Below are 144,179 nucleotides of genomic sequence, written 5' to 3' on the forward strand. Positions count from 1 at the left end.
TACCGCATCAAGGAGAGAGAATAAAGATGGAAGTGATGTGCGAAAGTCATCCAGTGTAAAACTCCCTTCGCAACCTCGGCGCCGGTTCGCCATCATGGCCTCGCGGAGTGTCCTTAAAACCATGGTCATCGTATCTTTAGCTTACCTGATCTGCTGGGGGCCTAATGAAGTCCTCTACCTAGTTTTCAACCTCGGGGTCCCCGTTGACTTTACAAGCGTATACTATTACACAACTGTTATTTTTGTGTTGTGCAATATGTGTTTAAATCCCATCATCTATGCTTTTCATTACGGAGAGTTACGGCGGGGTGTCATATTGGCGTGCCACTGTTGTGCTAGGAAGATACCGGTCTCATCAAGAACGACCATGCAAAGTCGAAGTTACAGTTTAAATGCAAATGGAAGCAGTAATGATGCATATGAACAGTCTCATAATAACAAGGTCTGATGCGACTAACGTCAGTCTATGCCTTACTGGAACTCTTTATATGCCAAAGTCCCATATCTTTCGATTTAGTTCGTACCGATGCTTTTGTAATGGATAATGAACTTATAAGAACCATTGCTCGCGATGCTTATTCCATTGCAGATTTGTATGTTGAATCAAGGAAAAATCGTATCAACATCAAATCTAATAGCTGTATATCTTCTAAACACGTTTGATTTTGTTCATGTCATTAATGTTAAATTTGTAAAGCGGACTTCTGATAACTTTTCTGATGTAAAGAATCCGTCTGAACGCAATCGTGAAAACTTGAACCATGCATACAATGTGCCTAGACGGACGAGACAATGGGTCAGATGCATAAAAGGTAGCAATTGCTTCAAGCACACGCAATAGCAACGTCACGCTAGCAAACAGGACTCACAGAAAAGGCAGGATTCGAACGCAAAGGTGTGGCAGTGCAAAAAACCCGCTTCTTTCTGATAACATCTTTTCCCTAGACGCGTTGTCAAACTGACTTGTTTCTTTTTGATGAATTTGTATATTGTGTTTGCTCATATTATGAAAAAAACCCTGTACATTAATGCTACGGTACACCTTGGATTCTCTCTTAGATGCATAAACATGGTTTTAAAAAAAACGCGAAAGCCCTGATCAAGCAAACGGTCAAACTGCTCTGACGGAGCTTGAAAAACATCAAGCAAGTGTATAAACACGCAAGCAAAATGTTCGCTTTATGCTTACGCCTTTTGAACAAAAGCTTAATCATCAAGGAAATGATAGCAGTCAGTAAGCAACTGTTTGAACCAACCAGCAAAAGCCCAGCAAAAGCAATTGCTACTTGTATGCATATGACCCATTGTGAGTTGTGACTCATTCAGACAGTTAAACGGTATTTTCACATGGCACATCATAGGGTCGGTGTTGCTGATATGACAATATTATCAGTAAAGATATATAAACATTATAGGTAATCTCACTTTTCCAATAAAGTTTCAAAACTGAAATAAGAAAAGCGAGCCTACTACAAAATATGAATATTAAAGTCAAATTGACGCGAACCAAAGAATTAGTATGGCATGGACATTCGACATAGCTAAACATTTTGCTCACAGTGTAGGTCTATGTATCTCACGGTTTTATGTTCACTGTGTTATTATCACCTGCTTTAATGCCAAAGAAATATTCCATTCTCCTTACCTGAAATTATGGAAAGTCATCATTACCCAATTTTAGATATATTAGGTTTTGTCAGTGGCAAAGATAATGTGCGAAGTCGAACCTTTGCTGTTTGAGACAAATTTGGCTACCCTAATTAAACCGAGATTAGACAGACCTTGTGCTTTGATATAAAAAAAAGTTCTGAATATTCGCCGATGTATTGATGAATGTCGGCCGACTAATAAGTGTAACTAATTTCATTGGTCATTTTTACCAAATTATCAGTTAACACGAACAACAATTTTTAGCAACTTTGTGGTCGGACACAATATTGATAATTCTTTCAATGGTAGAAACTGTAGATACTCTTGTTCTTGTTGGTGCACATGTACTATAAAACAACTCCCTGTTGAAGCTCATTTGTCATTAATAATTTATTTCAAGCATTCTCCTCTGCATTAAGCTCAAGTTTACACGTGCCTTGATTGTTGTAATGGTAGCTTTTTTTTGGGGGGGGTGGTTGATCTTGTTTACACGCGCTCACTATACATGCTATACGCCATTAATGTCTTTGCTAAAATCTATCTGAATTTTGAAGGTGAACATTATAAGTAGATTACATAATGCTCTTACGCACCCTTAGGCTCGCTTAATGTGTTAAATGTTACCCAAATCTACGAACAAGACATACACCTTCTTTGGTAAATGGTGTTACTTAATGATAAAAAACATCTAAAGTATAGATTTCTAGCGCTATATCTGTTTAAAATGACACTTTTTATAAAGGGAACATAGTTAGCAACCAACAAAGTAAGTATAAATCCTTTGGTTATACATTATACAAATATTCAATGTTAATGAGTGCGATCATTCCGAATATTACATGAGCGTGCAAGTTCAAGTCAGCTATTCAACGACGCGAATCAGAGTTAAATAGACTGTTTCAACTTGCACAGACTGTAATATTAGGATGGTTGCACGAATGACAAAACATTGAATATTTTTTTATACAGCACACGACTTGAAGATATAGTCTTGACCAAATAACCCAAAATAGATCGAAAGTATTAGGCCTGTGAAGGAACGTACAGGGCTAGGAGTCCGGTCTACTCGAAGCTATCTTTAACCTTTTATTTTGCTTGATATTTTTTAAAAAATCTGCGCGTGGTGTATGTAATGCAGAGATGCGGTTACGCTCATGCAATTATTGGGGAGGCGCAAGCCATTGTTCGCGCATTTATTGAGTTTGGAGCTATTGCACTCGCTTTAGCGTGTAATAGTCGACTATTGCACGGCTGGCTCTCTTACTGGACCGTGCAATAGTTGACTATTGCACGGGTATCATGTTTTTTTTTGTTTTTGCATGCTATAGCTGATTTCTCTGAATGTCGTGTGACGCGTATTCATCCAATCAGCTGTAAAGGATATATCTATGTGTTGTATAAAACGAAATAGTGTCTATCATTAAGCTATGTTCAAACAACTTGCTGAGCTGGCAGGCAGAATCGGCATTTCGTTGCTAGACTAAGAGCGATTACATCATATTTGACAAAAAGGTGCAAATTTCAACTTTAAAATAGGGAGCAAGAAAATGTCTTCAATTAATGATCTTTTCAAATAAAATGTATTACTGTCTTAAATTTAACCGTTGGGTTTGTAATACACTCTAAAAAATGAAGTGCTAATTTAGCTCCTAAAGAGCGTGTATAGTGACTGCACTTCGGAGTGCTGATTTGTCTAGTTCAAATCGGAGTGCTGATTTGTCTAGTTCAAATTTGAACTAGACAAATCAGCACTCCGAAGTGCAGTCACTATACACGCTCTTTTTGAACTAGACAAATCAGCACTCCGAAGTGCAGTCACTATACACGCTCTTTAAGAGCTAAATTAGCACTTCATTTTTTAGAGTGTACCAATAAGCTGAAAATATATTGATTCACTACAGATAAGACCAGTAAAATTTTTATTTGTGCGTGATCGTGTGATTTAGGATTCCACTCTCACCGTAGAACTGTCTCTAGATCTCTATCCCTTTATATATAAGTGAATTAGTATGTGGGCGTTAAATTGCAACTAATGATGATTATACCATAACTATGATTTATTAGGCATTCAACAATTATCACTTCAAATCGAATAAATTTCTATTAAAATTGCATTTATTGCCAAACAGTGTTATAAGCGACGCCAATCGGCAATGAAATTTCACCAATAAATTAATTTTGCCCTCAGCAACTTTACATTAATTGCGCTAAAATCGTGATTCAGCATTTAGGAAAGTAAATTTTCATCCAAGGACGAGGAGGTGTTAATGTGGCACACAAGAGAATACCTTGTTTTTAAGAAAATAATTCGTTAAAATTGGATTAAGCATGTAGTACAGAAGCTTATGTTTTCACTGCAAAATGGTTTACTGTTATTGTTTTTTTGTAATGCAATGTGGCACCCGGGTTGTGCAATGTATATATCAGTGCCTTAAGCTAGGTGTAAAACAACACGTGCAATGTTTGTGTAAACGATTATGTAAATATGATGACCTGATTATATATTGATTAAAATGATTTATGAACTTGAAAAAAAAATAAAAAAACACACGGGATGAAACTTGAACGAAGGTGATGTGAAGTTTTAATTTGTGAGACTAAACTTTGTATTCAACTTCTATTCTGCTTTTGTTTTAATACATATTTTTCACGACTGTTTCATAAACGGATTTTGAATTCTCTTTTTTTTGTCACATAATGGGCACTGACGAAGAGTGTGACTTTACCTTTCATTCCTGAGAGCTATGCTCCTTTTAAAATCAACGATTTTATTTCTACTACGGCATTTTCTGAACCATATATATATATATATGATACCCGCTCTTCCTTCTTTCCCAATCTCTTTCATAAACTTACATCCACTCACACACGCGCACGCGCGCGCACCCTTACCCCATTATTTACACGCCAGCGTATACATGCATACATTCACATTAACCACCACTCTCAAACGCACAAACACACACCTCACATACGCAGCGGCCCCCACTCACCTATTACACACACACGCACATTACAACTAACACTCACACCCGCTCCCCACCTGCATACACACCATCCACCTAACACCAAGTACATACAAACGCATTAACAATTTTACTCCCACCCACACACACACACCACACGACGCACTCGGCAAATCTATGTATTAAATCCCTGCACCACAACAAGCCCGAATACTCCCTCACGCACACACACATGCACACCTCTTCACATTCCCACAACTTTAAATTCTCACACACAAACAAACGCCCACCATCACATCATTTAACAAATACACATTCATCCGCACACACATCCACACATATCGCAGATGATAAGAAGAGCCTCCTTACATCCCGGAATACTTCGCTTCTCCATCGCCAAGACCCTCTGTATTTGGTATCATGTGGAACGGCTTCAGCAATTACAAAATTCAGACGATAACAACCACTAACATGAAGAACATGAAATGTATACATATCGGGGATGTCGCCTTGGGACTACTCTCTTTCAATATTCAACCCACGTTATCTATCCCCTTGAGCTCACTTTGCGATAGTCCTTTTACAATTGAAATCCAACATAAAATCCATATTTCTTTTATAGGTGCTTCTCTTGTAACTATTGCCTCAATCGAAACGATGACATTTAGATGAGGATATATTCATTGTTCCCTTGCGGATAACATATAATATTTCACACAGAAAAAATGTGTGTTTCTTATGGGATGTCCTCTTACCCATCCCTCTCCCTTCTCTCTCTCTCTTTCTTACTCTCAATCCCCCCCCCCCCTCTCCCCAAACTCTCCAAAATATTTGGAACATATGCGTCAGTTCTATCGATTATCTAGTCAAAATTAAATGTATAAATTTGTTGAAAATGTGTCATATTTTATAACCCCATGCCATTGTATTAATTAATTCAATTAGTATAAGTTTGGGATTGTCATTTTTTCAAGCAATCTGCTTATGATGACAATCCTTCTGCATAATACAGTTAATCATTTTTGTCTGGAATTATCTTTTTAGTACTCTTTATTTATAATTCATGCCAAAAATGCTAACATATTATGTTTATTATGTTATGAAAAATATATTATACGAATGTTATGGATGCAGAAGAAAACAATAAATCAATTCTCCCTCGTTCTCTCTCCTCTGATGCTTGATTCTTTTCACTCTTACTTTTATACCACTTCTCTTAATATTAATTTCAAATCCTCTTCCATACCAATGGAATGTACATTCTCAGAAGAAAATAGATGTGATTAACCTTAAAAACCAACTCTTCATCTTCGAAAATGTTTATTAAAGAAACGTTTTTCCTAGCTAACAGTTTGGAGATTATAGTCAATCAACCCTTCAAGTCAGAAAAACATCTCAAATTTGAAGAGATAGCACAGAATGAATTTCCTATTGAAAATGGAGAGCTCTTGTCAAAATGAGAAAATTTTTGTCGTTTTAATAGCAATTAAATTCGTTTTGACATCAATTCAGTCATTTATAACCACAAATACCGACTATTAAGTGCCATTCTGTCTTGACAGGGAAGTTGTAGTAAGCAGAAGTTTGATTTATTCACTAATTTAGAATTCATTTTCTTAATCTATTATTTTCTATATCAATCCATCAATTTTCACTATTATTATTTTAGACAAACGACTTCAATCTTGGATATCAAAAACATAATCAGATAGCACTAAGTTGATAGATAGTGGAGGCGTTAATCATTTAATTGTTTTATATTCTCATTTCCTTGTTATCTTACAAAGATATGAATAAACCGCCAAGAATGAAAAACAAACAATACTATATTACACATGATTGTATAGGCCTTCAAAGTACACTTTTTGCATGAAATTGATTTCAGCTGTTTACATTTATTTTTAAAAATCTTAAGTCATGTTCAATTTGATTCGAAAAAAATATTTGTTTTGTTTTTAAATAGTATATTACTTTCACAGCTCAGTCAGATCTCAAACAGGCGATGTATTAACTAAGATTATGCAAGCACTATTGTTAGGTGTAAATTATTTTGTTTTTATTTCTTTTTATTATGTTCAATAATGATTAGTTTCACAACACTATTTATACCAGAACATAAAATAAAATACAAAATAAAATGTAAGAAAAATTGTTGCAAATACGCCTTCGGCTTGGACCTAGACTCTTTTTACCCGTCCCAGCTGGCGCTTCCAAAGTCAGCTTTGCCTCTCCACGCAGCCAGGGACGAATGAGATCGATATATAAGGTTTGTTTAAATTGTGATTCATACAGCACATACATGTGCGAAACATTAATGGCAATAACTACCGTTCTGCTAGATGATTTTATTCCTTGGAGTAAATAGTATATAACTGTATAATGAGAGGAGTGGTGTCTTTTTAGGAACGGATCTGACCAATGCCAAATAAAAACTATGAAACCAATAGTGAAAAGCAAATTAAAGTAATATTTTGTCATGTGTTACATACAAACATGGAATTTACACCACACAGTTATAAACCGCCGCATTCCTTTTCACGAAACCGTGGACAGAACTTGTGCAATTTTTGTATGAATAATGGAACAAAGGCCATCAATGTGGGTACACTGGCGTCTCCAGATGAGTCAAAGGATTATTCACTTACTTTGCTTTTATGTTTTTCATTTTCATCGTTCTTAAATAGTTTGTCAGGAATTTTCAGTGCTATTTCTCAATTCCTCGTAAGAATAATGTCATAATGTAATAAAACGACAAATAAATAAATAAATACTTTCTTCTGAATTTAGATTGAATGAAAGTTATGAAAAATACATTAGTTAAAAAAACAGGTTCTTCTACAATATTCTCCGTTGTCAAATACTTTTAACAACCATATGACTAATAAAAGAAATGCGAATCTATGTCAAGCAAGACGATCAGCATGAATTAAAAGTGTTTGTGAATTTTCCTGATAAATAAAAAAAAGAGAGGGAATAAATCTTAACTGCTGCAGTTCCCGATGTTGCCTGGAAAAGAAAAAAAAATATGAATACATAAAACACATTAAAAAAAATACAAATGCACATGTATTGCTGCTTAAATGTAATATCAATATTTCATGCTCTTATAGTTACTATCTGAACTAAGACCTATAAACTGCTAAATGCACCGTGAACGATAACCACCGTCAGCTATACAGGGCTGTTTAATTTATATTCTGATTCCACCAAATTTTCGATTTTGGCCCCTGGTTGAACAGGTGATACTCGAATTTAGAAATTATTTTTTTTTTTATAAACTTGAAATATGTTAGTTTTGTTCTCGCTATGCGCCTCAGTACATGCATATTAGGAGATCGATAACGCACTTTTTACTATATACAAACAGATATGACAAATTTAAATCATTATCCCTTCCAACAGTTTTGGATCAATATGACTCTTCAGTTTATTCCAAGGAGAATGTTTATCATTTAGTCGCTTTCTCTCGTTTTTTTAATACCATATCCGTCTTTAAGGTAATTTATCATTTAACCGAACAAACAACAATTGTTCCGGTTTAACAACATGCGTTAGTTCCTAAGGTATGTGATTTCATAACTGCAACATACCTGTTAGGGCGGTTTACCGTATGATTCTAATAATAAATAAGACGGCTAAAATATCAGACTAGAAAAAAATTTGAAATTGAATATGAAGAAATATCTCAATGTATTATTGTGAAATATAAACCAAACCGCATGCAGACCGTGGGCGATGTATAACAATAATAATGGTGTATATTACAGTGGTTTCTACCTTAGAATAGAAGGCCATTTATTTTTGTTTTTTAGAGATTTTCATCTGGAAGCGAAATGCTGCAAAATATTTGATTAGGTAAAGGGCTACTCACCTTTTACAGTATACGGGAGTGCGTCGCTGTTATTATTATAGAAAGCCTTTTCACAAAAAGTCAGAAATCGTATCGGGCAAAAATCCTGTATCAAAGTTTCTTTGAGAGGAAGCATGTTTTACTAGAGGCACAAAAGGAAAGTACTAGAATCCCCATGAATACAGAAAAGAAATATCCCAATCAATATTACTCGTTTAGGAAAGGTTTTGAGGAGATGAGCACGTCTGTAAAGGAAGAGTTTGTGACAGAAAGAGAAAGAGAGAAGGGGGTTGGGATGACTAGGTGTGCTGGTACACTGTAAAAACTGTGGTGTTAAAACTGACACCAGTTGGTGTTAATAGAAGACCACACCATGTGGTGTTAAGCTTACACCTTATAGATCGAACATAACATCAAAGAGTGTAAATGTAACAAACAAAGGTGTTGAAATAACACCTATAGGTGTTAAACTAACACTGTCGATTTAACACCGGTGTAAAATAACTGGTGTGGTCCTCTATTTACACCCGCTAACACCATACTTTTTGCTGAGTAGAAAAGGAGATAGAAAGATATATGAAAATTGTGAGGAAGAAATAAAAATCAAAGAATGAAGGGAAAGATAAAAAAAAAAGAATAATTATACAACAGACTTTGTGAAAAGGAATAGAAAATGAGAGAAACAGAGGACAAATTGCTTCAGGGAGAGAAAAACAGAAGATGAAAGGAGAGATAATTGCAATTTAAGTTTCATTCCCAAAATGTCCAACAAATCTGTAAATTTTACTCTGCTATTTTGTAAATCACCCCTATACAGTAGCGTTCTTAACAGGATAACAAAACCATGCATACCCCCATGACTGGGGATACTGGGGATGACAACTACCCCCCCCCCCCATGTAACTGTGTGCGAAGACACAAAATCATCACGAATCAAAAAAAAAAAAAACTCATTGGATTTTGAAAACTTGATGATGAAGTGGGCCTGAGATCAATTTCCTTGGTCGTGGGTTTATCTGAAGAAGATTCTGGTGTCAGATTTCCCTCTTGGAGACTGACTCTCGGCAATGATAATTAACAGAATGTATTGAAGGGGTCATTCTCCTATCCCTGTCACGGGATTTCCAAGAGATTACTCGAGGGGTTATACTTGTCACACTGAGACCCATATTTGATCAATCATTTTAATATCTTTGGGGGCTTAAGTGAATAAGTTCAAATAATTAATTTTCTCGTTGAAGTACCGAATAGTAGACACTAAACGATGAATATCTAATGAAAGGAGTCAATTAAAAGATTTAGGCAGGTTGGATTACGGAAGTTTCTTGATCATACACCAGAGACAAGAGCACCGCCCTGGCAAAGCTGCCCAGCGAAAATGCAAAGAAACTTTCATTCAAAGTGATAGTAAAAAGAAGTTGCACATTTTGTTCACTTGGAGTCAGTGTATCTAGTCGCATCCTGGTGCAAAATATTGTGGCGCATTATGACATTAGACGTCGTTTTATCGACACCGATATTAATGAATAATATGTTTCAAAAGATTTGTCAACGCACATACCAGCGTACCCTGAAACGAATTGTGCCTCCTTTTGTATTACGGAAATAAATGTTCAAAATTAAAAATGGTGAATTAGGTTTCCAAGTGAAAAAAAGTGCATTGGCAATAAAGCAAAAGAAAGTTCTGTCTTATGTTAATGCTGAGTCTTTATGCACCACGTCATTTCACTTGAGATTGATGAACTACTCGACAACATTGTACATTTCTTTTTGCCCCCCTCATTAATATTCATTAGGAGCAAACATCGACTAAACAAGCAATATAGGCAATTTCTTTTTGGTTATTACCTGGAATGTTTATTAGGTATGTGTATAACTATAAGGTTATATGATTTTACCTAATTTTTGTATAATTCAATGGGGTAGATATGTAAAAGAACGAAAATCAAAGATAATAAATAATCCTAGATATTTTATTCTTAACCCTAGTGAAAAGCATGAAATGAAAACAAATATTAGAATGAACAAATCAACAAGCATAAGCAACAACCACCTCTCCCAAATCACATGGAAATGTTATGAATATCATGAGATTGTTATACTAATGGACAAATATTCATTTTGACTGCCCGCTTTCCTGACAAATATTTGTTGAAATGCAATACGCTATGAATTAATGGGTTAATATTGGTCTTGAAAAATGATAGCTCTGTCTTCAACACCGAACGTGCTTCCCAACTTTCAGAGACAATTGGATAAAGGGACATCTTGTTTTCAGAGGCACATGTGTATTCGGTGATGTTAAAAGAGATGGGAGTCTACCTTCGGCAGATCTAATGGTGGGTATTTTCATCAGGGGCCCGTTGCAGAAAGAGTTGCGTTTAAACGCAAGTCAAAAAATCAATCGTAAGTCAAAAATGCGCGCTGTTGATTGGTTGAAAATCAAGTTGCGCATGATTTTTGGAGTTCCGATTGATTGCAACTCTTTCTGCAACGGGCCCCAGATCTTATTTTATACATATGAGGGGGTTGCCTCAATAGTAGTACCCGGTCTTCGGAGGGAAAAGGGCAGTTCCCCGCCCCCCAAAAAAAAAAAAAAAATAATAATAAAAAAAAGAGTTGAAGTTAATATTTTTGCTAAAACTTTTTAGATTCACAATAACAGCAAACCCTTCAATGTCACTCGACATGCTCTAGCAAATGCAAAAATGGCATCGTGATATAAAACTCGATCGCTGTCAAGTTTCTCCTAAGAATAAAACGCATCTCTACCTTCAGATGAAGTCTGCACATGGCCGTAGGTGCCACTGAATATTTGTGTAAATAAGTCCTGCCCCCCCCCCCAAAAAAAAGGTGAGCTCACACTGCTGTTACACCACCCTGCCATAATCTAGAATTATGAAAGGGATTAACTATCCCATTTTTTTAGAAAAACACTTTTCCTAAAGAGCTTCTTGAAAAACTCATTATTATGAAGTTTGAATAGTGTAAAAATAAGACAAAACAACATGGAAGCCTACATCATCTCCCATACTCATGCACTTACGCACATACACTTACGGCGGATCGAGGAGTTCTGTGTCGGTAGAAACATTGGCGTAAATCACGAAGGTAATATTAGCAGATTCTCCAGCAGTACACTCAAAGAGTACAAAATGGGAAAGAGTGAATGACGACAAAATATAAATAATTAAAGAAGGAAGAAAAGGGGAATATCTTTCACAATTGGTGGTGCAAGACTTAAAAAAAAAGAAGATTGCGCCATCAGCATCAAACTTTTTATGGGGCGAGATTTCGGCACTTGCTCTAGCCCCAGCGACGATTCCCCCTTGTGGTCAACCGTACATTCGAAGACAGCAAAATTCAATAGACCAACCCTTATCATTGTGATTCTTCGGCTTGTGGATAAAATTATTCAATTACAAAGTTATTTTTAATTGCATTATATGATTTGGGGTAAGAATAACACCGACCCTGTATACATTTTCGTCGTTTACCCACCACATACCAAATCGGAAGCAAAAAGGAGCCAATCCCATACATGTTTTGATCATTTTCAATTCTGCTTCGAGTTTTTGTCAAACAATCGTATCAGGTTTGGTGATTAGAATTGCCATTGGGCTAAGGTTCCACAGAAGATTCTTCCAAAGGTTTATCAATTCACAGATTAAAAACATCGCTTCTCTGTCAAATAAGATACTGTCACATACTGATATCTGACATACATCAGCCGCTGTAACGTGGAGTTGATCAAAGATAGACGAAAAACCGGAAAGAAAAGTGACAAGATATTTCTGTCATCGATACTTCTACGTGTCATCTAGACTTGAGATAAGGTAACAGAAATATTGCCATGCATCTGTCAGCACGTTGCACAATACGTTATACCGAGGTTTTTTACCTGACTGCTGAGAAAGCACAAATGCCTGTGAGGAAGCAACCAGGGGACCGACGGCTTAAAGTCCTTTCTGATGGACATGGTAATGAGGATAAATGCCTTACCAAAGGGCACTAGCGCACGTACCACTTGGGAATCGAACCCGGGTCACCGGAATCCGAAACCCCCGCTCTACCGACTGAGCTATCTGTACGTCGCGGCTATTTGTAGATGTGGCATTATTGAACTGGTGACCCTACTGCAATCGTTCTTGAATTGTGAGAAGACATATCTAATGCTAAAGGCCTTAGCAAATCCTCAACATTTCACCTATTCCCATTCACCTTCCCATTGGATTCCGTGGCTGGCTTGGCCATGGTATACAACTTGTTTTGCTTTCCTGGTATTGACGATCCCTTGAACCACTATCAACAAGATTGCAAATGCGCATTTCTTCAGGCTTTATCATGATTCTATGCATAATCAATCCCCTTGGAGTATAAAATACAGCATTAGAAGAGAAAGGGCGAAGAAACGAAAAGAGGACAGGTCAGTATCCGGATTGTGCCGTAACGTCAGACATCTAATGGCGATCTTTCACCACTTCTAGACCCGAAGGACGCGGGACTTTGAATCTTGGGCAATTTAAACATCAATAATTGATACAAATGTTTGTAGTTTTTCTAAGTGACAGAATCCTCCGCGAGTTTGATGGATTGTATCGACATTAGACCTGTCTCACTGGGGCAGTTTGGTACACAGCAAAAACTGTGGTGTTAACCGGTGTACATATAGAGGACCACACCAGTTATTTTACACCGGTGTTAAATTGGTGGTGTTAGTTTTACACCTATAGGTGTTATTACAACACCTTTTGTTGTTACATTTACACTCTTTGGTGTTACGTTTAATCTCTAGGGTGTAATTTTAACACCTCAGGGTGTGGTCCTATATTAACACCAATATTGGTGTCAATTTTAACACCGCGGTTTTTACAGTGTACGTCCACTTAGACTATTTATTTGAGAGATATTGTGGTCTGACGGATAAACATGGTTGACCTATCTTCTTGCTGGAAGTTACAAAGGTCAATTGCAACTTCTGCACTCTACAATATCGTTTAATAAGTCTATGCTTGATACCATTGTGCTCCTCTCCACCCAGCTACTAAAAATGGTGTAACTTGCATCAGAAATCTCCGCAGGAAGTTGACTGTGTGCATGATTATGATTTATATGATACAGTCTCAGTGAACCAGCATGACTCCCAAGAATTAATGGAAAACGTTTAAATATGTTTGAAAAGAAATATGTGGAATTGTATTAGTGGTATATGAGTTTACCGGTATATGTTGATGTAAACGGTTCAACTGCCTTATGAAATAAGAAAAGGATCGCCCCTGGCATTCACGCCTACGTGTTGTTTTTGCTGTGAATGCGATTTATAGATTGTTTAATCAGCAGCAAAGTAAAATCAAAACAAGCTTTTGTGTGTGTGAGGGTGTGTGTGTAATAAATCATCTGATTAATGATAGGCAAACGATGGCCGAAATAGGTAAGATGCATATAATTTAACCCTCTTTTCATGACCTGGGAATACATGGGTGCTGACGTAAATTTGACAAGCAAAAAAAAAGGGGGGGGGGTTCACTACAAAATGAAGCTCATTTTGATCCCGAGGAATCTGACAAGCAAAAGAAATTTAAAAAAAAATCACTACAAAATGAAGCTCATCTTTGGTTTGAAAAATGGGAAAATAAAAAAAAGGTGTCTATACAAAATCTGAATCATTTTGTTTACATTTCCCATTTATCAACGATAAGAATTCCTGAAGGTCCTGCATATGGAGAATAACACACGCAGTCCCGCCAGGGGAATCTGGGGGGGGGGGGGCTTCAGTACTACGCTTCCCTGTATTCATTTAATTTTTATTGATCAACTTTAATGTCACTAACACTGGAGAAGAAGAGCTGTAAATTATAACAAAGTATTAACCAACAAGGCAATTCTTAGAAAGTTTTCAAAAATGAAAAATAATTAAGGTTGTTCCATCAACTGTCTTGATGTAGATTTTAAGACTATGAATGCAATTCACTAGAGGCATAACATGAATTGTCATTACAATTTCCCCACACTGCATGAAATGTGTGCTATTCTGACTGATCAAATGTGCACAGCTGCATTTAGGATTGCTCAACACTCTCGGCAAAAGCGGGAAAAACACGACTTAAAGATCCTGAGGGAATGTAACAAGTCTTCTCTCCCTCTAAACGAGCCAGGATACAAACTATGATGAACGATAACATGTCCCTGTTAGGAACTTCTCGACACAATGTCAACAAAATACAATTCAATTGGTGTTAGCTAAAATGCTGTCAGGGTTGGAAATTTGGACAGAAATTGCAGATGCAACTGTTTTTGACAACTTGCGAGAAATGTAAGAAGCTTTGAGGCGTCTCCGTGAACGTTGACTGCTGTTACATGTTAAATGTGTCATGAATGTTTTGAAAACAAAATGAGAGCCCAAAGGGAGGGTGTTCTTCGATACGTTTTACAAACTTTCGTTCAGCCACACTTTTAGTTCATATTTTCCATTTGTTTCCTTGAGAATGTCGTAACAGTTACAACTTGTGCGGTGATTCCGATTCAATAATTATCATCCAAATTTACAATGGCCATCCATTAACTTCAATATCACTTTAAATTATTTGTATGTGTAACTGAAAATAAATTGATAGAGGGAAGTTGAGCTCATCAGTGTTGAATGTTTTGTCGATGTCATGTGCGGTCAAATTACTTTCAATTGAGAATCTATTTGCTGTCACTATACTATTATCGTCATCATAACTTATTGTACCAAGAAAACTCATTATATTATCTCACTTATCTTGACCCAGCGTGCCCATTCCTGACTTTTGAAAACGCGTGGTTCTATTAGAAATACAACCCCTTTCCATGTCTGGAAAAAATAATTTTTTAAATGTCCACAATTTTCGGCGCATCGCATATCAAATTATATACAGAAGCACCACAGAAGTGAGCTTGTGTGTTTCATGGTATTTCAAGGCCAAGTGTAATGTTCTTATAGTGATATTAAATTCTATAAAAACACATATTTGCATTGCATATTATGACTTTGCCAAATGGTCAAAATATTGGGAGAGGCCAAATCGTTTCGTTTCCCAAAGTTTTTATGGGAGCTATCCACCTCCGGATGCCTCTGTTATCCAGTCCCCAGTAGTTGAAGCTTTGCGTGTGTAGTATTAGGAGTAATAAACTCAAGATCTGTTAGGAGTGACACTCTTGATCATTCCGCCGATTATCAAGTGTCGCTTTCTTCCTGTTAATTAAACAAATATTCATGAAACTAACATGCCTATCATTAAACATATTTCAATGTTATTGATATTATTACGAGAGGTACCCCTTCCTTTGATTCAATTAGGAAAAAGGAAGGGGGCCACAAGCTCTCAAAAAATCATAAAAAGTTTGAACATGAGAAGATATTTACTTCCTTTGATTTAAGATGGAGTACCAGCTAACAAGAACAAATTCCAAACCATTATCATGGAGTGAGATTACATTTCCAAATGTCATTTTTCTAAAAGGCATCAATGACAACATTGTATGCATATATCTATTTCTCATAACCTTTTCCCATTAACTGTGTGCCCATGGGCATGACGGTTGCAAAATTGATAGTTTGTCTTTTTATTTATTTTTTTAATGATTTTTGTTTATATTGATCCTTTATAACATATATAGTATTACATTAATGTTTGTCTATTTTATTTTATGTAACTTCATCTCTTGTATTGTATATTTTTCTTTGAAAACACATATTTGCATTGCATATTATGCCTTTGTCAAATTGTCAAAATATTGGGAGAGGCCAAATAGTTTTGTTTTCTCCCAAAGTTTTTATGGGAGCTATCCACCTCCGGATGCCTCTGTTATCCAGTCTCCCGTTAGTTGAAGCTTTGCGTGTGTAGTATTAGGAGTAATAAACTCAAGATCTGTTAGGAGTGACACTCTCGATCATTTCACCGATTATCAAGTGTCGCTTTCTTCCTGTTAATTCGACAAATATTCATGAAAGTCAACGCATCTTTACCTCGCAAGTAGAAATTTTCTTGCTAAAACGACAAGAATAAAATCCCCATCATATTTCATCATAAGCCTATGCGATCGAAAATGACGGAGAATCTCATTTAGAATTCCCTTATAAAATGAATGTCGATTCTTACTCTGTAATTTAGACCGGGATTTACAGACAGAGGGTAATCTTTGCAGCTTTATAGCCATGTCTCTGTGAGGTTATGATGGTTAGTGAGAAGTTACTGTGATAATAATGTTCTATCTTTGATGGTACCAGCCGGGAGGGGGCTCAAATAAAAAAAAATAAAGAGTATAGGAATGATTTAAGTTAGAAATGCCAATAATACAATAAGCTGGAGGATTCCATGAATTTACTAATCAATGAGAAACTCTCCTTACTAGAAAATATGCAAAAGTGTATAAATGGCATCATGATATAATACCCATTATATATTTCGATTAATATACATGTATAAGGATTGAAATATTATGGCAGCCGCTGTCTTAAACACAGCAAAAACTTAACCGGTGTACATAGAGGACCACACCAGTTATTTTACACCGGTGTTAAATTGGTGGTGTTAGTTTTACACCTATAGTTGTTATTACAACACCTTTTATTGTTACATTTACACTCTTTGGTGTTATGTTTAATCTCTAGGGTGTAACTTTAACACCCCAGGGTGTGGTCCTCTATTAACACCAATTGGTGTCAGTTTTAACACCAAAGTTTTTACAGTGAACTATTGTAATTATATAGCACAAATGATAATATAAATATGGTACCAATTGTTGGCCTATCAGAATTGTCAATGTAATGGGCGTATAAGGCCGGAGATTCATTAATACCCAAAGTAATGGTCAACATGTCCAAAATTTTTCATATAGTTTATGCACGACTCGAAGAACCACTGAAATATAAATAAAGAGTTAAAAGAAGTACTTGTTTTTTCCTAGTTTTAACAAAGTATGATGATATTTCAACACTTTAAGTCAAAATGTTGCAAACATATCAAACATTGCACTGAAATGTACATGATTACAGTAAAATTCCAATTTACATGTAATTAAACATCAATGCTATTAATATTATTACAAGAGGTACGTACCCCTTCCTTTGATTCAACTAGGATAAGGAAGGGGGCCACAAACTCTCAAAAAAATCATAAAAACTTTGAACATGAGAAGATATTTACTTCCTTTGATTGAAGATGGAGTACCAGCTAACAAGTACAATTTCCGAACCATTATCATAGAGTGAGATTACATTTCCAAATGTCATTTTCCTAAAGGGCATCAAGGACAACATTGTATGCATATATCTATTTCTCATCACCTTTTCCAAATGATTGTGTGTGCCCGTGGGGATGAAGGTTGCAAAAATTAGTAGTTTGTCTTTTTATTTATTTTTTTCTAAATGTTTTATTTATGTTGATCCTTTATAACAAATATAGCATTGTATTAATGTTTGTCTATTTTATTTTATGTAACTTCATCTCTTATATCGTTTAATATCTATCATTCAATATTAAATGAGCTAATCAAATCATAAATGAAATAATTATTACTTGAATCTATTTTTCAAAGAATGTAATTATTCATAAAGATGCACTCTTATTCACCAAATACTCTCTTTTACACACCCAGTTTTCAAACCATGGAATCAATCTGGGGGTTATAAACTGTTCTTTTGTAGAAGATCACCTGTCTAGCTCATATTCTATAGCAAAATTATAATTTCTGCCTAAAGCATCTTTAATATGTAATTGTGATTTACAATGCACAGAGATTCCATAACCTTCCTGACCAGCAAATGATCAATGTTGTATGTAATTATGCATGTCTTATCACTCCAACTATTACCAATATTCATTTAGCTTTGTCAAATGAAGGCAAAACAAAGAAAATACCCAATCTAGGTTATTATACCTAAATATCTTCATTTATTCAATGAGAACAAAAACCGCCACATCTCATCCCCTATTGCAATAAAACAATATTCACCGCATGGTAAAATTTCTATAAACCATCACAAATTCAATTCAATTATCATTTTAAATGATAAATAGAAAATAAAATATTTTTTATTTGCATATACACAATATATTACTGGTAAATATATTTACATGTGTGGGTTTGTCAACATATTTAAGGAGAATTTTAGGATTCAACATCTTAAACAGCTGCCAACTAATTTTTTAGTCGTTCGTAACTTTAAAAATTAGTAAACAGCTTTCATGAAACACCTTTCAGTTATAATCTGGCTTCATGATATTACCAAGTTGAAACTTGCCTCATTTAGGATGAGGAAAAGGCTTTAATATGCATATGTAAACAAAGACAATAGAAGGCATTATTTCTTATTACTGTACGATAAAACTAAATATATATCCCTTTTTCACTGTCAGTTTTTGCTCCATATTTAGTATATCTGTCAAAATCAAAGCAAAATAAAGCATCTATAGAAACAAAGATATATGAACTAATGTATTTCTATAAAAACATAAGTATAAAATTAAAATTTCATCACCTTACAAATCATGTCATTTTCAAATATACCAGTCATACTATGTACTATAAGAAAAATATTTTACAGACAGATGGTCAGAATTTATTGCTTCAAATGAATCAATAGAAGGATATAAACTGTATATAACTTTGTATTATGTATTGATAAAAAAGAAGAAGGCTGTCTTTAAAAAAAATGTATATCAAATTTTTTAAAACATCCTGGAACTGAAATTCATCTTGGTTATCAAATGATGAGATTGACAAAAAAGCCAAACTGTGAATACATGTTTAATAGTGTATGCAGTAGACTCTGTCCTTCTATCAAAACAAGGGAAAGTACAATATAGAAAATGTGCAAATGGGAAAAAATACATAAGAAAATATTGCACAACACCTAATGATATCAATAACAAACTCCTGGGTCTCCTCATCATCATTTTTCAGTCATAACAAAAAGTGCAAGAAGTCTTTAAAAGAGTTTTATCATCTCTGCATTCTTTCTAAATTCATTGGCTAATTTAAGTCACTGATTTCAATCTTTCATGTGGATATGGATCATGAGGATAAACAAAAATACAATAAACAAAACAATGATAAACAGAGAAGTGTGCATCCTTAATTCCATCAAAATCAAGATCACATCTTTTAGAATGTATTGTATAAAAATAATAGTTATTTGCCCTGTTTTCAAGTATGGCAGTGGATGAACAAACGAGAGGTTTCTTAAAATTAGTCGAGAAAAACACTGAAGTAGCAGTCATGAAGTAGCAAGAGTTTGTAACTTACAGGTCTCACTTTTTAAGATGTTATTATTGATGTAATTCTTTTCTACCAAAGGAAAATATTTACTAGAACTCTATTTGCATCTGAAATATATCAGTATAATGACTACCTTGTTGCAATATCTCCATAAGACACAGAATAGGGGGGTCTTATGTGAAAAGGGCTTGTATTAAAACGTTGTGAGGACATTGAATATGACCAGTGTTAGGTTTGTGTGAGGATGTTTTATTAAATGTGCTGATTTTCTACGGCTGGGGCAAACTTGAATGGAACCATATTCTATTGATAACTAAATCATGTATTCTAAAGACCACTTCAGTGAAATCCCCAGATAAGCAAAAAAAAAAGATAATATAATATCAAGGTCATTGGCTTTCCACTATAAGCAGTATCTAATAAAATCACCCCATAAACATTCTATAAACCTTCCAAAAACTATAAATCATGTATATTACCATTACAGATTTGAAACCAATGTCTTTTAGATACCTTAAGCTTTCAGAGGCTATACTTTTCACTTACTAAATAAAATTTGGAATCATATTTATCAACCCACATTGTGTTTAGTCAACAATTGAATACTAAGCTTTTGTAAGATATAAGATTGAAAGGGTTAAGAAATAAAATATATTTGATAATTTTCAAATGCTTTATACAGACAATGCCCTGTCTGAATGGTCAGACATGTGAAATATGATCCCATTATGATATATGTCTACACCCACGAGCAAACATATTAGTTTTCAGCTTAAAATGAGACATTCAAATGGAAACAACTAAGAAAGAAACACATGCATGCACTTTAATTTCTAGAATTGAATTGTGATAAATGATACTTTGGACCAAGATAAAGAAATAAGGAATGCTAACATGTGATTTTATACAATTTAGACAAAAGAAGAGGAAAGAAGGAAATGATGTATGTCTTACCCTGCCATGGCCCAGTGGGATGTGTTCATGAATTTCATCACAAGGGCAAATTTTAAAAGTGGTGAAAAGAAGGAAAACTAGGAACTGGAAAAAGACACGAAAAGACACGAACAATTTCCAATGCCATTTAAGCTCAGTGGTAGCATTTTATAAGAGAATATTTGAAACATCAAAGTGTCATGGTTTACCTCTCTATAGATGTTGACTAAACTTTCTATGTCACAATAAACAATCATATAAGCCCTATGGCTACCAAATAAATCTTTATAAAGCAGGTTCATCTGACACAAAGACTGGGAATTAACACGTGGAGTGTTGTGGCCCAGTGGATTAGTCTCCGGACTCTGAAACAGAGGGCCGTGGGTTCGAATCCCAGCCATGGCGTAATTTCCTTCAGCAAAAATTGATCCACAATGTGCTGCACTCAATCCAGGTGAGGTAAATGGGTACCTGGCAGGAATTTATTCCTTGAAACGCAGCGCGCGTAACAGCTGCACTGCTAAAGCCAGGGTAATTATGCTGCATATACTGTAGAGCGCTTAGAGACTTCTGACAAAGTAAGTATTAAGCGCTATATAAGCAAGTATAATCATTATTGTTATTAACTGACATATTTCAATCAGTTATAATCATCTTAATCTTATTAAAACAGGAAAGTGGACAATTGTACAAGTTAATGTTTAATGGCTTCATACGGTTGATTTAGATGTGTAACAAAGCTATTATTCACCACAGGTATGATTATAGGGTTGCACATAGAAACAGCAATAGTAAAATCTTTCATGGATTTTGACAAGATAGTATACAGATTTTAAAGATCAAAGACACCTCAACTAATCATTGATTTGAAGAGATGACAGAGAAAGAAAGCACAACACTTTCAATGTCATCAAATTCGGTTGGGAAATAAGAATGTTATATTTCAAAATTTTTGCATCATAGCAAAAAAAATATGTGGAATTTGGGTGATGAGAAAAATGATGACATCATGCACTCACTATTCATTTTTTACTTTATAGCGTGAAATATGAAGTACAACCATTTTAATAGACTTTATTGAATCATAATATAATTTTCAATAATGACAATTCAAATATTCATGGAAAAGTCTAACCATGTGTTGAAATACTACTATAATAGAGGGAAAAATAAACTTTTTATACGTCATATTACAAAATTCAAAATATATATATAGTGAATGTGTGAAGTTTATGACTCTTGCTTATGCTCACAAATCTGTTTTTGAGAAATTAACAGAAATTTTGTAACATTTGTCTTTAACATTTATCATTAAAATTTTCAGTGATATCCTTGTTTGGTTTTCCTCTTTCTTTCAAATCAACTTTTCATTGGGAGTGAACAATTGATGGGTATGTTAGACACTAATATTGATGAAGATATATTTCAAAGATTAATTAATTGCCCTGATTTAACTGAGATAGATGTTAAGTCTTTGAAATGCTATCAAATTTCTAAAAAAATATTTGAACTTACTGGTATTGTACAATATTAGGTTACATAGGGATAAAGGAACAAAAGAGAATTTACTACAAGAACAAAACTTGAACAAGATGGATTTTATGTAAAATGTCAAAGCTTGTTAACAGCATTTAGTTTGATTTCCATAAAATCCTATCAGAGTACAACCTGCCCTTTAAACCAGCTGTCATACACACAAAAAAGATTGACAAGCCAATGAAAAAGCTACAAATTGTTGGTTTAATGATAAATTGAAAGAAAGACAAACAAAACATGAGGCAGTAGATGTCAAGATTTCACATATAATTTAGACCATCTTCTGGAGATCACCTCTCATTAGCTATTCAGGGGTTTTATTTTGCAATGACAATAGTTTTATATACAGGATAATTCCTTTCTACAATTAAAAAAAAGTGATACATCTCTTATCTGAAAATGTATTCACCGAGATGGTTACATTATATAGTTGACCTTACCCACTAAGAAATTGATAACATACATTGAAAATATTGCAGTAATTTTGTCTAGATGCCAAAAGTCATAGGTCCTACATCAAAAGTGAGTTAGGTTAGCTATCCCCGTCGTCATGCCAACATGCTCATTGTGCTGCCATACCATCAACAGTCGGATGCATCAGTGAAGGTGAGTGTGCTATAAGATCACTGTCCATGAGACCGACAAGACAGGTAGTCTCTATGATAACTAGTAGCCCAGCAGACCATGGTTCAATGAGACCAACGACACCGAGTCTGAAAGCCCAGGAGACCGACATCCCACAAGCCCATGATCCACAAGATCACCAGCCTAGGATTTCTAATAGCCTATCAGATCATACCCATAAGAACAAAGAATGCCAAGTTAAGATGATCATGCAACTGAAAGACTTTCAAGCAATATGGCCTCAAGACCTTCTACCTCCATGATCATAAACCAACACAAGAGCCAAGAAGCCAATGAGACAAAGCTCCTTAAACAACCATCAAACTTACTTCTGCATATATGCACTGTAAGAAGTAGTGGTCCTGCTGCCTTCACAAACAATTCTTAAGACCAACATCAGTGGTTGCATGAGTTGTCAGTCTCATGGGTTTTTTGCTGTTGGTCCCCTAAATCTAAGCTTTTGTACAACTTTCTCAAGGATGCATACAACCAAACAAAATCAGTCACATGAGCTTTCAGTCTCAAACATCTTCAATGGTGGCTTGCTGATTGGTCTCTGGAACTACTGGCTAACTGTGATGTCCTGGAGTGCATGTGTTCCCAAGCCATTCCTATCTGGAAGGATAGTTACCTGCTACGCTCTGTGACATGTGAAGCGGTGTCAACATCTCCTCGAAGGTAGCATTCTTGACGTTGGCACCGCGGAGATTGGCATCCTGGAGGTCACATCCAGTAAGGTTACAGTTCTACACAATCAAGGTCCAAGGTAAGTAGATACAGGAAGATGACAAAAAGTGAGTGACGTGGAAGATAAGGATAGAAGGAATAAAACAAGATGAAGGGGATAGAAAATGAATTTAAACTAATTTTTTTATTCAAGACACATGAACATTGTTTTCAATCACAGCAATAAATCAAAGAACAAAATAATTTTTAAAGCTTGTGTATAGTTTTGGTAAATCCACCAAAATGCACCTATCACAATTCCAATTCATTTCTAGCTAATATGAATGGATATGCCCTATAAAAGTTATGATGTGGAGGATATGAAATGAAAATGTGTTTTACAGGATAAATTTTGCGATTTTACATGGAAATTTAACTTGATCGGGTCACCCGATCAAGTTAAAATATCTGTGTGTTTTTGTCTTTCAATTAAATCCTATTCCAAATCATGGAATGGGTTGAAACTTTCAAGATATGTTCTTTGTCTGTAACTTTTGGATATCTAATCACTAAATTTATAAGATAAGTGCTTGAATGCCCATTTTTTTAATTTAAAACAAGCATAGCTGTGAGAGAGGGCGCTATATATCCAAGATTTGAATATTTGAAATTTTCTCAGAGAAGTGCAGTTGGAAAAATATCTAACGGTCTCTACGCTTCAGTAAGACTGTCATATTAGATGATATTCGATTATCAATCACATTATTGACCCTCTACCAAAGCTATACACAGGCTTTAAAATGTCCTCAATATTAAAATGCATCATATGGTAGTCCATTTAAGTTATTTTCGTACTATGTTATCTTAAGTATCGCACACATGATCAATCCGGCATGGGTATTCTAATTCTTCCCAATACCACTCTTTATTTTTTTATCTTGCCTGGTATCACATACTTTTTTGAATAATGTTTGTTGAATGCATTTTATTTGAATTTTAATGTGAAAATTTATATATATTGGAATGTGCAGTATTTTCTCGACAGTTTTTCCATGAGGGCTCGCATGCCTCTGGGCAATAGTACTGAATTTTACTTTTGCGAGCCCTGGCCCATGGAAAAAAACGTTTTCTTACTCTTTTCTTCTTTTCTTTCATTTCTACTTTATTCATAATCAACTATCCAATTTCAGATTGTATTTTTGTAATTACATTGTACAATTTCTGCATGTTTTTAATGGCCAAATAAATAACAATGATAATAATAATAAAAGTAAACAAGTGGAAAGCTGCATATTCATTTTTTTTTTGGGGGGGATGTGTAACTTTTCTTCAAATCATCATTTTGATTGATTAATACATTTCTCATGATAAAACACAATACAACATAAGTACACTTTAACAATAAAAATTTAAGATTTAAATTGAAGACATAGTAAACAAGTATAAACAATAATAAACATCATAACATACAAGGGAAACAGATTAAGGTCAGCCATATTTGTTTACTCAAGTCATTGTACTTTTGAAAAGCAGGTCATGGTCATGTAACAGCAATGCTACGATCAAGCTCTTGCAAGTTTATGTCAAACTATAAAATAAAATCCTGTTAATAAATCCTGGTTACAAGGGCCTTCACCTTGTTAAAAGAGGCTCCACATAATGGTACAAAGGTGTTTGTTGCAAGTTCCAGTCAAATCACGCTGAAATAGAAATGTGATTACGATTTGATCGAAAGATGGTATTACTGATAACAATATAATAAGCAATACTTTATATAGCGCAGCTTTTATATGGATATATTCAGCTGCGCTTGTTCAGAGTTCTTTTTACTTATTTTGGTCTACACAGCATATTTTCTTAACTAGAGAGATATGTTTTTGATTTTGATTTGAAGAGAGCCAAGGATGGAGAGCTTCTTATATCTATTGGCAGGCTATTCCATAGTTTGTCTACGGCATTCAGTTTGCTAGGATTCAATTAACCATCATCTCACCTCTAGATCTGTGCCAGCCAATATTGCCCATCTCAGGTTTGAGTTTTGTAGATTAGCATTCTTCAGCGTAGCCACCCTTAGATTAACTCCTGCCATTTGACTGTTTTCAAGGTTAACACCTTTCATGTTCACACCTGCAATGAAACAAAAAATAGCAACGTGGAATAATAATAACTGCATTTTTACCCAGGGTAGCCACTTCAGTTCTGAAAACTAATCTCCCAGCGGGCCCTGCTATTATTAATAATGTCACTCTCATCACATCACAATTGACTATGCATAATTTTTACTAGGGCTGCTACACTAAATTCATTTTTGAAGAGGATTTTAAGATCTAAAAAGAAAAGAAAACTTATAACAAAGTTGCCATGATTCTTGCTGTAACAGCCAAAGTTGATTATCAAATTTGAGGACTGAAATCAATCTATCTGCAATTTACATCCATTTTGGCTGCACATTGTAGATCAAATTGGTATTGATTCAGACATATTGATTTCTAACTTCAATGATATTTTTAGATGGAAATTGGCAATACGTCTCATTCAATCTGATGATAAATATGCTATCCACAAACTCTCTAGAAAAAGACGTGAACTTTTATATACAGACCTGCAACATAATATACATATAGAAAGAAAGTTAATGTAACCTGAGAACAATATAATATGCACAATTAGCCTTCTTTATCAACTTTGAATAGACTGATTCAAGGTTAATAAATAATTATCAGGGAAATAATCCAAAAATGAACATTAACCTGTGATTACTATCCATTAATGAAAATCAAACTTTTCTTTACAATTTGCATGTATGCAGCAAATAACATTTTGAACTTTTTACAAGGTCATAATTTTCTATAACTAAAAAAACGTTACTCAACAATTTTAATTTTCTCTGCAGTCATTTTCTCTCACACAGAGTCACACTATCACATTACATCTTTAAAACACTAAAATCAACTAATGGCTATGTACTTCCAAACTTAAAAGTCACAAATGAAAATATTTTCCCACACTTTCAATCATAATCTTTTGAATTCTAAATTAATCCAGCAACAAGCAAATGCCATAATTCAAATGCAGTGCGGTGCTTTGTATAGATCCCCTAAGGTTTCCTGTAAGCATATTTGTATCACTCATACATATACAGCAATTATTTACAAAATATGACAGCAAATGACCATGCCAAGATCATTTGCAATTATTACATCTCATTAAATTAATCACAAACACCCAGAGATGTCCGTAAACATTCCCAAGAGTACACTGATCTAGTTTTTGAACCATTTCAAACCAGTTCAAAGCTAGATCATAAAACATAATGAGAATTAACCGAGGAGACAAATGTAAACCACAAAAGTAATTTCACATACAAATGGAATCGGTATTATGGGTAATATGAGAGGATCTTATATGGCAAATATGTAAAGAGATGCTCTTCTGAAAAGTTCTGCTTGTTGACATGTTGCTTTATTCACCTTGGGTATTAAAAGATGTAAACAATTTGAATAAAATTGGAGTAACATTCAGTACTTTACACCCATTACATAGAATTTAGTATTTCCCTTTCAAGAATAATGTACATTCATCGAGTTCATATTAGAATTTGAATTGAAACTTGACCATTAACTTTTGAAGTTTATGGATACTTTGAAATGAAGTCTTGGTATAAGAATCCATCCAAAATCAAATTTAGACCTGAAAATGGAAGAATCACTTGTGGACTATAACAATAATAAAAACTCACCGATAGGCACCAAATAATACACATAATTGACATACGCCAGAAACTCCTCTACAAGAAGTATTAATAAAACTCAGTTGGCAAAATCCATGATAGCAATTGTTCAAACCATAGATTTCAGATACTAGTAGAGAGATGGGGTAAAGTATTCAAAATATTTTTGCTCAATATGTTTGTTATCATGCCTTATAAAAAACAGGCACATAACTTTTAAAGAGCACTTACTGAAGGTTGAAAAATATACAAAATGAAAAACAAGAATTTTGAGCGGAGTTATCGTCACTAATTTTCTCTCAAGCAAAGTTACGTAATTTAGTGTTACAGCTTCATAACAAAAAAATGTTGTGCATGAGATTTTCATGACTCAGCGTCTCTGCGCGCGCGCGGTCAGTACTTACACTTGTACGTTGCGAAAAGGCACGAGCGCGAGTTATGGGCTTCATCATGATATCCATCCATACTACAAAACCATGCAATGCACGCACGTGATTCACTGTATCACATACTAGCTGTGCGCTGACTGCACTCTCGATTCGTCTCACGTGAAGGGGTAGACGCGGCGGCGTGCGTAGGCAGTCGGCCAGTGTGTATAATCTAGCGAATAATGACTACTTTTTCTCTTTTTTTTCTGGATGCTATGCGTGAGATCGTGAGACGGACCCTGGATGCGTGAGTCTCACACACAATGCTTGAGACTTGGTAGCTCTGAGTTGAATTTAGTTAAAGTTCTATGATATCCAGAATCTGTAGGTGTTACTAATTATGATGTTATCAAAACCTTGCATGTGGAATATCCCTGGCTATCCGTTATGCATTATGCAGTGTTATTTGTGATACAGTTGATGGGAGATTATCCTTCTATGATGAATGAAACATTTCATATATACATATAATCCAACTTGCAAATCTCACATAAGGCCTTAAAACTTGAACTTTTCAGGAGGTAAAATCCATAAATGCAAAGAAAAATCTAAAAAAAGAACAAATATTAGGCCTGTAATGAAAAAACAACATTAATTATAGGAATGTCTTTGGTCTGCTATGTTGAATTCTTAAATCTTTTTTTTTAATTGGTTCAAAAGAACCCAAGGCTATGTCTGCATGAGGATTAGAGCGATTTTTGGGAATGATCAAACAAACCTGCTTATCCTCTGCATCATGTTATCTTAAATCCTCCCAGTATCAGGATCTCTTGCAGCTGGATTTGAACATTTCTTTTTTTTTTACATGAGCAGAAATCATAAAGAAGAGAACAACAAAGGCCGGAACATAAAGAATGAATAAAATAACAAGGTATTTATAAAGCGATTTTTTTTCTTGGGCAGCAGCTGGTTTAACATGGGAGTTTGTTGATACTTTCCAGGAAAGGTATTTGAGGCAATATTTAGAGTTTTATTTCCTCCTTATCTTACTCTTTAAATTGGCAACACTGGTATACTTCGTTTTTATTGCTACAGTTTGTTTTAGGTCAATATAGCAAAAATGTTGAATAATATATGTGAATGTGAATTATTAAAGACAAACTGAATATGTTCATATCTTGCTCAGACAGCTAGCTAGGTTGAGGTTCATTGATAGCTAAATTGCAATTATATCTAACTTGATAGATAGAATCAAGATTTTTAAACAGGATTCTCAATTCTCATGTGATGGCAAGTATGAAAATGGGAGCGACATTATTTCAAAATTAAAATATAAAATCTATAGCAACTACATAAAACGGGTGGAGCCATAAAAATTGCACGTTCATTCATACATGTATCTTATCCTGATACCGTTGGGGAAAAAACAGAGCTATTGGACGGCATTCATATCTTCTTGTTATACCTTTTAAAAAAATCCTATTCACTGAAATAGTTTGATATAATGTGACGACTGTGTTCACATCTTCATCTGATAGCTATGTGCATATTGATAAATCACATCTTAACTGTGTTCATATCTTAGTTCAATAGGCAAATATGTGCGTTCATCAAAATTGTGCAGAATACACCCCCTAAAAATGTGTGCTCATACACTCTAAATATGCACATTTACATGAATAAAACAAATAATGTAACTCTGTTCACACATTGATTTATAACATAGAGAAGAGTAAACTCATTCAATAATGCATTCATGAATCATACTGCAATAATAATATGTAAGAGATATGACAAACGTATCCATGTAATACTATACTTAGAAACTATACAAATTCAAACTAAACTTTCTGCAAGTTTGGAATGAAAAATTTGAGAACTTTGTTCAGTACGTGACTTCATTTTTAATATTTGTACACCATTTATATGACTATTCATCGGTCTGTAAAAGCTGAGCAGATATAATACAGAAAACCAAATTTTACAATAATTGAGACTAAACAAATTATAATAATATGATAAATTTGTATAGTGCTACCACTATATACGTCGATAAACTCTATTGGCTTTGGTTAGTCCTATTGCTTACATTATTTACTGAAAAATCAATAAAGCTTACATAAAATGTAGTATATGATGAAATTTAGTAATTATCTATGTTACTGTTTGAATATATTTCTTTATCATTATTACATTGTAATACATCGCAATTCGGCCGTAGCCGCGATGATATTTTGATTTTTTAATAAACCATTTATCTATCATCTATCTTTCTAGCAATTGTCACTGCTTAGTGTTTTATTTAACAGTCACTCTTTATTAAAAAAAATGATTAAAGATAATATACTTCCTGGTTTTTATTTCTTGACTTCACTCTTCAATTCAACTGAAATAAAGGACTATGTTGAGTATAATAAATTTACAAGCCAGACAGGTTCCATCAGAATTAATTTAGTTTCATTTCAGCAAATACATTAAAATACCAATACATTAAACAGATTAATCTATCAATAAAATCTTGAATAAAATGTGTTTTAATTTGCAATCACTTTCTATTAAAATGATTAATCAAAGATAATATACTTCCTGGTTTTTACCCTTTAAACCAACTGATGTAGATTTACAAGGGATACAAGTTCCATCAGAATTAATTTTATTTCATTTCAGCAAATACATTAAATTCAAATCAGAGTAATTAGGGGTGGTTGTGTTGTTTTTTTTTTCCTCAGTTGAGGATTCAAAATGCCAGTGAAAGATAATAATATAAATAATGGTAACTGGTGCCTTCAATTTTTATTATATAGAATGATTGAGAGTGCTTAACATTACAAATATAATGTTGGGAAATTAGAAATAAGATTTATGATACCGTCGGACCTATCTGTATTACCTATTTTATTTCACTTACAGACGTAAACTTCCCAGGAAATGTATTCTTTTTTCTTTTTAGTTGACAAGATTGTTCAATAAATCATACTGTTATATGGGCAGTACATTCTGTTTTTGCATTCAAATAGACATTTAAATAAAACATTCTAGATAAACACCTCAACAGCCATGAGTAACTCATGAAACATGTATACATGGACCCCTCCAGTACGGCACTGGGGTACATGTGTTTGAAAGGGGAAATATAATCTGAAGATATTGTCAGTTTAGTCTTCTCACTAAAAATGACAGTATCATATGATTTTTTGAGTAGCCCTCTGTTTTTTTTCTTCAGATTTACTCCTGTTTCGTCTTCCTATCCACTGAATAAACCTCCCCAAATTTTGATATTTAAACCATCTTTTCATTGGATTTGAATTTGTTTTTAATTATTATTTGTTATTTGCATACAAAAAATAGTCAAAATTTTCTTACTGGGAATTGCATTTCATCTTAACCCCAGCAATCATATAGCATGAAGAATGATAATTCATTCCCATTCCATAAAGAAAGCAATTAAACCAAAACAGTTAAACTTATGACTTTGAGTGGGTTTCATAAGCAAATACCAACCCATGTAGCATTTCATGAAACAACTGTTACCAAGCTACTGAAATCTTTCCATCTCATTGGTGGAGAGCAAATTAGCTAGTAACAAGTGGAATGCCTCTGGCCGTCTCACCTGAGTCAGGCGATTCAATAGAGCAGCAGTGCTGACTTTGAAAACTACTTTAGCTCGCACAAGATGTTCAGTGATACTTGGTTACTCTTATGTCCACGTTTTATGAACTTTACAGAGATATGATGGTAATTCAACAAAAAAAAAACAATTCGGCCAAAGTTCATTGACCTTTGACCTTGGTCATGTGACCTGAAATGCGCATAGTTTGTTCAGTGATACTTGCTTACTCTTATGTCCAAGTTTTATGAACTAGACCAATATACTTTCAAAGTTATGATGGTAATCCAACAAATCCCCAATTTGGCGAAAGTTCATTGACCCTAAATGACCTTGAACCTTGGTCATGTGACGTGAAACTCATGCAGGATGTTCAGTGATACTTGATTAACCTTATGTCCAAGTTTCATGAACTAGGTCCATATATTTTCTAAGTTATGATGACATTTCAAAAACTTAACCTTAGGTTAAGATTTTGATGTTGATTCCCCCAACATGGTCTAAGGTCATTGACCATGAATGACCTTTGACCATGACTATTCATGATTAGATTGAATAGCCATAGCATTGTATGGATGGATTGCATGCAGACTAGAAACAAAATAAGTATGAGTGTGAATTATGGTGGACTTTGATTGATGACATCGATTATTAAAATTGTATTGAAAATTTTTAGCATATAAAAGCTTTTGAATGATTATAAGCAAAGGATGAGCTGGGTGACCTGTAGATAATGCTATCTTTGCATTGTCATTGCTATTAAAATATATTTAGAAGCTAAGTATTTTAAAGCTATAAGATAACATAAAGAGTGAACAACTTTGTTTACAATAATTAAAATATGGGATATATATTGAATTGATTTGGTTTGGTTTATTGAAAAAAACAACAGGTAGCTCACAGGCTGAAAATGTTCATTTATAAGCAAAAAATAGACAGAGATAGTATAATTATACAATGGTGAGAGATAAATCATAAGTTAAATTTACATAGACAAATTGAATAAATTTTAAACATTTTTGGCAAAAATAGTTTGTATAACATTTCAAATCGCTTAATAATATTACTGTATATTCAAGGGTGTACATATTATCTAGAAGAAAGGCCCCAAATTCAACCATCCCATTTTGGAGAGTTGGCCAAACACAAAAAGCATTAACATTACCCGCTGAATGAATTATTCATTCAGCTGTAAAAAGAACAAACAGTACACTAGTTACAAGCAAAATGAAGAAAGAAATGTAGAATTGGGGTAGCTGTAGGCTAGGCTCAAACCATGCCAATTTCCAGATAGAGAGAACCTATAAAGTGACAAATCCCTGTCCAATTTTCTTGAATTCCCCTCAAAGGTGTTTTCAGAATTGAATCAGAAGTGACGGTTAGCAATTACGTCTGGTGATCTTGAGACAAGCCACAGGAGAGCTGTCAGTTCCATTTACAATAAGTAGCATTAGAACCTCCTTGTGGCCAGATGATTGCCAAACAAAGTAATACCCTTTTCATAAACCTATCCTCCAATTAGCCGCCTAAGAGTAATGCGTATAATTCAATAAAAATTGCGTTCATAAACTCCGAAAATAAGCCGCATTATTTTTACGAGCGCCCGTCCTGAAAAAGGCGGATAATCGCCATGACAACTGGACACGCCCCCTCCGATGCGGTTGTGTTGGAAAAGGGTGACCTTGTGACCGCACCATGGCAATTATCCGCATTATTTGGAAATGCGTTCATAAACTCAAAATCTTGTCCCGATGCTGCTATTATGCGGATAATAGCAGCATCAGAGTAATGCGGATAACTCTTGTCCTCCTCCAATTTTACGACCAAATTATGCTGCTATTAGCCGCCTAATTCATTTTAATGGGGTTTATGAAAGGGGTATAAGACAGACGTCAAATGAATTGCACAATCCTGCCTACATAAGGATAAATTGCAGGTGAATTTTGCAAAGGGGGGCAGAAGGGGGCCTAAAGCGACATCATTTTTCTTTCAATTAAAAAAGTATTACATAATTGATAATTATTCTCCTTTTAAAACTTTCCTTTCTTCTGTCATCATTCACTCCCCCTTTTCTTTCCAATTTTGGTTTTGTTTTTTGATCAAACATCAAAGAGGGGACCATTCAAGAAAGAAGGAGAATGTTCTTTTTAAATACAATACTAGAAGCTTGCCTCATGGATTTGATCCCCTTTATTAGGTAAAGACTTTAAAAACAAGGCCCTTTGGTTACTACCTGATATACTACACACTCAGCAAAGATCAAAGAAAGGCTAATAGTTTGCTGGTAGAATACATAAAGTACCACTACTGAAATTACCACTCTGGGAAAATAAAAGTTTATCTAAAACATCATTATTCTTTACTGATATTGATGGCAAGATGCCAAGAGCTTGTAAATTGATCATTATTTTCAGTTACTTATAATAAGATGCCTAGACTTCTAAAATCCCAGCAGCGGCAGGTATGCCATGTACATGTATGTTGAATGGATCTCCCAAAGAGTTTGAAAATTTGAGCAACAAGGTGTTGTCATATCACTGCTCTTCCATGCTTTTTTTTTCAAAAAAAGGCCTTTGTACATAAAAAGGACACACTCTGTGCACACTGGACAAGTAGACGTCAATTAAAGTAACCTATCACTCTAAATCCAATACTACATGTAGATAGCAAGTCAGTTTGAGCCAACACTGCCAAGCTTCTAATCGGCTTCACTGTACCATGCCTGACTTGCCCTTCGTGACTTTTATGGTAATACCCTAACCCTGAGGCACACAGACAAGATTCTAAGAATAATAAATCCTCTGGAATCTCATGTTGGATTAATCTTTTCCACACAATTCTACGCTATGTACCGGTAGATGACACAAATCAGCGATTAAGACCCCTGTTACATCTAGAATATCGGTGGCCCCGGGCCGGCCCGGGTAGGAAAGAATGTAAACATCCCAAACCAACCTCAGGCTACCTTTTAGCGAATCTACCCGAGACCATCTCAAGAGGTAGTCTCGGGCATGCCCCGGTCCACTGATTCGTAGATGTAAACGCAAACCTATCTCAAACCCGACTCAATCTGTTCGCCAGCTGTCGCAAATTACGTCATAGCGCACAAATTTCCAAATAAAGGAGAGAGAAAAAGTGTCTATTTGGAATCAGATTCAGAATCTCAAATCAATTTAATTCACATTAAATTTGATTCCCGTTGGTTAAAGTAAAATTCTGCACTTTGAAGATTAAAGTACTTGTTGTTAACAATCACTTTAAGAATTCATATTTTACTTATCAAAATTGGCTAGGGATTATTGGAAATTCAGCTCCACTGTTGAAACACCAGGAAAAATGGGTGTCTATATTTCATAAATAGAACCAGAACAAACAGATAATTGTAATTCATGAACAGTTACATGACACCCCTTTTCCACCCCAAGTACAAAAATAAAATTAGTTCTCTTTTATTGGATTTGTACTGGTCTACATGTATACACCCACAACACATGATTGCAAAGACTTCTATAATAAAGACAATAATTTTAGTCGTTAATCATATACATACACATTCCTTGAAACAAAATTGCTGAATCATTTTTAGTGCATAGAAACATTTGGTTAAAGTGCTACAATTATCACAATTTCATAGTATATTTTCTTACTCAATCAGTTCAGCAGAGTAGTAGGTCCATACACTATGAGGGAGGTTTGCAATTTTCCCCCTCAAACTCCATACAGAAAGGAAAGTAAACGTGATGGATGCAAGATAAAGGATGCAAAAAAAAGGATTGCATTTTTTTTATAGAAGCCTTTACAATCAGGTGCTGCGGGTGTATAGACAAAGCTACTGAAACACAAAGGTTAGCGATTAATCGTATGCTTGATTTCGACGATTTATTGTACATCGTAGCCAATGGAAACAATCATGTTCTACGATCATTGCTAAGCTTTGTGTTACGGGCCGCTGGACTGATTTTATTTTTGTCCACACTTTTTTCTAGGCTATGACCAACTTTTCTTGTCATGAAATTGTCTCCCACAGTGAATGAGGATGAAGTACCACTTATGCTAAGAGGCATGAAATGAAGATGGGACGCTGAAGAGTTTAGGTGAAGATCTATGAGGAAAAAATAAGTTTCTCAGGGGCTGAAACTGATGGTTAAGGATTTGTTTTGATTGTTTTAGAATTCATTTAATATATTCATCTACATTTACTGTCTGAAACAAGTGTCTACAAGGGGGGAGAATATAAACTGTTTTATACTATTTGTTTACACAAATTTTCTTATGTTTAAATGGTGATGAAAGTGATTATAGCTAACATTCATAGACAATCTTGAATAGTTCAAGGCTGATAAAAAATAGCTCATTTTGACCAAGATACTCCTGCATGGAAAAGAGTAGGAGTATCTTGTTCGGAGGAAGGTCAGAGTAACTGTCCAGACGGGCACTAGTCCGACCTTTCCTCCAACTTGGCTTCTTCTGACCTAAACGGCCTAAGTCTGGGTCATGATAAGATAAATATAAATTCAATCCACTTATAATAGGACTTTACTCTGACTGTGGACCCACGTCTGGACAAAGCTTATCACAAGCCCTAGCCCAATGACCATGCTTTCACTACCATGCATGCGTAATTTGTACATCAATTCACAAATACTAAGTGCCATATTAGGCAAGAGTTCTAGAAAGTATGTACCAGCAAGAGTATGATACATGTATGTTCTTAATTCAGCATACCATTAATTTGAACTTTATGAAGCCTGTCAAATTTGTTTACACAATTTGTACATTTCCTGGTACCTATATTTCATTGTTAATAAAGGTCATTGCAAAGAGGCTGTGCTCTAAAAAAGGGAGAACTACCAGTCCTACATGTATTTTTATTCTCCTTGTAAATATTATAAGATCAATGAAGTTAATATATGAAAACAAGTTATACTTAAAAAAAATGAAAAACCCCAATATTAAATATCGATAGCTATGCCCCTCAACACTTTTCCGTACTCTTTTTGTAATTAAATAGTATTTTATTTGTAAAGATTGATTGATTGTGAACTGCAAACTCATGCAGACAAAAATAATAATTTTTACTTTAAGATAATATTCAAATATGATAGAAACAGTGAGAAAAGGGGTGAATTCTTTAAAGCTAGAAGTTTTTTTTCAATTATGCCATATGTCATGGTCAATTATTTGTTATAACTAGAATTCAAATCATTAAATAGATGTGAACCCCACCATAAAATGCACTCCTTTTTGCAGAGAGTTGAATGTAGACAAAAACACTACAATGATCGGCAAGCCCAGAGAAACAACCATTATTAAATGTTATATCTTATCACTTGACTTCATGATTAAATATCTAAAATAGAACATGAACAGTTTAAATTTGTTCATTTTCTGATGGGGTTCAATAGCTATAGCATTTGAGCACCACTTACCATGTACAGTGCCGGCCGCGGGAAACGTCACAGTGCCCCCTAGGGCGGACGCGGTAGCCCGTAGCGGGCATTTGAGGGGAGCGGACGCGGGAAGACGCCCGCGTCCACTCCCCTAGAAAATTATTGCCCTAGGGAACCGCCCGCGTCTATCCCCGGGGCACTGTGACGTTTCCCGCGGCCGGCACTGTAACACTAAAACTTTTCGAAAACTATCTTTCAAATCGGAAGCAAAAGGTAATAAGAGGCTGATAAAAGAAATAGAAAACTGGGAGCCCGGACTGAGAGAAGGGGAAAGGGGAGAAAGAGAATAGAGGGGGGGGGGTGAAGAAGAGAAAGAGGGAAAAGGTAAAATGGAGAAGGGATAAGGAAGGGGGAAATTAAAACAAGAAGAAGAACCTAGAGAGAAAGAAAACAGAGGTGATGAAAAAAAAGCGAAGGTGAGATAGAAAGAAAAGAGGGAAGGTGGAAGGCAAATAAAAGAAAGAAGGATAAAGAGAAGGAATAAGGGGTGAGAAATTAAAAAGGAAGGAAAATTGAGAAAGATGAAATAGCGGGGATAAAAGTTACTGAAGGCGAGAAAGAGAGAGGGAAAGGGACTAAGAAAAGAAACAAGGAAAGGGAAAGAAAAGGATACGACTATTCTTATCAAAATACTGGAACCCCTCTCTAATTTTCATAATTTTTTATCCCCTTCCTGATTTACCTTTATCTATCTCAACCACTAGCTCTCATCTTTTCCCGATGTTTATCTGTGGACATCATTTTCATATGCACCTTTCATCAAATTTATTTTCATTTACCGTTTAGTTATAAAACTACTCATTCTCTCTTCCCAACATATAATGCTATGTTAAATTAAGCTACTTATACATTTCTATAGAATACAAGAAACTGTTGTTTCGCAATATAACGGAGGGGGTATTACAAAAGAAGGGGAAGGGAAAGCAGTAGAAAATAAAGGGGAGAAACAAATCAAGGAGTGAAAGGGGGCACAGAAAAGGAAGGGGGGGGGGAAGGGAACAGAAGGGATAAAGGAAAGGGAAAAAAGAAGGAAAGGGAAAAAATATATACAGGGACAGCAGAAGGAGGGAAAAAGAGAAAAATATGAAGGGGAGCAAGAAGGAAAAGAGTGAATAAATGGGGGGGGGGGTAAAAGGAGGGGAAAGGGAGAGAAAGAGAAAATATAGCGGGGGATATCGAGCGTGATGATTAAAGGGATTTTCGACTATATTGTATAGAGGTGAACCCGGACGGGCTTTTATTCTTCAACTTGGCTCGACTAACTCCTTTGTTCCCCGAAAAGAAGTTAGGTTTGATAGTTAGCGTTTGCGTGAGCACCCGCTAAAATTCTTAATAAAAGAAAAGAAGGGTTTGTATAGCTCCATTCTTGCTTTGTCGGCAAGTGATAATTAACTCGCTAAGTACCCATTCCATACAACACGTCATAGTAGCTTTCAAAAACATACTTTTGCTCGGGTTTAAGCATTTAAGCTAAATGCGTTAGGAAAGTTTTTCATAGTTACATATATGCAAATAGTTTTGTTGTTCTGCTCTGGAGCACATTGAGCATCTAATCAAGATGGAAAGTGCGATTTACAAATCTCATGTATTATTATTTTTATCTTCCATATAACACTGAATTATGTATTGTACCAAGCTGTGGTTTGGTTTTGTGATTTCGTTTTATCATTTCCAATTCATATAACAAAATATATTCGAAGGAAAATATTGTTTTACTGAAATGAAATAATTGAAACAATGTCTAGACCATAAATGATATCCAACTAATCTATCAATATAAAACTGCAGTTCGTAAAAATGATAGGTTAATCTTTACTTCGACGATCATCATATAAGTGTATCAAGGATATTAATATTCGTTTTAAACCCATCTATAACTTTTTATAAAATTGCGCGTAATAAATGCGTTGGACAAGTAATCTTTACTTTGATTATGTTAATTATTATTATCTTTCCAATCCGAATATCTACCGATGTAACACCGCAATCGAGAGCAGATAATGTAATCAGATGTTTTAGCAAAAAGACAAACTTGTTAAATCTGCAACATTGGGGTAAATTTATACTTTTTACAGGGTGGGGGTTTTAAAGACCCGATTTGAACCGAATTGAAAAGAATATCCTTATTCATTGTTGTTGACGCATCAGATAATTAATACCCCCCCCCCATTTCTAAGAACATCCTGTCATAAATTGGGAAGCGGATGTGATCAAAGGAGAGGGGTCGGCGTGGACGGGGAGCAAGACTCTCCCAGACTGCACAATAACAAAAGAACCAAATAAAAAAAAATCGATGAGCACAACCAGTTTTGCTGGGGTTTGCTTTTTGCGCGTCTACTTTTTATGATGTGAGAAAGAACAATTTTCCCCGATATGAGAGGGTTTTTTTTGCTCCCCCCGGCCCCCTATATACCCCGCTTATTATGATAAAGGTTTATAAAATATCAATACCGAAATGAGATAAAATGACAATAAGTGGGGCTCTTGCCTTCCGTGCATGATGTGATGTCGAAAGAACACACCAACGTCGGATCGTAATCGACAACCCCCTTTAAAGAAATCAAAGAAAGATCGTGGCACAAAAAGGAGGCGGTGAAATATCATGAGTCGACCTCGCGCATGACCGATGTCATAAACACGTCGTAACGTTGTATCGTAATCAACGATCATTGTGACTATTCCAGCGAAAAGAAATGATAAATGAGCACTGAAAAAATGTCAAGACTCGGAGAAGGCCTTCGTCCGAGAGTATATGCATGTATCTATTTGTCGAAAAGTTTAGATTCATTGCGATAATAGCTTCGACGTTCCAGCCGAGGTGAAAAGAAAGAAAAATAATTCCTTCATTATTTGAAAGAAACAAAGACAGAAGAAAAACGGAAAGGAAACAGGGAAGGAAAGAAGGGAAAGAAATAATAAGGGAAAAGAATTAAAAGGGAAACATAAATTAAAGAATAAAAGAAAAGAAAACAAATAACATCTTAAATCAAAAATTCAACCTACAATAGATCCCGATCACGCTAGTTTAAAAACATAATGGTCTATCACAAGATAATCGAAGTACATGTACATGTAAACATAGTGCAATGTACGTACCCTCGGATTTCCGAGGGTAAGTGCGGGCACGGCCAATATTATATAGCACGCGGGAAACCGCGGGCCCGTCTAAACGCCCTAGACTGCTCCCCTTGAATACCCTCGGTTAGACGCGAAAGCCCCCTAGGCTGTTTGCGTGCTCGGGCGTGACGTTTCCCGTGGCCGGCACTGTATATCGAAAAATGGTGGTATTGAGTATACAGAATCAAGTCATTTTGAGAAAATGGGGGGGGGGGTTAAAGGTTATAAGAATGCAAAATGTTTTTATTTTCATTTAAAAAAATCAAGCATTCTGTGGAAATACATCTACATACAGGAAATCCTTCAAGTTTTCAAGCTTTTAGTTTCATATAAACAAATCAGCAAAAAGTATTTCATACAATTATTCAACTCTTGTATGTAAGTACCCAAATTTATGAAAATATGAATTTTTAATGAGAAGTGCCAGTATTTGCAGTTTTGTTTTAGTTAATCAGGCTTTCACAACCTGATAACAAATTGAAGGATTTGTGAGGAAATGTTCTTCATTCCAGAGATCAATGAAAAAATATATATATCTTTTCCATTATTTTCAGCTAAGATTCTGTCATAACCTGTAATAACATTCTTGATATATTCATATTGGCATCAAAAATAAATGAGAATTATTCAAGTAGTATTGAAATAAATCCATTCAAATTCAAAACCATCAGTGTTTTAAACACCTGAAAATGTAAATTTACAAATCTACTAAGGAAGTCATAAAGTTGGCAAAATCATTGCAATATCAAAATCAGTATTTGTAGGCCTACCCCTACCATCATTTGAGCTTTGGATTTATCAAAGAATTGGTTTAAAGGTGAAGTCTACCCCAGAAAAATTTTAGAAAGTTCTGACATCTTAAAGTTTTGTTTATTTGTCACAAAACATTGATATGCACAACTCGGTGATATGCAAATGAGACAGCCGATGATGTCCGTCACTCACTATTCTTTTTGTTTTTTATTGTTTGAATAATATTATATTTCATTTTTTACAGATTTAAAATACAAAAGAAATAGTGAGTGGATGACATCATCAGACTCCTCATTTGCATACCGATCAGGATGTGCACATAACTGTTTTCTGAAATTAAGCAAAACTTTGAAATTTTCAGTGTTATGTTTGTTGGATTTTCCTCTTTTTATTCAAATCAATTTTTTGTTTGGGTGGACTTGTCCTTTAAAAATAATTTATAAATTCAAACATCCAACTGACTATCTATCAAGAGTCATAAAAATATGGAGAGAAAATCAAGTAAAAAAAACTCTCAAGAACTGTAAAATCATTTTTTTTTTCAATGAAAATTCAACACACTTCTCCACTTCTACTTCTGTATATTTAATACCTAATAAGTCCTAAATTATGAAAAAAATCTTTATTCATACTAAATTCCATTACTACTACCATGGACCTACTACTCTGACTTTTAGGTCCATGATGTATGGGCAAAACTTATGGGCAAAGATTTTCAACATAATTCAGAAAATAATATCATACTGAACTCCTTTTTTCTGCCTTTTCTCTCTTTTTTCTTGTTGTGATTTTTTTTTTTGTGGTGGGGGGAGGAGGTCAATGCTCCTCATCTGTATGCCAGTGCTGATAAAACTGAAATATGCATGTACATTGAAAATTTGAGGAATATGTCATCAAATGAGTAAATTAATCCAAATCAACATACTGTAAAGACGAAAAGTATTTGTGAATTTGAGTCTAATACCAAATTTCAAATTCAACATTTGAATTTCATCCTTTAGTTGAACACTTTATAAGATCATAGGATTAGTTTCTAGTTCCCACAACCTACAAAAAGTCTTGAGGTTGAGATAACATGAATATTTTAATAGCAAGATAGATTTAATCAAAACTTGTTTACTCACATCCGCAATAATATCAAAGAAAAATAAGACAAAATTGCGACAGAAAGATTGATTTTGAAATGGATGGGATCCTACTACAGGGGCAAGTAATCAGTAAAATGATGCTAAAAGCCACTTAAAACATATTTTCATGAGATTTAGTAAAATTTGCTTTGATTTAATTTCATGAATTAATAAATTTCGATGCTCATTTCAGGCATTGATTAGTGCCTTCCACTTCTTTACCTTAACCTTACCTTTTCAACTCGGTTAACTTTTCTTTTCTTTTAACAACTGATTATTAAAGTACTAATGTATTGTACATGCTAAAGTACTTTTTTGTTGGTAGCACTTCTAATTATTTATTATTAATTTTTTTCATTATTATTATCATCAATATTTTATTATTAGTAGTAGTAGAAGTAGTATTAATATTATTATTATTATCATAACTGCAATGATACCCAAATTACTAAAGAAATGTAAATACCAACAGCTATGTACATAGGGTTCTAGTTATGAAATATTTTTTTTTTATAACAATAAAAATGATGAAGTCTGTGACAAGAACAATTAACTGTTCACATGTCAATTTTTTAATAGAGTCAAGAAGCACTAGGATTATAATTTAATTTCCTGAGGAGCAGCAAACCCGTTTTATTAATATTTACATGCTTCATTGGTAAGTAGACAGTTATTCCCCCTTACTGGAGGGAAGGGTGAATTTGGGGGCTTGTGCTCTCCCCAAATATTAATTGTAGGTCTATTGTGTTTTCAACATCATAGCTATTTCATTTTAATGAACACCTGACAAATGTTAAATTTTATACACAAAATTGAATAATAAAATAAATGACTGAATTAGAAATTATTTATTCGGGGGGGGGGGGCTTCACTTGCTTCGCTCACAGATTTGTCAAAATTGCGCGCCATGTGAAAACCAGACCCTCTTCAATTTAAGCTTCATTGTGCCTTGGAATACCACAACTGATCAGATATAAATGGCAGTTTTATACATGGAGAGCCAACCTACAGTAATGTGAAAAAGATCGAAACCAAAAATCATATCAAGAAGTATGACTATTCCTTTAAAGCCACAACAGGTTCCAATTCTTATCAAATCAAAAGTTTTTTTGCGAGTATATGTACCTTATAATTCCTTTTTGACAATCCATCAAGGAAGAAGGGTAAAGAAGATACTTCACAAGATTTGAATATAGATTAAAGATTAAGGATTAAGACATGGGGATCAGAGAGATGAGGATATGCCATATTATGGATGTATATCTTAAAAAAAAACGACATGCATGTTGGTGACATCTACATGTATTTCATTCCATCTAATTTTAGCTCTTAGTAAAAATATATTTTAGGAGGGAAGTAATTAGAATTGATTGATGATTCTATTTAGTAAAGAAGTAAATAGGATAAGATATGAAGCCGAGATTTAGCAGTTTGTAGAGCAAGGGTGATGAATACACCAAATTGAGTTCAAGGCACTGGTCTAGCTTCATGAAAGTTCTTGTTATCAAAATTGATGTTCCTGAGCACTGCTAATGATGATAATGTATTGCTAGTGGTAATGATAATAATGATGATCATGCATGACCCTGGGAAGGGAAGGGGGGTGGGAGGGGGGTGCTGAGGGAGCCAAACAGGTTCTCAGGGGGTGCTCTGTGTGTTATCAACCATCTAGGCAGCACCCTCTGGACATCAGGTTGACAAGAAAACCAAAATCCCCTCAATCTTAGAGTGATACCTTTCTTTTTCTTTGACTGAACAAAACCCCAGTACCTCTTATTAATAACAAAAATAAGGTATATTAATATCAGATGAAGGAGATGGAGGATAAGCAATAAAAGGAGGAGTAGAAGAATAAGTAGCATGGTAAAGAAGTTTGCAATTTGTGTAATGAATGTGCAATATTGTATTATCTATAATTTTTTTTTTATCCATTTTAACTCCATTTTTAACTGCACATATGTAATTTTGATTTGAATATTCATTGTTAATCTTATTAATTTTGATTATCTTTATACATTGGCAATATGTAAACATGTACAATTCAGTCTGTGACTGCCAATCACTTTTATTGCAATAAACCTGAATTGAATTGAAATTGAATTAAAGAACAACAACAAGAACGAGAAGAATAACAAGAAGAAGAAAAGAAGAAGTAGTTGCAGTACTTGAGAAAAAAAATAGGAGATGAAGTAAGCATGTTATTAATACATGTAGGAGAAGTTTACTGCTTTTATGGGCCAAGGTGTTCCATAATTTAACTTCGCTCAATGATATTGTTAAAATATGATCAAAATGGCTTTGGACACACAAGTAGCAGTATTTTGATTATTATCATCATTAATACTATGGTAATGTTGTTTGATTTATACAGGGGTTTTTTTATACGGTCACTGCTTATTATGTACAATATTTCCATTGTATTGTACTCCGTACCATCTTGGTAAGGTAACAAAAATTAAATAAAATTATGAAGAAATACATTGGCTAACGAATATGATCTTCACGCAAAACAGGTTAAATCATACGTATGCATGCTTCCTGATAAGACTTCATGATTTTCTTGGAATGTATTCTAAAAACAGTAACTGACAGTTTGTCATGTTTAATGTTGAAAAAAAAAACCTCCAATAAATGATTGATAACATACCTGCAGCATAATGAAATGAAAGAAACCAAAGAAGAAAATATGATGATGGTATGTGATTGATGATCCTTTGTTTGTTCCGACATCCTGAAATTTGACACTTAATGTATATGTATAGGCACATGAAATAACCTCAATTCTGTATGACCCAATGATTGCTTTGGCAATAACAGCCCATTTTAAATCATTAAAAATAGAAGTTATGGTTAGAATGGTGAGGGTTGGGCAAGGCATGGGGTGGGGTGGGGTCTCTGTCGTTGAGAGGTGGACACCATGCTCATATTAGTACATTTACATGGACTTCCAAAATCTTCCTTTGACATACATTAGGAATACTCTATGAAGGTATTTTATCATGTTTTCCCAAAATAATTCCCTACATGTTTTGTTTTAATAAAAGTACATGTAAAGCCGGTAAGGCTGTTTAAAAGTAAACAATATGATTAAATTTACGATGGAAAAGAATAAATCTATTCATCTGGACTTACTTTGATTGAAACAAAGGACAGTTTCATGTCCGATCTGGGATGCTTCTTCAGCTCTAATGAACGTGAAACTGTCCTCTTAATTAAAGTAATTCCAGATTAATAGATTTATTTTTTTCCATCGCAATTTGAGTTTTCCTGGATGACTCAAAACATACATCAGTTTAATATGTTTACATTTATTTTGCAATTTTGATACGCATGGATTTCCACCTTGTAATGGCAGTGCCTCCCACATCCTACCCTGGTGGGGTTGTATCATAATAGTATAAAGGATAAGGATTAGATTGAGTTAAGTTTTCATGTCATGGGGGAGGGCTTAACATTACGTCCAGATTTCAATGTATGTCCACACTGCCACCCGCAATATCAACATTAAGTCACCAGGGAAGATTCTCTGTAAAGAGCCAAAAAGGTAATTCAGTAAATTTTAAAATTAACTTCTTTGAATGAGTTTTTTTCTTGTTCATACTGTAAAAAAATGAAGTTACACAGTTAAATGAAAGACTGCTAGTGGGATTGGAACAGACACGGTTCTGAGCATCTCAGTTCTCATACAATGATAAAATTTCATCATTTCGGTGCTATACAGTTTTATTTCACTGACACAGTAAGGAGTGTCATATGGCTCAAATTGATAAAGAAAAATCGTATCATATTTTAGAGTAGAAAACACCATTAAAATATGTTTGAAGGTTAATTACATATCCAAAAAACCTACAAGGACACTGCTTATAGTCATTTACGATTTGACTGACTACCACTGCTACAGTACAATGAGATGAAGAGATTGTTTTCAGAATAAACAAGATGATAATGCTATGAACATGTACGTGCATTAAACAATAATGATTCCACAAGAAAGTCTATAAGATCAAGGCTAAATTTTGCCATACTATTAAGATCTAACTGTGGTTCATTTAAGATATACCTAAATGTGTCAAATCACAAAATCTTTACACTGAAACATGATTACATTTAAGGTCATAGTCAAATACATGTGGGACCACTTACAAAAAAATATTTATTCATTTCAGTATGCTATTTTCATTCAAGGAAAAATGAAAACAATCCACTTGAAAAATAAAAGACAGAGAGAAATATTTAAAATATTCAAAATAAAGCACATTTGAAAAATTCACAAGGAGGAAAAGGAAATATGTTATGACCAGTGCTGAGTGAAACAGAAGGTTCCCAACAAGAGTAACATAGATAAGATGAACTAGGATCTCATGAACACTATTTTTAAAAAAGGTTCATGTTGTTTATTTGCTAACCAAGTAATCATACATGCACATTTTGTGCATCATTAAATTTACGTGTAATCTTAATCTTTACGTTGTCGTAAATCCAAATGATGTACATGAGGGTCTAATGTTTAAATACCATTAGATTTTTACATGAAATTTAGCATAAACATTTTCAAGAGTATAATGTCTGATTTTCAAGTTAGATTTAATCCATTTTCTACTTTTTCAGTATTTTCTACAATTTGGGGTAGTGCTTTATGCTTGGCTTTGTCAGGAATTTCTGATGACTAATGTAGATTGCTCTCAGCCGATATGAGGACAGAATCTCAGTAGATTGTACAAATTGTCAGGTGACGATTACAGACAACTACTGATTTTAACACTAAAGCAAGGTGCAGAATTTCCACAAGAATTTTTTTTTATACATCAAGTCAAAATGCTTAATGCCACAGTCAATCCGTTAACTATTCCTGCCCCTAGTATTCCAGTGATTAATCTCTATTTCTATTATGTATAGTTCATTCTTTGATCTGTTTACTGTTTGTATTCTTTTATGTAAGTTTCATCCTGACAAATAATACATACGTAACAATAATAAATTCATCAATAACTTCCTTAGAATCTTTCACAACGTCCTATGTACTCTTTCACAATAAGCCATTTTGAAAGAAATGTTAGCATACAAAATGGAACAACAGTCGTTTGTTTAAAAAAATGATATGAATAAACAAACTAAAGAGATAATAACATTCCTATTTATCATCACTTTCCAAGAAAATTAGTTAATGAGATACATCATGTGTCCCAATACAGCAGCATAATCACACAATGGCTTTAAATTACAGTAGAGAGGGTGTTTTTCAGGTTTCTACTAGCTTCAGTTTGGTTGGCCACAACAAACTGAGCATCATACGGACAAATATTGCATGTGCAGAGTGGGAAAGGAATTTCTAACCATTCAACTGCAAATCAAGAGTCAGATCCAGATTTTCAAGAAGAAAACAAACTGCAGCTATTTATGGAATCATTGCCCGAAATGTTAGGGGCCAGTACTACCATGAAAATGAATAATTCACATAAAATTTTAATTTGAATTACAACTCTGTCTCCAAAGGGCCCTTGATCCAGTATATACAGTATACATATATATTTAATGTACAATTACTGGTACTCTTTATGGTAAGCATTCATGTTTTTTTCCATCACCACAAGAGAATTTTGACACAGAACTACATGTGTGTCAGCACACTTGTTGCATTTTATCGATATTAGATATAAACAAGATGTATCAATTCCTTGGAAACCTTACATAGGACCTGCAAGAAATCTCAAGGATTATAATGGTAAAAATATATGACATTAGCTCTTCCAGCATACCAGCAACAATAAAGGGTGTCAGTGAAGATCCTGAAGATATGAAAATACATGTACATTTATAAAGGCTATAAAACGCAGGATTATACGTCATGTCGGATGTTTGAAAAGCAACATGTTCCTCGCAGTCCAGGATGCTACTTTTCTTTTTTTAAACCCTTTATTAAAACAGGTCTCACTTGACAGAAGAAGGAAGCTAAGATCCGTTTATTTCTTGGTTCCTGGAAATTCATGGCATCTCATCATATGGAAATAACCCTTAACATGCCATGAACACATATCTGTGCATCCACTGGAGTGCCATGAACACAATTCATGCAATGGCCATACAGCTATTGTTATGCCTATTGCATTTTGAGGAGTGCATTGCATGCATGAGTGATTCCATTGTTCAGTTCAGCTTATGGTCAAGAGGTTTAACATCATTGTCTTAGGAGTGATTCCCTTTTTTTTATATGAATAAAACAGTTAAATATAGATTATTTGAAAAAAAAAATGGCACTCGCTGATTACAGTGGATGGTACATTGAGAGTTAATGTTCCTTTATAATGTTCCCAAAGATTGTGTCATTTGCACATACAAGGTCATGTGGACATTTGATTGTATTGGTGTTTAGGTTCATTTGAAATAAGTCTATTACGGAGATGGGAAATGAACTTTTAAAAGAAGAACCATCAATTCACCCCTCCTCTTGAAAACCCATAGATGTACAATTATGTAGACATAGAGAACATGTCGAAAGCAGAGGCAATACATTTTCTTTCATATCTGGTGTTTTTCTTTCAAATCTACAGATTGAATTTTATATTGAAATCTGTAGGTTTTATGAAGGACTTCCACTAGATTTTTAGCAATCTACCACACAATGCGATTGTTCAGGGGGGGCGTTTCATGAAAGGACTTGTCGGACGTTTTATCCGACAAGTCCCATTTCATCCGACAGTTACCATAGGAACAGTGCCTCTCAGCCAGTCAAAATCATGGAAAGATGTCAGATCTGACAACTTGTCGGATGAAAATATTGATGAAACGCTCCCCTGGTATGCTTCAACACTTTCATTTATGCCCGTTTTCAAATTATTCATTTATGTCACAAAAAGTTAGTGTCATGTGATACAATTTGACCAATGAAGATGGTGTGAACAAATAAGTTATTTGACATCTGTCTCATTCCTGGAATTATAAAGAAGCAAGAAGACAACATTCCATATGAAGCTCTGCTCACAGGATTTTGTGGGATACAAAGGCACCCAAAGATGAGCACCTGGAATTCTGTGATGACATTGATTGAAAGGTTTTACAGGATACCTCTGATGATCTATATCCACTTGGATCAAAGCTGCTGTCAACTCTGATCCCAAGTATCTTAACAGATTTGGTTTTAAATTGCTGCTTTCCACGATTCTCTCTCTATCTCTCTCTCTTGAAGACATAGGTATTCCCTTCCACTTTGTTTTCCTCATTCTTTCTTCCTCCTCCTCCTCTTCCTCCTCCTCCCCTATTCTTCTTTTTTCTTCTACTACTTCTGCCTCCTCCTCCCCTCTCCTCATCCTCCCCTCTCCTCCTCCCTCCTCCTCCTTCCTCTTCCTCCACCTTCTTCTTCTTCTTCTTCTCCTCCTCCTCCTCCTCCTCCTCCTTCTTCTTCTTCTTCTTCTTCTTCTGCTCCTCCTCCTCCTTCATCCTCCTCCTCCTCCTCCTCCTTCTTCTTCTTCTTCTTCTTCTTCTTCTTCTTCTTCTCCTCCTTCTCCTCCTCCTGGTAACTGAACTTGGTGTTTTTCTTCTTAATTTCCTAATATTACTTCCTCTTCTCCACCACCTACTCCTTCTCTTTCCTCTTCTTCTCTTTCTTCTTCTCCTCCTCCTCATTGAACCTTTTCTTATATTTTCCTGTATATATTTTCCCATTTATTCATCTGTCCTCCATTCCTTTTTATATTTTTCTTTACTGATTCGGCTTTCCTTCATTCTTTATTTATTATTTTCAAATATCATTTGCCTCATCCCTTTTTTTTCTCTCTACCTCTAATGCTCTCTCTCTCAATTCATTTATACATTAATTGATTGAAATAAATTCCAAACAGCTCCCTTTCTCTCCGTTTCTCTCATGGTCTCCATCCATTTATCTACCTATTGCTCCACCTATTTACATACCTATCATAGTTTCAATTCATTTATCAGTCCATCATCACACATTATATCTTACCTTCCATATTGGCCTTTGTTCCTGCTGGATCTTCAAAATTACACCCTCTGAGTGAAGCATTCTCTAGATTGGCAAGGACCATCTTTACCCCTCTCAAGTTAGCTCCCTAGTAACACAGCAGACAAGTATGACAAATATGAATACAAACAAACCAATAACTAAAGCATGTATATCTTGATCACTGTCTCTGTATGGGGAAAATTATTAATATTGTGTTCAGGCAAAAGAATAGTATTTCATTTTTGAGGATACTTTTCTGAGCCCAATGCCTAAATCTGCAATATTGAATCATTTTTAACACTTTATTTTCAAGGGCTCTTTTGTGCATTTTGAGAGTAAAATCATTTTTTTTCTGATTGTGTATGTCATAGACCTAGACCATGGTTTTAGGTTAATATAGGCCCCCCCCCCCCAAAAAAAAAAAACAGCAACAGCTGTCATGTCTCCAATACTGTAATCTAAATGTACTCACACTGAATGATCAATTACTCGGAAAAAATCTCACATTGAATACTTCTGGTAATTTGTGAAAACCATGTCATGACTGCAGTGAGTATTGGAGACAACTTACATGAAAAGTCTAAACAATGTATTGCCCACCCAACTACTCACCCCCTCCCCCCCAACTTCTTCCTCCTCCAATTTGTAAAATGTTAAAGTAGAATAGGGGCAAATCCGGGCAATTAATTGTTTTATATTTACGTACAATGAAATATTCTTGCACATTTACAATATTTTGTTCAATATCACAGCTTCATCATGATGCCCCACTTGAGATCAACATGATTCCCTAGCAACTGAGGTATTAACATTATGACTCGTCCATTCGCAAAAATGACTAGAAATGTTTCCAAGCAACAAAATAGTATCCAGAACTCACTGTGAACTATCCACCATAGAATGTAACATCCTAATATAATTCATGACATGACACGTGTCATATGAGCGTCTTGCAAATTAACTTTTATTAGGATCACACTATGGACAGGTACTATTTTGTGGTGGAGCGTTGTGGCCCAGTGGATTAGCCTCCAGACTTTGAAACAGCGGGTCGTGGTTTTGAATCCCAGCCATGATGTAATTTCCTTCGGCAAGAAATTTATCCACATTGTGCTGCACTCAACCCAGGTGAGGTGAATGGGTACCTGGCAGGAATTTATTCCTTGAAATGTGTGTGCGCTGTAATCTAAGTAATTACGGCTGCCAAGCTACAGCTGGGGTAATAATATCCATGTCCTTTGCAAGCACATAGATTCATTATGTGCTATACAACAACTGTATGTTATCATTATCATTATGTCTTGCCTTCAACTATAGTGGGCAACACACACTAAAGGAAAAAAGGCCCAATCGGTGAGCATAATCCCTAGTAGAAATCGACCCGTTTACTTTTCCATATATGAATTAGAAGACAAAGTGATCAAGATTTTACCTCAATGTAAAATTTTCTATTTCTTGCAGAAATAAAAAATGATACATAGCACCAAGTCCACTTTAAATGATGCACAAAACAGATGTGAGAATGGGTAGGAGTTATACAAAAATATTGTAAGGCGAAGGAGAAATGAAAATCAACTCTCAGATGGCTCAAAAAGTTGTTAGACCAAGTGGAATGTGAAGCTAATTTTGGGGCATAAATTCATTTTTAAAGGGAAGGTAGCTGTTAAACAAATCACATCGCACTAAGGTAAACAAAATTTTCCAGTAGAATGGTGCAATACAACTTTTAGGTTGATCCTCTAACATTTCTTTTAGAGTTGACCTTAAAAAGACATGAATGAAATGACTTACATCAAGCTTGGCAGCAGAAAGATTGGCCCTCTCTAGGGTGCAGTAAGATAGGTTTGCCCCGGAGAGGTTAGCAGAAGATAGATTGCTCATGGTGAAATTAATATACTTCAAATCTAATTTAGACAGATCGGCTCCTTCAAAGTTCATACCCTGAAAGCACAGAAATTAATAAAGTATAAAATAGTTAAAGAATAGAAATAAAGCATGATTAAACCTCATCATAAAATTAATGCAAAAATATTATCAGGAACTATGGACATTTCTAAATGGAATTTTTTTCTTACCGGTATCAAAACTAAATGAAAATACTCATATCAGGAGTATCTAGTCGGTGCGTCGTGGTCTAGTAGTTCTGACTCTCGCCTTTCAAACAGAGGATTGTGGGTTCAAATCGTAGCCATAGCGTGTTTTCCTTCTGCAAAAAATTTATCCACACTGTGCTGCACTCGACCCAGGTGAGGTAAATGGGTACCCGGCAGGAGTAATTCCTTGCATGCACTGAGCGCCAGTGATGGTAGCTCGAGCTAAAGCCGGGGTAATAATAGCAGCGCTTTGTATCCTCTGACAAAAAGCGCTTTATAAATCCAGCTATCATTATCATTATTATTATTATTATCAAAATCGTATGCTTCACCCTAAGTTATTAAAATGAATTATGAAACAATGGAATTCAGAGCAGTTGCACATCTCCAATTGACTGACAAGTGGATCTTTCCAGAGAATCATGAGAGAATCAAAAGCTATGTAAATAGAATACCTTGAACTGAAAGACTTTAAACAAGATATAACATAATAATTATAAATACCCCTTATCATAGCAAGAAATCCTTGTTTGGCAAGAGTAGATGCCATGAATGTGATTTAACATCACCTACAGTTTGCTCAATTTCAATATTCAAGCCAAATAATTCCTCTTCTGAAGTATTCTAGATATTCAAGAATTCCAATCTCCATCCGCCAAAGTTGGGAGAATTCTAGCATGAGCAAGGATTGTTAGCTTGGGCTGCATACTTTTGGCTCTACGTTTGAATATAAAGTGCAATGGTATGGTACAATAATCCTGAACCAAATCCCAGGTGCTCCACCAGCAATATCATAAAAAGCCCAAAATATTTGCAAATAATCCAAAGTTAATTCAAGATGGCGATGTTTAGATCAAGCTAATGAAATATCCACCTAACTGTGTCTCCATTTCAAATCATCTTGGTATTGTTTTGATCAGATATAATTTGCTGTAACAGAAAAAGTGTGATTATTAAAGAAAACTTGGGCTGGTGCAGAATGGCTTCATATTTTGTGTTATGAAGTGTTATTGAACTATTATAACCATCCAACATCATAGTAGGTTGAGTGCCAACATGGCGGTACATAGAATGACCAGATGAGAAAGAGAAAGAGCAAAGACTCCTTCATTTTTTATTTTTTTTTGGGGGGGGCTAATAAATGTGTATGTAATTTCATTGTTCTACTAACAATTTTCAACTCTAAGCCTGTTTTACCTGACACCGAAGGTCATATTTGGACGGAGCACACTGCAGCATTCTGATAAACTCCCATCGTTTCATAGGTGTGTGGTCCCCCGGAGGCTCTTTGTTCTGTACCATCTCTTCCAAAGGCTTAATTAAAGACTGAATACCAAAGAATTTTGCCTCTTCTAGTACACCTGGAAAACAAAGAAAGTGCAGAAAGAGATTACTCTAACATCAAAATAGGTATTCATCTAATGATTACTCCTGAGAATACATGTACAACACTCTATTGCTAATTAGCAAAGGAAATATTTATGTGCATATCATGATATAAATTACACACTATCACTACGATTAAACTATGTTTCCTTTATTGTCCTGAATTATTGCCTGTATGAAGCATTTTGGATGCAAGATATTATTAGCAGAAATTGAATTAAGACAGTTTGGTTGCAGAAGATCTAGGAATAGATCATGTGGGATTTGACCAAACGGAATGTAGATAACGTGGGTGTAGACCAAGTGGCAATTTTAAGGTCCGGGGTTCAGATCCCAACGCAACACTTGCATTCTTTGGCAAGGCATTTATCTACATTTGCCACTCTCCCCCAGGCATATTCGGTCGGAAGGACTTCTTGAATGTTTGAGAGTCCGATCAGGGTAGTCATGGTTAGGCCGTGGTAATAGTATGCAGCGCTAAGAAACATTTGTATCAAGTGCTTTATAAATGTTTCATACGTTTATTATTATTTACAACGTGGAGCGTTGTGGCCCAGTGGATTAGTCTTCAGACTTTGAAACACAGGGTCGTGGGTTCGAATCCCGACCATGGCGTAATTACCTTCAGCAAGAAACTGATCCATAATGTGCTGCACTCAACCCAGGTGAGGTAAATGGGTACCAGTAGGAATTCCTTAAAAAGCTGTGTGCGCTATGAACGCCTAGCTTACATGTAGCAGGGTAATATAGGAGAGCCTTGAGCACCTAACAAGGTGGATATGTGCGCAATATAAATACCCTTTATAATTATTATTACTAATTGACATACCTGAAGGATTAAGACCATCATCCATTATCAGTTGTCCATGTCGTAAATAATTGAGAATAGGTTCAAAGTAAACTGGACTTCTGTCTATGAGGTAGGCACCTGTGTGGTCAACTGAACTACTCCATGGTAAATCTGAAGAAAATCAAAGAATTAACAACAAAGGTAGAAATAAGCTCATTTCAAAGGGAGATTAAAAACTTAAAAAAATATCAAGTATAAATATAAGTCCACCCAACAAACAACTTGAAATTCTACCAATCAGAATCTAGTATTTTAGACCTGTGCTTGATTTCTTGAATTGCTTTCAAAAGCCAATGTTCATAGCTGGCACATATTCAATTTCATCCCCACATTCATAATTAATACAAGTAACTTGGCGATATTTCATACAAAATTACATTATTCATTACATTAGATTTGTGTGTTTGATTTTGCATAATGACCAATTCAATTTTATTTTAAATGAACATTTTACTTCTAAAAGGTAGTAGCCCTTTCAGTTAACAACTAATTTACAAAGGGGTCCTGCAACACCATACATACAACAGAAATTTGATACATGACTGTAAGCAGATTTTTTGTTTTGCTAAGGGGGGCAGGACATGTAAACCTTTTATGAGGAAAAACTTGTAAGTGAAATTGAAGGATGCATACTTTTAATGAATTTTGTGAATAATTTAGTTCAGTAAAAAAAAATTTTCAAAATTTCTTGGGGGGAACAAAATAAAATGAACTAAGGTCACACAAAACAGAAAATAAACAAGCCATTAAAAAGAAGTTTGAAAATAACCTTGCATTTAAAACTGTTCACATCAGTTTACATGTGAGTAGCACCACATCAAATGTTATCTCCAAATGCAAGAAAATAATAAACCTTAAGAGTACCGTTCTATGTAGGGAAAAGGGTGAAGGGACCGAGTTTCTGATATGGCTACTGTCTTTGAAAGATTTTGAGTGAGAATTTAATGAATTAATTGTGTCATAGATTTTGAAATGTTCCTGGAACGTCTATTTTGTCAGACATTCAAGTAATTCAAATGAAAATTATGAAGTTAAAAAACAATGTTAATTTCTATGTCTTAAATACATGGTTATATATTACAATTATTCCCCCTTGTTTTAGCGTGGGAGACAATTCACTTATGAGTGAAGTTTCACAGCGGGGGGGGGGGGGGCTTCACTCAAAAATAAATCAGAAATTGGTATGAAGTAACTCAGGCCAGTAGCCAGGGTTTTCCCTTCGCTTCTCTTATATCTTCTATTCTCCTTTTTCTGCCACTTTTTTCTTGCTTTTGAAAATTTTAGAGGTTTCAATCGAACCCTTGCACTCCCTGGTTACTAACTTAATGACACGTCATGTATCAAATATTGGCATAATTAAACTATATAAGGGTCACTCATATGATTGCCGCCGACTGACCATTTGCTGACTATCAAACCCGCCCAAAATTGAGAACAAAGACTAGCATGTGTACACAAATGCACGTGTTGCTATCAAAGTTACAGCCAAACGTAATTAGCTGCATTATGTAATCACTTCGAGAAAGTATTAAAAATCATGGTTGAATATTACCATAGCATCATAAAGAAAGATCTATGACGTTCTGACAGTTTAACAAAAACAGGATAATAAAAATTAGGTCAAAACAATTTCTGTATGGTAACAATAACTCATCCAAATAAGCACATGTTGGCAAATGTTGTTCATCTAGACCCATTTTAGTCTTCCATAGTTATAAACCTTACTGAACCATTGCTTCTATCATTGAGCAAAAAATATTTATCAGTGAATGCAAAGACAATGTTGTCATTTTCCTGGATTATGAGAATATTTTTTTTATCAGTATGAGGACATACATGTAAGGTGGAAGTGGATCCAGTGCACTGCTCTCAATAATGACAAAATCCTTTGTGTAAAAAAAAAGGAATCACTTTCAGATTCTTTTGCATTGACAGAATGGACACTTCATGTAAATCAAAATAAGGAATAAGGTGAAACATGGGCCCTGTTTTACAATGAACTGTAATTGATTCTATCTTTCTTAATAATAGATAGCAGCTAATCGGGAATGAATTATTTTTTTTAAATGAATAATCAAGCATGCATCATTATTTTGAAGTAGTATCATTTATTTCTTTGCACACAGAGACACATTATGTTAATTCACATGAAGAATTATGGCATTAACAGCTTTCTATAGTTAAGAATGATTTGATCAATCAAGAAATTACTTTCACTAATAGCCTATGAATGAACTCTAACCAGTAGATCAATAGCAAGTGCTCTTGTAAATCACTTCACCATCTTTCTATAAACATTTACATCATGTAACTTTCATTTCCTTTTTGATTAATAAATTCCTTTTTCTTATTAATTAATAAACATCTACACTCATTGTCCGTAGAAATTATTCTGAAAGTGATTACTTCGAATGTCAACAAAATCAGGTCATTTTGTTGACACACTGACCTCAGCCTGGTTAGCATGTAATAAGATCCCTGATAAAAATGTTTGATATTGTATGTTTATTGTAAGCAATAACTTTCCCCTTGCAAAATGAGATACATGTACACATACCAGTAAAAAAAAACCTACAGTGGCTTAGGATGGCTGGCCCTCGGAGCTCTTAAAAGAGCCAGAGCAAATGAAAAAAGAGCCATCATCAAAAAAATATCTCTACCTTTTCTACCGTGTCAGTGCATTGAATCTCAGTACATAATGAGTGGAATTTTAAGAAGCCCTTCCAAAAGAAATTTAAAGTTTTACTATTACATGTAGACAAATTAGTCATTTCCAGTATAGAAAATATATGATTGAAATACAGCGAGATATTTCTTTGAAAATTCAATCTGACTTGAAAGAAAAAAAATCCTAATTAGATCCACAGGAATACTCATGTGATTAAAGGGGAATCCAACCAAAAAAAAACTTGATTTCAGAGCAAAAAAGAAAAATCAGACAAATTGATAGGTGAATGTTTGAACGATATTGGACAAACAATAAGAAAGTTATGAATTTTTAAAAGTTGTAAATATTGGTAATCACTCTACTCATGGAGACTTTAAAACTGACCGCAAATGTGATGTCATGGTGATGTATAAAGTCACGGACTACTCTTCCATGTACTCCAATTCATAAAATGGCAAAAAATGACATTTTTATTTCAAATCATATTCTTCTTTCATGAGGACATAAAAAATATGTACTACCTGGGTTATAATTAGATTACTGCCCCAGGGGAATGGGTAGGGGAAGGTTGGGTAAGTTGAGCATAGGGGCAAGTTGAGCCACCACCCCCAAGCCAATACATGAATGACCCATTGCATATAACCCCTAACCCCACCACTTTATTTCCAACTTTGAACAAAAAGTATTTTTTTAGAGGGAAAATACAAATTTCAGCCAAAAAAGTAAAAAAGGGTGTGAAATAGACAAATGCTTTTGACCAACACACGTCTTCAAGTATTAGAAATACGAACAATATTGTTAGTCCAGGCATGGATTCTCATTCTTGTCATAGTTTTTTACATGATGAATGCATAAGAAATGTGTGGATGTGAAAATATTGCAATAAGTTCGGACTGGGGTAATTTAAGCCAAATCAACATGGGGCAAGTTGAGCCATGTTAATATGGTGATGTATAATAAAACAAATTTAAAAATGTAAAAGGCCATTGATATGCAGGCAGAAAGGAGCAAATTCACATGACAGTTCTTTTGCATTTAGAAGATGTTAGTATTTATTGAGAATTAGCAAGTGAATGAAAAATTGACATCCTGGTTCTTCCCGCATACATTTTGTACATAGTTTTTGTGGCTCAACTTACCCCAGATGGTGGCACAACATACCCCATATATGGGGCAAGTTGAGCCATTTGACATCGTTTTTTTCAAAGGTCACGATGACTTTCAGTGTGGGGGTAGAAAGTTATATATAGGTGAAAAACATTTCCCAAGAATCGAATTTAAAGGCAAGGTACTTATTTCTGCAATATTACTAGTCATATCAATTCTAAAATGCAAAATGCAAAAAGTGTCACAACTTACCCCGCCTTCCCCTACTTGGGAGAAAACCACAAATAGCTGAGTACATGGCCTATGAAAAATTGTCCTTGCCCCTTGTTATAATTTACTTACCCAGTTGCCAATTTGAAATCTAAATAATCTTAGGGATCTCAATTTTAAAGGAGCCATAAATTTATTACTTGTCAGATTTCTTTCAAATTTTCACCATTCTGTTTTATTTATTTTTCTCCTTGCCAACACACAATTTTATAACCAGGGCTGGATTCCCCTTTAAAGTAGGAGGGAGGGGATATAAGGACGTGGAGGAAGGGCTATCTATTTCCCCATCCAGAGTTGCTAATCTTGTTATGCACAGCATAGCACACTAAAATGCACTAGTATCAAGTAAAAAAGTAATGTAAAAATAATTAATCACTCCAAATTGAAGCACCTATCACCTTGATAAAAATAAGATTCTTTGTACTGAAAATAACAATGTATAATGCAACATTTCACTTTGAAATTAAGATGAGTTGCAGAACTCCTGAACAAATAATTAATGCACATTTATTTTCAAATGTATGCTGAATGTTAAGATTGTAAGAGAGGTCTAAAAAGGAAGAAAAAAACAAGATACATGTAATACTGCTAGCTGTAACAAAAGAAACACAAATACTCCAAATTTACTACTATAACGTGTTTTGAATGATCAAGTTTCAAACAAAGTGCTGGTAGCAATATATTGAAATCTGTCCTGATAACCTGTTTAGAAGCAATCAATAGAGGGCACCTTTGAAAGAAAGAAATAAGAGCCCTTCATTATTGGGGGTGTGTTTCCTACCCAGATTGAGTTAAGTTACTGGACAGATCCCACTATTAGATGATTGTTTGTGAAGAAGCAGTTCAAACTTGGATTATAATGATACACTTTTTCAGTGTGTGTGCAAATAAATCAATGAATTATTAATCAATTTCATTTAATAGGTCAATCGTTTTAATAGTTACTTAATTCATTTCTATATTTCAATATCATTCATTTATCTTTCATATCATAATTCAAATGAAATCCTATAGGTACAGTATATATTTACCAGTGCATATTAAGGTGTTAGTGGGAAAACAAACATCATTCACCTGACAGAAAAAGATATATTTAATTCCCGTTAGCTGAAAATTGAATTAAAAAATAGAATATACTCAGGTCTTCATTACTGTAATTCACATCTCATCTCCAAGCAGAAATCATATTGTTTACAATATATAACTTAATTTTTTTCATATATTTTTCAATCATATTATGATAATTTGAAACGGTTTAGTTTTTTTCAGTTGTCTAATCACTTGATCTTACCATCATCAGCAAACATTCTAGCAAGCATACTTTCTGAATCTCTACCAACCAGTGTTCTCCTATAGAAGAAAATTGAGATTAATGTACAATTGGTGAATGAGAGTCAAAGTGGACATTAAGTGGAAAATAAAACAGATTATCGGCTAATTACCCTATTCTATGCAATATTGTTTTAACAAAGAAACAGAAATAACAAATATAATTCACTAAATGACCCAAAAATTTAATCAGACTACTATTACTCCTATGCATGAGCCAAGTTTGGAAGTTGATACAATACGTGCCTCTTTTAAAAGTCATCCCTAAATGAGATATCATGACCTCAGTGACCTTTGAATTTGATACCCCAAAATAATCACATCATTGTCATTCTTAAAGGACAAGTCCACCCCAACAAAAACTTGATTTGAATAAAAAGAGAAAAATTCAACAAGCATAACACTGAAAATTTCATCAAAATCGGATTTAAAATAAGAAAGTTATGACATTTTAAAGTTTCGCTTCATTTCACAAAACAGTTATATGCACATCTCGGTCGGTATGCAAATGAGGGAACTGATGACATCACTCACTCACAATTTCTTTTGTATTTTATTATATGAAATATGAAATATTTTGATTTTCTTGTCATTGTCATGTGAAGTGAAGTTTCATTCCTCACCGAACACGTGGAATTTCATTATTCTAACATTTTGTGCTTCAGGCAAGGAGGTCCTAATCATCATATTCGTAAAAATTGAAATATTGTATAATTCAAACAATGAAAAACAAAAGAAATAGTGAGTGAGTGACATCATCGACTCTCTCATTTGGATGTAACTGGCTCGTTCATATAACTATTTTATTGAAAATAAGCGAAACTTTGAAATGTCATAACTTTCTTATTTTACATCCGATTTTGATGAAATTTTCAGCATTGTGCTCGTCTGATTTTTCTTTATTGATTCAAATCAACATTTTTCTTAGGTGGACTTGACCTTTAAAGGCATACATGCCCAGAGTTTAAAAGTTGATCTGCAAAATGTTTCTTTTGTTTATATTGGAAGGACGAAAACTGGACAGATGGCCAGATGTACAGAGCACCTCACAAGCAACTGCATCCAGCACCACCTGTGGTGGCAGTAGCGGACCGTGACCCACAGGAGACAAAGCATTGGAGGGGCACTGTATTGTTTGTGAACAATGCTGTGCCCCTCCAATGCTTTGTCTCCTCTGGGTCACGGTCCGCCACTGTGTAGTGGCATAACCGTGGCATAAAATACTTCGAAAAGGTGATCATTTCCTCTCACCTGTTTGTCATAAAGTGTCTTCCACCAACATTTAATGTAATCCAGTCATTCTGAAGAACTCCATTTGCTTTCTCATGACTGCACATCATAACTGTACTCTGTCCTGATCTACTAAATTTTGGATCTGTCAAAGAAACAAAATTTGCTTATTATGATCCATGCCTGCATCTAGAGACCATTGATATAAAGGGAGATTGTGTGCTTACTTGCAATCAATCGTAAATATTAATTGAAAATTGATTGAAGGATTTATTGTTACCATGTCATACCATGCGGACAAGAAATCGTTTGCAAGAAACAGCCTACAAATTTTGAGTAATTGATTACAAATTTGAAATTTATTGCAAGACTTTTGTAATTTTTTTTCCATCTTCCAACAGGCCTCCGCAATGCAGTCAAAATGCAGAGAACAAGTTCATACACAACAGGTATCTCAAGTCTTTACAATGACAGTTGAATATTTGTATTGCTTACAGTTAGTTTAGATTGCACATGAAGTCAGTAATCTGAAATGTCAGCAAATAGAAAATTATGTTTCCATCGGCTGGCTATGAGAATTTGATTACATGAGATATCTCATTTGACAGTGATATCAGGTTTCCATTCCAATAATAGTGATAGCATTTTATAAACAAGTGGAATGCCTCTGGCCGTCTCACCTGCATCACGCGGTTCAATATAGCAGCAGTGCTGACTTTGAATACTACTCTAACTCGCACAAAATGTTCAGTGATACATGGTTACTCTTATGTCCACTTTTTATGAACTAGACCAATAAACTTACAGAGATATGATGGTTATTCAACAAAAAACCCCAACATGGCCAAAGTTCATTGACCTTACATGACCTTTGACCTTGATCATGTGACCTGAAACTCGAACAGGATGTTCAGTGATACTTGATTACTCTTATGTACAAGTTTCATGAATCAGATCCATAAACTTTCAAAGTTATGATGGTAATTCAACAGATACACCCAATTCGGCCAAAGTTCATTGACCTTTGACCTTGGTCATGTGACCTGAAACGCCCACAGGATGTTCAGTGATACTTGATTACTCTAATGTCCAAGTTTAATGAACTAGACCAATAAACTTTCAAAGTTATGATGGTAATTCAACAGATACCCCCGATTCGGCCAAAGTTCATTGACCCTAAATGACCTTTGACCTTAATCATGAGACCTGAAACTTGCACAAAATTTTCAGTGATGCTTGATTACTATTATGTTTAAGTTTCATGAATCAGATCCATAAACTTTCAAAGTTATGATGGGAATTCAACAGATATCCCCAATTCAGCCAAAGTTCATTGACCCTAAATGACCTTTGACCTTGGTCATGTGACGTGAAACTCATGCAGGATGTTCAGTGATACTTGATTAACCTTATGTCCAAGTTTCATGAACTAGGTCCATATATTTTCTAAGTTATGATGACATTTCAAAAACTTAACCTCAGGTTAAGATTTCGATGTTGATTCCTCCAACATGGTCTAAGTTCATTGACCCTAAATGACCTTTGACCTTGGTCATGTGACATGAAACTCTAATAGGATGTTCAGTAATACTTGATTAACCTTATGGCCAAGTTTTATTAACTAGGTCCATATACTTTCTAAGTTATGACATCACTTCAAAAACTTAACCTCAGGTTAAGATTTGATGTTGACGCCGCCGCCGCCGCCATCGCCGCCGCCGTCGGAAAAGCGGCGCCTATAGTCTCACTTTGCTTCGCAGGTGAGACAATGAGTCAAAAGTGATTTTATAAAGAGAAATATCTTACCTATAAAAGGTTCATTCTCTGATATGTACAATATTTCATCATCCCTGTAGAGAGAGAAAAAAAAAGTATCAACTGAGACTTGATCGGCTGGCCAAGAGCGCGGGGGGGGCACTATCAGGGTCTGTTTGATGACATAAAAAACAAACAAACAAGGTTGTACAAGCTCAGCTTGATACACACTCAGCTTTTTATACTATACTGTACCTAACATCAAATAGTTGAATATGTTATGTAAAAGTGGAATTTAATTGTAAAATTAAAAAATATATCCATCTTTTTCCATACCCTTTCTTTAGCTCTCTTTTCTACCTTTTCCATCTATTAAGCTATGTTTTTTCCATCACTTAAAAATTCATCGCAGCTGTGGACTTGCCCAACTTCCACACCATTCCTGGCAAAAATGCAATTGTCATCAAATTTGAGAGCTGCAGCATGGCAAAAGAGCAACATGTTTAAAATATATGTATTTTAGTTTTATCTCTTACGCTGACAGTACAGTAAGTCCATACTTAACATGCAACAGACTATTAATGCACACAATGATGCAAGTTACTTGATTTGAAATACAGATAATTTGTATTATACAACATATTATACAGAGATCCATGATAGCTGATTGGATGACTGTGTATCACATGAAATTCAGAGGTGAAATGAAATAGTTGACTACTGCTCTAGTAAGGAAGCGGGTAGTGCAATAGATCGTAAACTCAAGGTGCGTACCATGGTCTGCGCCTACCAGTTCTACCCCATGGAAGAACAGTGGTATTTTATCAATACCACTGAAATGGGCCATCCTCCATATGATCTGTATGATATGTTAAATTGAGCATGTGGAGTATATATTTTATTTTTATATGGAAATAAATACAAACAGCATGCCCCTACCTGTATCACTGCGCTGCATACACCATGCGCAGATATAAAATTTAGCAAGAGAGGCAAGAGAAAGGCCCAAGCCTTCTCCCCCCCCCCCTTTTGTGGCTGTTACATCAATGTATTTAGTGTAATTATTATTATATGTTGTATATATTTTTAGTGTACATTTCATCTCGGTGGCCCCTTTTTATAAGCTCTGCTTTCTCCCGGGTCACCAAACCATCATTCTATTGTTAGAATTTAGTATTTGTATAATTATCTATATTGGTATGTATTTATGTAATTGTTTGTACCTGATGATGGTTGAATAAATAAATTGAATTGAATTAATGTAGACCTAGTCCTATTTCTTCTTTCCTCTATATTGGTTATTTGGTCTACAATATGTTTTGTCATCCGTGCCACCATTCAAATATTACTTTCAGTGCAAGCTGAAGCAGTCTATTCAACTGCAATTCATGTCGTTGAATACAAGCTCATGTGAATGATCACACTCATAAACTTTGAATATTTCATGCTATGGAAGGTTTTATACCTGATTAAAGAGGCATCTTCTATTCTACCTCCTTTTGCTGTGAATACATGTGTAGCTGTTAAGCCAAGGCAGTTACTAGCAACTAGTATCAGTCTTTCCATCGTATCTGGGCATGCTATAACCTGGAATATGAATGATGTAAATAGCATTGATGATCAAAACAATTTATTAATAAGTAAATAGTTACTGTATATTACACATCATATCATGATATAACATTTCTATGCACTTCAGAAGGTGAAAATACCCACTCACTTTTATCAAGCACTTTCTTTTGAGGATTATGCATGTACATGTAGACTGCTTAACAGTATAAAAATTCTTGAACAAGAAACATTTATTTTATTCAGCACTTTTTCAAGATAGTGAAAAGCTCTTTTCACCATGCATTTCTTATCTGAACACACAGCTTGCAGGTATCATTAATTCATTGTTTGACCATGGATGATCTCTGTCGAATCGTTGAAACGTACCAAATCATGGCCGCTTTAGAGCAAGAGAATATTGATTGCATGATGGAGATCAAATTAACAAGAATGACTATGGTCTAGGAGTAGGTCAAAAGCTAGTCTACTGAAACAATCAATACAACTGACTAAGATTTCATCATGGTGAAAGCTAGCAATAAAAATCAGTGAAAATCTAGAATATTCTTTGAAAAACCATTACCAATATGAACATAGGCCAACAGTCAATATTGAAGACTCTATTAAACTTATTCAGGAGATTATCTCTTATATAAGTTGGCAGTAAAGGAAAGGTGATGGGCAGATTCATGAAAATTTTCCCTTGAATATTCTTCATTATCTACGCACAATTGAGCTTATTATTACTCAACAGTAAAAACATGATAGAGAAAACAAAAATTAAGCATGCTCTCATAATGTGGCACTTTCTTGATACTTTTTTTCACTATGCCCAATTCCCACACAAGTTTGCAGACTGTAACCACCAACCCTGTGTTGAGTTCATGCAACTTTCTAACACACTCTTTAAGAAAATCTTTTACATATCAGTTTTGTAAAAAAAAATTAAAAGATAATAATTACTAAAATATACATATTGGAATTACTAATACATAAAAGTAATCATTTACAACTAATGTAAAATTTATATCAATATCTATTATTTGTTAAATAATGATTTTCTAAAATTTGTTCCACAAAATGGAACTTCATGTAGCTCATTGTGCCTAAGTCATAAAGAAGCGAGTCAAGGGTTTAAGCCTGCAGTATTACACAGCGTGGGAAGATTTTGCAGTTGCCACCAGGAGATTGGTCTCATAAGAAACCTCTCATTTTCCATGTTTAGAGTATAATATTTATATATATGCCCTTATAATGCATTAGGTGTATAAAAAATAATAGATTACGCATGCTTTAGCAAATGGTATTATGTGGATTTTCAAAGGACAAGTCTAACCCAACATAAGGTGAATTTGAATAAAAAAGAAAAATCCAACAATCATAACACTGAAAATTTCATCAAAATCGGATGTAAAATAAGAAAGTTTTGCTTGATATCACCAAACAGTAATAATATGCACATCCTGGTTGGTATGCAAATGAGCAGACTGATGATATCACCCACTCACTATTAATTTTATATTTTATTACATGAAATATTCTAATTTTCCCCTCATTGTCATGTGAAACAAAATTTTATTTCTCCCTGAACATGTGGAATTACCATTTTTACAGTTTATGGTTAAGTCAAGTTGGTCCTTTTTGTCAAATCTGTAACAACTGAAATATTGTATGATTCAAACAATAAAAAACAAAAGAAATAGTGAGGGATATCACAAACTTTCTCATTTGCATATCACTGAGTTGTGCATATAACTGTTTAATGAAAAATAAGTAAAACTTAAATAACTTTCTTATTTTACATCTGATTTTGATGCAGTTTCAGCATTATGCTTGCTTGATATTTCTATACCATTTAAATCAACAATTTTCTGGGGTGGACCACTTGTTCACTGCTACCACCCTGCCTGTGGGGAATCTACATGTAGGACTATGGTATGCCAATGTTGTACAGAGCACACACTTTAAAAAATCATTAAAATATCACTTTTGTGACCAAAATTACTAATTTCCATACAGTTGCAATTAATTTTTCATAAGTAACTTGGGAATAATTTTTGTATTCACCAGAGCTCTCAAAAACTTGAATTTTGGGCATATTTTTGTGTACGCCCTCTATTGGTGGAAAGTAATATGGCAAGAAAATTTTCATTTTTGATCTCTATTTTTAATTAAGAAAAAAATGATTTAAAGAATCAAATTTAAATAAGAGCCAGGTTGTATTAATAATAGGTGTAATGGAACCTGACAGTGTCAACAAATCAAACATTTGCCCCAAAGAAAAAGAGAAAATAAGCCAAACATTGCCACCCTTATTTTGCCACACATGGAGATATAACTGAGAACAAGGTTATATTATAACCTTGTTCATTGAATGAGTGGGGTGGACTTGACCTTCAAAGGAAATCTATCATTGTTTACCACCTTCGACAAACAGGTTTATAGGGCCTGTGTCTAGGTTCCAAAATGAAAAGACAAAGACAAAATTATAAAAACATCATCACGGAGTCCTCAAGACTACCCAAGACCGTCAATTCCTAAAACCATTGTTTCGTTAGATGCACACCTGTCTAAAATATACCCCCCTCCCTCTTTCATTAGAAGATGAATTTTTTCTCCTTGTTAATATCATGACATAGATCCACTCACACTAGTAAGAGCATGGAAAAATAGAAAGCGTGCACACTTTATCATAACATTGACTTAGCACTGGGAAAAAATGGTGACCAACATCAACTCGCAAAAGTGCCATTTTTACACGAGGACAAGTTTTCAAAATCCATTAACATCAGGAAAACGATGTTAAAAATATCCACTTTTTTGGACCCCTTGTTCCTTAACTACCATGTTAAGACTTAAGAATAAGAAGTACCGAGTGTGATATTTTTTCACGAGATGAGGTGATTTAGGTAAGAAAATTTCACTTTTGAGATTTTGCCTAGGCTATATGTCGCCAAATGATTTTGTAGCGTGGGTGTGATCTAGTGAATGTGTGGTGTACATGTCTAGAGTGTGTTAGTGATTTTAGTTGGTATATTGCCATGTCTACTTAAAATGCCGCACTGTCCCACTCATGGTTTCAAATCGTCTCGTGTGTGAAGGATTCATATGCACCTGGTGCACGCGAATCTTTCACACCATTTTTACTAAAATAACTATGACTTTACATCATAGCTATGAATTATAATTTTTCTATAACACTTACCGAACCATATGGATCGTTTGTTGAATTCTCTTTGTTGTTTGTTTTAATAAAATAAGAGCATTTTTCGTGATCTTCACGTAGATGCCTCTTGATCAGCGTTGATATCAACTTTTGCCTAAAGAGGGCGCGCGATATTATTCACCAAGCCGGTAGGCACTTAAGAACCAAGTTTGCAAGGATACTCGTAAAATTTTGTCACTCTCACCGATGAATATTCATTTGATCGTGGCGTGCGTGTTCAATACAACCGAGCTGCATGCATGCAGAGAGTTTGTATTGAACACGCACGACCACGATCTAATGAATATTCATCGCGAGAGTGACATAATTTTACGAGTGTCCTTTCAAACTTGGTTCTTAAGTGCCTACCGTACCTTTGTTTACGGTGTTGCAAGCTAGCTGCATTCTAGGCGATCAGCATTATTTTCTTGCTCGTTCAATCCACTTTCATCATCATCTTGTCAAAAGATGGCGTACTTTACCAATAAGTATATACATGAGATGCAACCTGTTGATTTTTGGTACAATTTCCTATTACGCGCTGACGACTTGAATTGAGAATGTTCGATACGAAAAATTGCTTTTCGATTGTTGTTTGCGTACTTTCCACCGCAGTATTAAGGACGGATCGAACAGAGTATCCTGGTTGAGACTTGGAGGTAAGCGATAAAAACAGTTTTATAAATAATTTCCAATTCATTTTTTTTTTAAACTTAAACTATTAAAAAAGAAATCATTAGTGGAGAAATACTGAAACGTTTGGCGTTTTTTATTCCCTCACATTCGTGTGATGAATGAAAACGTCAAAGTCCACTATGAAACCACATGCGTTGTGCGAGGTTAGTATTACTAACCTCGCATGTTGTGTGAGTGGCACTGTGCAACACACTGACCATTTACTCTATACATGTACTATGTAGCTCATTTTACTTGTTTTTTTAATTTTCTTAATTATTTGAATAATCATAGTTATTGGAATTGCAATACTCCACCTGCAGGATTGGACATGGAAATGTATTACTAATATTCTTCCTGCACCTTTTAATTGGATTGCACAATGACATGAAAATAAAAAAAATGTCAACAACATGATGTTGATGAATCATGAATGAAGGGCGTGTCTCAACAAAACACATGAAACTATTCTTATTTTTACATTCCATTACTATTTCGTGACCCCAATCTCATAAGAGACTTTAGACTAAATTATTGATACTACTGAAGACAAAGATATTCCACTGAAACCGAAAAGAAATAAAACAAAGAAATCCGAAAGTATGTATGATTACAAATAATTCAACCAAAAACGTGACACAACTTTGTGCAGATGGGACCGAGATAAAAATCAAGACTAGTACATCTACAAGCACACAATCTCCTGTGATAAGCGCTCTCATCAACACGTTTTCCTCTAAAAACTAAACACTGTTTATTCATTTTACATACCTTCCCATCAGAAGTCCTTCCATTTCGAAATATTGTGACTCTAGGGCGTGTATTTGAGGCCATCTTTGCAGGAATGACGACGGCGATCAGCTGATTTTTAAGGTACGACGGACAGTATGGTATCTCCAAGCAATTAATATCCAAGAAATAAATTTTCCAAGAAATATATGTATTGAATAATAAGTCTGATTGTACATACTTGAATAGCGACAAAATAAATATCCATTTATTATATTTGTATAGAGAGTAAACAAAGAACATATTGAAGATCTTACATGTATCAATAACTGTATGAAAATCAACAGTAGGCTGTTCCCAAAATTTTCATATTTCACTCACACTTCTGATAAGTTGGATAAATCAACATGTATAGGCCTAGTGCTTAGTAACACAAATGTTTCTAAGAGCGTTAATCTATCATTCTAATGATTTTGCAATATTTACAGGGTTAAGCTGCACTAATCTGTAACACTCCATCATAACAATATGGAAATATTATTTCGACGTGATTGAATTAAGTTAAAAATATAAAAATTATAAGGTAGATGATATACGATATTTATTTCCCTGCTCTAGTATAATGTGATTAATTAATTTATTTTGGTCAGGCATATTCCCTTTCTGAATATATTAAATGACTGTGCATTTCGACACTGACATTTGTATATTCCTCTCTATAATCTTGAAATTCCGTGTACGTGGGAATACAGATGACTTGCCCGCTTCATCTGAGTTTAGTTTGCTTGGATCTTCACTTTGATGGAAATCATTTTAAATCGAACTAGCATTGGATGGCTTACAGTAAACTGTTTTCTCCAAACCCTAGCATCTTTTATTTTTTCTAGCTCTTTCTGCTGTCTATCCTGACTTTAATTAACCTGCTCCTGCTCTACTTAACTCGCCGACTCATCTCATCTCAACGATTTAATTCAGCTTCTTCTATTCTCAACTCATTTGGTTTACAGTTCTTTTAAGGACTAAACTTGTTTTTTTCAAAGACAATCTACTTTCTCGGCTATTTCACTTCTACCTCTATCTATTTTTTTTTTATTTGTAGAACTTCCACACAGTGTACCGTAAACCACTTCCTCGAAGGTTAGACTAACTTACCACCGGTCCAATCATTAGGCATATTCATTCCAAATTTGTTTTATTTCTCCCCTCTGTGATAAATGTTTATTTTCAACCCAATTTGTTTTTATTAATATTGCACAGCTGAAATATATCATGATTTGTTGTGACTATTTTGTATTTTCTAGAGCCTTGTTGACAAACAGCTGAAAGGATTTAACAGCAGTTGGATAAATTATAGATGAACAAGATACGGTATCAAAACAACGTAGGTACACATTTAAGATTTGTGATTCTTTTTTATTGTTTCGTGCAAAATTAAATATAATATTGATTCTTACATTACATTTTTAACAACTTTTGATATACATAATATACAAGACTGAACGCATGACAGTTTTTGTATCCACATCATATTTGTTTACCATATTACATTCTATATATATACATAATATATATTATATATATATATATATATATATATATATATATATATATATATATATATATATATATATATATATATATATATATAAAACAAAAAATCAAAAAAATCAAAACGTTCGTTCATGCAGAAACATATGAAAAAAATCGAATCCTTTGTAAGCTAATATGTTTGTTCAAGTCAGTTAAAAACAAATATTTTGTAATTTTTTTTATTTAACATACATGTATCTAATTCAATAGCATTATGGCCAAAGTACAATTAAATATCATCAACACTTTTATACAAGCAATAAGGCGTATAGAATAACACAAAAGCAGGTACAATATACAGTGTGTCCCAGAAAAAAAGCAAACCAGGATTCCCATGTTTTTTTTTCTTCAAAGGCAAATAAATTTTGATATTTTATTTGAATAATCATTCCTCCTTATTTTGATAGCTGATTTAAGACTAACACTTCACGCATTAATTTTAGACAAGACAAGTTCGATTTTTTAATGTCAAACCCAGGTTGCGCAGAAAGATTGGACGTGATTGGTTCGTGATACGAAGACCATGCTTATTCCACGATTAACTAATCAGCATTTGTTTTGTATTCTTATGTACAGAGTATGATAGGCCTGCTTTGACAAACTTTGCTCATTTTCCTGAAGACGACAAGAACACACTTGTCGAAACATCGAGATCGGGTGGTTCTTTTCAGGAACAACAATTGCCCAAGAAAGATACATGGTGTACCGTGAAACCTATTGCACTATTCTTCTTCGCCATGGAAACATTGAGAAGTTACAAATTTTGTATTCTTTGTTAAAGGACAAGTCCACCCCAAATAAAAAGAGAAAAATCCAACATGTATAATACTGAAATTTTTTATCAAAATCGGATGTAAAATAGGAAAGTTATGACATTTTGAAATTTCACAAAACAGATATATTCACATCCTTGTATGTATGCAAATTAGGAGACTGATGACATCACTCTCTATTTATTTTGTATTTTATTATATAAAATATGAAATATTCAAATTGTCTCCCTGTTGTCATGTGAAGCAATGATTAATTCCTTCAACATATGTAATTGGCATTGTTTAATACTATGTTTCAATCAAGTTGGTCCTTAACGTCAAATCTGTAAAATATGAAATATTGTATAATTCAAACAATAAAAAAAACAGAAGAAATAATGAGTGATGGACATCATCGACTGACTCATTTGCATGTCACTGAGTTGTGCATATCACTGTTTTGTGAAAATTAAGCGAAACTTGAAAATGTCATAACTTTCTTATTTTACATCCGATTTTGATTAAATTTTCAGCATAATGTTCGTTTGATTTTTCTTTTTTTATTCAAATCAACATTTTTCTGGGGTGGACTTGACCTTCAACAATCGAAAGTTTATTAGCCACGATTTGAAACCAATCAGTTAGCCTTTACTCCAAAATACAAGCTTGCTATCTCCCAAATTTTTTATATTCATATGAACCTCTGATAAAAATATACTTTTCATTCACATTTTTATACAATAAACAGAATTCAATTTGTCCCAAACTCAGTTCGTGGACCAGTCGTAAGGTAAGTCAGTGGACAGCGACATCGGGTAACATGAACGGGCCTTCGCCGAGGAGTTCGAATCTGAGACCAATGTGATCATGCCATGCTACAGGAGCGAGCAGGACGTAACGGGCCAGGATGGGTGGATTGAATCGGTTGGTGAAGTGGGAGAACTGGTCGCAGTTACCAGTGAATATTTTAATCTGAAATTAAAAGCAATGTGTATATTTCATTCATTAATCATCATTATCATCGCGACCAAATGCGTATGTAAGAAGATCGTCCATTTTTCGTCAGTACTTGCACAACGTACAGGCACAAACTGCCGCATTCATATGTGACAAAATTGACATGGAACCCCCGGCAGGGAAAGTCTGAAGAGGAACTAAGAACATTTACATTTCGATGGCATCGATGGTGTCAGTACCATCCTTGATAAAGCGTCCTCTTGTGTCTGTGGCGGTAGTACTGACGAAAATGATACACTCCCGATAGAGGCAAGCGATAGCAATGAAATCGCTCTCCCCTTCCATTCTTTAACGCTCTGAATTTTCGGTAATTCGGTCGTTCATAATATTACAGTCGCGTCACTTGCCTCCTTGATACGCCACTAATTATGGTAAATGACAGAAATTAATTCTCTTTGAATTACATGAAGGTAAATTTCAATGTATAATTCTACATTAATCAATAAATATACAAGAGACAATCTATACTTTATTGAATTTGATATTTCTTGTCACTGGAGCCATATTGCTTCAACAAGGGTTGTTTCCGCTCTTAGATTATTTTTACCCTTTTTATTTTTGAATAATTTTTATGAACTATTAAACTCAATTATCAAAACATTATAACTCGTTTTATCAATTGTTAATGATTTTTTCATCAATTAAACCAATGGCATGAAATTGAATATAATGACCTCTTTTGCTTCTCCGCATGTCGATTCGGTCACTGGGATCCAATTCCCTCTACTCTCTTGGCTGGTCCAGACAGTATACCGGGTCACCCAGTGAGCGGCATCACTCCGTCCCTGAGTAATAACTCCCGTCAAACGATACACAGCCATGAGGTCAACCTGGATCCATTGAGCGAGATCATTGATGCGAGGCACCCATCCTCCGACCTCGTGGTTGAGTCTCGCCGATTCGGAACAGTACGCGTCATCGCTGATGCACGAGGAAGCGGCGAGACTCGAATCGGGTATTCGGCCACTTTCCAGGCCCAACTTGTTCTCGTCAACCCCAACTTCTGTGAAGCAAACAGTATACCCAAATAGGATCATAATCCATGCAGAATAGAATGATCGTTTCACCGATCATTTTATTCCCGAGGATTATATAGGTCTACTATGCATAAAACGGTAGGGGTGGGGAGGAGAATGGCTTGCTGACGAGACTTCGTCATCACCTCAGCATTCGGACAACATTCCCATCATCATTTAAGCAACATTGTTTTCATCACCGTCGTCGTCATCATCATCATCCGCATCATATCACATCACAACTATCCTCAGCATCGAAATTTTAACGATAATTTTAAACACCGTTTATGAGCACCACCGTCAACAACATCATCATCACCATCATCACCACCACCATCAGCACCATCATCATCATCGATGCTCATCACCATTATGTCAGCTCTCTTGTCACCACTACCAATATCTTTTACGATATAATCATCATCACTACTATCATCGTCATCATTATCATCATCATCACAATCATCGTCGTCGTCAGCATCATTATCATCATCACCGTCATCACCACCATCATTATTACCATTATCATCATTATCACCATCGCCACCGCCGTACAGTGGGCCAGAATGAGTTGAGAGTGCGCCAAAATTATATTCCGTGTTAGATTTTTACTTTAACATGTTGATAACGGGTAATTTTGGGCGTAGAATCGACTGAACATAATTTTAAGCCGATATGACGTCACCTTGATACCAAATTTTGATTGTCTACTTGAAATATCTGTGAAAAGACAATTACACTATAGGTAAATTGTGTAGTATATAAACTTTGTATTATGTGCTACTTTAAAGTTGGCCAGAGTGAATGTTAGTTTATGCCTAAAAAGTGTTTTAAGAGATGCCGAAAATAATTTTTACTGCATCAAAATGATTATTAATTACATTTATAAACAAAAAAACTTTAAAATCTGAAAAATATTAACCGTGCGTTATCAAGCTGTGTTGACTTGTGTAAAACGCAGAGTATATAACACCACGAATGTATCACTATGACGAGGGTTTTGGGCTGAAATTATTCTACAAGTAAGTGTTCTCCCTGGAAGAGTTGTGGGTATAGCCCTTATTTGCTTTAGCAACATTTATTTTGTTTACATTAAGCCCGGAATTCATGTCATTTTCATGGAATGGAAGGGGAATCGTCCTCGCCGTGCAAAAGCGAACAGCAATGTACCCCCATGCGGTGCGCTACGATGACTGCGCGGTATAAAAATGACCGTTTTTGAACAGGTTTTGGGGGTCTTGTGTCAAGTTAAATCGGCTCTAATATAAAAACGGGCAGCTAAATTTGGTATCGACTTAAAGCTTAGACATCGGGAAAAACGATGTTTATAGAATTTAGACGGAAATCCACGGAAATCTAAACTATTCTATTGTAAATGCAAAAAAACATGGATTTTTCAGCCTATTTTGAGGAAAAATCATACTATAAACCTCTTAAAATGTGTCTTTTATCTACTTTGAACCTTTTCACACGAAAAAAGAATATATCAGGATTATGTGGGAGCCATTTCAGATTCCTACATGAAAAACCTCCTGTGAAATGGCCTGTTTTTCAACTAGGATGTCATATACGCGACATTTCGCAAAATGTCACATTTTACGATTTGAGGTAGGAAATTAACAACCTTTATGCAAATTCCGGAATGAAATATTTTGCTGAAATATTCTTCAAAGTATTGTCTTTCAGCTGGGCATGACAAAAATTAAAAATCTGAAATTGCCCAAAATGACTTTTGCCGCACTTTTGTTTCGCCCCGGCCCACTGTGTGCCGTCACCACCACCACCAACACTCATCATCACCGTAGATCTTATCAGCAACAACATGAAGTCCATACCTGCGACTGGTCCATTACCGAGGAGTTCTAGTCTGAGAGCAATATGTCTGGTCCATCTCTTAGGATGAACCCTGACTGCTCGGGCCGTCAATGGCGTCTCAAAGACGTTGATAATGGGCGTTGCTCGGTCGTGATTTCCTTGGTAGATCTGAGGAGTTATAGAAGATGGAGATTCGTAAATCTGCTTTAATCGCCAAATTTCCAAACCATCCCCAGCGGGCGCTACTCTCTTGCCATTTTTTCACGATTTCCAATTTATGATAGGAAATGTAGGGAGGTCGATCCGTTTCTCGACCGATAGGCCTTGAATTTCAATTTTTATTAGGGAAAGGCCACTTTTCAATGAGGCACATCTCCTAACAGCTCAAATGGGAAAATACGAAAAGTAGTAAAAAAAATGTCCACTGGCAAGCCCACTGAGAGGGGCATTGAGGCCAATTATTAGGGCAACCATGCCATGAAATAAAATACATAATTATGTTTATTCATTTGATTTCAAGACGACTTCAGAATTAATTACTTTGAAAGTATGTCTGCGACGAACATTTTACTAAATATAATGATCTGATGATTATTATTACTACTATTAGGATCAACCGACAAACTGAGTCATTGCGTAGCGGTCGTGAGATAGTAGGGAGGGTTCTGTCGGCCACCTACCTGACTGGAACCAGGTGGGTGTTTCATAAAGCTGTTCGTAAGTTAAGAGCGACTTTTAGAACGACTGGTGATCCTTTCTTGTGGTAAATGGTATAATCATTGGCGATGGTATAACGCGTAAGAAAGGTTTACCAGTCGTTCTTAAAGTCGCTCTTATCTTACGAACAGCTTTATGAAACGGCCCCCTGGTAGCTAGTCAATAAGACAGTGCCTCCCTTTACTTGACATACCTTCTCTTCATGACCACAATCCTGTATGAACGACCACAACTTGCCATCCATGCTATGCGATACAGCAAATGACGTCACCCATTGGTCCGCGTCTTGCCTTCCTTGCGTGATGACACCAACCACCCGGTATTTATCTACCAGATCCACTCCTACCCATTGATTGTGATCGTCAAATCGTGGTATCCATGCGCCTGGGAGTTTCTCCGATGACGTCACTGAGTATCTTGAGTTTTCCCCTTGTTCGTCGCCAGCAAAGTTGAGACGCGCGTATTTGGCGCAGTTGCGATCGTGGTAGCAACTGGATGCGTAAAGTTCGGAATCCGGTATTCGATAATCCTCCAGGCCCAGGGTATTCGGTACAACTGTTGAAAAGGAGGGTGGTGACGATTTAATGATTATCAATTTGAGAGTGATTAGTAACGAGAATCAGGGGGAGGGTTTCAAATTTATTGGAACTGCGATGGTTACAGGGGTCAGCAGCCAATCAAATTCAAGGTTTCCGTGGCAGTTACCATACTGAAAAAAAAGGAGCCCAGGATAGGAGATTGGTAAGATTCGTATTTCTGTTATGGTCGATATTATCGAAATATATCAGGATTTGTGTTTTTTTTCTTTCTTATTGCGTTTTCTGATAGAATATTTGGTATTGTGGGGTTGTTGTCTTTTTTTGCAATTGGTAATGTAATATTGCCGTTTTATTTTGCCGAACAATGAAATAGTCGTTAGCAAGTTTATCAACTAGAAATAAAAATATCTAATTTAATTACTGATAAAATAATTTGACTATTGACTCATGCTTGAAACATGGGCTGAAGACAATGTGAGTGCTATCAGTTACCCGGGATCCTTTAATACTCCACCTGGTATAGGACCTGCACCAAACAGCTCAAACCTCAATGAGACGTGATGATGCCATGATAGAGGCTCGATACGAACGAATCGGGCGACGAACGCCGGTCTGAACGGGTTCACTACCAGACTGTTTCGATCTTGATTGCTGTTAAAAACCTCAAAGGATGAAAAGCATATGATTCTCATTGTAGCATTTCTTTCCGATTTATTGTACAAAAGCTTTAAAGTGTCATCTGTTTGACTAGATAGAGAGATATTTTATCTTGCCACGTCGACTGAATGGCCTTATCATTGCGACTAGGCGAGATACGTGTTCTCGTCGAAATATATTTCGACACGGCGTGATACGTTATTTTGCCAAGTTGACATCGGTCGACAAACTTTATTTAATCGACCCGGCAAGACGTCTTATGTCGACATACGCTATCAGGCTGACATGGTAAGGTATTATATGTATTGTGTTTTCTAATCTTGTCAAAAGGTTGGAAATTTAAAGCTTCTGTAATAATATCTATTGTAAATAAGTCATTATATAGGTTGCCTGCAACGCAACGACATGGCTTTATAGAAGGACGTTGATTTGATTTTAAATAGGCATGAAAAGCTCGGTTCGGTAAGTCAACTAAATTATTTTGCTTCAGCACTTATGTTAATGTTGACATGTTTGATATTAAATTTTATAACTGAATAAAGTTTCCAATACCTGAGGTTGACCATCGTTTCCTAGACTATACGTCCAGGAGTATCCATCTAAACTGTATGGCACCAAGAATGACGTCACCCAATTCTCGGCATTATCACGACCTTGAGTCAGAACGGCTTCTAGACGAAACGACTGGCGTAAGTCAACCTAATGCAAGAATTGGAAATTAAAAGTGAAAATTCAAGAGAAATCGATGTCCAAAGTCCTTGGGCTCCATTCGAACATAGAATTTAACACTTGTTTTTGTTTCCTGCTATTAGTTTGCTTATTCAGTTCAATGTATAGGCCTACTGTTGTTAATCTATATACTGAAAGCAGTTCTCCTATTCGATGTAGTACAGGTTGTTGCGTTGGAAAATCAAAATGATATATTAGTAGTAAGAGGTCTCTTTTTATATTCCTTGTTTATTTATCTGTTTACCTGTATCCATGGTTTCTTGTCATTTTTCTTTGGTGACCATGCTTGATATTCATTGAATAACCTTGCCGTGCTCGCACACTGTATCGTATTCCAACATGATGACGCACTGAGCTGGGAGTCAGCAATGCTTCTATCTTCCATACCTAATGGTCGAGTTGCCATTACTTCACCTAAAACAAAACATCGAGAAAGTGGAAAAGTCAGAAGACATCAGTATGCTATCTGATTTTACGGTCCGTCACTATTAATCAACTGATCATCATTACTGTCCACTTAGAGTGGTTTATTAAACTTACCAATTTGTCCTCAGCTGTGCAATGTTTGATTTATGATGCACATTCCTCAACCTAAACCAGCTTGGGACTTGCTCTCCCCCCCCCCCCGCATGAAATTAGCGTTTTCGGGGCAAATGCCCAACGTCGAATCGCGCCGCTTGACGAGGTTTGAGTTTCGGGGGGGGGGTCAAGTCTCAAGAATCTTTTGGTACCAAGTTTATAAAAAAATAAAGAAGTTGTGGGGAAATCGCACGTCAGCTAAACAAATCGACACTTATAATCTTGGTTGCCGAATCTATGGTACATCTGCTTTTCGATGGATTTTAACATTCGAATAAGTTTGCATTTGCTATTAGCCTTTTTTCTTATGTACGATGTCATAAAAATAATAGCATATAGTGCTGTATCGTTACAAAACACGCCGAAATACTTGATTGGGCATGGGGAGGGGGTTCACTATTAGCTAATCGTCGTAAGAAAGGTCCCCGCCTATATAACGTAAATATCCCTGATAAGAGAAAAGATGGTTACATTACCGTTCGTCATTTTCACACCGAGGAGTTCAAATTTCAAAGCGATTCTCTCGACCCATGATACCGGGTAGATCCTTACGTAACGAGCAGTGAAAGGAGGGTGAAATGTGTTTGTGACCTGTGTACTGTCATCGTTATTCGCTATGAACTCCTGAGAGATATTTCAAATGAAAAATAAAATGTCAATAAAGATTAAACCTTTATTATGATTTATTTAGTAAGTAAATTTTGAGAGTTCGGGGGTATATGAAGAGAGTTGAATGCAAAGGATTACATCTTTTGTTAACTTTTTATGTTCTCGTACCACCAAGTGGCAGCATTGGAATGATGACATAGCGAGAGTGGCGTAATGAACCAATAATCATGAGGGGTCCAGATATAGCGTATCAGGCAACATTTGCTTTTAAAAATGCGACTTAGCGAATCATGCTAACCAAACTTGCAACATTCTTTTATTTCGAAAATCCGATTTTGTGATAGATTTTGACATAATATTTAGTAAATTATAATATATTTTACCTTCTTCTCTTTCCTTTCCTTTTCTTTCTTGGTCGTGATTTTTTTTGGGGTAGGGGGCGCCCCCACCCCCAATCTGTATGCCTCCTCTGAGTGAATGCAACCCCTAAAAGACTTTTTTTTCTAAAAGAAGAATTTATTCACACAAACCTCTGGATCAGAGCAGCATTTATCTCTCAGAGGTGTGTAATCACGCCCATTGTTGCTATGTGAGATGATGAAAGATGAAACCCATCTATGAGTTCCTTGCATTCCTTTCGTAACGATACCACTGATGAGGTATGGATGAGAGAGATCAACCTGGAAGAGAACAGGAGAAGAATAAAGACACAGGAACGGACATCACTTACAACGGAGTGTTAGTGAAAAATTGATACATGTTCTATTGGTTCCCGTTGGGTTGTGACATTATCCTACGGTACCCCCCCCCCCTCCCCCCAAAAAGAGAAATTTTCAAAGAACTTTTATTTTACCTGGACCCATTGTTCTCTGTCGTCACTTTTCGGCATCCAAGCACCCTTGAGTTCGTCACCCCAGTTCTCCTGGTGTAACGTCGCATGGTCTGCGCAATGTCGGTGGTCATGGCAACTAGACGCCGTCATACTGTAAAGATGAGCGTGACGATGTTCTACCCCTAGTTCCATAGATTCAAACATATGCTCTGGGAGTTCATAAAAATATATATGTATCAACAGTCAAGCTTTGTAAAGAAGATGATGTTTATGATAATGATTCATACGCAGTTGTTTGGCGTCGTAAAAAGCTAACTTATATGTACATACGATCTTGTGACATATCATTCAATTGAAAAAAAGAATAAAACGAATAGTATGATTCCCCTTTATGCCCATCTTTTTGATAAATCATGATTGATTACAGGGGCCGCGGAACGGTTTTCAAAGTGGGGGCTTCAGCCCCCCCCCCTCCCGCTTCCGGTGCCCCCTAAATTAACAACCCCTTAAATGATTTAAAATAAAACAAAAATCGGCTTTGAGCTACACATTTTGTTCATATTATAATTTTATCACAAAAATAAGATGAAAACGATTAACTTGGTTGCAATGTTCAACGAATCTCTCAAAGGTAATAAGGAAGAATCATTGTTTACCTGCGATTGGTCCTTTACCCATCACTTCAAACCTCATAGCAATATGACCATACCATGTCGTCGGATCCAGGCGAATTAACCGAGCTTTTAAATCGCGATCGAAAAAGTTGACGATCGGCGTTCTGCTATCGTGATTGCCAACAAACGTCTGCAGGAAGAAATGACAATAAAATTTTTTTTTTTTTAATATGGAACTGAAAATCCAAAAGACAAAAGACAAAAATTAATAATTTGAAGAAACAAATGGAAAGCCCAGTGGCTTTATGTTTACTTCGTTAGAAAAATACAAAAACTCTGAAAGTATCAAAAATTTTGTATTGTTTTGTAAATGGCCTTACAAAAAACAATTACAAATACAAATGATTAGAAACCAGCAAACGCAAAAAATAATGAAATGTTGCAATGCAGCTGTCTCCATTCTATTTCCCATAAATTGTACATACTTGGAAATTACCCTAAAAATGACGAAGGCTAATAAAGCAGAAGAAGAACATACCCTGGTTTTACTTGTGCAATGATCTTTAACCTTGTTCCATGTTTTACCATCGAGGCTGTGTGATACAGTGAAACTCGACACCCATTGGTCGAAGTTTGGTTGACCCTGCGTGATGACCCCTTGAACAATGTACACAGCGCGCAGGTCAGCTGAGATAGAGAGAAAAGAAAAATGGGAAGAAATATCTTATTCAACAGTGTGTGACTACATCAAAATTGACTAATTCCTCTTGCTTCGGAATTTGTTTTACTTATGTTGTTTTTTGTTGTATTTGTTTTTGTTTTGGGGATGATGGGTTGAATATTTATAATAATTTATGGTTAGTAAAAGAGGGAGTATAATCATGATAATTGAGTTTAAAATGGAAGACTAAACAACATGCGTTTGCTTTATTTTTGTTTGTTTGTATGTTCGTTTGTTATGTTTTGTTTTGTTTTCGGGGGCGGGACATTCATACCTTTGATCCACTGTTCATAATCGTTCCTATTTGCCAACCAACTCGCAGAGGGAAAGTTGAGACGGGCGTGCCGTGTGCAGAAATATTTGGAGTAGCAGGAGGATGCAGATATAAAGACATCGGGAATCTGGCCGTCCATCATACCAAGAGGGCGGGCTGTATCGATAGCATCTAATATGAGAAGGAGATTGAAAGATTAATTTTTAGTTATTCGAAGTGACAAGAAGTAAATGCTCAATGCTGAATAGCTCACAAACAAGCTTCCGTTAATCGTCACATCACAACAAATACTCAATGTGACCTGTCTGATATGGATATATACTTTCGCTATTTAAACTTCTCGACATCAATAGAGAACAAACCATTTAAAACATTAGTAACATTAACAAATGTTAATACTTACCTGCGACAGGTCCCTTGATGTAAAATTCCAATCTGAGGGCAATGTAGTTCTGCCAGGTTTGAGGTTCGAGCCTCACGAAGCGAGCAACGAAGGGAGGAGAAAACTCATTCGCTACAGGAGTTGCGGTGTCAAAATTACCACTGAATGTCTGAAGTAAACCAATAATGTTCAAGGGTCAGGAAGTCTTCAAACAAGTTACGACAAAATTCATCGGTTTAATATTGGGTATATTCCACCTCCCCCCACCAAAAAAAAAAAAAAATACTCGCCTTTCAACGTATTAGTTTGGGGAAAATATATAGTTCAATTTAAGAATGAAAATAACTCTCATTTGAAATAATAAAGATGCATGATAAATGGTACGATTTTTATTCAGACATCTCAAATAATCTTAATACTATTAAAATCCTTTACGAGAAAACAAAATATATTATGTAGGCACAGTAATGTAAGATATATAGAGTGCAACACATTTTATGCATATTAGTGCTAATAGTATTTAGCTCCATCATCCACGTAGGGCTTGTGACTCTAAGGTTTGAGAGATCGCGACGAAAATATAATTTATAATTCCATTCCAATACTAGAAAATCGTATCCGGACATCTACCCCCCGGACATCCACCATCTGGACTTCAACCCCCGGACATCCACCCCCTTAGGACAAGTACCCCCTAGGACAAGTACCCTCTAGGACATCTACCCCCGGACATCCACCCCCCGGACATCTACCCCCGGACATCTACCCCCGGACATCCACCCCCGGACATCCACCCCCCGGACATCTACCCCCCGGACATCCACTCCCCGGACATCTACCCCCCGGACATCCACCCCCCGGACATCCACCCCCCGGACACCCACCCCCGGACATCCACCCCCTTAGGACAAGTACCCTCTAGGACAAGTACCCTCTGGAAATCTACCCCCCGGACATCTACCCCCCAGACATCCACCCCTCGGACATCTACCCCCTGTCATTTTTTTGTCAAATTGCTCGTTCGTTATGATCGCTCACAGACGAGCAAAAATATATATCTTATCAATTCAAAATCAATTTAAAGATGAGGGGGTAGATGTCCGGGGGTAGATGTCCTAGAGGGTACTTGTCCTAGGGGGTACTTGTCCTAAGGGGGTGGATGTCGGGGGGTAGGTGTCGGGGGGTAGATGTCCAGGGGTAGATGTCCTAGAGGGTACTTGTCCTAGGGGGTACTTGTCCTAAGGGGGTAGATGTCCGGGGGTAGATGTCCGGGGGTTGGATGTCCGGGGGGTAGATGTCCAGGGGGTAGATGTCCTAGAATCCTAGAAAATAGCAGGGATCGTGGAACTGGGTTTTAGGGGAGGCTTCAATCCCTCCCTTTCAATAAACATTTACAAAATATAACCATTTGATTATGATTTTGCATGGTCAGTCCCCCTTCCACCATTCTCTTCCATCCACACAGGCACATATACACACTTTTAAAGTCGTTCTGCCCCCTCTGTCCCCTTGATATATGCATTTTTGTTGTACTTTTTTGTACTGTTTTTAGCATTTGTAAATACCTCTGCTTCGAAAACAAATAATATTTTACCCGTCCTTGCTGAAGACTAAACACGGGTATCCAAGTTAACCCATCGCTGCTGTGAGATACAAGGTATGACGTCACAAAGGCCTGTCCTCCGTCTTCTCCTTGTGTAATGACACCAATCACCTGATATTTACCAGTGAAATCAATCTACAGTGAAGCGATGACGTCATATAGAGTTGCGAGATACAAGTATACGTATGGAATAGAAACACGAAAAAGCTTAAATATGATGTAAAAATAGACCATTATGGCACACGGTAGGCCTAAATATATAAATAGAGGTCAGAAGATCACGTGGTCAATTAAAAATAAAAAAGAGAAACTAATATAAACATTAAATATAAAGGGCAAAATGTTTGAGTATGAAAGATGGGGTCGTATGACAAAACGCCTTCCAAATATTTTTTTAATGTGAACAGAGACCACTCTCGAATCGAATTTTACAATACTTTGCCATTTCTAAAAACAATGACTCAACAAATTATGCTTGCGTGAAATTAACAGATCTAGCACGACATACAAAACTTGAATTTCGCTTTAAAATACCTGCTTAAATTATAGGTTTGTCATGATTTTACTGAAAGCCTATATGTTATTATAATTGCTTATGTCTATTTCCATAAAGTGTTGCATCGTTTCTCTTTAACCTTTCGAGAATTCGAAATGGGGCTAAGTAAAATTTATTCGAAAGGCGCATAATGCTTTATGGGCGCAAAATAATTGCTCATAAGAGACTCAGATCACTGCCATTATTTCAATAAATTTCTATATTACTAAATACACCAATAACCATAGAAATGTAAGTGGATAAAGGAAACAGTAACTAGTCATACTTGAATCCATTGATTTTGGTCTGCAAGGCCTGGTAGCCACGCCCCTCGATACATCTGGGTTGCTATGGTATTTAGTCGGGACCTCGTCACGCATGAGTAAGCATTCAAGCATGAAGAAGCAGTAATTGATGAATCTAGAATACCATTGTGAACCAATCCCATCCATGTTGATGCGTTCATTGGATGAGCTTGACGAGAGAAGAGATTCGAAAGCATCTCAAAATCATATTCAACCAGTCAGTTGGTAAACAAATCTTGTATTGCAATCTATCTTTCAAAAAAAACCCTCTTTCGTGGCGTGGTTTTTTTTTGTCATCAATTTTGCAATTGCGGGGTTAAAACATTTTTTTGACTTACTCAGTATGTGTTCGAGAGAAAAACAAGATGACAATCGCATAGATGATTTATAATTAAACTCTAATATCAACTCCGGCGTACCGGAAAGGGAGGGGGGGGGGCTCTGACGGGAAAGTGTTTTAGGAATAGGCTGACGTTTTACCTCCTTTTTGTTTGTTTAAAATTGTCGGATTCGTTTGCCTCTCCTTACGATGTTTTCAAGGTACACCTATACTAAAACATATCAGTGAGATTCTTATGAATATACATTTAGCGCAAGGTTATGATTTGTTATTATTATGCATGGTTGGTCATGAATTTGATTACATTTTTAAAGGGGAATGAAACATTTGGAACAAGCTTGTGTGAAAACAGAAAAATAAAAAAAAACAGATCAACAAAAGTTTGAGAAAAATCGGACAAATAATGAGAAAGTTATGAGCATTTGAATATTGCGATCACTAATGCAATCTAGATCCTCAAATTGGCAATGCGACAAAGATGTGTGATGTCACTTGTGAACAACTCTCCATTATTTTAGTATAATTATTTATTTCACTTAGATTGCCTCTTTTATCACATCTAGTAGATCATGTGTTCTTTCTATAGGAGGGCATGTAATACAGATTTCTTAAAGAATATATCATGGATAAAGAGTTTGTATCGCCATAAGAGAAAGCAAAAAGAGACATTTTGAGGGTATTTTACAGTCCATCAAAGGGAAAGTTGTTCACATGTGACATCACACAACCTTGTCGCATTGCCAATGGGAGGATCTCCATGGTATTAGTGATTGCAATATTCAAATGCTCATGACTTTCTCATTATTTGTCCGATTTTTCTCAAACTTTCTTTGTTCTTATTCTTTGATTTTTCTATTTCGACACAAGCCTGCTTGTTCCAAAGGTTTCATCCCCTTTAAATTAGATTTATACATGAATTTCAGACTTAAAATGTATCTGTGATTTAAAAAAAAATATGGAAAGGCTTACAGGCAGAAGAGAAACAGATATATGCCTTTGACAAGAACAAGAATTTGCATGGGGGGATCATGAGAGGTTACAAAACGAGAGTCAGAAATCGAGACAAAATTGGGCACTGTACGATAATCAATGCAGCATGGCGATATGATATTATGACAAGATATCAATTGTATATTTTCAAATATACGAAAACAACAACAAACCTGCTAGTACATGTAGTAAGAGGTTAATCGCATAAAGATCTTTAGTATCAAACACGGCAGAAAACTCCTCTTAAAATAGGAGAGAAAAATTATCAGAATCATTTAAGAGGAAGAGGATAATCACCAAGCTGTTTTCACTGTCATCAAGTTCAATAACTGACAGATTGAAATAACTTGATGCTTCCTGTATTCCGACACTAACTTTATACATGTATTAAGATGATGGTGTAAGCTCTTCAATAAACACAACATACTGAAGATGTGATGTAGCTGTAGTAGTAGAAGTAGTAGTAGTAGTGGTAGTAGTAGTAGTAGTTGTAGTAGTAGTAGTAGTAGCAGTAGTAGTAGTAATACTAGTAGTAATAGTAATAGTAGTAGTAGTAGTAGCAGCAGCAGCAGCAGCAGCAGCAGTAGTAGTAGTGGTAGTGGTGGTACAGCATGTTAAGTAGGTTTTTTATATTGCATTTGTTCCTTTTGTGTAATACTGTGATTAATGAAATTGACAACAATCATGATTATTATGATGATATGGTTACTATGATGACTGATGATGATGGTAATGGTGATGAGGATGGGAGGCGCAGGAGGATGAGGATGACGGGGGACAGTATTTTTAAAGTAACTGATTATAGCTAATAGCAATCACAGTGGAAATATATGAAAATTTCAAGTTATTCTGAATACATAATCGGTTTTATGTGGAAAATTACCTTTATTCCGATATAAGAAACTTACCTGAACATTCGAGTACACCGAGAAAGAAAATCGAATAAATCGTTAAAGAATAATCCATTTTAAATCCAAGAATACTTCTTCTCCTATTTCCACGAAATGATGTCTCCTAGAAATCATTCTTGTAATGTTCACAAAATGACATCAAATCGGGCATCACATTTCCAAGAATCACGTCCTTACCGACAATCGCTATGAATGGACAGGCAATGCGATCCCGGGTATCAAATATCAACTTTATTTCGACTATCAAGTTGATTATAATCTAGTTTTTTATTTCACTGGACAATCATGAATCAGAAACACTTGTTCGAAGAAACATATCCTATTAAATTTAAGTCCAAGAGGCGTACACTTTAATTGCCATCTCTCGTTTCTGTTAATGTTTCTCTAAAAATAACTTTGAACTTTGTTGAAACATTCTTCTTGAACTGATGTTCTAGTCTTTGTTGACTTTATTGTTGCACTTGTTTTTTAATCTATTATTGCGGGGGGGGTGGAGAAAGTGTTCTTCCTTGCCTCCTCATCTCCATATCCATATCACTCTCATCCTCACCCCCCCCCCTCTCTATCTCTTCCCTCTCTTATTCACTCTATCGTAACTCCACCCCCTCTCAACCCCCCCCCTCTCTCTCTAAGATATAAGACTCATTGACGTCTCAACAACATTAGATTTTCATAATGTGTTTATACCTCCTTTTGCCACTCATTCATCCCCATTTGTATTATATAGGTCACTTCCTTTCTTCACAACTTTCTTGTTATCCAGTTAGGTCTTCATGTAATATTCATGTAATACAGAAACATATTGGGAATTAATTTTGGTCCCGTTTCATCAAGAATTTTCTTAGTGACTTTCATTGTCGCATTATTTTGCGCTCTACCAATCAGATGCAAAAAATTCAGGAACTGAGGATATTTATTGATATGATTTTTATATAGTTCCATTTCCACATTTCATTAGCCAACGTATACAATCTTAGTCATTTTCAGCATAACACGACAATAAGCAAATGTTTTCTACCATGATTAGAACCGAAAGGTGGACATGTGCGCTATAAAAGTAACCACCAATATCATTATTATTAAATATTATTTTTTCCAATTGTTGAAGCTATTATGAATTGACATAAATATAGATACATGATTAAGAGAAATGAGGGAGATGGCCATCTTGAGCTAGGAGCTTGAACTTGATGGTGGCCTCAAAAGGAAACAGGGAGGAAATTTGACGACAATGCAATATACTGAAATTATTGATAGACATGAACTCGTTCTCAGGTCTCAGGATGATTTCTATCCCTCTCCACGTTCTCAATATCAGCTTTCTTTCCACCATATCATATTTCAGTTCATTCAACATCCTAAAAGATGAAAGGGTTAAGGGGGGGGGGGTCACCTCTAAAAAGGGCAAAGGAGTGACATTGTTCTTATAAAAGGGTGTATGATGTTATTTCTTAGCTCTTATCCATCCTTTTGTACAGTATACCCACACTTGTTTAATTCCATTGTTCTATGTCTTTACCTTTCATTATACACACTTTAGTCTTTTTTCGGTTATATGACCAGTCACTGAACAAAAATTTTTAAACAAATATCTAAAGGGGAAGGCCACCCTGAGAGAAAGTTTTTTGGAAAAATAGCAGAAAAAATAAAGAAAATTAAAAGGTTAGAGGAAAATCCATAGAAGATAAAGAAAGTTCTTAGAATTTAAAGTTTTTATTTGTGACGTCATAATCATACAAACAGCAACCCCATATATTATTTACGTAGGGCTAAATGTAATACAAAATACGTAAATGCCAAATTTTTAATGGTTAATGATGCTTTTTTAATTTCTTTCTGGAACGGGTAAGAATGATGTGTCTATTAATATACAGAAAGTACAATAAAACGATTTCCAATTTGTTGAGAAAATGACAATTCATTGATATTTTGGTTTACAATAGTACATAGGAAAGCTCCTTGCATAGGATATCACAAATCAAAAATAAAAAATTCAAACTTTTTTTATTCTTTGACGGATTATGCTCAAACCTTCGCCAATTTTTGTTTTTCTGCTACTTTTACAGCATAGTTTTTGTGGTTACACTTCGTAATTCCGAAACACGTAAATTTCCTATACCTCGATGTTCGTTAATCCGAAAACATAAAAGGGTTTGTTAATCCGAACATTTGTGGCGTTATTCTGAAGGTTCGTTATTCCGAAGGTCCGATAATCCGAAAACGAAATAAGGATCGATGTTCCGAAGGTTCATTATTCCGAAAACGAAATAAGGTTCGTTGTTCCGAAGGTTCGTTAATCTGAAAACAAAATGAGGTTCGTTATTCCGAAGGTTCGTTAATCTGAAAACAAAATGAGGTTCGTTATTCCGAAGGTTCGTTAGTCCGATAACGAAATAACGTTCGTTAATCATTACAATCTCGGACTAACGAACCTTCGGAATTACGAACCTCATTTCGTTTTCGGATTAACGAACCTTCAGAATTACGAACCTCACTTTGCTTTCGGACTAACGAACCTTCGGAATTACGAACCTCATTTCGTTTTCGGACTTACGAACCTTCGGAATATCCGAATCTTTGGAATTACAAATGTATGGGTTTTTTGTCAGGGTGAGCATCCCCTTAAAGGTTACAAGAAGGATACCACCTTATGCAATCACCTGAATAGCGAAAAAAAAATCTGAACTTTCTTCTAAGTATAGTCAAAAGTTTTTATCTGATAATGCCTGCTGTACCATTCCGAAATATTTTCATAAAGTCATGCCACTTCGATGGGAACATGTCATGATTAGAAACAAATATGGTCCATGATTTTCACTGACAAGCGTTATAAGCTACAGAAATCCTAGCTTCTGATTGGCTCAAACAAATATCCATGAAACATTCCCCGCAATTTTATTGTACGTTCGCTTTACCTTTTGGCTTCCCAACTTTTATCGTTCATATACTTGAAGAATTGAAGGCATGACAAAAGTATTAATTATTTTGTTCTTTTAATATTCCATTCATATTTCATTATTAAACTCATGAACATTCACATTTTCTGATGATTTAAGTGAAGAACTACAGAAATACATGCACATTTATACTAGAAACTGCCATTAAAAAAGAAAAAAAAATGTATACACATTACTCTGTCAATTGAGAATATATTTCACATTTTCATTTAGCAACACATAATTCAAGGATATCTGCAGTTCTTCAAAATCAGTGGACACAAAAGAAATTAATAACCGACATCACAAAAAAACTGCATTTAACATTACACGACATGTATATCCCATTTCATAATTACAAACTGTAGAGCGATACAAAATCTTCCTTCATTGTTTATATAAAATTTAAACTGATGGATATGGATTTCAGATAAATGTTGCTTTTCACAAAATATTGCACAAAAAGCACAGGGGAATTTTACTACACTGACTGTACTTGTACGTTAAATACAGGTTTCAGTAGGGTTGTGACAAAGAAAAAAGACAATTTGTAAGTCTAATAGTTATGCACATGATAAAATCTTACCCTGAATAGTTCAACAATAAATTTTTTTTTAAACGATATAAAAATGATAATAAAAAAAATAATAATAATTGTACATTAATATTGTACAATTCGGATAAAGACTAGACTCAAATGCGCATTACAATACTTAAAAGGTGAAATAGTTAACAAAATATTTTTTGTAGGGAAGAAAGGGAAGCCTACTGTCTCTACAAATTATATAACAAAAATTGACTTACACAATGGGGTATAAAAAATCAATTAATTTAGGTCCCTTTCATTTAAAGAAATAACCGAGGAGCACTTAAATGACACATTGACAGTGCTTCAAGTGCCATGAATTCAACAATCAATTTTGTATGTATACATGAATATAAAACAATCATTTATTATTTTTTAATGTCAATTACATAGATGCAAATATAACATACACAGTGAATGCTGCTGTACACCAACAGATCATGGAAAGGGCAAGCTGGGTATACTTTGACAAAAAAGAACCAATGTGACACAACAGCCTATTTTACATCTCCATAACAGCATTTTTGGAAGAAGCCCACTGGAGCATCACATTGCTTTAATATTCATTTCTAATTTAAAACTTGGAAGCATGTCTGACTTCATAAAAGATGGGGAAGACTGTGCAGAAGTGGAAAAGGATGGGGTCCAAGAAGACTAGCAAAAGGCAAGAAGAACCGAAACACAAGAAGCAAAAGATGCCCAAAACTGCTGTTCATAATATACATGTATATCAGTAGATGTTAATTGAAAACTAGGAAGCTATGTTGCATACCCAACAAGGGATCCTAGCAGCGTAGGAAATACATAAGGGTAATGTCGCCCTCAGAACTGCCCAAATCGCCCCTAACATTCCCCTAAAATGCATGCTTTGGGGGGAACGTTGTTTTTATAGTCACCCAAGATCTGTCACAATCAATATTCACCTCCCTGCACAAAGAAATACCAGTACCCCTTCAACCTCCCATCCTCAAATCAAGAAAGGACAAATTCATCACATTCAGGACACCAACCAAGCAATTTCGCCAGGCAGCGACAACGACAGTTATACATAATCTCCCAGGAAAAAGAACGTGCCTCTCACTAAAAGACCCCACCTCCAAGGACAAGGACAAATAGCTGCAGAGTTAGTAATTTACTCTATGACTCAGAAGAGGAATTGGATTTTCCCCGGAAACACGTCATAAGGGGGAAAAGGCCTTAATGACAAGCTTTATGATTATTGGGCACATAAACTTGTTCAGGCATACCTACATGTATTAAAATGCAAAGAGACCTAAAAAACTATACATTCTTTTGTCCAAATCATAAGCATGATGATGCAAAGGAGATGATACCACTTTCAATACCATAAGTTGTGCAGTTGCAGCTTATCATTACACAACAAACAACAAAATCACTGGCAAGTTTTCGCTAAAATTCTGCCATGATTCTTTACTTTGACTCATTTTATACCCATATTTACATACGTGCATATTGTTCAAATTATGGAAATTAGTACAAAATTAATGTCTGTTGCAAATTTAAAGGGCAAAATCATATTAAATATAACCTTGGAATTTGGAATATGGTTTGCGAGTCTTTTACTGATAGTCAATTGAGAGAGCATTTTAGGATGTCAAAATAGACTTTTGAATATGTTGCACATGAATTACGGCCATTCCTGGAGAAAAGAAACAACAAATTGGAAACGTCCCATCCACTACAAACGGAGGTTGGCCGCAGTGGTGTGGTGGTTGGCAACCCCAGTTTAATATAGAACCATGGCTACCTTGTTTGGAATGGGAAGAGCAACACTATGCAACATTGTTAGGGAGGTCTGCTGAGGAATCCTAGACCGATAATACATTGTTCTTCCACAAGGAGAAAGATTCTAAGAGGTTGTGGAAGGATTACAGAAAAGAGGCTTCCCTCAGTGTGCAGGTGCAATTGAATGGGATGCATTTGACCTTCATTACCCCTGTGGACAACCCTGCTGACTTCCACAATCGAAAAGGATGGCACTTCATCATTCTACAAGGAACCGTGGATCATGAGTACCGGCAAATAATTATGATTAAATATTTGACCTATTTATGTGAGAATATCTAACTGATGAGAATCATATGAAAATTTCACTATGCATCCCAATTCGATTTTTTTTTTTGGGGGGGTTGATACATGTATATGAAATATTCAAATATATTAGTTGTTGCAAATAATCAAATAGAAAGGACCATGCTCGCATGGTTGTTGAGAATACTTCTGGACGTTTGAAAGGGAGATGGTAGAGACTGCTTAAGAGGAATAATATTGACCACCATAACATTTGCATCAGATGTTGCTTCTGCATGTTATGTGTTGCATGTGAGATTCACAATGAGGGCTATGATGACAGCTCGGATGAGCAGAGACTTCAAAGAAAAATGCCTTGGCGGAACAGCTAAGTGTATTTTTAGCATAGTAGGGCACAAGCATAAGCGTTAGACCCAGGGAAATTACGCCTCATGACAATAAAGCATTAGGCGTTTTTATAGAAGAGATATTTTTAAGGATGATTCTATCGTGTAAAAGTTTTCTTAGATAAAATAATGGACGTCTGTAGTGGATTGAAAAAGGTGTTCCTAGGGTACTCTAAAAAGTGTTCCTAGGGTGCTAGCAATAATATAAAAGAATTTAAAAAAAAAGAAAGTTTATGGCAAGGTGAACCAGGTTCTGTCACCTGTCCAAAAGAAGGCAGACAAGAAAGAGCAAAAAGAATTGAATTACTATAAAGAAATTAATTACTGGGTTGAATATACTCCATCTTTAGACACCTGATGTTCTGTTTACCGAAACAAATCCCATTCCAATCAAGAATACATAATATAAGCTAATGTTAGACTTTAAAATAGTAAAGTGATGTGAGCTACTATTGTTTTAAAATAATTAGTAAATATTTCGATGTGAACGATAGGTTAAGTTGAGAGGGTCATCTTAGCCCAGGATAGTTAGTGCGGTGCAGAAAAGGGTGTGGTACAGGCGAAATCCTGTGCTTCCATTGGACTGTACTCATGTAAATTAGGAGAAAAGGGCTGGCCAATTTGCACTCGGACAGTTTTCCAGCTGTTTAAAACCTGTTGCATCTTCGGGAAGAGGAAGAAATAACAGGAGAAGTAACAGGCAGAAATACAGGACAGAGAAATAAGAGACAAGAATTCTACCTCATTCCCCTCCAGCAAGAATCTAGCATTTATCATCAGAATTCATTTTCAACCATAATTGTCAGAATTGTCTTCAGAACCTATTTGTCTTCAGAACTATATGTCTTCAGAATTAATCTTTCTTCAGAATCTAATCCCATCGTACCTCACCTGCTAATTTACAATTAGGAGGAAAGACAGCAAGTGTGGCAGAGAGCTAGGACATGACTGCGGAAAACAGCTGCATGGGAGGACTGAACATTCTTATAGACTGAACTGCTACAAGGCCTTGCCCATCTTCCGAAAATACAGGTTTCTTCTTTCTAAAACTATTTAACACCCTTTCACTTTTAATGTTAATTAATTGATTATTGTTAAAGAGAAGCAATTGGAATTATTTGTATTCCCCTGGCAACTTCAAATTAATATTTAAAATTAAAGAACCAAGAATAATCTATCTATATAAACTTCATTGTCTTTGTATTTATTTATTTAATGTTGTGGTCTTTGTTTACACTAGCCGACCCCCTCCTCGACGACGGTAGACTGGAGAGTTAGCAGACCATATCAGAAAAAGAACCCTGCCTCAGTGGTGAGACCGTCGGCGGGAAGAGGGGCCTGGTTAGACGTCCATACAGAGATAAGACAATTGTCAGAATACTGATTAGAGAGAATTTTAGCGAGCTGTTATCTCACTGAATACAAGAATTTTCAGAATGCCACCCCTGGCCTGGTTAATGTTATATTGCTCCTGCTCATTCTGCATTTTCTGATCCTTTTCTCTTTCCATTGATCCAAATTTTGCAGGTGCAGGACCATCAGCATCTGTCCTCACAGATGTTGATAACCAAATCCTTGCGATTATCGGGGAGGAGACTCCTGTGATTGCTGGCATAAAGGATGCTCCAAAATTTGCTGAAATTTGCTGATCTCAACAAACAGGTATTAAGAAATAAAAAATAAAAAGTTTGGATCATCTTGTTTTCACCCAAAATTATACCAGGAGATCTATGTTAATGGAAAACTAGGAAGCCGCATACCCAATAAGGGATCCTGGCAGTGTAGGAAATATATAAGCGCAATGACACCTCAGAACGTTCCAAATCACCTCTAACATTCATCTAAAATGCAAGCTTTGGGGTGACCGTTCTTTCTATAGTCACCCAAGATCTGTCACAAATAATATTCACTCTCCAGTACCCCTTCAACACACAATACCCCTTCAACCTCCCATCCTCAATCAAGAAAGGACAAATTCATCACATTCAGGACACCAACCAAGCGATTTCGCTAGGCAGCGACAAAGACAGTTTATCTCCCAGGAAAAAGAATATGCCTCTCACTAAAATTCCCATCTCCAAGGACAAGGACAAATCGCTGCCGAGTTTGTTATTTACCTATGAATTGGAAGACAGGAAGAGGAGTTGGATTTTCCCCGGAAACATGTCATAAGGGGGAAATGGAGCGGTTGCGAGTATAAAGAAGGCCAAAGAGTAGGTAATTCTAATGCACAAACCGTAGACACAGAGTTAGATTTAGTCAAAGAACTGCGAGAAGTAAAAAATAAGCTAAAAGAGATGGAGATCAATAGTTGTAGTTTTAATACTAGTGGTAGGCCTAACAATGATAGTAGTAACAGTAGACCATATCGTCCTCGCACAAGTGGACCTTGTTATAATTGTGGTCAGCCAGGACACATCGCTCGAGAATGTCGTATTCCTCCTCCTCCTGCTCACTTTCCGCCTCATCCTTCTCATTTTCCTTCTCCTCCTCCTCTCTTTCCTCCTACACACTCTCCTTCCCCTAATGCCTCTGCTCAATACAACAGTCCTTTAAACGAAGGAAGACCTCTGCCGCGGGGCGGGCAGTAGGTCTAACTTCCTCTCAAAAGGTCGAGCGTACAAATCCCCCTTCCAGTAGAGTACTGAATAAGATGATAGGTAGGGCAACCGAATCAGTAGCTAGGGTAAACGGTAATGAATGTAAATGTTTGATTGATAGTGGTTCTCAAATAACCACAATCTCTCACTCGTACTATAAATGTAATCTCCCCCAAAATTCCATGCGCAGTATCGATGACCTGATCAAAGTAGAGGGAGCCAACGGTTTACCGGTCACGTACTTAGGGTATGTAGAAGTTTCTATTCTTTGTTCTGGTTCTCTCCCCTCCTCCCCAGAGATTGATGTACCAGTATTAGTAGTGCGAGATACATCATATAATAGGGAAGTGCCTTTGTGTATAGGGACCAATGTCATCGATACATGTATTGACATAGGTACATCTCGATACGGATCCGACTTTGCGCGCAATGCTAATGTAGATCCAGTTTGGCAGAATGTATATACTTGTATGCAAATGCGTGTCCAGTCCAGAGAGGATGGTAGGATAGGTGAAGTAAGGAGTGCTTCAAAGAAAGCTATAAGGGTCCCTGCAAATCATGCAATCATAGTAGAAGGTAAGGTGCCCCTCCCACTTTCTGGTAGGACTTATGATGTCGTGATAGAGCCCCGTAGACACAATAGGTTACCAGAAGGGTTAGTTGTAGATTCTAACACTATCACGATAGATGTAGGAAGACAAACTACCGGTCGAGTGCCAGTTCTTGTTCGGAACCAAACCGATGAACCCATATGGCTGTGTAGGAATAGTATTGTAGCTGAACTCTATTTGTGTAACATTGAGGGTCCAATCCAGACGAATCACCAGAATGTAGATGCTAGCCAGAAAAGTGGATTAGATGTAGAAGGGTTAGATTTCACCGAGTCTCCTGCATCAAGGAAAGATATTGATAAGGTGAAAACTATTCTACAAGGATACCCACATGCCTTTAGCCAATCAGATACCGACCTAGGATGTAGTAATATAATAACCCATAATATTCCCCTTAAAGATAACCAACCATTCAGAGAAAGGTATAGGCGAATCCCTCCCGCTATGTACGATGAAGTACGTGAACATATACGTTCGATGCACGAAGCGGGTGTTATCAGAGAATCATTTTCCCCATATGCTAGTCCCGTAGTCTTAGTAAGGAAAAAGGATGGATCCTTGCGGTTCTGTATAGATTTTCGCAAGTTGAACCAACATACAATAAGGGATTCCTACGCCTTACCTAGAATTGACGAGACTCTGCAGATGATGCAGGGTGCTAAGTGGTTTAGTTCACTTGACCTCAAGTCTGGGTATTGGCAATTGGAAATAGATGAAAAAGACAAACGCAAGACTGCTTTTGTACTTCCCCCTCCTTTTGGATTATGGGAGTGCAATCGCATGCCTTTCGGACTTTGCAATGCACCTAGTACATTTCAGCGAGCGATGGAGAAATGCCTTGGTGATTTGAACCATTCTGTCTGTGTTGTTTACTTGGATGATATTATCATCTATAGTAAAACCATAGAAGAACATGTCACCAGGTTGGAAGCTGTAATCCAACGCTTGTCAGAGCATGGATTCAGACGCGTGTGAAATATCTAGGTCATATCTTGTCTTCCGAAGGTATAGCTACTGATCCGGAAAAGACGCAAGCTGTCAAAGACTGGCCCACTCCTAGAAACGTGAAAGAACTTAGATCTTTCTTAGGATTAGCCAGTTATTATAGGAAATTCATTCCTAACCTTTCTAAGATAGCACATCCCATGCTTGAACTCTTAGGTGGCGCCAAGACGCGTAAGGGTAAAACTAAGTCACCATCTCCTTCCCCGCCTCCTCCATGGAGGTGGACTAGAAGACAGGAAGAAGCATTCTTAGAAGTTAAGAGTAAATTGGTTAGTTCACCTGTACTGCAATATGCAGATTTCTCGAAGCCCTTTATATTGCATACAGATGCAAGTACCACTGGTTTAGGAGCAGCCCTATATCAATTAGATGAGGAAGGTAAGGAAAGGGTGATAGCCTATGGGAGTCGGTCGCTGAACAAGAATGAGAGAAATTGCCCCGCCCATAAGTTAGAGTTCTTAGCTTTAAAATGGGCTGTGACCGAGAAATTCCATGATTTTCTCTATGGTAACGAAACCCATGTGCTAACAGATAATAACCCCTTAACCTATGTTCTCACGACTGCCAAACTAGATGCAACTGGTCATAGGTGGCTATCAGACCTCGCAAGCTATAATTTATCTCTATCATATAGGTCAGGTAAAATGAATATAGATGCTGATACTCTCTCAAGGCGCCCCCATGATGCTCCCTTATCAGAATCCCCGATAGGCAGGAATAATACATGCAATAAGGAAACCGTCCAAGCAGTATTAGACTATGCAATAAATGTAGATGTAGATAATAGTCCCTTTGTAGAAGTTGTAGGTCAGAACTCTGCCACTGAAATAGATAACGTCGCATCCATAGACAATGTACACAATACTCTCTTTCCTGCCGACCCTCCAGACTGGGCGCATGAGCAAAGAAGGGACCCAACTATTAGTAGGGTAATAGATTGTTTGACTCAGGGTAACTGTCCACCCACAAATTGTAGGAAAGATGAAAGTAAGGACGTTCAAATCATGCTCAAGGAATGGGATAGGCTAGTACTAAGAGATAGAGTCCTTTACCGTAGGCGGGTGATTAATGGTAAGGAACGTTTACAATTAGTGCTACCGAGGAAGTATTGTGCATTGGCTCTGAAGGCTCTGCATGATGAGATAGGTCATTTAGGCGTTGACCGCACAACTGAACTTGTCCGGGATAGATTTTACTGGCCCTATTTGAGTAAGGGTGTGAAGGGCTACGTTAGTACTTGCGGTCGTTGTGTCCGAAGAAAGGGGGTTTCAAACTCTTCTAACACGGCGCCACTAGTTAGCATCAAAACAACAAGGCCCTTAGAGCTAGTGTGCATGGACTTCCTCACTCTAGAGGAGTCAAAGGGAGGATATGGCAACATACTTGTCATTACAGACCATTTCACCAGATACTCAGTAGCTGTTCCCACCAAGAATCAGACAGCACAAACTACTGCCAAGATTCTATTTGATCACTTTCTTGTTCATTATGGATTCCCTGAACGACTACATTCAGATCAGGGCAGAAACTTTGAATCGGATGTGATCAAACAACTCTGTAGACTAGTAGGTATTGAGAAATCTAGAACTACTCCATATCACCCACAGGGTAATGGGGGTTGCGAAAGGATGAATCGTACCCTACTAAGTATGCTAGGCACTCTGACTGAAGATAAGAAATCCGACTGGAAGACTTACGTAGCTCCTTTAGTTCACACCTATAATTGTACTAAACATAGTGTGACTGGATTTTCTCCCTTCTATCTGATGTATGGCCGACACTCCCGCCTCCCTATAGATATATTTTTAGGACTTGGTGCACAGAGTGATGACATTGTGAGTACACCTGATTATGTAACCAAGCTTCGGGATAGGTTAGACTATGCCTAAAAAGTTACATCTGAAAGGAATGATCAAGCAGGAGCTAAGAATAAGGGACGGTATGATCAAAAGTTGAAAGTGAACAAAATTGAAGTAGGAGATAGGGTCTTAGTTAAGATCAAGGGTGTCAAGGGAAAGAATAAGTTGGGTGATATATGGGGAAAGGATCTCCATGTTGTGGTCGAACAACCCAATGAAGATATCCCAGTATTTAGAGTAAGACCTGAAGGAACTAGGGGTAAGACACGTGTCTTACATCGTAATCTCCTTTTGCCTTGTAACTTTCTCCCCAACATAGACTCCCAGTCCAACCGTAAAAGTATAGCTAAACATAGAGTAACCCAACCTACAAACCTTGATATCAGGCAGGACCTAGAAATAAATGAAGAAGATGAAAGTGTCACTGCCTGGAATCTCCCTGTTGACAGGCAAGGACAGAATAGTGACAACGATTCTGAAGTGAACTTAAGTCGGACGTTCCCTCAAAATAATGATAATACCTTAGGCCCAACTAATCCCAATCCTGATGCGGAAATTGAAAGTCTTGAAGATAGTGAAAGTCTTGATGCCCCTGTTAATGTTGACCCCTCTCCTGTTCCATCAGATGACGAGCAAGAGACTGCCTCTGTCGAAGAGGAAGACTGTCCCCCGAGACGGTCACAGAGATGTTCTCGTCCACCTGATAGATTGGCCTATAGCCAGAGTCAAATTGTCCAACTAATTATTGGAAATAAGTACAATTGTATGATGTTGTATGGCCTGCTGGTATTGTTTTTCGTGAAGTGTGTATTTCTGTTATTTTCACCATCTGAGATTGTTGTAAGTTTGATGACTGTGTGCGTGATGATGATGATGTCATCTCTTCCCAATGTACGAGAACAGATTTCTTTGTTCTTTGGATCAGAGAGTGAGATATGTCTTCACGGCAGTAATAGGCAAGACTGCTCTGTTACAGACAGAAATTATAAGAAAAAGGGCAGAAGTGATTTCTTCTAATTGACATTCCTCTGCTTCGCATAATCTAGTAATGCATTTATTAATATGAATTCTTTATTTGGTTTATTAATTGCCATATTAGGAACGGAATGAGCACGATGCTCTTTATGTATGGTTATAGATGTCAGGTTCATTATTTGTGGACTACTAGTATGCTAATATAAATGTATTTCATTGACTAGGTTACATTTTTTGCAACCAAATATCATAAATTTTCAATCCTTTAATAATTTGAGGATATGAATACTCTATACTTTTGAAGATAATTACCTTGGATTGGAGTATTGATATGTTAATTATATGAGCAAATAGTAGTTGAGAAATTGTGAGACAGAAGAGAAAGAATATAGAAGACTATTTTGCTTTCTAATTTTTTAGAACAAGAGAGTTAGTTTGGTTATGAATTTAGACGTGACATTTATGTTTGATTCAATCAATATGTATTATGTAAAGCATAATTACCAGTCCAAAGAGACTAAATCGTATATATATCGTATGTATAGACCGAAAGTTATGGAGTTCTTTCTGATATACAAACGGTCTGCTAAATGATTGAATATCAGTCATTACTGACGCTACATGTGTTTTGTTTTTAATTTACGAGATATAGAAATCTTCAAGTATTGTGATATAGTTGATATCGTTATTCTGACAGCACAATAAGAGTTATTGTTTTATGTGAATTGATAAATTCATATAGTTATAGGTTGATAGTCGAGTACTATTTATTGTACATATGACTTAATATTGGTGACGCACGTTTCCCTATAGCGTTTCCTATGTTGGTTTGTTTAAAGGAGGTACTTACAGTACGCCTGGAGTGATTTAATATTTTGTTTTGTGGTTTAGATTGATTTTATCTGTTGCTGATTGGATGTTCGTCCACTAGCTATTGTTTTGTTATCGTTAATGTTTTGATGCTGACTATTTTGTGATAGCCATTTAAAACATAGATTATTCATTTTGCATTTTGTGTTAATGGAAGACATAGTCCCCTATCAGGGAATAATGGCCATACCAGTTTCCTGGGTGGATGTCCACAGGTTGGCTCGTTATTCCGACTATTTCGAATCTGTCCGGGATTTTCAAAATAGAGTACCTGAACGTACTGAAGAATTTATGTTTATACCCCCTGAGAATATTATAAATCCCCGGCCGACTTTTAGATTATTTTACAGACATGTTTTGGGACTGCCCGTGGGTAGGTGGCAGACTCACGTGAGGTTAGAAGACCTCATTTACTTATGTGGATACCTCCTTGTCCCCCAACGGTTTTTAGGGCTATGGTGTCCAGATATTATGTTCTTCCCGACCGAAGTATTGATAAATTTATTGATAGTTTAGACTACTGCGTACGAATCGGATATTTTGATTTTATTGCATCGTATAGTACCCTGTTAGGACTCCCCGTCTGCATGTTGTTGCTCACATCACATTCAACAAAGGAATACCATCGGTGCGTTCTTAAATGCATTTTTGCTGCGTTCCAAGAAAATTATCCTACCCATCCCACTGCTCACTTGTTTCCTCCGATTACATGCCCAAATACTCTTTTCTGTTTAAGCCCTAGCCATAATTATATGCGACAAAAGATAAAGCTGTTCTGCTGCCGGCCCCGACATTGGCGCCGTGGGTGTTGCTAGGATCTACCCATTTTTATGTATTAAGGTTAACATGTAATTTTGTATCAAAATTATCACTGCCATTTTGGATCCTTGTAAGGCTCTATCTGAGTTACTGAGTTAGCCAGAATTTGTTTTCTTTTTGTTGTATGTATAGCTATTATATGTTGTATTTGTCTTTACTGACCATGATGAGTCTGATGAGGTCATAATTGAAAATGACCAAGAAGATAATCCTAATTCCCAGGTGGAGCATGGAGACGCCTCTGATGAGGAGGATCTCTCTAGAGGGAGATCACAAAGGAGCTCTCTAGAAGGAGATCACAAAGGAGCTCCCGCCCACTTGATAAGTTAGTCTATTGTAAGTCGCTTATGTATATATATATTTCTCTTTTCTGCCAAGAAAATTGTTGGAGGTTAAAGTTCCCCAGAAGCAGTATTGAGAAGCGTAGGCAAATTTTTGTGGTAAGTCCTACTGAGTGTTTAAAGCGTAGGCAAATTTTTGTGGTAAGTCCTACTGAGTGTTTAAAGCGTAGGCAATTTTTGTGTTGAAATCCTACTGAGTGTTTAGATATAAATATTACTAGTCAATTTTGTTTGCTTAAGCCATTAAAGACAAACACCTGAATGACTAGAAAGCAGTGAAGGAGGTGTTATTATATTATAATGTGATATAGTGATAGTGCGGACGAGCAGTGAAACTTGATTTTGTAATTCTGATATTTTTAAGGATTTCTGTTAGGTATTTTAATCCCTGAAAAAAAAGGTTATTCTGTGTATTCAAGGGCCAATATTGGGAATGGAATGGGAGAAAAGTGAACACATTGAAACGACATAAAGCAAATATATGCCAGAATTTGGAAATTTCCGTGGGATGGATTTAGATGACTTTAGATTGGCTTTCTGAGGCTATGCCAAAGCTGAAACCGTGATGGACACACACATTTTTAAGTACCTCCACCCTTAGAGGATATGTGAGGAATCAGTCTGCCCATCCAAACCAGTTATGGCAGGCCCAATGGCAGATCAAAATGACAGGCTGGATTCAAACCACGGCAATGATTATCATCTTATTTGAAATATGCACCAATATATAAGCTTCAGAATTAAATATTCACGAAGTAGAGAGAACATTTTACCCCCGTTCCATTCCCTTTCTTTAGCTGTTTCCCTTGTGTCGCAGAAGGGCAGTGTCACAATTGACTCAATGCACCAGTTTAATTGTATATAGAGTCGATATGGTCAAGAAGATAATTCAAGAGGAAATTTGTTCATTGTCTCCTAAATGGAGTTGAATTCGATTCGAACATTTATACCATATACCCTGTAGCTTAAATAGGTATTTAATTCAACATGAGAAACTAAGGGGAAGCAGTAACCAAGTAACTGTTGAAGTTAACTGGAAATTGTTTTAGATTTCCATTGGTAATGTGCTGATAATGCTATATATTTATATCATTATGAATCTCATTTATTCTCATATCGTTCCTAGTATTATTTTGTATTTAGCTGTGTCAGATACACACCAGTAAATAGTTTTGTTTGTTTATTACTATTCTTGGATGTAATTAATCAAGTCCATTTAGCATGTATATGTAGAAATAGCTATATGTTGATAGATTGGAATGATGCGGACATCATTTCTGTGCCAGGGGGATGGTGTAGTGGATTGAAAAAGGTGTTCCTAGGGTACTCTAAAAAGTGTTCCTAGGGTGCTAGCAATAATATAAAAGAATTAAAAAAAAAAAGTTTATGGCAAGGTGAACCAGGTTCTGTCACCTGTCCAAAAGAAGGCAGACAAGAAAGAGCAAAAAGAATTGAATTACTATAAAGAAATTAATTACTGGGTTGAATATACTCCATCTTTAGACACCTGATGTTCTGTTTACCGAAACAAATCCCATTCCAATCAAGAATACATAATATAAGCTAATGTTAGACTTTAAAATAGTAAAGTGATGTGAGCTACTATTGTTTTAAAATAATTAGTAAATATTTCGATGTGAACGATAGGTTAAGTTGAGAGGGTCATCTTAGCCCAGGGTAGTTAGTGCGGTGCAGAAAAGGGTGTGGTACAGGCGAAATCCTGTGCTTCCATTGGACTGTACTCATGTAAATTAGGAGAAAAGGGCTGGCCAATTTGCACTCGGACAGTTTTCCAGCTGTTTAAAACCTGTTGCATCTTCGGGAAGAGGAAGAAATAGGAGGAGAAATAACAGGCAGAAGTAACAGGCAGAAATACAGGACAGAGAAATAAGAGACAAGAATTCTACCTCATTCCCCTCCAGCAAGAATCTAGCATTTATCATCAGAATTCATTTTCAACCATAATTGTCAGAATTGTCTTCAGAACCTATTTGTCTTCAGAACTATATTTCTTCAGAATTAATCTTTCTTCAGAATCTAATCCCATCGTACCTCACCTGCTAATTTACAATTAGGAGGAAAGACAGCAAGTGTGGCAGAGAGCTAGGACACGACTGCGGAAAACAGCTGCATGGGAGGACTGAACATTCTTATAGACTGAACTGCTACAAGGCCTTGCCCATCTTCCGAAAATACAGGTTTCTTCTTTCTAAAACTATTTAACACAATAACACCCTTTCACTTTAATGTTAATTAATTGATCATTGTTAAAGAGAAGCAATTGGAATTATTTGTATTCCCATGGCAACTTCAAATCAATATTTAAAATTAAAGAACCAAGAATAATCTATCTATATAAACTTCATTGTCTTTGAATTTATTTAATGTTGTGGTCTTTGTTTACACTAGCCGACCCCCCTCCTCGACGACGGTAGACTGGAGAGTTAGCAGACCATATAAGAAAAAGAACCCTGCCTCAGTGGTGAGACCGTCGGCGGGAAGAGGGGCCTGGTTAAGCCCCTTTTACACCTTCACGGAAGCAACACGGATCATCCCGGATTGTCAATACGGGGTCATCCGTGTACAGTCCGGGACTACCGTGTACACTCCGGCTACTCATCTGGCGCCATCCTTGATGTACCGGCATGTCAGGGAGAAAAATTGAACATGTTTAATTTTTCATCCCGGAGTACACGGACTGATAATCATCCGTGTTCATCCTTGTAGCCTCCTTGTACATCCGTGTAGTTACCGAATGCATCCGGGAGGCTCCTTGTAAGAACCAGGTGATCCTTGTTGATACCGGCTTTATCCAGGGTCAAATGTTTGTATTGTTTGCGTACATGAACAATAGTCCGTATTCATAACAAAGCACGAGCATGCTCCAGATGTTGCAAAAAGGGACGAAACTTCATTCTAGCAAGATGCCGGCGACAAGAAGTGGTAAGGTCTGTGTGAAGACCCAGTAACATCCGTGATCATCCGGGTATTCCGTGTTGGCTCCGGGAGCATATAAACAGGATCCCTATTGCTACCTTGCCTATCCTTGTAGACTCCGTACTTTTCCGTACATATCCGTGTTAATAACCAGTTAACTCCGTACTCACTCCGGGAATGCTAGGAAAATACAAATTTGGCACCCCGGATCATCACGGACTGAGATCCGTGATGATCCGTGTTGCATCCGTAAAGGTGTAAAAGGGGCTTTAGACGTCCATACAGAGATAAGACAATTGTCAGAATACTGATTAGAGAGAATTTTAGCGAGCTGTTATCTCACTGAATACAAGAATTTTCAGAATGCCACCCCTGGCCTGGTTAATGTTATATTGCTCCTGCTCATTCTGCAATTTCTGATCCTTTTCTCTTTCCATTGATCCAAATTTTGCAGGTGCAGGACCATCAGCATCTGTCCTCACAGATGTAGATAACCAGATACTTGCGATTATCAGGGAGGAGACTCCTGTCATTGCTGGCATAAAGGATGCTCCAAAATTTGCTGATCTCAACAAACAGGTATTAAGAAATAAAAAATAAAAAGTTTGCACCATCTTGTTTTCACCCAAAATTATACCAGGAGATCTATGTTAATTGAAAACTAGGAAGCCGCATACCCAATAAGGGATCCTGGCAGTGTAGGAAATATATAAGCGCAATGACGCCTCAGAACGTTCCAAATCATCTCTAACATTCCCCTTAAAATGCATGCTTTGGGGTGACCGTTCTTTCTATAGTCACCCAAGATCTTTTACAAATAATATTCACTCTCCAGTAACCCCTTCAACCCACAATACCCCTTCAACCTCCCATCCTCAATCAAGAAAGGACAAATTCATCACATTCAGGACACCAACCAAGCGATTTCGCTAGGCAGCGACAAAGACAGTTTATCTCCCAGGAAAAAGAATATGCCTCTCACTAAAAATCCCATCTCCAAGGACAAGGACAAATCGCTGCCGAGTTTGTTATTTACTCTATGACTTGGAAGACAGGAAGAGGAGTTGGATTTTCCCCGGAAACATGTCATAAGGGGGAAATGGAGCGGTTGCGAGTATAAAGAAGGCCTTAATGACAAGCATTGTGATTACTGGGCACATATAACTTACTCAGGTATACCTATTAAAATGCAAAGAGACTTCAAAATCTATATAATGTATGAATGCCTGGCATGTGGTGAGCTGCAGCTATTCAATGAAATCTTCACAATCAAAGTTCCCCAAGAAAAGCTGTTGGCACCAGTGGTCTAGAAGAGATGGGATACCTATGAGGAAAGGATGGTCAGAGTGGAGAAGACTGGAACAACTGAAGATCTGATAGTGGAATTCAGTAATGAATTACCAAAGTTTCTCATCCACAGCTTTTTGAAACGTGAGCAGAGCAAGATATTTGAGGAGATAAAAGCTGATGCCAAAAATAATGTTGCTGTACTACAAGTTGACTTTGCCGAGAACTTTGCAGCAGTGTGGCAAGATGAGGTACAGAGTGCCCATTGGCACCACAAGCAGGTGACTGCTTTCACCGGAATGTCTTGGGGTTATGAAGAGGACCAGGCATTTGCACTCATCTTTGGCAGCCTTGACCATGATAAAATCACTGTGAACTGTTACATGACAAATCTGCTATTAAAGCATCTATCCAGAGCTCAAGGAAGTGCCTATCTTCAGTGATGGTGCTGCATCACAGTTCAAGAACAAGTTTGTCTTTAAGCTATTGTGTGTCTTAAAAGAAAAGGTCCGGCTTGACTTGATGTGGTATTTCTTTGCCACATCCCATGGGAAGGGTGCTGTGGATGGGATGGGGGATAGCATCAAGCGTAAGGCTCTCAACATGATAAAAACCAGGAGGGCCACTATCACACATGCTCAAAATGCTCAAGGAGCCCAGAAAGATGCACCAACAGAACTTATCCCCAGACATATCCAACCAGTTAGGCCTTATTATCAAAATGCCATTCCAAAAGCCAAGAAGAAAACAAGTGAGTAGGTGTTTGAGCAAGGCTAGAAAAAAATTGAACAGCTCACACTGAAACTACAGGCAGCAAAGAAAGACATAACGAGACTAAAGAAAGAGGCTTGGTTGGAGATCTTGGATAGGAGACTTCATAAAGTAAAGGAGTTGGATGAACTGAGGAGATGGAAGGCAAAGGAGATTGAAAGGAATACTAGGTCCAAGACTAAGTCAGCCACCTTAAGGGAACAGATCCAAGGACGCTTGGAGTATGTCACTGTGGCAGGAATGTAGGAACAAATCAAATCCAGGAAGGCCACCTTCCGCACCAATCGCTGGTCCATCAAGACAAATTCGGACCACTCCACTACAACACCAGCAGCTCCACCAGCCAATGCAAGAAGGCCACCAGCCCTACCAACAGCTGGACAATCTCCATAAGTAGGGAGCACTGAGGCTTGGTTGGAGGCCTTGGAGAGGAGACTTCATAAAGTAAAGAAGGAGTTGGATGAACTGAGGAGATGGAAGGCAAAGGATATTGAAAGGAATACTAGGTCCAAGACTAAGTCAGCTACCTTAATGGAACAGATCCAAGGACGCCTGGAGTATGTCACTGTGGCAGGAATGCAGGAACAACTCAAATCCAGGAAGGCCACCTTCCGCACCAATCGCTGGTCCATCAAGACAAATTCGGACCACTCTACTACAACACCAGCAGCTCCACCAGCCAATGCAAGAAGGCCACCAGCCCTACCAACAGCTGGACAATCTCCATAAGTAGGGAGCACTGAGGCTTGGTTGGAGGCCTTGGAGAGGAGACTTCATAAAGTAAAGAAGGAGTTGGATGAACTGAGGAGATGGAAGGCAAAGGATATTGAAAGGAATACTAGGTCCAAGACTAAGCCAGCCACCTTAAGGGAACAGATCCAAGGACGCCTGGAGTACGTCACTGTGGCAGGAGGGAAGGTACAAGTCAACTCCAAGTTTATATAACAAAATTAATTAATTTACTTAATTGATTAACTAAATGAAAGCTTAGTAAGATCTTCCAATCAAAATGAAAGTGAGGAGCCTAAATTTTGAAATCAATTGCAATCTGATATCACTATGTTTTCTTGAAATAGGACTCCATGTTTCTCTTCCTCTGGATTTGGCTAGGAAGTCACATCAACATCAGCACAAACAGAAACACTTGCCAATGTAGATGATGATCATGAATATGATGACAATGGGAAGGATTCAGGTAATGTACTGGAATTGAACCAAAAGGTGTAAAAGAAGTGGAAAAGTAAGTAAATAGTGTCCAATAGTTATGCAAGAATTTGTAATTTTTATTTAAAATTAATGGATATTTGTTGAAATAGAGATTAATCATTAATTATGCAATATAAATTTGTAATCTACCTATAGGTGCCATAATACAGATACGGTAGCTGTTAATCATTTGATTAATTTGGATTGCTCTTTAGTTTTTAGTTGTATTTGAATTTAGAGACAAGACACAGTAGCTCTTGTTAAACATGTAATGGGATATGAAAAACTGGACATGACAATCGCTGCACTGAAAACTGGTTGCGCAGTGAAAGATGAAGCAATGAGGATCTTTGCTGCCAAAAGCAATGAACATGACACTTAGAAACATGAACCTCAGCGAGCATTCATAATCATATATCTAGATGATGTGATAGTGTTTGTAAACCTCTACACTTGAGAAATACATGTACTTGAAGATCACTTAAGACAAGATTTCACTCATATCCGTTATTACATGTCCTGAAGCTAAAACCCAGTGTTTGTGCAATATACCCCTAGAAGTAATCAAGTATCTACATGTAGATCATATGGTCTCAGAACACAAACACAGTGTAGCAATCATCCAACCACAAGGCATTCTGCTGTGTGTGATTGGTCAGTTCCTAGGACAAAAAGAGAATGTCATGATCTCCTTGGGACTTACTGGCTATTTCAGAAGTTCTATCAAGAATTATGCCAGGATAGCAAATCCTCTCTTTACTTGAATAGGTTGGGGCCTGCAAGCACACAGCTGAAAATGGATCCAAATTGCCAGGAAGGATTCAAAAGTCAAAACCTTGAAAGAACTGTAAGCATCAGCTTCAGTATTGGTGTATCTTGAGGGGGTTTCAAAACAATTGCTGATTCTGAAGGAATACAGCAACCAAAGCAAAACAAGTATGCAAGAGCATATGACTGCTATAATTTGATTGTTGTAATAGTGAAATTTCATTTGAAATGCAAAGCATCCCTTGTAATATGAAATCAGAACACTGATTTTTAAAAACATAATAAAGTGTATCAAGAGTTTTCTTTTCTTTTTTTCTCCAGTTAGATGGTAAGAGCTCCATTACACCGATTGGTTTCAATTCATGCATTCACCAAGAACGAAGAGCATCAGAAGCAAGTGACCTTGGGGTATCTCCTCAGGAAAGAGGACGTTGGATCACAGGCCAGCATTGGAAGCGTTAAGGGATAAGATGCCAACAGAGCCTAATGTCTTAGACCACAAATACCATGCATGGCTTATCAAATTAATTTGGAAGATTGGAGAGAGGTCTACATACCATTTTGTTTTGATAAAATGAAGTGAGTGAATTGAAGATCTCCAACATTTCAATCAACATAACAACAAAAGGGTTATTTGAACTTATGTCCAAGGACAAATAAATCTCTTGACTGAGGCATCAGTGTAAATTAAATCTCAACCCTAACTTGCCAAATGTGAAAAAGATACGTACGTACGATGTCTTCAATAACGTGAGTTATTGTAATGAAAGAGGTAAAATTAGGGCTTTAGTATACAGCTGAAAGAAGCTGAAAGTCTTCTATTGACTACTTGACGGAAGAAATACAAATAATAACATGTGGATTCATTAAACACATGGAAATAACTTTCCTGCAGGGGACTGTATAATATGCTGCAGAGAGACAGAAGAGGTTTCTTCAGAGGCAGACATATATGGAACTGAATGTTTGAGCTCGACAGATGCATTTGAGGCTGCTATTATATCCGACCACATAAATAATGGCTGGCTAAAATAAAAAACAAGTGGAATGCCTCTGGCCGTCTCACCTGCATCACGTGATTCAACATAGCAGCAGTGCTGACTGAAAACTACTATAACTTGCACAAAATGTTCAGTGATACTTGGTTACTCTTATTTCCACGTTTTATGAACTAGACCAATACACTTTACAGAGATAGGATGGTAATTCAACAAATACCCCCAATGTGGCCAAAGTTCATTGACCTCACATGACCTTTGACCTTGATCATGTGACCTGAAACTTGCACAGGATATTCAGTGATACTTGATTACTCTTATGTCCAAGTTTCAAAAGTCAGATTAATAAACTTGCGAAGTTATGATGGTAATTCAACAGATACCCCCATTACGGCCAAAGTTCATTGACCTTTGACCTTGGTCATGTGACCTAAAATGCGCACAGGATGTTCAGTGAAACTTGATTACTCTTATGTCCAAGTTTTATGAACTAGACCAACATAATTTGTTTAACAAATTTTCGGCATTACTCCTATTTGTTTAAGATCAGTATGCTCGATCTGTAATGAAAATCATAAGATCAGTATGCTCGATCTGTATGAAAATCATAAGTCAGAAAAAATTGGAACCAGTGGGATTCGAACCTGCCATCTACTGCTGACTTAACCGTGAACCAGAATAGCCTGGTGGTTGAGTCGCTGCCCGGAAAGCAGTAGATGGCAAGTTCGAATCCCACTGGTTCCAATTTTTTCTGATTTTCATACAGATCGAGCATACTGATCTTATGATTTTCATTACAGATCGAGCATACTGATCTTAAACAAATAGGAGTAATGCCGAAAATTTGTTAAACAAATTATAATCTCCTCCTATAAAAGCCTCTTAATTTACTATAGACCAACATACTTTTAAAGTTAGGATGGTAATTCAACAAATACCCCCAATTCGGCCAAAGGTTATTGACCCGATATGACCTTTGACCTAGATCATGTGACCTGAAACTTGCACAGGATGTTCAGTGATACTTGATTACTATTATGTCCACGTTTCATGAATCAGATCCAAAAACTTTTAAAGTTTTGATTGTAATTCAACAGACACCCCCAAATCGGCCAAAGTTCATTGACCCTAAATGACCTTTGACCTTGGTCATGTGATGTGAAACTCATGCAGGATGTTTGGTGATACTTGATTAACCTTATGTCCAAGTTTAATGAACTAGGTCCATATATTTTTTTAAGTTATGATGACATTTCAAAACCTTAACCTCAGGTTAAGATTTCGATGTTGATTCCCCCAACATGGTCTAAGTTCATTGACCCTAAATGACCTTTGACCTTGGTCATGTGACATGAAACTCTAATAGGATGTTCAGTAATACTTGATTAACCTCATGGCCAAGTTTGATGAACTAGGTCCATATACTTTCTAAGTTATGATGTCATTTCAAAAACTTAACCTCAGGTTAAGACTTGATGTTGACGCCGCCGTCGCCGTCAGAAAAGCGGCGCCTATAGTCTCACTCTGCTATGCAGGTGAGACAAAAACTTTGTCAACATGGATGTTTTGTCAAAATTACACCAACAAATGATGGGGAAACAATCGTGTATTAGTGTTTGTATACAAACAAGACATATGGATTGGATTCAATACAAGACATTTCAATTTTGGGTCCAATATGCCCATCAAATAGATAGTTCCAAACATACTCGATCCAAAGCTACATGTACAATGTACCTGCAAAATTTCTTTAGAAAAACAAAATATCATTGGAAAATCAATCGTTGAAGTGTTAAGATGGCGAAAGAAGAAAATCTTTGCATAGATGCTTAGCTCAACGGCCTTAAAAATTGTCACAGGCAACAAACCTGGTGGTGTCTGGACTAAAGGAGGCAGATACAGGAAAGGAAAGACTATTTGAAAAGTTTGAACAATTTCATAAATAAGTGTAAAAATTTACCCCAGGAATGCTTATAAAACATACCCCAGGAACTTTTTTAAAGATTTATAGCCATGAAATTCATGACAGACAATTTTCTCAAAACTAATCTCATGAATATTCATTGTGAAGAGCTTGGGGAGAATGGACTGCACTTGCAACATATGAAGTACCATACCTTTTACTTCCTTTATGTTGGATTATCAAAATTGAGCAAGTAAATTATATGGATCAGTTTGTTTTTTTCATATGAAAAAATATAATCATAATATTCATATTATTTACTTATTCTGGTTGAAGTAAAACTGGGACCAAGAAGAAATATTCGACAAAAAATAAAATATAATTGTCTGTGTATCTGTAACAGTTAAGATTCAAATTTATATGAAAAATCTTTAACAAGCAGTAAAGACTCAAATTAAAGGCCTGAATTCACAAAGCTGGATTTGAAAACCCATGGTTTAGGCACATTTCCAGTATAAATTACGCTTAGTCACTGTGCGCCAAAATGAACCTGTTACCATGGATAGGCCTACACTATATTCTTCACGAGTCTACTGTTTGAAGAGTGGATTCATGAATAAAACAGCGTGGATAACCACGGCAACAGGCGTCAATTTGGCTCACTGTGACAACAAGCATTAGCATTTATGATATACGTGGTAAAATGAAAGCCTAATTTATACAGGAAATCTGCATTAACCATGGACTCAACCGTGGGTTTTCAAAACCACCTTTGTGAATTAGGGCCAATTTGTCTGTACAAGATCTACAGACATGTATATAAAACCAAAGTTCTAAATACTTTTTGGCACATTATTGCATATTGAATGGCAAAAATTGGAGGTATATAACAACTATTGTGCTAATCGCTATATTACATAAAAGCAAATATCATATAGCACCGCTGTAACTCAATATAAAAAATACATACATTTTTTTTTTCTTAATTCAGCCATAAATCTAGTACTATAAAAATAATTCAGTTTTGTACATATCTCATTGCACTTTCTGTTTATTTCTGTCACCTCTCTACATACTGCAAACTGGTCTTGAGCACCTCCAATAGTCTTTGGTAAACAGTTGTTTCTGATATCTTGGTGCTTGATGGAAGTCCCTTCTGTTGAAGACACTCCTGGAGTACTGAGTCTAACTGTTTGGCTACCTGTGTGGGTGGTAACCTGAGCAGGCCTGGAGTCCCATAATGTCTGCTGAATATATCGGCACAAACAGCCTGCAGACAATAGTCAAGGAAAAAATAGGAAAGTAAAGTAAAGTGAGAGTCCGATATAACAGCAGGGGTAAGTATGGAGAAGGGGTAGTGAGAACAAGCAGGAGAGAGGAAAGAGATGGGGGACAAGGAGGAAAAGGGGAAAATAAGGGAAAGGAAGTGGAGTACAATAAGAGTATAGATGAAGGGAAAAGATCATAGAAGCATGGGGGAGGGGGCTTTTTACAAGAGATTCCATACACAGAAAGACAGAACTATCATTAATACTTTAACCGAACATAGCTTTAACAACAGGCATCAATTACATTTGTTTTTTTGTTTTGTTTTACTTGAAACAGAATATTAATTCATACTGCAGAACTTTTAATTGCTCTCTGTTAACCAATATCTCATTTTATTAAATTGTGAGAAGAAAATCTTAAATATTCACTGAGGACTTTCAAAGCAAATAGAATCCTTAACCCTATCTAGGCCGGGGGGGGGGCCTCGGAGGCCCCCCTCAACAAATCACGCAATATTTTCGCCGTGCGAAATTTTTTTGACCGCGCTGCTTTCTGACTTTTTACTTTCAAGTCTTGTGCAACTTTTGAGACCAATTTTGCGTCACCCGGGTACCTGGTTCCGAAATTACGCAACATTATGTAAGTGCATGTCAGACCGAAAATTGCTCAAAAATGTGATTTTGTGTACAAAGTCAATGCAAATTGTGTTTTCAACCAAATTCATAAATGTATGATTATATTTATTTTTTCTATTCTAAATGTATTCATTTTATGCTTTTTATGATCACAGAAGAGTTCCCAACAAATTTCAATGAAAAAACAATAAAAAACAAAAGGTAAAAAAACAAAGAAATACATAAGAAATTGCAAAAAACAATATACATGTAATACATAAGAAAATGATTTGATATCATACTTTTTTCATCTACACTTGCTAAGGACACCACAAACAGTTTCTATACCAAAAATTAGTACATTTAGAGCTTGATCACTTAATAGCGATTCGCATGAAATAATTACTGTACAATCTTGTAGATTATGCCCCAGGAAACCCGCGTGCCAATTTTCGGCGCGATCACGCGGTCGACGGCCGAGATCTTGGGGGGGGCCTGGGAGCCCCCCCCCCCGGCCATAGGAACTCCCAAAATACCCCAGCCTAGATAGGGTTAAGATGCTCCCAATACCTGAAGATTAGTATTAGATCGTTGGCTATTGCATCTCCTAGATGTTGCATTGCAGGATCCTTTACAGTCAAAGAAATGGCAGTCTTCAGCAGAAGTGCACTCAGGTTGATTCAAGGTTGTGTCCAGTTGATTCTGGAAAAAGGTAATATCAACATCGATGGCCTTGACAACCCAGTCCTGCGTGACTCCAAAATTATTGTGCTTCACATCACAGAGGTGCAGTTTCTCTGGAAACTGGTCATCCACAGCGCTGAGGAACTCCATCATTGACATGGCAACTTTTGCCCTATTTAACCAGGGCAGAGATGCCAGCTGATGCTGCATGCTGATGGCACTTGGGTTGAGGATATATCCTGGAGGAACATACTCCAGAAAATAAAAATGTCCACACATGCCATAGATCTTAGGAAAATGGTGAAAATGGTTCCAGAACTTGTAAACTATGTACTCCTCTTGTTGCAGCAAAGCCCACAGGCTTACAATGTCTGCATTAGTTAGTCCTTCTGTAGTTTCCTTATCATCAGTATTGTCTTTACTCTTCCACATGTGTTTTAGCAGGTGCTCTTCTGTCATCCCCAACTCAAAACCGAACTGTCCTTGAACTTGATGATAGACCATAGAGGTGAACAAAGCCATGTCAGGTATCACAGTCTTCATGACACCTTCTTTGTCCATCACAGAGGCAAAGGGATGGGGATAGTCTGAGAGATGGCTGTACTTAGACTTCATAATGACTGGACGCCCATTCCAGGACCCACGGAACACTACCTTACCCTTGTGGTAGTTGAAGCAGGAGACGTACTGGATGGATTCTGTCTGGCACAAATCATAACAGAGATTGCCGTCTACTTGGTTGCCTTCATACAATTGGCACTATGTAAAGAAAGAAGAAAGAGCAAATGGACATGAAACACAATAAAACTTTACTAATTTTTTCAGAAGAAATACTGGAATATCAACAGAAATTAATCTCAAATCTGCATAGTTTTTCACATTTCACCTTCAATGCTTTCTAATATTAGATAATAACCAGAGTATTAGAACTGGTGTACTTTACAATATCTTGGTATTCATTTGTTAGCGGTTGGGACTTTCCAAGTTCCCTTTTGACACATCATTGGAGGAAAAAATATAAATGCACAAATACTATGTTGCATCAAACGTTTGTTAAAAAATCTTAGTTTATTATACCTTGTTTAAAGATGTCTGCATATAAATTGGCCAATATCATCTCAATTTAATAATTAAGTAAAAATGTTTTATAAATACTTGGATATTAAAGTTTTAGTAAATGCCAAAGGTAGCTTAGATATATCATAGCATGTTATATGCAGTTAGAATATATACCATCAGTTTGGGGGTGTAAAAATGAATTACACGAGGTGGAAAATAACGTTCTGAATCAATGGAAGGGGAAACAGTCAAGCTCAGACACAAACATCAATTAGGACTGCAAACAGAGAAGTTGACAGGAACATAACTTCAATTCTATCAAGTCTGGTAGTACACTGAATTATCAAAATGGCCCCTTTGCTTCACACAAACACTCAAGATCATTAACATATTTAAATTAAGGAATATCAACCAATCAAAATAAAGAGAATGAAAGAGATAGATAAAATGTAGTGAGTCCAATTCATGTAAATCAACCAATAAGAGATAAGTGGAGAGAGATGAATAACATGTTGGGGGTGATTACATACACTGTAAAAAGAATGTTAAGAGAAACAGATGTGGGAATGTAATGAATGAACACATCTGAATGGGAAAATAATGACAAGAGAAGTGGGTTGAAAGTCAAAAGAAATGAATGACAACGTAAGCACAAAGAATGTAAACAAAGTTGTATTTCTTTCTGGTCATTATGTTCACCCAATTACACAGAGAGAGAGATAACACTACTGAAGGGAATGCATTTTTACCTAACATTCTCTTGAGATGTCTAACGACTCATTGTTGACCGATCACGGAATTACATGGTCTCACCATTTCTTTTTCTTCGTGAAATTCTTTTTCTGCTTATTGAAATTCTGTTACTGTTTGAAGAACAACAATGCACCAGATACCCATGATGGCTTAGTGATAGCTCTAACCCTCTTAGTCTCAACTTACCAATAGGCCAGTTCGTAGTTAAGCATTGACCAGAAGGTCATAGCATTGTGGTTTAATATTCAGTGAGAAACACCAACTGTGAAGTCTTGATTATACATACATTCTTATGAGCTGTGCATCCATTTAGTGACTGGTTTGGCCAAGTTCATTGTACGAATAGCAGCATGCTAATGTTTCAAACGTAGAATGCAACAAATACCTTCATAAAGTATTTGAATGATGTGCTATTATAATCACCTGGCCTATGCAATTTCTGCATCCTGCGATACATGTCAGAGATGATTACATAATACCTTGCTTTGAAATTCCAATGTAAAAAGAAGATTCAACAAATACCCCAACATGGCCAAATTTCAACTTTGCCATGTGACCTGAAACTTGCACAGGATGTTCAGTGATTACTCTTATGTCCAAGTTTTAATGAATCAGATCTATAAACTTTCGAAGTGATAAATACCCCCAACATGGCCAAAATTCATTAACCTTTGACCTTGGTCATATGACCTGAAACTCGCACAGGATGTTCAGTGATACTTGGTTACTCTTGTGTCCAAGTAATATGAATCATATCCATAAAATTTCAAAGTTATGATGGTAATTCAACAAATACCCCTAACATGGTCTAAGTTCATTGACCTTAAATGACCTTTGACCTTGGTCATCTGACCTGAAACTCAGGTAGGATGTTCAGTAATACTTGATTAATCTTTTGTCCAAGTTTCATGAACTAGGTCCATATACATGTACTTTGAAGTTATGCTATCATTTCAAAAACTTACCTTCGATTAAGATTTAATGTTGACGCCGCCGATGGAAAAAAAGGTGCCTATAGACTCTCCTTTCCTTCTGCTATGCAGGTGAGACAAAAACTAAGAAAACAAAAAATACTCACCAAATCTTTAAGTATTTCCTTTGCCTTTTCATCTGGGCAAGTAATTGCAAGTGACTGAGATACCTTGTGTGTGAAGTATATTGCAAGTACAATCATTCCCAGTACTAGACTCCTTACCAGGAGTCTCTTAGAAACTTTTCTCATGGCTCCTATAGTTCTTCATAGCATGTATATCTGTAAATCATCTCTTTCAGTCAAGATGGGCTTGTAGATGACTACATCAGTTCCTGCCATGAAAAGAAAGAACAAAGAAGAGGAAAACATTACTAGGGTTCAAATTCATTATCAACAGACCAATTCATAGTTATCTCATGGGCAAATCTTTTCAATAGGATAGGAAATATTTAGGAAGCATGCCTGACATAGCAAGATGCAGAAATGAAAACTTCATTTAAGTATCAGCTGAACATTTTTCTTTGGTTGCCGGCCAAGCAACCTATGATATAGGTTGCCTGGCGGTTTCATGACATTTTACCCAGCAACAATTGCTCCACTGCAAATTCCACAGATTAATAGAATGACCAACCTTGGATTTAACACAACACCCTATCCTAACATAATACCCTATTGCACCCCAACCCAATATCTTTAATATCAAAATAAAGCCCGGAGTAAATGTTGTATCACTTGCCCGGCTGGCAGCTTGGCAACCAAATAAAAAAAAAAGTGAGAGCCCTGCTGATAAAATATATGAATAATCCAGACATAATACAATAGTTGGTACTTATCTCACTGAAATTCAAACCACCATCACCATGCTATTTTGAAATCAAATGACCTTCTTCTGATCATGCACGGAACATTTCGAATTCTGGGCCCGGCAGGTTAGAGTAACCTGCTCGGAATTTGCCATATTAATTATTATTAGGCTTTCCTGCAACATTTTTGTTGCAAAATGTCTTTTCCCAAAATAAAATTTCATCAATGTAGAATGTGTCTGTCTATACTTAATTGCAATTTTCTCCCTCTCTCTCGATACAGATTACAGTATTTCATAACATCTTGAAATGTATTGCCAATGGCAATGCCATGTTTTGCACCCACCATTCGACAGCTCCCGCCCTCGACGCTGTCTGTGCCACTCACTGTGGTGGTAACGTTAGACTTTCTGACAAGTCCCTATTTCTGTGTTTTTTAAATTCATTTTGGATAACAAGTGGAATGCCTCTGGCCGTCTCACCTGCATCACGCGGTTCAATATAGCAGCAGTGCTGACTTTGAATACTACTCTAACTCGCACAAGATGTTCAGTGATACATGGTTACTCTTATGTCCACTTTTTATGAACGAGACCAATAAACTTACAGAGATATGATGGTTATTCAACAAAAACCCCAACATGGCCAAAGTTCATTGACCATACATGACCTTTGACCTTGATCATGTGACCTGAAACTCGCACAGGATGTTCAGTGATACTTGATTACTCTTATGTACAAGTTTCATGAATAAAATCCATTAACTTTCATAGTTTTGATGGTATGATGGTGGGCCCCAAGTCTGCGCACCTAACGATTTGAGTTAAGATTTAAAGTGAATTTCTTTTTCACAAAATCTTTCAGTTGATAATGTTCCTTACATCATAATGAGTTAGTGTGCCAAATATCTCATAAAAAATTGAAAGAAATATATGATTTTCCTGGAAAAAACCTCAGGCTGTCATTTTCAGATTGAAAAAAAAATGGTACCCATGTCTGCGCACTCATTCACTTTACACACGATTCAGGGATTTTGTTGAGAAAGGCCGCATTTTGAGGCCGTCACACGAAATGCCCTAAATTCATTATTTTACCATCATTTTGAGTCAGATTTTTTTATGAATACCTGTCTATGTATTGCATGTGTTAAGTTCGTGCTCGTTGCGTATCTTCTTTTACTAGAATCGCGCAGATACGCGGGTGCGCAGACTTGGGAGACCGCGCAGACATGGGGGAACTGACCATAATTCAACAGATAAACCCAATTCGGCCAAAGTTCATTGACCTTTGACCTTGGTCATGTGACCTGAAACGCGCACAGGATGTTCAGTGATATTTGATTACTCATATGTCCAAGTTTAATGAACTAGACTAATAAACTTTCAAAGTTATGATGGTAATTCAACAGATACCCCCGATTCGGCCAAAGTTCATTGACCCTAAATGACCTTTGACCTTGGTCATGTGACGTGAAACTCATGCAGGATATTCAGTGATACTTGATTAACCTTATGTCCAAGTTTCATGAACTAGGTCCATATATTTTCCAAGTTATGATGACATTTCAAAAACTTAACCTCAGGTTAAGATTTCGATGTTGATTCCTCCAACATGGTCTAAGTTCATTGACCCTAAATGACCTTTGACCTTGGTCATGTGACATGAAACTTTAATAGGATGTTCAGTAATACTTGATTAACCTTATGGCCAAGTTTCATGAACTAGGTCCATATACTTTCTAAGTTATGATGTCATTTCAAAAACTTAACCTCAGGTTAAGATTTGATGTTGACGCCGCCGCCGTCGGAAAAGCGGCGCCTATAGTCTCACTCTGCTTCGCAGGTGAGACAAAAACGATCATAAATTCAACAAAATCAACAACAAAAATATTTCTGGTTGTTTATCGAGAGGAAAGCGGCAGGGAAGGCGCGACAGCGGGGATGCCGTGATTAGGCACGCCTGGCGCGGCCTGGCTGGCTTGCCTAGATCTACTAGGCTTAGCCCTTCCTCAGCTAGCTTCGCAGAGCACCAGATGCGATAGGGGAATAGCACCAACTTAGTACGTAAGTGAACACGCTTACTTACATTTTCAGCCTAATCATCTTGAGAGAATTACCTATCATAGCTCTAATAATATAGAATTAGAAGCTTGAAGTTGAATTTCTAACGAAAAAAAGAAAGCGTTTGAAGACCATGAAGACGAAGTGAACCAGAAAAGCAGGGCTAACCTCGATCGGTCAAATGTAGCGACCCATAGAGGCGGGCAACTGATGGGGGGGAGCTTTCTCTCGTTTCGTTAATTGCTGGATCTTTGGGGAGAGCTTAGGGGATCGTGAAGCCGCCGCCCCCTTTTTTATGTTCGTTAAATTTATCGGTCAAACCCCCTCCTTGGAAAAGTAGAACCGCCCCTGGTCTTATATTTTCCATGTCAGTTGTGAACAGACTGATATTAGTACGGATTCATTTTTTAAAATGAAAGAATCAAAATTGAAGGTAGGCCTACATAGAACCGGGCCATAGATTGGATTGTTTGTAAACTTACTAATAGTTATTCAGATGAGTTGTACATGATAAATTAAATAAGTGATATTAGTGAGGGGAAATAATAGAGCCAACCCAAGATTAGCTTTTATCATTATTTGTTTATTTTTTGCTTGTTTATCGGTTCCAAATTAGTGAAGCCCCAGGGGCGACGGAGCGAAGTTGAAGGTGGGGGCGGGGCACAAAATGAAAAAGGGCACATTTTAATTCTTTTGAAAACAATGGTGTATGCAGATTTTTTTTGCTTGGAGGGGCCAGCATGCACACATAAACTTTTTGGAAAAACACTCAAAAGCGACCGAGCTTATCATTGAGGCACTTTTGCATTTTAGTGAGTGAAATTGATGGGTTTAGTGAATACTTTTGTTTTTTGGATGAATTTTGTGAAAATCTGCAGTAATAAATGTGAGTTTTCAAAATTACCCCCGCGGCCTCCCCCCCCAAAAAAAAGAAGGGATATATGGAGGGGGAGAAAGAAAATAAGGAAAGGGGAAGGGAGAGGATAAAGAAAATAAAGTGGAAAGAGAAAGAGAGAGTAGAATGGAAAGGGATAGCGTATTAAAGGAAGGGAAAACTTAATTGAAAAAAAGAAGGGAAAAACATGCAAAGGAGAAATGAATGAATTGATCGTAAACAAAAAGGGAAACGGAAAGGGGGAGGTAAAATAAGGAAAGGGAATTAGGGATAAAGCCTCTGCCCATAAGATTACATTATTGTAGAGGGCAGGGCCCGCTGAGCTTGCCAGGTAAGCGAGGAGGCATGTGTACCCCCCCCCCGGCAAGAAAAAAAATGAAGAAGAAAAAGAAGTGGAAGGGAAATGGGCAGAAAGGTGAAAGGGCGGATAGAAATACGTACCGAAATGACATTGAAACCACTTCTCAATGAATAAAATAGTAATCGAACTAAATTAAGAAATAAAAAATAAGAATTTCTTGGTATGACAGTCGAGTCCTCACGTGCTATAGCTTACCCCTCTCATGAAGAGATAAACAAAGAATATAGACCAAACTGGAATAAAATATGGTGGAGAAAAAAATAAAAAGGGAAATGAATTAAAGAGAGAATGGGATGAAATGTAAATATAGAGAAAATAAGGATAAGCGTGAAATATATTATTTTCCAAATGTTATATCAAAATCTATCACAAACTTATTTTTGCAATATGTCAAATTTTTTGCTCGCTCGCTCACAACCTCTTATTTATTAGTTTCTTAGTTAGCCCCCTCAATATTTTTTGCTCATTACGCCACTGGGACAGCCTTTTCAAATGAACCACAAAAATCAACTTTGAGCAGCCAATCAGGGAAATATGAAAAAAAATCGCCCCCCCCCATATTGGCGGAAGCTGGATCGCCCCCGAGATTCCCAAGTGAATATATATAGGGCTCGGCAAATACAGATGACCGCATGCAGCCCCCTATATAGCAAAATTAAGCCTGAGGCCGGAAGGAGAAAGAAAATTAAAAAGAGGAAAGATTTGAAGGGTTAGAGAAAAGAAGTGGAAGAAAAATACAAGGAGAGAGGAAATTGTGATAGCAAGGGGAGAATTTTCAATTAGCAAACCATTCAATACACTAATCACTAACCCATTCAATATACACTCCTGCTTCGCGTTCACATTATGACCCACGAGACATCATAGATGTTGATCAATATTGTTTTTAAATCAATATGCAGTATGAATAAAATATATTTATGATAGCTCTCTTCATTATTAAGGGAAAAAAATCATTTTCATGATTACAAAAAATTTCCGTTTTTAGGCATGAATACAAATTTTAAGCTCTTTTTGTTTACTTGAACCTTGAACCTTGAAGAATAATCCCTCTTGCAGCTCTTCCAAGCTAAACTGGGATGTGCTGTGACAGAAGGTGATGGTGCAGACAATTTTGTTGGAATTCTATTTACAATAAAATTAGTAAAGTGCTCATGAATATGCAATGAGCAATTACGCTGATGATGTCAGTAAAATTAAAAAAATATATTTCTTCAAAATTTTGTTCAACAAGAATGAAATAATGATGAATTGCGTTGAAAACGAAAAAAAAATCCATATTGTTAATTTGAAAGCATACTATTTATTCAATGCATATAATATATTCATTGCTTTAGCTTATTTTGTTACAAGATATCGAGAAGCATATCATGCACATATATCAGAAAATATGTTATGATTTCATAAGAAATTGTTAAGTGGGACATGACATCAGCACCCACCTAAAAATATTTATGTAGTCAGGGGCGGATCAAGAGGGGGGGGGGACACATCAGGACTTTGCCCCCCTCCCACCTTTAAGAGCCAAAATACATTTTTTTTAATGTATGCCGTTTACCAAGGAAAAAGTTTACCCCCGCCCCCCGCTCCCCTCCCCTCCCCCCACTGAGGACCTTGCTTGTCAAATTTTCTGCGGACGATTCAAGGACCTTCAATTTCGGTCAATCGGGAAAATGTGCCCTGCCCCCCTCCCCCTACTTGGAAAATCAAGGATCTGCCACATTCATATTCACATTAATACTGCTAAACCTTAGAATATAATGATTTCGTTATTTGTTTGGTCAGATTTTGATGAAATTTTCAGCATTTGCTCGTTGTTGTTGTTTTTTTTTTTATAGGCCCAGCGGGCCACCTATAGTAGTAATAGGAAATCCTACTTTTTGAGACACAATAATTTACTTTTTCCGGTCGCTACACTCTGCCTCCTCCTAATGGTCGCCAGTTTCGACCACAACTCATTTGATGCATTATTTATATTGCGAAGACGTCCGCGATCCGCCGTGCCGTCTGTGTGGAGCCGGAGCTGGGGTGAGATCCCGGGGCTAATTTTCTCTCTGCACTATTCCCAGAATCCCAGACACAAAGCTGCGTTACATGAGTCAACTATAAATTAAGTCCTGCCACTATTTGGTAATGCCAGGTGGTTGATGGAGTAAAACGTGTAAGTCATTTTGGTGACCTTTTACTGGAAGATTTACTGGATTTTTGTTTATTTTGAAGAGTCAACCAAACTTTGCTGTGACTGAGTGTGAGTCTGACCTAACCCAGTGAGCCGGGAGGTCCGGCCGGCGGCTCGCAGCTCCTTGGGCTAAGTCTGACAGAGTCGGTGAGTGTGAAGATTGTTGCTGTGTTGTTTTCCCACATTGACCGAGCCTGAGCTTATGTTTTCGTTTTCTGGCAATTGCATCTGCATTGAGTTGTTCATTGTTTCAATGGATGTGTGTGGAAAGTTGAGATTGACGACTGAATATTCGGATCAGATGATGAAGAGATCAAGGTCAACTGGATTACCTCAAAACATGATGATGATGAGTGATGTTGGTTGAATTGGAGCTATTAAAAAATTAATGCTCCATTAAATGTAAGGTATTGGAATAAACACGTTGATGAGTTACCGGGGAGGGGGGCACTGATATTTGTTGTAAAGCAGTTACCTATTAGATTTCTTAATTATGAACAACTGTTTTTCGGCAGGGTTCGAGTCTGGTCAATACAAATTTCATAAATTCTACTAAATTTTTACCTTTTTATAGTTTTTTTCTTGTAAAATCAATTTTTACTGTTTCTATGGGCACGGCACGCACTCTCTCGCATGTATCGTGTGTAATACCGTATGCAATTTAATTTTAATGTGCGCGAGGTGGTCAGTTTTAATTTAAAAGAAGTAGGGCCGATTGCACAAAAGGGTCTTTGCAAGAACCGTCTTTCATGTTGCCCATTTATTATGATGCGCCAAGTGAAACACATTTTTGATAAATAACCTGCAAACATATCTTATTCATCTGTTAAAGTAAACAAAATCTTTGTTTATAAAATGATGTGATATATCATTGTATACAAATTAATATGAATGCTAGCTAACAAATGTTTTTTGTTTATCATGCATTTCAGAAATATCCTGCATACAGCACATCATAAAAGATGGGCGACACGAAAGACGGTCCTTGAAAAGACCCTTTCGTGAAATCGGCCCATCGTCAATATGTGGTGGTCTCACTATACCCTTCTAGGCCTTAGATCTATATACATGTAGATCCAATTCTTCAACATTTTTAAATTGCCATTAATGACAAGACAAAATGTTAGGCTAGGCGAGTGCATGGCTAGCTTTACCTCAGGCGATGGTTCGTATAGGCTCCACTACACTTCACATTGGTGTGTAATGTGTTTAATAATCAAACATAATTGTTCATGAATATATTACATAAGACTTATAAATTAAAAAGTTTGGAGTGAGAGCTGTATTAATGTTTGCATGAACTAAAGAAGTTTGCTGTGACTAATTGCCTATACTGTATGTAAACTTATTTTATTTCTGTGCACTTGCATTGCATAATTCTGTGGTCTATGATACTTTGATAGGGACATTTATTTGGGGTTGTGTTGTGGTGACATTCTCTAATTTCATTCATATATAAATCTTGGGAAAATGTGACAATGTAGTCATCTTGTTTTTTAGAGTCAACGGATGGGTATATGCAGGCTTCTCCAGTAATAATCTTCCGGTACTCTAAACCATGATAGATCAATTACAAATCTTGATTTGGATTGGCATTGCAACTTCTTACAACGTGAAGAAGGTCATAACTCTTTGGGGTTTTTTTTATTTTGTACAGACTTCCACTTACTAGTATGTGGTTCTCCAATGTTTCTTTTTTTCTTTATAAACATCACTTTTGGATTTCATCCCCTTGTATGTAAGTCACTGTTTCATGTAATATTTCAAATTTTATTCTCTTAAGTGTTTGAACTTATCGTTTATTTACATAAACTTCTTTGTTCATCGATATATAATTTCATTCTATTTCAATGTGCCTTTGGTTTATATTCAGCTTGTGTACGTGATGTGATGTTTCTCTTTGTGAGTAGACTGTAGTTGGCAGACAGAAGACAATGGATGCTTTGGATAATTCAAATTTCCCAACCGCCCAAGCCATGTCGTCGATTCCTGCGGCACCCTCTGCCCTTCCTCCAAATCCCAGTGCTTTACGAACTCCGCCCAGTGTTACAATACCAGTACCAACCAGGAGTGGTTTGACAGGGGCGTCGTCCTCCAAACCAGGGCGCTATGAAGCAGGGGTAGACACCACACCCCTTACCCCTCCCAGCTCCTCACACAATCTTCAGCTGGTATTTGATTCCAGTAAAATCTATGATAACCATCCCAGGAAGTACAGGTGACAAATTACATTCAGTCATTCAAAATGTTCATTGATTTTATAATACATACATGTATATGTATTGAAAGTACATCTCAAAATATGACTGATTTAGTTTTTTTTATTGATGCCATTTTGAATCAAATTTATTTTAGATTATTGACATTCTAATCTCTTCTGTTTGTATTTATTTTTGTTTTTAGACCAACCAAATTATGCTTATGAATTTTTACGTTGCAATACCTCATTTTCATGTAAGTTGTTAAGTAAAACTGGTTGAATGTCTGGTTCTGGATTACTAAATTCTATGGATTTTTTTTTTTTTTTAGATATTATCAACCTCTCTTCTAGTTTGTGTTTTTATAATGTATAAATGTGCTAGTATTAACAACTTTGTTTACAAGTGGTTTGGTGTGTTACCTAATAGTTTGATGTGCATGCTGTTTTTATATATATTATTATTGATTAATGCATGTGTCAATATACATTCAATGATGAAAGTTCACCTTGACATAAATTTTATTTTGATGAAAACAGAAAATATTAGAGAGTTTGGTGAAATCGATAAGATCAAAGAAGAGCAAAATAATTGATTTTTTTTATATCCTGGTTTATATGTATAATGGATTTTCAAAAATTATGTGTGAGCAGCTAACCCAGTTGTACCTCTAAGCAAAATGCCACCTCAGAAAATAAGATATGACTTTATTTGTCCACTCATGTCATCAGACACATTATTTCAAAGTTTGAACATTTTTTTCATGAAAAAAATATATAATTGCAGTAGTAGTAATCGTGAATCATGGAATAATGGGAATTCATGGAACTTACCTATCTGACAAATAGGGCTTCTGCTCCTGTGTGACATCACCAAATTAGAAAAAAAACATAAAACAACAAAATCTTAGAAAAAAACACAACTCTGTTATTATTTAATTAATTTCCTCCAGAGTTCATATGATTTATTAATTAATACCAACTTGCCCTCAAGGTAAACTCCTTTTATAATTACCTTTTTAAAATGAAAATAAATATTATGGTCTCCATGCAAATGGGGGAGCAAATGAAGTCACACATCCAATTCTTGATGAATTTATTTTATATTCAACTATACATTATAAACGTTTCAATTGTTGGTCTGATAATGATAGAATAAGTCACAGTTGGACTAAAAAAATATTGTAAGTTGCATTTGATTGTGAATCAATGAAACGGGGTAAGATTGAAATTCTAAATGATTAAATCATTAAGAATGGTGTGTCACATCATTTGCTCTCATTTTCAGGGATTTTATTTGTTCTAAACCTTGTGATGGACCAGCCATGTTAGAACAACTTGTTTTGTTTTGTTAAAATGGAATAATTTATATAAATTATATTTTTTCTAGAAAGAAAAAAAAAATCATGACGCTTGAAAGGTCAAGTTCACCCCAGAAAAATGTTCAATTTGAATATGTAGAGAAAAATCAAACTAGTCTCCTCATTTGCATACTGACCAGGATGTGCATATCATAATTGTTTTGTGAAATAAAGCGAAATATCATAACTTTCTTATTAATTCAATATTCAGTGATGTGCTTGTCGTATTTTTTCTCTTTTGATTCAAATCAACTTTTTGTTGGGTGGACTTGTCCTTTAAGGACTTATAGTATGACTGATTGAATTTGAATGTTCATAACTCATTTTATGATTCATATTCAATATATTACCTCCCCTCCCCTTCCCATCGAATTAATGGAAAACATTGAAATGAAAATGATAATTGAATGCATTGAAAAGAAGTGGGTTTTGATAAGCAATAATATTAGAATGCGCTATTCAATTACAGATTACTTTTAGAAATTGACAAGGATAATAGCGTCAATAGCAAGAACATTTCCAAGTCAGCACCGTCTACTACCAATGCTACTGCTACCCAGCAACCCTCCCCTCCATCTGTCACTGTTGAAGATGGGCAAGTCATAGCCATGGGCGCAACAAGCAGTGGTCCATCAGCTGGTCCGAGCCCCACACCTGATCCAGCAGCTGCACAACCAAAGTCGTTACCCACCTCAGGAGCCCCGTTCACACTCTCTGAAGCAGTCTCATCCCTTGCTATCAAGAAAGAAAAAGGTACCTGTAAAGATAATCAGATGATTTTAAATCACGTTTCTCTATTAAACTTGTCAGTAATGAGATACTGTTTAAAAACTTCTTTTACATTTAATAGCTGAAATACAAATCATTAGACTTTTTATTTGTCCACCCAACATAAGTTGTTGCTTGAAGAAAAACTCTTAACACAAGATCATGAAGACTGTGTGAAACTCAAGTAGGCAACTTGGTAATAAAATAGTCTGACAAATGGCATGGACACTTTATTTCTCATTATCAAATTTTCCCTTGGGGCAGTGATCAAAATATAAGTTGACCCTGTACAATAAGAATATTTCATAAACAATTTGTTTTGAAAAAGAAAAAAGGAATGCAAGTCATTGTGTGTATTGGGGCAAATTATGGAGGTGTTTTCTCAGTCCTGCATTATGATGACTGTACCTTTGTGGTCAATTTGAAATCCCCATAAAACTTTTTTCCCCAACTGATTCTGGATTTGTTCAAATGTTCACCTTGTACAGATGATGCTAATAGTTTACATACACCCAATGAATTCAGTGAAATTTGTTCTCTTGCCAAACATCATAAAGTTGACTACATCTTCAGAAATATAAAAACTATCATGACAAATTTGGAAGCAAATGAAAGAGCATGTGCTCTTTCACATGATTGGGATTCTGTTGGGATTAAAGTATATTTCAAGTGGAATTTTCTTTTAAGAAAAAAGTAATAGTTTGTGCCAAATGTTTTCTATTGTTTGTTATTTCATTTTTAAACATTTCCTAGAATATGTCAAATCTATGATTTTTATTACATTTTCTATCATGATATGTCACCACTGAAAAAAAGGTGTAATCTGAAATGTTTTGTGTTGAGAAGTAACTAGCGCAAATATGAAATGTTTTGTCAAGTTTTTGTCTCACATGCATAGCAGAGTGAGACTATAGTCGCCGCTTTTCCTACGCCGGCGGCATCAACATCAAATCTGAACCTGAGGTTAAGTTTTTGAAATGACATAACTTAGAAAGTATATGGACCTAGTTCATGAAACTTGGCCATAAGGTTAATCAAGTATTACTGAACATCCTATTAGAGTTTCATGTCACATGATTAAGGTCAAAGGTCATTTAGGGTCAATGAACTTAGACCATGTTGGGGAATCAACATTGAAATCTTAACCTGAGGTTAAGGTTTTGAAATGGCATCATAACTTAGAAAATATATGGACCTAGTTCGTTAAACTTGGACATAAGCTTAATCAAGTATCACTGAACATCCTGCGTGAGTTTCACGTCACATGACCAAGGTCAAAGGTCATTTAGGGTCAATGAACTTTGGCAGATTTGGGGGTATCTGTTGAATTACCATCATAACTTTGAAAGTATGTTGGTCTAGTTCATAAAACTTGGACATAAGAGTAATCAAGTATCACTGAACATCCTGTGCGCATTTTAGGTCACATGACCAAGGTCAAAGGTCAATGAACTTTGGCCATAATGGGGGTATCTGTTGAATTACCATCATAACTTTGCAAGTTTATTGATCTGACTTTTGAAACTTGGACATAAGAGTAATGAAGTATCACTGAATATCCTGTGCAAGATTCAGGTCACATGATCAAGGTCGAAGGTCATGTGAGACCGTCAATGAACTTTTGCCACATTGGGGGTATTTGTTGAATTACCATCCTATCTCTGTAAGTGTATTGGTCTAGTTCATAAAACCTGGAAATAAGAGTAACCAAGTATCACTGAACATCTTGTGCGAGTTATAGTAGTTTTCAAAGTTAGCACTGCTGCTACATGTACATGTATGTTGAACTGCGTGATGCAGATGAGATGGCCAGAGGCATTCTACTTGTTAATTCAATTTGTCTTAAATATGAAGAATTTTTTGGGGAAAAATTACACCTAAATATTTTTTTCCTGATGACAAAGCAATGTGATGAAGGGGCATGACATACTCATTTGTTTGATATAAAATTTGTCATTTTTGCACAAATATTGTATAAGATGCAATACATTTTATGATGTTTTGCAAGTGCCAAGTTTTCTTTAAATTTCCTGGGTGTAGGTACATGAACGGTACGGTACCACCTTCTAGCCTCAACTGTACTTTTTTTCTCACCTGCGAAGCAAAGTGAGACTATAGGCGCCGCTTTTCCGACGGCGACGGCGGCGGCGGCGGCGGCGTCAAATCTTAACCTGAGGTTAAGTTTTTGAAATGACATCATAACTTAGAAAGTATATGGACCTAGTTAATAAAACTTGGCCATAAGGTTAATCAAGTATTACTGAACATCCTGTTAGAGTTTCATGTCACATGACCAAGGTCAAAGGTCATTTAGGGTCAATGAACTTAGACCATGTTGGAGGAATCAACATCGAAATCTTAACCTGAGGTTAAGTTTTTGAAATGTCATCATAACTTAGAAAATATATGGACCTAGTTCATGAAACTTGGACATAAGGTTAATCAAGTATCACTGAACATCCTGCATGAGTTTCACGTCACATGACCAAGGTCAAAGTTCATTTAGGGTCAATGAACTTTGGACGAATTGGGGATATCTGTTGAATTCCCATCATAACTTTGAAAGTTTATGGATCTGATTCATGAAACTTGGACATAATAGTAATCAAGCATCACTGAACATTTTGTGCAAGTTTCAGGTCACATGATCAAGGTCAAAGGTCATTTAGGGTCAATGAACTTTGGCCGAATTGGGGATATCTGTTGAATTCCCATCATAACTTTGAAAGTTTATGGATCTGATTCATGAAACTTGGACATAATAGTAATCAAGCATCACTGAACATTTTGTGCAAGTTTCAGGTCTCATGATTAAGGTCAAAGGTCATTTAGGGTCAATGAACTTTGGCCGAATCGGGGGTATCTGTTGAATTACCATCATAACTTTGAAAGTTTATTGGTCTAGTTCGTTAAACTTGGACATTAGAGTAACCAAGTATCACTGAACATCCTGTGCGTGTTTCAGGTCACATGTCCAAGGTCAAAGGTCAATGAACTTTAGCCGAATTGGGTGTATCTGTTGAATTACCATCATAACTTTGAAAGTTTATGGATCTGATTCATGAAACTTGTACATAAGAGTAATCAAGTATCACTGAACATCCTGTTCCAGTTTCAGGTCACATGATCAAGGTCAAAGGTCATGTAAGGTCAATGAACTTTGGCCATGTTGGGGTTTTTTGTTGAATAACCATCATATCTCTGTAAGTTTATTGGTCTAGTTCATAAAAAGAGGACATAAGAGTAACCATGTATCACTGAACATCTTGTGCGAGTTAGAGTAGTATGCAAAGTCAGCACTGCTGCTATATTGAACCGCGTGATGCAGGTGAGACGGCCAGAGGCATTCCACTTGTTTATCTTTCTTTTTCCTTTTCAATTAATTTGTCTGGATTAGGTTAATCGCTCAGTTTAATTTTGCATTAAATGATAGTAGTGTAGTAAGTTTCACGGTACACCATGTATCTTTTGGGGGCAATTGATGGTGAGCACTGTATGTTGGTCAGGACCAACACTTGCTAAGAAAGATGTACTGTGAAACCTACTACACTACTATTCTTTTTCACCATGGAAACCTTCAGAAGAAACAAATTAAATACCCTTAGGATTGGTGATCTGAGCATCACTTTATTATACCATTATTTTTTCAATGGTATGTATCATTTTTCCTGACAGGTGAATCAAAGTATGTACCTCAGGAGTTTCTGAAAACCTTCAAAGCAGCCACAACTCTTGGTCCTCCATCAGATCATAAAAATCAACGAAGATCAGGATCCTATTCGGGCCCGTCATCTTCGTCTGCAGAGATCTCCTCAGCGGTAGGCATACCGAGTTCAGGGATTGTCCGAGAAAGCATGGCACCACTACCAAAAATTGTTACTCCAGAAAGGTAAAGTATTTTTTGCTTGTTTCTAGATCCCTTGACTTGAAGAAATTATGTCTAGCAATCTTGTATTTATATGATTTCATGTTTTCACCCAAAAAATTTGCTTGAATGTATTTGCCTCATTTGGGTCAATCCACGTCAAATCAACCAATTTTCAGACAATTTGTCACCCGACCCTCTTCGATTTTTTCTTTAAACTCGCACCAAATGTTGCCCCAAGTGTCTGACGGAAAAATCTGAAATATTTTGCCCCAAGGTCAAATGGTTGCTAAGATACAGCCTCCCATAGCAACCAATGCGCACTCAAAGAAATTATTTTAAATAAAATTGCCTATTTTTGATTGACTACTGCAGCAAAGTTTGATTGATTACAGTCTTCATTTTAAGTAAATTGGAAGAACTTTTTGGTCTAAACATGCAGAGTATACTGTAGCGCGGACCTGTCAACTGGATTTTGCACACGAGGTCACCGAAAATGGCGTTAAGCATCCGTGTCAATGATTTCAGAAGCATGTTTGGAGGCTCATAAATCCAAAACTAAATTAGCTTAGAACCAAATATTATGCACATTTATGGACTTTCATATACTCAACAGAATTACAAAAAATTGACCCAAGAGTGTGTGTCGTTTTCCTGTAGGGCGCCCTCAAAGTTGGATTTTTTTTCAAAAGATGCCAAGTTCAAGGTCACGGATCACCTCCCGTCCCATCGAGGAGGGGGACCAATTTCTGTGTTTTTATAGATATTTACCCATATTTTCAAGTGTTACTTGAGAAATTTTGCTACCGGAATGTTTAGGGGCTGATTTGCGCATTCCAAAATGGTCGTAAACACCCTAAATTTGACGTTAATGACACATGTATGCTTTTCAACACTTTTCAAATTGTGATAACTCAAAGATGAAATACCAAAATACATTGATATCTTCTGTGATGATAGTCTGTAATTAGTATTAAAAGGATATAATTTCAGAAATAGTTTTTATTGTTGGTAATGACCTTGAAAATACACCTAAAATTCAATAAAAACAGTAAATTGGCTAGTTTTCCAGAATCATATGGCATTCAAATGGTGTTTACATTGACTTTCAAATGGGTGTCATTTCAATACAAAGGGTGAGCTTAAGCCAAAACTTGAAAGACATGTTCAACTTTTGTTCTACTTTAAGCAACATAAAATATTTGAACTCAAAACTATATCATTTGACCTTGAAATCATTCCAAATATAGCTAATTATTGCTTCATAAGTAGCATATTCGAATTGCGCAAGTACATTGCACTTTGCAACACATTTCAAAATGGATTTTCTCATAGAGAGAATACCTGATCAGGCTGATATTTGCAGTATTGGTAGTCTGTAATGAGTTCTTGGAGGATCTACAGATTAAGTACCTATTCTCTCATGACAATGACCTTGAAAATACAGCTGAAAATCATGAAAATCAATAAATCATACAATTTCCATTAGTAATCAAGTGTTTTTACCCACTTTTCATTGTGTGTTATTCCATCTTAGATTGTGAGCTCATGCTGATAATTGCAAATCATGTTCCACTTTTGGTCTACTTTAAGCTACATAAAATATTTGAACTCAAAACCTTATCATTCGACCTTGAAATTGTTCCAAATATAGCTATTTGTGCTTCATAAGTAGCATATTCAAATCACACGTGTACTTTGCAACACATTTCAAAATGGATTTTCTTAAAGAGAGAATACCTGATCAGGCTGATATTTGCAGTATTAGTGGTCTGTAATGAGTTCTTGGAGTATCTACAGATCAAGGAACTATTCTTTCATGACAATGACCTTGAAAATACAGCTGAAAATCATGAAAAATCAATAAATCAGACTGAACTCAAAACCATATCATTTGACCTTGAAATCATTCCAAATATAGCTATTTGTTGCTTCATAAGTAGCATATTCAAATCGTGCGTGTACATTGTACTTAACAACACATTTCGATACTTGGAAATAATTTCAAGGTCAAATGATATGGTTTTGAGTTCAGTCTGATTTATTGATTTTTCATGATTTTCAGCTGTATTTTCAAGGTCATTGTCATGAAAGAATAGGTACTTAATCTGTAGATCCTCCAAGAACTCATTACAGACTACCAATACTGCAAATATCAGCCTGATCAGGTATTCTCTCTATGAGAAAATCCATTTTGAAATGTGTTGCAAAGTGCAATGTACACGCACGATTTGAATATGCTACTTATGAAGCAATAATTAGCTATATTTGGAATGATTTCAAGGTCAAATGATATAGTTTTGAGTTCAAATATTTTATGTTGCTTAAAGTAGAACAAAAGTTGAACATGTCTTTCAAGTTTTGGCTTAAGCTCACCCTTTGTATTGAAATGACACCCATTTGAAAGTCAATGTAAACACCATTTGAATGCCATATGATTCTGGAAAATTAGCCAATTTACTGTTTTTATTGAATTTTAGGTGTGTTTTCAAGGTCATTACCAACAATAAAAACTATTTCTGAAGATATATCCTTTTAATACTAATTACAGACTATCATCACAGAAGATATCAATGTCTTTTGGCATTTCATCTTTGAGTTATCACAATTTGAAAAGTGTTGAAAAGCATGTATGCGTCATTAACGTCAAATTTAGGGTGTTTACGACCATTTTGGAATGCGCAAATCAGCCCCTAAACATTCCGGTAGCAAAATTTCTCAAGTAACACTTGAAAATATGGGTAAATATCTATCAAAACACAGAAATTGGTCCCCCTCCTTGATGGGACGGGAGGTGATCCGTGACCTTGAACTTGGCATCTTTTGAAAAAAATCCAACTTTGAGGGCGCCCTACAGGAAAACGACACACACTCTTGGGTCAATTTTTTGTAATTCTGTTGAGTATATGAAAGTCCATAAATGTGCATAATATTTGGTTCTAAGCTAATTTAGTTTTGGATTTATGAGCCTCCAAACATGCTTCTGAAATCATTGACACGGATGCTTAATGCCATTTTTGGTGACCTCGTGTGCGAAATCCGGTTGACAGGTCCGCGCTACAGTATACTCTGCATGTTTAGACCAAAAAGTTCTTCCAATTTACTTAAAATGAAGACTGTAATCAATCAAACTTTGCTGCAGTAGTCAATCAAAAATAGGCAATTTTATTTAAAATAATTTCTTTGAGTGCGCATTGGTTGCTATGGGAGGCTGTATCTTAGCAACCATTTGACCTTGGGGCAAAATATTTCAGATTTTTCCGTCAGACACTTGGGGCAACATTTGGTGCGAGTTTAAAGAAAATCGAAGAGGGTCGGGTGACAAGCATTGGTTGATTTGACATGGATTGACCCATTTATCAACATTTATAACTGTGTAAATTGCAGTTGATATGACAAAACATTTCAGATTGTGGGCGTGACATGGTCTAGTGGTTTTGACTCTTGTCTTTCAATCAGAGGGTCGTTGGTTCAAACCCTAACCAAGGCGTGTTTTCCTTTAGCAAGTAATTTATCCTCACTGTGCTGCACTTGACCCAGGTGAGGTGACTGGGTTCCCGGAAGGATTGATTCCGTGCATGCTCTGAGTGCCATTGATGGTAGCTCATGCTAAAGCCGGGGTAATAGCAAGCACTTTGTATCCTCAGGCAAAAGTCGCTATATAAATCCAGCTGTTATTATTATTATTGAAAGCTCATTATGGAGTTCAATATGCTAGCATGCTGCTTAATTTCATTCATCTTTACTTCACAAACTGGCTTGAAATATTGTACATATATTAGAGGCATATGTGGAGTATGTAAACATAAAACACTATAGCAAAAATTGAACATAGTCAGCAATACAAGTACCCCCACATATACATGTATGCAGTACAAATGCATAGAGTGTACGTGGAATATGTGCAGTGATATGAATGGTTTGGAAGGCACACCTGAATTACCATTACATAGTAGAAAACAATTTATACACACCTACACACACACCCATTCCCTTCCCACTCCTTCATGTATTCTTCACATAACGATACAATATACATTCGTATTCAAGTTCAGGCAAAACAAACAATATTGTACGTCTGTTTATCTCATCGGGTGTGGGAACTTCATGCTCTTTGAACTCAAAACCTGGGGATCACATGCGCTTAACACGTGTGCTTAACATATTTAAAAGGATCCTAGTAAGATTTTTTTTTTAATGAGTATGGTGCAGAACATGTTTATGAGACTTGATCTACCCAAAGTTAAGTTTTTGAGATTGAAATGCCTGTACTGAAGTGGAGTCCAAGTATTTGTGTATAATAATAAATAAGTAAATAAATAAATGAATGAATGAATGAATGAATAAATAAATAAACAAATAATTAAATAATTAATAAAATAAATAAATAAACCAAAAAATAGATGAATAAATAATTGACTTGATAGATAGATGAATAGTAGTTTGAATAAAAATAAAGAATAAAGATATTTGAAAAATGAGATCACTGAAGACTGTGTGGGGGAGGGGCGTAAAGATTGTGAGAAAGAGACAGGGAGAGACTGAAAAGGATAGAGATACATTCAGACATATTGCACAGGCAGGGAGAGAGAAAACTTGTTTATGTTCAATGATCATTCACTTATAACCACTGCATTGAGGCAGAACAAACAGTATCGTATACCTGCATATCTCTTTATGACAAGAGCTAATATAATGTGTTGTTTTGAACTTGAACCCTTGGATCACGTGTGCTTAACATGTGAGTGGAATTAAAGAGGCCCTGGTATAAACTACCAGAACAAGACACCTGTCTGGAAATGTGTGTGTCTTTCATATTTAAATTATCTATCTGGAATGTGGTTCATGAATAGATTGTCAGGTAAAATGAGTATGTAAACATAAAACATTATTACAAAAAGTAAACATTGTCAGCATTCCAGGAACCCAACATGCATAGAATCAGGGTGCTACATAACTCTTTAGATGAACTTGCCCTGTAGGGCAAGTAAATTTTTAAATAGTTGGAATAGTTGAAATCTATTTCACTTGCCCGAAAAAATTCTTTAAAAAAGTTTTACTCTTCAAAAGAAAATATTTTGGTTTTAGAAACCATTGACCTTTCTTTTCTCTCTTTTGACATTTCGACCCTAATTTTTGTAATTCTATTGTGAGAATTTTGCTTGCCCAATTCGGGCAAGTAGTTTTGGTCTTTACTTCAAAACACTTGTCCGACTATAACTTTTACTTGCCCCAGGCAATCGGGCAAGTGCTTATGTAGCACCCTGATAGAGTGTACATGGAATATGTGCAGTGATATGATGAATGGTTTGGGAGTCACACCTGAATTACCATTGCATAGTAGAAAACAATTGAGACACACACCCATGCCCTTCCCACTCCTTCATGTATTCTTCACATCCAAAGCATTCATATTCAAGTTCAGGCAAAACAAACAATATTGTATGTTTGTTTATCTCATCGGGTGTGAGAAAGCCAGTTCATGCTCTTTGAACTCAAACCCTGGGGATCACGTGTGCATAACATATTTCAAAGGACCCTAGAAAGATTTTTTTGTTTAAATGAATATGGTGCAGAACATGTTTATGAGACCTGGGCTCCATAACAAAAGATTTGTGATGGATTGCAAATATAAAAGAACTGCACTAAGTGGTGCTTGGTCAGTATTTTAAACCTAATGCGCGTGTAACGTTGATATTGATTGGTCAGTTCATTTAGCGATTGATTGCTAATGATAAATGATAATGATAAATCCATTTATTGTTCGAAATAGACATGAAATGAAATACTCTGAAAATTTGCTTTGCCCAATATATCGTGGGCCCCGCGGCCAGGCTCTATCCCTTTAATCGTTGAACGCCAAACAGGGTAGCAGCAACTCCCATCTTTTTACGTCTTTGGTGTGACACGGCCGGGGTTTGAACCCCCGACCTCCCGGTTGTGAGACGGACGCTCTACCAACTGAGCCAACACACCGATCCGATCTTTGTGTTACGGAGCCCAGATCTACCCAAAGTAAAATTTTTGAGATTTAATGCCTGAACTAAAGTGGAGTCCTTGTACAGTACATCACTTGTGAAGAAGTGACGAAAAAAAAGATAAAAAAAATAATAATAAATGAATAAATAAATGAATGATAAAATAAAGAAAACATAACATGATAATCCTACAAGCATTATTAGTAAAAAAATGAAGAGACTGTGAGAAAGAGACAATGAGAGACTGAAAAGGATAGAGATACATTCAGACATATTGCACAAGCAGGGAGAGAGAAAACTTGTTTATATTCAATGCTCATTCATTTATAACCATTGCACTGAGGCAGAACAAACAGTATTGTATCCCTGCATATCTCATTATGACAAGAGCTAATGGGTTATTTTGAACCCTGGGATCACATGTGCTTATCATGTGAGCAGAACTAAAGAGGCCCTGGTATAACTACCAGAACGAGACACCTGTCTGGAAATGTCTGTACCTTTCATATTTAAATTATCTAACTTGGTTCATGAATAGGTTGTCAGGTAAAATAAATTTAAGTTAGATGAAATCAATTTTAGAAGATACCAGTAAACTAGTTTCATTTATCTTGTAGTCTTTTCCCAAACTCTTATGTGGCCTTTATAACTTATAATTTTAATGTAATTTACATGTAGGTGTATACTTTTACTGCTTCATCTGTCATCAATCATCTACATGTAGTAATTCCCATCACATTGATAACTAAATATAAATTTAAAAGAAATTTAAACACTCCTAAACAACATTCAACTGTAAAACATGTCAAAAAAGACAGTCCAATACAGTATAGTATGAAAAATGACTGACCACCTCATTAAGCACTCTCTCATGCAATTGGTGAAGACATGCAAACCTTTACAAATGGCTTCATGATGTTTAATTGTTTGCAGTTAAAAGCAGTAAAATTTTACCTCTGCTGTTTAGCAATATCTCCTAGCAGTGTCTTTTCTGTTTCTTCATTCTTAATTTATATTGACAAAATGAAATATACTTGTCTTTTCCCTGTTTCTCTGTTCACTAGCTGTGGAGCAAATGCCCCAGCTGGATGCACCGTCTTGCAACCGGAACCCCGTCGTCTCTTTGGCTTTGGACCCCTCTACCGCCCTCTCCCAGAAACCGTCTGTGCCACTGGTGGGCGTCGCCAGAGCAGCCCCACCCTCCATGTGCCTGGGGATCTGTCAGATGCTGTGGGTAGGGAAGGAATTACTGGGGCGGGATACTCAGGAGCTAGGAGGGCCAGTGATTGCCCTGATGGGGTTGCTCCAGGAACCGATGGACACAAGAAAAAGAGCCCCACCCCTGCAGAACTCAATGTGTGGCTTGGAGGATCATTCTAGCAGGACGCAAGAAAGGGGTGTGCCCTATTTAGATCATCGGGGTGGGGAATCTCTGGCAGTATTGCCATTCAGGGTATTGGCAATCGGGGTGCTTCAGAAGATTGCTATAACACTCCTCTAAGAACATGCTGGCAGACGAGTCAAATGATGTGATAGGACACTAACCCTACTTAATATAACGTCAGCTTTTCAACTTCTTGCACCTACATTTACCTTGGCCATTGCACAGTGACATCTGTAAAAGAGACATTGCAGAGTACTTTATTTGAAGGAAGGAATTCTTCTACCTTGTCTGAGTACATTACTTGGTTTTGAGTGTAGGGCCATTTGATGAATTTCTTGCAGAAGGATATGAATGACTGGAAGTGGGACTCCAGCTTTTGACCCATTTATTTGAAGTCCAGAGTTACTCCATGATGCTTCCACACAATAGTTTATATTGTATCTATATTATTTCAGGTTTGCTGCCATCTTCAGCCCAAAATATGACATTTAGTCCATTGTTATTTCTCATGTACCACCGACTACATTAGCTGAACATGGTGATACTAAAGCTACAGTGGAGAGACAACTCCCCATTTCATCTTTGCAGATAACAAGAGAAATGCATTGCATATCATAGTGGATTATTATCATGCCCTACCTTGATAATTCACAAGAATTTTTTTTGTATCCCAGCTTTAATTTCTTGCCATGAAATCTGATGCTACTTTTAAAAAGTATTATGGATTATAAATCACTAACAATTCTATTAAAATTGTCTACCTCTCTCTACAATTTAATTTGTCCAAGATTATTTTCAAAGTTTAGATTTTATGTGTCTTTAAGTTTATGATAGTTTGTTGTGTCTTTTCAATTGCACATTCTTATGAGGAGAAACTTGAATGAAATTATCATGTTTTAAAGATTTTGGATCTTTTAATAGGGTTCCCAGCCCATCAGGGAAAATTATTTTACTTTTCTTTTTTCATTTTTTCAAATGAAGGAAATAAAATCGGAATTTTGATCGGCCCAGAAGTTGAAAGCATGGTAGTCAGTCAAATTCTGTTATATTTTGTTGCATATCAAAACAACATCCATCAAATTACTGGTTATGGTGGTACTAAGGCTGCGTTTATGCGACCTCAACCCAGAATCATGATTGGAATCACGATTTGAATCATGATTCAAAACAGCAACATGAATCACGATCCGACAGAATCAGCGTTTATACGACCATCTTTCTAACGCTGTTTCTCCCTGAATTCGGGCCGATCCAGTGCGCATCACAGTGCGCAGTTTGACCCAGGAAGTATAGGTCAACATTTTCGCGCGTGTTTCTAACTTCACGTCGGCTGCTAGATTTTAGCTGCCACCGGAGCTAACGCGCGATCGTTTGTGCAAGTGCAACTCGGCTTCCGAAAAATAAATCTTTTACTTCCAGAATTCCGTGTATTGTACCTCGTATTGTTTTTGTTTACTTGTATTCAGTCTTGTCGGTTCATCAAAAATGGTGTTCGGTAGCCGTAGTACTGGGCACGAATTCTGTTAATTTTGTCTCGACAGGCGGTGCCACATCTCCGTTGAAATCCCTCCCTTGCAAGCGCCGCTGAAAGGGACTCGTAGATCGTCTTATATTTCTGTGAATCCCGGTAAGGGATGCTTGTGCTTCAGGCTGAGCCCAAAGCACAAGCAGAGCCCTGAGTTCGTCGTCAGTCCAATTTGTGCCATTGGAACTTGAAGACATGATTGGTGAAAACAGTGAACTCAGGGTGACCAGACGTCCCGTATTTCCCGGGATTGTCCCGTATTTCAGAATATTGAACAAAATGTAGTTAATACATTTGAAAGTGACGAATTTTCATTAAATAACCAACAGCTGACGAAGCAGGGACAACAATTAAATCGATAACTGTAAACTTTTGCAAGTTCTGCGATGATTTCTTGCTAATACATTGCAAACGAACTGGCCTCCTGCCTGTGTGTGGCAGGCTACTAGCTTGGCATGGAGGATCGAAGCAAATTCTCAATGGTGCAAACACCTCACATGATAAACAGTTTTTCTACCAAAATAATCACAAAATCGGCGGGAAATTCTTATAATTATACTATGGATTCTCAGTTTAATGATTTGGAGATGTAATCGGAGGAAAATGTTATTGACTTTTCATAGATCTAGTTTCAGCTTTCGTTTTGAGTCTTGGTGTGCACGATGCCGCGATGTTTCATCTAATTTTTAAGTTTGACAATATGTTTCACTTTGAAATTTTATTCATTTCTAAAACATTTTATGTTTAAAATTTTAAAAATACATTTAATAAAGTTATGATTTTTATTAGATGATTGGATTTTTTTGTTTACTTGAAGTTTGAACTTTTCCCTTTTCTTTATTTTATATATACCCTATCCTTTCTGCTTGCCCTTTTTTGTTCCATCTATCTTTATTTCCTATCTTTCTTTCCTCGACATTTTCTTTTCTCTCTCTCTCTTTCTCTGTTCATTTTTCTTTCTTTCCTTCTTTATCCAATATACTTTTTTATTTCCTTCATTCTTTCTTTCCTTATAATTACCTTGGCTTCCTTCTCTCTTCGTCTCCTGTTTCTTTTCGTTCTTTCTCTCCTTCCATTATTTTCTATTTTTTCGTTCTCTTCCCCTTCATTCTTCCCTTCCATTCTTTATTCCTTTCTTCATTTTTCCCTTCTCATTCTTTTCCCTTATTTTTACTTCCTTTCTTTTGTTTCTTTCTTTCAAAGAATGAAGGAAACATGTTTATTTCCTTCATTCTTTCTTTCCTCCTACTTTTTCTCACCTTTCCCCCTTTAATTGTCTCCTTTATTTTGCGAGACATTTATTAATCTTCCCTTCCTTTCTTTCTTTCTATATTCATTTCAAAGAATGACGGAAACCTTTTTTATCTCTTATTATTTCTTTCATCCTTTTATTCTAACTTTCTGTTATTTTTTCTGTTTTCTTTCCTTCCCAATCATCTCTTTTCTCTCTCTCCTTCATTCTTTCGTTCACCTTCCCTTCTAATTCTTTATATTTTTTTCAAAAGTCTTATTATTATACTATGGATTCTCAGAAGCCCACACTTTGTGTGGGCTTCTTTGTTGATCTTCGTTTGTCAATTGTCCCGTATTTCATTTTGTGAAATCTGGTCACCCTGAGTGAAATATACAAATGACGCTACAGTACAACCCCGGGGTACAATACACAGAATGATAATTCCTAAATGCACATGACAATTGGCATATACTGGTACTAGTACACTGGCAATCTGCTACACGAAAATTAACCTGCACGAAACACAGCGCGCGCCTTTGAGTCGAACCCGGAAGCACGACACAATGACGTCATAGAATCATGATTCAAATCACGATATCGTTTATACGACCCTTTTCGTTCGTGATTCTACAGAAACGTCTTTCCAAACGCCCCTTTTTCCGTGTTTCATGTTTGTGATTTGAAAGACGTTTATTTCCAATTTCGACTAAACGCAATCGTGATTCTGCAGAATCGTGATTTGAATCATGATTCTAATCATGATTCTAGGGTAAAAAAGTGTCGAATAAACGCACCCTAAGTAGTTTGGCATTATTGTTTTAATACTGAAAATAAATTCACTGCAACAACTTAGAAAACATGGGAAACTGGGAATGGGTTTGAATAATTATCAGGGAATTTTTTAAACTTCAGGAAAAATCAGGGAATTTTGTTTTCTTGAAAAGCTGGGAACCCTGTTTAAACAATCCACCATAAATGTATTACTTGACCATGCATAATAATACTCTTCATTGCCAGAAACTGACAAGTTTATTTATATATACGAGAGTGACCCCAAAAATAACAGCTGAAGACATTATTCCCTACTGATGAAATAGTACTAGTAATTATTTCAAAGTTATAACTTCATTAACTGCTGCCGTGATATGTATTATTCGTGTTGTGCTGCTAAGTGTTTTAAGCTGCTATCAAATTTGAGCTTTCAGTGTAAGATTGTACAATCTTATACTGAATCTGTCTATATCTAACTCTTTATGATTTCATCTTATACCTTTGTAGACTTTTTAGAGTTTGTAGTGATGTAAGAATCTTTATCTTGTTAGCCAATTTTTATTTGTCATCAATTCATTGCAAAGAACTACTCTCTTTTTTACTTTGCTTTTGAATTTTGACACATACCTTTTCAAAATTTTAGTCATTTTTGAGAAAAAAGCTGGACAAGCCAGCTGAAGGTTTTAATCCACCCCAAAGAGCAGTCTAGATTTAAATTAAATTGTCACATACGTAGTTAACCCTAAATAGACTGGGCTATTTCGGCGCCTAAAAAGACTGGGGGGCTGATTCAGCCCCCCCTTATGATCTCGGCCGTTGATCGCGCGATCGCGACGAAAATTGGCACATGCATTACCCATGGCATTATCTACAAAACTATAACATCAAATTCGGCAAAAAATCTCATGTCTCATTAATTATGCTAATTTATGCGTAAAATCATAAGTTTGCTCTAATTAATAAAATAATGCCCCTGAAATGCTATTTTTTGTTTCACATACTCTAGATAGGCATCTGATCAAATTGATTTTAAAAAATTTCAAAATCAAATTTATTTTCTTATGTATTCTATTGTTTTCTAAATTTCTTATGTATTTCTTTGTTTTTCAACTTTTTGTTTTTTATTGTTTTTTCAATGGAAATTGTCGGGGACTTTATTTTAACCATAAACAAGATAAAATTAATTGATTTTAAGCAGTAAAAGGAAAAATAATGAAACATTTATGAATTTTGGCTAAGAAGACTATTTGCATTGGATTTGTACACAAATTCACGTTTTTGAGTAATTTTGGGTCTGCATGCACTTACGAAATGTTGCGTAATTTTGGAACCGCGTACCTGGGGGTCACAATTTTGGTCTCAAAAGTTGCGCGAGACTTGAAAGTAAAAAGTCAGCGAGCGACGCGGTCAAAAAATTTTGCGCAGCGGATTTATCGCGAAAAATGTCGAGGGTTTAACCCTAAAAAGACTGGGGGGGGCTGATTCAGCTCCCCCCAGTCTTTTTAGGGTTAAACCACCCGCATATTTGAAATTCTTTTGTGAGATGCAAAATTGAGACCGCAGTCTAAATTCAAACCTCAACCATGGTTTAAACTTCTTTTTTAATTCAGGCCATACAATGTATTGTAAACATGTTACCAGGGAAACAATTTTACAGGGATTCGAAATGCTCAAAAGAACCATAGAAAATCAATAAAGAGCCTTGGGAATTCCTCATTTGCTGCAGCTTATCCAATGTTTCAGGCCCTCAAAAATATTTTTAAAATAATTTTTTGCCTGCTTGTTAACCAAAGTAAAGATATATAATTGCGATGAATAAGGAAACATTAAGACGAAAATCCTCTGTGAAGTTAATTTACTATCGTAATATAGACTCAATTACAAAGACAGAGACAGTTAAAAATAATTTTACAATTAATATATATATTTCATATTACAGGGACCAGTCTAACTACGCTGTATGATTGATGTAAATATTATAACTATTTCTAAGGAAAATTGTGTTGTCAAAGAACTCCCTTCTGTGACATCTCTTTGAGAAGCATTGATAAAAAGCCTTCAACATGAAGTGCTTTTAATTCAAGTAGTATCGGATGTGTAAAGGAGTTTGTTGTTATAAATGAACTTGGAAAAATATGTTTAGTATCGTGATTCAGCATTATTATTCTATTGCCATGCAACTTATAATTTTGTTTATCTATATGTGGTGTAAAGAAATATGTCTGTACTCTGTCGTGTAATTAGGAAATAAATGGCATGTTTGCTAAGTGGGAGTTTGCTTATCCTCTTTGCAAATCAAAAGCCTGTGAAATATAGTACTGACAAGTCGTGCTGTTCCTAAGATTTAAGTTGGTTCATGGTATTCTCACCTTAAGAATATTTGTTTTAGGAAATTGTTTGTTTTTTTCTGTTAAATTTGTCATACAATCTGAAATATGTAGTTAAGATATGGATATATAAGAGAATTTTATTGAAAGATCAACAATTTGTATAAATCTCCTTTCTATATTTAATATTATTGTTACTGTATTACTAATACTATTTACCTGTGTGGGTTTTTTTTTGGTTGTTGTTCATGTGTAT

At 36.1% G+C, this 144,179-nt stretch overlaps 6 protein-coding genes across 8 annotated transcripts in view; 2 read left to right on the plus strand and 4 right to left on the minus strand.

The window, feature by feature from the left end:
* Nucleotides 1-3,145, plus strand: part of LOC121424998 (somatostatin receptor type 2-like) — a 15,514-nt gene extending 12,369 nt beyond the window's left edge. For both annotated transcript variants that reach the window (XM_041620914.1, XM_041620913.1), the window contains exon 2: nt 1-3,145. This exon is cut by the window's left edge and continues 806 nt beyond it. In XM_041620914.1, coding sequence (XP_041476848.1) covers nt 1-448 — 448 coding nt within the window. In that variant the 3' untranslated portion in view covers nt 449-3,145.
* An 18,050-nt stretch (nt 3,146-21,195) lies between these two features.
* LOC121425175 (BTB/POZ domain-containing protein KCTD9-like) lies at nt 21,196-68,585 on the minus strand. The gene is made up of 11 exons (XM_041621178.1): nt 68,469-68,585; nt 63,732-63,853; nt 62,318-62,361; nt 60,533-60,656; nt 59,244-59,302; nt 53,887-54,018; nt 52,869-53,032; nt 51,370-51,519; nt 49,579-49,684; nt 25,463-25,596; nt 21,196-23,549 (listed from the first exon to the last, which is right to left on the minus strand). The coding sequence occupies exons 1-11, from the start codon at nt 68,529-68,531 to the stop codon at nt 23,415-23,417; spliced, it is 1,233 nt and encodes a 410-aa protein (XP_041477112.1). The 5' UTR covers nt 68,532-68,585; the 3' UTR covers nt 21,196-23,414.
* A 2,871-nt stretch (nt 68,586-71,456) lies between these two features.
* Nucleotides 71,457-77,702, minus strand: LOC121425411 (lactadherin-like). The gene is made up of 7 exons (XM_041621457.1): nt 77,503-77,702; nt 77,082-77,228; nt 76,387-76,534; nt 75,527-75,888; nt 74,637-74,784; nt 72,460-72,788; nt 71,457-71,740 (listed from the first exon to the last, which is right to left on the minus strand). Exons 1-7 carry the CDS (start codon nt 77,662-77,664, stop codon nt 71,564-71,566), a joined length of 1,473 nt encoding a protein of 490 aa, XP_041477391.1. The 5' UTR covers nt 77,665-77,702; the 3' UTR covers nt 71,457-71,563.
* A 564-nt stretch (nt 77,703-78,266) lies between these two features.
* LOC121424711 (EGF-like repeat and discoidin I-like domain-containing protein 3) lies at nt 78,267-83,859 on the minus strand. Its single transcript, XM_041620459.1, has 9 exons — nt 83,746-83,859; nt 82,864-83,007; nt 81,291-81,438; nt 80,888-81,058; nt 80,431-80,579; nt 79,935-80,082; nt 79,300-79,487; nt 78,977-79,126; nt 78,267-78,461 (listed from the first exon to the last, which is right to left on the minus strand). Exons 1-9 carry the CDS (start codon nt 83,857-83,859, stop codon nt 78,267-78,269), a joined length of 1,407 nt encoding a protein of 468 aa, XP_041476393.1.
* A 27,280-nt stretch (nt 83,860-111,139) lies between these two features.
* LOC121425540 (divergent protein kinase domain 1C-like) lies at nt 111,140-116,535 on the minus strand. Its single transcript, XM_041621619.1, has 3 exons — nt 116,321-116,535; nt 113,317-114,189; nt 111,140-112,133 (listed from the first exon to the last, which is right to left on the minus strand). Exons 1-3 carry the CDS (start codon nt 116,462-116,464, stop codon nt 111,924-111,926), a joined length of 1,227 nt encoding a protein of 408 aa, XP_041477553.1. The 5' UTR covers nt 116,465-116,535; the 3' UTR covers nt 111,140-111,923.
* A 5,817-nt stretch (nt 116,536-122,352) lies between these two features.
* On the plus strand, nt 122,353-138,858 carry LOC121425220 (msx2-interacting protein-like). 2 transcript variants are annotated; one of them, XM_041621229.1, is made up of 5 exons: nt 122,353-122,495; nt 124,387-124,731; nt 126,541-126,824; nt 130,515-130,728; nt 137,747-138,858. In XM_041621229.1, exons 2-5 carry the CDS (start codon nt 124,448-124,450, stop codon nt 138,060-138,062), a joined length of 1,098 nt encoding a protein of 365 aa, XP_041477163.1. In that variant the 5' UTR covers nt 122,353-122,495; nt 124,387-124,447; the 3' UTR covers nt 138,063-138,858. The 2 variants fall into 2 exon arrangements, with proteins under 2 accessions (XP_041477163.1, XP_041477164.1); XM_041621230.1 differs by having other exon boundaries at nt 124,424-124,731.
* Nucleotides 138,859-144,179: the final 5,321 nt, after the last annotated feature.

The sequence above is a fragment of the Lytechinus variegatus genome, chromosome 12, assembly GCF_018143015.1.
Source record: "Lytechinus variegatus isolate NC3 chromosome 12, Lvar_3.0, whole genome shotgun sequence".
NCBI classification, from domain to species: Eukaryota; Metazoa; Echinodermata; class Echinoidea; order Temnopleuroida; family Toxopneustidae; genus Lytechinus; species Lytechinus variegatus.

Bases quoted from the DNA above. Each gene is read 5' to 3' on its own strand.
- LOC121425411 (XM_041621457.1), bottom strand. From the start codon at position 77,664: ATGGCAACTCGACCATTAGGTATGGAAGATAGAAGCATTGCTGACTCC. The intron at 77,229-77,502 runs GTAAACAGATAA...TTCTTGCATTAG, and splicing joins ACAAGAAACCATGGATACAG to GTTGACTTACGCCAGTCGTT. The intron at 72,789-74,636 runs GTATGGACTTCA...TTTGCTTCACAG, and splicing joins CGGTAATGGACCAGTCGCAG to AAGTTGGGGTTGACGAGAAC.
- LOC121425175 (XM_041621178.1), bottom strand. From the start codon at position 68,531: ATGGCCTCAAATACACGCCCTAGAGTCACAATATTTCGAAATGGAAGG. The intron at 60,657-62,317 runs GTAAGATATTTC...TTTCTTTGACAG, and splicing joins AGAGAATGAACCTTTTATAG to ATCCAAAATTTAGTAGATCA. The intron at 23,550-25,462 runs GTGAGATGATGG...TTGATTGTGTAG, and splicing joins TGGCTGGCACAGATCTAGAG to AACTGTAACCTTACTGGATG.
- LOC121425540 (XM_041621619.1), bottom strand. From the start codon at position 116,464: ATGAGAAAAGTTTCTAAGAGACTCCTGGTAAGGAGTCTAGTACTGGGA. The intron at 114,190-116,320 runs GTGAGTATTTTT...TTCTTTACATAG, and splicing joins AGGAAATACTTAAAGATTTG to TGCCAATTGTATGAAGGCAA. The intron at 112,134-113,316 runs GTATTGGGAGCA...TATTGTCTGCAG, and splicing joins GATCTAATACTAATCTTCAG to GCTGTTTGTGCCGATATATT.
- LOC121424711 (XM_041620459.1), bottom strand. From the start codon at position 83,859: ATGGATGGGATTGGTTCACAATGGTATTCTAGATTCATCAATTACTGC. The intron at 81,439-82,863 runs GTAAAATATTAT...GGTTTACTTCAG, and splicing joins TTAGTCTTCAGCAAGGACGG to ACATTCAGTGGTAATTTTGA. The intron at 80,580-80,887 runs GTATGAATGTCC...TCTCTATCTCAG, and splicing joins TTATGAACAGTGGATCAAAG to CTGACCTGCGCGCTGTGTAC.
- LOC121425220 (XM_041621229.1), top strand. From the start codon at position 124,448: ATGGATGCTTTGGATAATTCAAATTTCCCAACCGCCCAAGCCATGTCG. The intron at 124,732-126,540 runs GTGACAAATTAC...ATTCAATTACAG, and splicing joins AACCATCCCAGGAAGTACAG to ATTACTTTTAGAAATTGACA. The intron at 130,729-137,746 runs GTAAAGTATTTT...TCTGTTCACTAG, and splicing joins AAAATTGTTACTCCAGAAAG to CTGTGGAGCAAATGCCCCAG.